Genomic DNA, 144,179 nt, shown 5'->3' on the forward strand with positions numbered 1-144,179 from the left:
GATGCCACAGATGTTACATGGGAAGATGTGGAGACGTTTCGGCACGCATACCTACTTCGAGCTTGAGGAAGCTCTTTCTCCACTGGGGGGAGTGATGTTATGAACTCAATAGTAGGCCGAGTCATGCAGAGGCATAGTGGATGACTGGCTAAGTCATCTAGTATTAAGTTAATTGTTTTTCTTTCTATTTACTTTTACTTCATTTTTATTTCAATAGATGAGTTAGTATGCCGTAGGGGTATTATTGTAATTCTATATCTTGAACCCTTGTTAGCATAAACCCTACGTAAGGGGTGAAAGGAATTAGAAAAGGCAAGCCTGATTTTAGTCTAAACAGGGTTTTGAGTGCTCCTAAACGAACTTAGGGGTGTGTGTTCCCCTTGACGAACCTAGGGTTTTCAAGCTTCCCTTCGACTTGATTGTTCTCTTATCTTCTTGTTCCCTACGTATCAATTGGACAAAATTAGGTATGAATTGAAAGACCAATCTGTTGCGTTGAACTTGTGAGCGACCGTGGAGAGCATTCTAGAATCCCATAGAGTTGGCAAAATTGATAATATCGTCGAACTGATACACCATCGGGAATGCCTCTATCGGAACAGTAGTGCAAATGCTCTCTCTAGGTAACTTTGTATCCTTCTCCACCCTTTCGAATGCACAATTCCATATCTTGGCCTCCCTTCCAATTTACAATTTTGGTGTTAGTAACGAAACGAAGAGAAACAACAAATTATATATTAGGTCAATAGGTGGAAGAAATTAGGATACCATCAATTGTAGTAAGTCAAAATTGGGTAGATGGTGGCGATCGTGGTGAGAGCATTCTAGAATTCCATACAGTTGGAAAAATTGATAATATCCCAGGGGCTCTTGAAGCCCATGAAAACCTTCCTCCGAGTTTATTTTTAATTTTTAAGTTTCTTATCTTATTTTTTTAATTGAAAAATCTAAATAAAACTATCTTAATAAGGTCAAATCTATCGTAGTATTTTATTAATAAACCCATCTTCTACTTTCCATTATATTTTCCATTGTGTACACTAACACAATAAAGTATGTTACTTTGTACTTTTCATTGAGCACACTAAGGCCTTGTTAGTACACCCTGAAGCGAAAGTGAAAGTGAAAATGAATTACTTTCACTAGCGAAAATAGCCCAAAACATGTTAGTGTGCACCGTAAGTGGCGAGTGGCACTCATTCTTGAGAAAAAAACGAGGGAAAGTGAAACCACTCCTCCCTAAGGCTAGTGAATTAACTTTCACCCGCGCGCTCACTCACTCTTTCACTCTTCTTATGCTCATTCTGCCCTCTCACTTTTGCATTTGAAAATAATAAAACTAAATATTTATTTAATTATTTTATTTATACATTTAATGAAATTAAAAAATATTAATTTAATTAATTTAATTATTAATTTAAACAAGTTGAAATTTATCTTACGTTATAAATAGAATAGTTAAATAAAATTATATTATAAAAATTAAATCTAAAAGAGTAATGTTAATATTTTTTGAAATTATTTATTTATTTAAAACGAGTTAGTTGTTTTTATTAATTTATAACTACTTAAAATTTATTTTATTTTAGCCAAATATAGCTATCTAAAAAAAATTATTTATATAAAATCCTTATTTTTATCATTATATTTAATGACTATTTTAAGAGTGAGAATTTAGATTTTGTAAAGTAACAATTTGATTAACATTTGGATAATATAAAAGTTAGGGTTTGTTTAATCATTTTATATATACTTAATTAAATAAATAGTCTTAATTTATTTTAATTATTTAATACTTTAAATTAAATTATATATATTAGATTTTATTTAAATAAAAATATAATAAAATTAAATTTGTAAAAGTATTTTTGAATAATAAAATACCATATTTTTTATTTACATAAATTTATAAATTTTAATATTATATTTCAAGAATGAGAATTTAGATATTAAAAAGTAACAATTTGATTAAGCATTTGGATATCATAAAAGCAAAATTTGTTAAGTATTTTATTTATATATATATTTAATTAATTAAATATATAAAGTTTAATTATTATTATTATTGATGAATTAAGAAGAGTTAAAATCTATCCTAACTTATTAATAGAAAAGTTAGATAAAAAATATCCTATAAAATTTAAATATTTTAGAGTATTTTATTAATAAATCTCTTACGTACTTTCCACTAAACTTTCCATTGTGCATACTAACATAAAAAAATAATTCACTTTCACTTTAACTTTGAAAATGCACTTACCCCCCCCTTGAAGTTTCTAGGAATGATTTCTAGGGAAACTATTCGTACGAAAGTAATCTTTTCTTTTAAGATGTGCAAATATCTGAAAAAAGAAAATTCCATATTGCCTTGTGACAAGAAAGGTGTATGAAAGGACCTGAAAATGTAAATAGCTAAAGTCCATTAGGCTCAAGAAATAAGCACTAAAAGGGAGGACCTATTCCCAAAACTGGTGGAGGATATCGCTAGATTTGGATTTCTAGAATTTTTTGGGAAGGGCATTGAGATGGCCTAGATCATTATCTATATCATTTTTAGGAAGTTTTAATTTAACTTACTCAACAATTCCTTAGGTTGAATGGTACCAAGACGGTGGTTTGGTGGACAAGAAGAGAAGAATTCCTTTGGTGAGTATTAGGAGGAAGTTTTGAAGGTTTCTAATACTACTCACTTAAATTGCATTTCTCATTGTATCGAAGTTGGCATTTGGATGGAAATGACTGAATGAGAAATGGAATATGTTTGATCACACAACTTCAGATTGGACATTTTGATGGTTTCAAATTCTGGTCACATAAATTGTATCTTCTTGCTGTATGGAAGTTGGAATTTGGATGAAAAGGATTGAATGAGAAATGGAATATGTAGCGCAATATCCATAAAGAGCAAGAGGTGGAAAAAAAATGACAAAAAACAAGACAAGTGTGAATAATAAACCATTCTTGTGCTCCTAAAACATCATTCTAATATCCAAATTTCAATAAGTACTTCATCACACAATATAGTAAAACTTATTATGACACATTAACCATCCTTTTAGAACATCTACGAATTACACTTCCACATTCAACCATCACAACACACATTTCTGAATGCTCAAATCAATGGTGTCAGATAAAAGAACTTGTAATGGATATAGTTGGAACACCGTGTTACGATATGTTAAAATGTATATTAAATGTAATTTATGTTCATAATTGTTGTATAATTTGGGATATGTACATAGGGTTATTTGATTAGGCTTAATAGGGGGGGGGGGGGGGGGGGGGGGGGGGTGGAGGTGGTATTGTCTTGGGCCCATGGGCCATTTTGTAACAGGAAAACCTAAAGGTTAAATACCTAATGAAAGGGGGAAAATCCCCAACGGAAACATTTTGATTAATCTTTCCTCTGCTTCGTTTTGCCGTGAAACCAGAGAGCTACGCTCTCTCTTGTGGGTGTTTGGACTGTTCCATCAGTCCCTTGATTTTGATTTGTCATGGTATCAGAGTTCTGAAGATTAACCGTCCGACGCATTTTTGTCCGATGACCTATGTTGTTCGACGAGTTTTTTTTTTTGGCATTGATTGCGGGCGTCGTTAGAAAAACCTGTCGTGTGGTTCCGTTGCCGAAAAAGCTACGGGGGTTCCGTTGCCAGGAAGAGGGTTCTAGCCGGAAGGGGAAATGAAAGGGAGAGGGTTCTCGCCGGAAGGGGAAACGAAAGGGGTGGTTTTCGGGGGTTGTCGGAAAGCATTGTTCGAGCTCGGGAAAGTTGTGGTTCCGTCGTCGGAAAAGCTCCCTCGGTGGTTTCGTTGCCGGAGAAGCTACAACGGGAAGGGGGTTCTCGTCGGGAAACTCGCCGGAAGGGGGAACGAAGGTACGATTTTTTTTCTCCTGCGTGTTCGATTGATTATTTGGCATAAGGTCGTTATGCAATTTGCGAACCTTTGTGGGATGATTTGAAACTTCTGAAAGTTTTGGGGGCCATTCTGGAATTTCTGAAGGTGTGAGGGTGTTTTTCGAATTTCTAATAGTTTGGGGGTCTAATTTGAATTTCTGTTAACCTGGGGGCAAAGCTTGGATTTCTGCAAGTGTAGGGGTCCACTTGAAATTTATGAAAAGTGGGGGTATGTTTTGAATTTCTTATCTTGCGGAGGTGCATTAGGAATTTTGCTAGATTCGATCTTATCATGCCAGCAGACAAGTCCGATTTCACTACTATTCGATTCACGGGCAAGTACTACGGTACTTGGGAATTTCAGTTCTAGTTATTTGTTCAGGGAAGAGGTATATGGGGTCATATTGATGGGAGTGATCTGGCACCTGGCGATGCTAATGCATTGTCAAAATGGATCATCATGGATGCTAGAGTCATGACTTGGATACTTGCATCTCTTGAGCCTCACTAGTCCCAAATCTGAGGCCCTACAAAACTGCCGCAGATATGTGGAATTACCTCCACAAGGTTTATCGTCAAACCAACACGGCCCATCGATTTTAAGTTGAATATGAACTTGCAAATTTCACCCAAGGCAGTCGTTCGATTGAAGAATATTTTTCGGGCTTCCAAAATCTATGGGTTGATTACATTGACATTGTTTACGAGGATGTCCCTGCTGCTGCTCTCTCTGTTGTGCAAGCTGTACATGACACCAGTAAACGGGATCAATTCTTGATGAAGCTTCGTCCCGAGTTTGAGATTGCTCAATCACATCTGATGAATCGTCATCCAGTGCCGTCCCTGGATACCTGTTTGAGTGAACTTCTCTGGGAGGAGCAGCGCTTTACTACTCAGGCTGGCATGGAACCTCGCGCTCAGGCTGATCTCTCGGCTCCTGTAGCTTATGTAGCACCAGGAAGACCTAAGGGTCGGGACACCAGTTCTGTTCAGTGCTTCCACTGCAAAGCTTATAGTCACTTTGTTCGGAACTGCCCCAAGGGGTCGGTTCTGTTCTATAGCTACTGTAAAAAGCCGGGTCATCACATCACCGTTTGCCCTACACAACCTGAAAGGAGGAAGCCAACAACTTATCATGCATCCACCGATACATCTAGTTCTGCCACATTGCCACCTGCCGTTTCAGTCCCTATCATTCCTGTTCCACCAGCACCTGCCAGTTCCACCATTCTCACTCCTGAAATGGTACAACAGATGATCATTTCTGCCTTTTCTACTTTTGGTATCTCAGGTAAACAGAACCTTTCTACTCAACCATGGTATTTTGATTATAGTGCCTCTAACCACATGACCAACAATGTGGTATGTCTTTCAAATGTCAGAAAGTATGATGGCAATATGCACATCAACACTGCTGATGGTAGTACTCTGCCTATCAGTGTTGTTGGTGACCTCTCTCCATCTTTAGTTGATGTCTTTGTGTCTCCTGACTTGTCGACAAACCTTTTGTATGTTGGTCAATTAGTTGATAAAAACTGTAATATTCAGTTTTCTCGCTTTGGTTGTGTTATGCAGGATCAAGCGTCGGGGAAGGTGATCGCGAAGGGGCCTAAAGTGGGCAGGCTATTTTCACTTAAAGTCTTTCTATCCACTGTTATTCCCCGTTCTCCTGTAATTTCTTTTGCTTGTAATGTTGTTGGATTTGGCCCTAAGTTGTGGCATAGACGTCTAGGCCACCCAAACTTGTTTGTACTTCGTACATTATTTAAATCGGGTTTATTAGGCAATCAAGATTGTACTTCTCATGATACGTCTTTTGACTGTTCATCATGTAAACTTGGCAAAAGTAAAACTCTATCATTTCTGCAACATTCCTCGCATTCCTCCCACTGATTTGACCTTATTCATAGTGATGTTTGGGGAATTGCTCCCGTTATCTCGCATGAACAAATTAAGTACTTTGTCACCTTTATTGATGACTTTAGTCGATTTACCTTAGTCTACTTCCTACGGGCTAAGTCTAAAGTTTTTGTCATTTTTAAGAGGTTTCTTGCACTCATTGAAACACAGTTCTCCGCTCTGACTCTAGAGGCGAGTACATGTCGGCAGAATTCCAAGAATTTCTTCAAAGCAAAGGCATTATCTCTCAACGTTCTTCTCCCTCGACACCCAACAAAATGGTGTTGCTAAGCGCAAAAATCGTCACCTTCTTGATATGGTCTGCACCCTTCTCATTGAATCATCCGTTCCTCCTAGGTTTTGGTGTGAAGCTCTCTCTACCTTCGTCCATTTAATTAACCCCCTGCCTTCGCCTGTCTTGCATCATGTCTCTCCCTTTGTTAAATTATTCGGTTATTCTCTGTCCTACATAGATCTTCGGACGTTCGGTTGTGTTTGTTTCGTGCATTTACCTGATCATGAACGATATAAACTTACAACCCAATCTGTTATGTGTGCATTTCTTGGGTATGGCGGTTCTCAAAAGGGCTATGTTTGCTACGATCCTCAGGCGTGTCGAGTCCTTGTTTCTCGGAATGTGGTCTTCTTTGAAAACCAATATTTCTTTCCCTCTCAAGTTACACTTCCGTCTACCTCTTTTTCTAGTTTGCCGAGCTTTGATGAGCCTCAACCCACTGCCTCGCTGCCCTCTCCTCCTTCTGACCTAGCGCTTGCTCCTGATCCTCCCTCTGCTCCTGCTCCCCTCAATCTTCACAGATCCACATGTAGTTCTCACCCTCCTGACTGGTATGGTTTTCCCTCCCCTGTATCTCTGGTAGCTACTTTGTCTTCTATTTCCATTCCTTCTAGCCATAAACAGGCTATAGCACATGAGTGTTGGAAAAAGGCCATGCAAAACTGAACTACAAGCGCTAGAGGAGAATCACACCTGGGACATTGTGGCTTGCCCTCCTACTATTCGACCTCTTGGAAGTAAGTGAATCTTCTCTGTCAAGCTGCGTTCAGATGGATCGTTGGATTGGTACAAAGCCCGTCTTGTGGCCCTGGGGAACAGGCAGGAATATGGGATTGATTATGAGGAAACTTTTGCCCCAGTTGCCAAGATGACCACAGTTCGCACTATCTTAGCTAGTACGGCCTCTCAATCTTGGCCATTGCATCAGATGGATGTGAAGAATGCCTTTCTCCACGGTGATCTGCAGGAAGATGTCTATATAAAGCTTCCCTCGGGTATGTCTACATCCTCTCCTGATCATGTCTGCAAGCCCCCCGAGCTTGGTTTGAGAAATTTTTTAGCACACTTATCCTCCACCGGTTTACCCAGAGTCAGTATGATTCATCTATCTTTAATCATAAGTCTGTTGCGGGCATGGTCATTCTCTTGGTTTATGTGGATGACATCATCATTACTGGCACTGATTCTGGACTGATTACCAAGCTTCAGAAGGTGTTGCATGCCACTTTTCATATGAAGGATCTTGGACGCCTCACTTACTTCTTAGGGCTGGAGGTCCATCACACACTCAAAGGTATTTTCTTAAACCAACATAAGTATATTCAAGTTCTTATCACACTCGCTGGGTTGGAGGACACATCATCGGTGGCTACCCCTATGGAGGTTAATGTCAAATATCGGAAAGATGAAGGGACTCTCCTTGACGATCCGACTATCTATCGACGACTAGTCGGGAGTCTCATCTACTTGACTACTACTCGCCCGGACATTTCCTATGTTGTTCATAAGGTCAGTCAGTTTATGGCATCTCCTTGACACCTTCATCTTGCGGCAGTTCAGCGCATCATCTGCTATCTACGCGGCTCCCCTGCTCGTGGTTTATTTTTTCCTACTGGCTCCGCGCTACAACTGGTTGCCTACAGTGATGCTGATTGGGCAGGGTGCCCCGATACCCGTTGCTCTACTACAGGCTGGTGTATGTTTATAGGCGATGCACTGATTTCTTGGAAATGTAAGAAACAAGATCGAGTGTCCAAGTCATCTACCGAGGCCGAGTATCGTGCTATGTCTACTGCGTGTGCGGAAGTTATTTGGCTCCGTGGTCTTCTTGCTGAGCTCCAGTTTCCTCAGCCTTCATCTACACCGCTTCATGCAAATAATACAAGTGCTATACAGATTGCAGCCAATCCGGTTTTTCATGAGCGTACCAAGCATATTGAGGTTGACTGTCACTCCATCCATGACACTTTGGAGCGCCGGGTAATATCTCTTCTGTACATTTCTTCGGATCTTCAAGTGGCCGATTTCTTCACCAAAGCATCGTCTCAATCTCGACATAATTTTTTGGTTGGCAAATTGTTGCTGGTTGACTCACCATCATCAATTTGAGGGGGGATGTTACGATATGTTAAAATATATATTAAATGTAATTTATGTTGATAATTGTTGTATAATTTGGGATATGTACATAGGGTTATTTCACTAGGCTTAATGGGACAAGAGGGGGGGGGGGGGGGGGGGGGGGGGGGGGTGTCGTCTTGGGCCCATGGGCCATTTTGTAACAGGAAAACCTAAAGGTTAAATACCTAATGAAAGGGGGAAAATCCCAATGAAAACATTTTGATTAATCTTTCGTCTGCTTCATTTCGCCGTGAAACCAGAGAGCTACGCTCTCTCTTGTGGGTGTTTGGACTGTTCCGTCAGTCCCTTGATTTTGATTTGTCACACCGAGCCTGCAACAAACTTGAGTCATAATGACAGAGAGGTTCCAGGAATAGATGTGATGTCCAAAATATGAAGGTCTGACAGTAGTTACTTTACTTTCAGTTGATTTAATTCAAAGACTGAATTTGCTTCAACGGTGATTCATGTTTGGAGTGTTTGTTGGAGTCAGTTGGTAGAAGAGTTGTTGTAATGAATGGAAGGGACGGGGAGACAACAGTAAGGATTCCCTGCAAGAACAACAATGAATAATTCATATTCAAACAAGAGAGAGAGAGAGAGAGAGAACTTTTTTCCTAAATGCTTTTGTCAGTGTGGTGCTTGCAATCAAATTGAAAGAGGGGTACTAAATTTTTATTTAAAAGGAACATTTCATGCTTAACCTTGTAGATAATTATTCTGTTTGAAATTTTACTTAGATGCAATATACATTGTTGTCAGAGTGGTTCCGTCCACTCTTGTTAGAGTTTGTGGTCTGAGTTAGGTACTTGGCTTTTCGCACATTAAACGGTTAGTCTTTTCTGGTTGTATTGGTTAGGTATCTGAGACTCAGAACTCCGAAGTTAAACGAACTTGGGCAAGAGTAATTCTAGGATGGGTGACCTCCTAGGAAGCACTCTTGACTAAGACTTTGACATGGTATCAGAGCTAGGCACACCACGGCCCGCGTTCGTATCCCATGAGAAGCGGCTCCAGAATGGGCGGGGATGGGTGTCAGAGTGGTTCCGTCCACTCTTGTTAGAGTTTGTGGTCTGAGTTAGGTACTTGGCTTTCTGCACCTTAAACGGCTAGTCTTTTCGAGTTGTATTGGCTAGGTATCTGACTCAGAACTTCGAAGTTAAGCGAGCTTGAGCAAGAGTAATTCTAGGAAGTACTCTTGCCTAAGACATTGACAGTTACAACAATCCTGTGTGCAAGTGTATATTTTTTCGCTTGTGCTCGATGACTACATACTGCTTCCACTTGGAATTATGAATTTGGTGGTACGACAACATGCTAAAAAATGAGAAACATAGTCCATGGTACAAGATATATCTGCCGAGCTATGAAAGGTTATAAGAAAAAAGAAAGAAAAACTCACTCAATTCATATAAATCAACCTTTCTCTCATATTATTGAATAAGCATTCACATTTAAATCTCATCACATAGTCCATCCCATTTTATGATACACTATTCATCCATTTACATAAGATATCTCATACATCAATTACATATTTTGGCATGAACAACCCCTTGCTACCAACACGATCTTCAATAGTATTACTGGGTTGCTTGGAACCACCAGATAGTGACATAATGAGAAGCTAAGGCCATGCATTAGATCACTAAAAAATTGAAACTTCATCTTGCTATGCTTTGATCTGACAAATTGTTACCGAAACAAACACGAGTGATGTCCAATAACACATCAAAAAGAAGAAAAACATAAAATGTAATGCACATACTTATCCACCATAGGCTCAAAAAGCGAATAAACAAACTATTCTTTTCTATACATTGTTCAAATATTCAAATTTCAATCTCAATCTTATAATTTGATATACATATTTACTGATACATTGCATTTACCTTTAAAATATTTCTTATAATTTTCTAGTAAGTCACTCATAGTAATAGGATTTTATTTAAAAGACTTTTTGGAAATATGTATCATAGGAAAAACATTTCTAGTTTTTACTAGAATATAAATTTTCAACCAGGCTCGAACATAGGCAGGTTCAGGCTCGGCTCAGGTCGATGCCACCCCTGCTTCCCACCAGTGACATGTCTAGATAAGGAAGTCGGAGTAGCTTCTCTTGAAATGTTGTTCCATTCGACCTCGAAACGGTTAGGTAGTAGTTTCTGGTCAAGGTTTGTCTGGAAGGTTTTGACATAGTTGAAGACGTAATCCCATCTCCCACAAGTTCAACCCAACAAATTGGTCTTTCAATTCATACATAATTTCGTCCAACCGATTCACCGTCGGGAGTGCCTCTATCGGAATAGTAGTGCAAATGCTCTCTCTGGGTAACTTTGCATCCTTCTCCGCTGAATGCACAATTCTATATCTTGTCCTCCCTTCCAATTTACAATTTTGGTGTTAGAAACGAGGCGAAGAGAAACAACAAATTATAAACTAGGTCAATAGATGGAAGAAATTAGGATACCATCAATTGTAGTAAGCCAAAATTGAGTAGATGGTGGCGATTGTGGTGAGAGCGTTCTAGAAATCCATAGAGTCAACAAAATTGATAATATCCCATGGGATCTTGAAGCCCATGAAAACCTTCCACCGAGTTTTATTTTTAATTTTTAAGTTACTTATCTTATTTTGTTAATTGAAAAATCTAAATAAAACTATCTTAATAAGGTCAAATCTATCACAGTATTTTATTAATATATTTTCCATTATGCACACTAACACAAGAGAGTACTTTACGTTGCACTTTCCATTGAGCACCCTAAGGCCTTATTAGTACACTCTGAAGTGAAAGTGAAAATGAAAGTACTTTCATTAGTGAAAATAGCCCAAAACCTATTAGTGTGTACCGTAACTGGCGAGTGACACTCATTCTTGAGAAAAAAAACGAGGAAAAGTAAAATCACTCCTCCCTGAGGTTAGTGAATTCACTTTCACTCGCATGCTCACTTGCTCTCTCACTCTTGTTATGCTCATTTTGCCCTCTCATTTTCGCATTTGGATATAATAAAATTAAATATTTGTTTAAGTATTTTATTTTATACATTTAATTAAATTTAAAAAGATTAATTTAATTAATTAATTATTAATTTAAACAAGTTGAAATTTATCTTACATTATTAAAAAAGTTAAAATAATTAAATTATAAAAATTAAATCTAACTAAGTAATTTTAACTATTTTTATTTACATAAATTCATGATTTTAATATTATATTTGATTTCTAATTTAAGAATGAGAATTTGGATTTTACACAAGTAACAATTTGATTAAGAATTTGGATATTATAAAAGAAAGTATTTGTTTGATCATATTTTTATATATTTAACTAAAAAATTAATTATTAATTTTTTTATTAATTTTAGATAAGTTTTATTTTTTAAAATTATATTTTTATTTAAAACAAATTAATTTTTTATTAATTTAAAACTTCTTAAAATTTATTTTATTTTAGCCAAATATTGCTATCTAAATTAAAAGTAAAATCTATTAGATGATTTTGTAAAATAAAATAAACTTTTTTATTTATATAAAATTCTTATTTTTCACATTATATTTAATGACTATTTTAAGAGTGAGAATTTAGATTTTTTAAAGTAACTATTTGATTAACATTTGGATAATATAAAAGCATGGATTTGTTTAATCATTTTATAAATATTTAATTAAATAAATTGTCATAATTTTTTTAATTATTTAATACTTTAAAATTAATTAGATATGTTTGAGTTTATTTAAATAAAAATCTAATAAATTTAAAATTTAAAAGTATTTTTGAATAATAAAATACCATCTTTTTATTTACCTAAATTTATAAATTTTAATATTATATTTAATTATTATTTTAGGAGTGAGAATTTAGATATTAAAAAGTAACAATTTGATTAGGCATTTTGATATCATAAAAGTGAAATTTTTTAAGTTATTTATTTATATATAAGTAATTAATTAAATAAATAAAGTTTAATTATTATTATTATTGATAAATTAAGAAGAGTTAAAATCTATCCTAACTTATTAATAGAAAATTTAGATAAACAATATCCTATAAATTTTAAATCTATTGGAGTATTTTATTAATAAATTTCTTATGTACTTTCCACTAAACTTTCCATTATGCATACTAACATAAAAAAATAATTCACTTTGACTTTCACTTTCAAAATGCACTAAACCCCCCTTGAAGTTTGTAGGAATGATTTCTTTGGAAAATATTCGCACGAAAGTAATCTTTCTTTTAAGATGTGCAAATATCTGAAAAAGAAAATTCCATATTGCCTTGTGACAAGAAAGGTGTATGAAAGGACCCGAAAATGTAAATAGCTAATGTCCATTAGGCTCAAGAAATAAGCACTGAAAGGGAAGACCTATCCCTTCCCAGAACTAGTGGAGGATATTTCTAGATTTGGATTTCTAAATTTTTTTGGGAAGGGCATTGAGATGGCCTTGAACATTATCTATATCAATTTTAGGAAGTTTTAATTTAACTTACTCAACAATTCCTTAGGTTGAATAGTACCAAGACGGTGGTTTGGTGGACAAGAAGAGAAGAATTCCTTTGGTGAGTATTAGGAGGAAGTTTCGAAGGTTTCTAATACTATTCACTTAAATTGCATTTCTCATTATATCGAAGTTGGCATTTGGATGGAAAGGACTGAATGCGAAATGGAATCTGTTTGTTCACACAACTTCAGATTGGACGTTTTGATGGTTTCAAATTCTGGTCACATAAATTGTATTTTCTCATTGTATGAAAGTTGGAATTTGGATGAAAATGATTGAATGAGAAATGGAATCTATAGAGCAATATCCATAAAGAGCAAGAGGTAAAAAAAAGAAGATAAAAAAAATCTAACAAGACAAGTGTGAATAATAAACCATTCTTGTGCTCCTAAAACATCATTCTAATATTCAAATTTCAATAAGTACTTCATCACACAATATAATAAAAGTTATTACGATACATTAACCATCCTTTTAGAACATCTAAGAATTACACTCCCACATTCAATCATCACAACACACATTTCTGAATGCTTAAACCAATGGTGTCAGATTAAAGAGCTTGTAACAGGTTTAGTTGGAACACCGAGCCTGCAACAAACTTGAGTCATAATGATAAGACGGTTCCAGGAATAGATGTGATGTCCGCAATATGAAAGTCTGACAGTTATGGGTGGTTTCAAACCAAGCTGGCTCGAGCTCGGCTCTGTTCTGGCACGGTTCAATTCAGTATACCTGGATCTTGAGCCGATTTTGAGATCCGGGATCGGCTCGTTTAAATTAACGAGCCGAGCTCAACTGAATCAAAGTTTGGCTCGAAAGCTCATGAGTCGGCTCGTTAATTTAACAAGTGGTGCAGGATTCGGGGGAGTCGGGACTAGGGAGCGGGACCAAGAGCTGGAGCGTCGAGCGGAGTGGGAGAGAGGGGAGAGAGAGCGAGGGGGGGGGGGGGGGGGGGGGGGGGAAGGAATTCTTCCTCCCCTCATCACTGCTGAGCCCCTCCCATCCGTTGTTGTGGCCACCTTTGTCGCTGTCGACAATTGCCTCACCGGCCGCCTTCTGCCTTTTCATCACCACTGATTTTGTGGCCACCGCTATATTTCTTCCCCCTAGTCTGCCTTCACCTTTGTTTTCGTCGTCACCGTTTCCGTCATCACAACCGTTATTGCCGAAAAAATTTCCTTGCCGACGCCGCTGGAAACTTTTCCCTCCGCGTCGTTCCTCATCCTTGGTGGAAACCAGAGGACCTAAGTTAGAAGGAAAAAAATAATCCCCCCTAGCGAGAAGACAATTTCCTCATCAATAGACACCGCCGGTACCGCCCCCCCGGACACTCTCGATGTGGACCAGGCACACCTCCGCTTCTCTCATGTCAGGTTACCCTCCACCGCGAAAAATCTGACCCTATACACTACTTCCGTCGAGTACCGTCGCAGCTAGCTTCCATTTTTTCCCCGCTCTCGCCCATCAGAACGGTGTGACTCCTCTGTCAAGATCGTCGCCATTGAACAAGTTACTGGTGGAGATTGCCGAAGAGAAAGTCCTTATAATCGATGGAATTCTGGTGGACGAGCCGCCTGGTGCCGCTCGTGCTTGGTCATCGGCATCAGAAATAGGCTTTTTCTCTCTCACAAACCCAATTCTTACAAGACAAGGGTATGCCGCCCGTGGAAGGACTTGGGCCCGTGCGCATGTGCGTCAAAATGCCTGGTGCTTACCTCTCGTTTCCGACGTCGTTCTGTACTGTTCACGCAGATATTTAATTGCTATTTCTATTGAATGTCGATTCTCAGTTTGCAAGCGAAAAAGAGCAGCTGCCATCAGCACGTCAGTTTCAAACGCCCTTGTTGAATTTCATATTTACTTGCCTTCTTGTTTCCTTTTCAGTTCCTTTCTTTGCTTCTCTACGTAAGATGCTCTTTGATTTTAAGCATTTTCAAATTTAATAATGAAAATGCCTAATACTATCCAGGAATGTAATTTTTCTGTATTTTTCCTGGTTATGTTTGGTTGATTCGACATAATGTCCAGGATAGCTAACTTTAGAAAGGCAAAAGTAAAAGTGGTTTTTTGGCTACATTTCCATGCTACACAAGTAAGCCTTTTGTTAAATATGACCTTATGTTAGAGCTAAGTTTATTTCCATTCCGGAATGTGGCTTTTTCATTGCTCTTGAAATGGCTATTTGGATAGATATCTCAGCATTTAGTTTTCATCTGACATTGTTTCAAGTTTCTTGAGCTAGAGCTACCACTGATTTGTGGAGTGGAATTGACCTATCATTTGGTTGCTCGTTGTATTGCCCTAATAATGATCTGATTTTTTTATTCTTGTTGATACTGGAAAGACAACAAAAACAAAAACAACCAAAGCCAATGTGGGGAATGAGAACTGCAAATGGTCGGATCCTATCGATGAGACTGCAATACTATTCCAAGATGCTAAAACTAAAATGTTTGAGGAGAAGCTCTACAACCTTGTGGTTGCAATGGTATCTGTCGTTCTTTTGAACTTCTCTCTCTCTCTCTCTCTCTCTCACTTGGACCCTATATCTCATCTCTTTCTTTTCTTATAGAAGCCTATTATTTTGTTATTGTGTTAAACTAATTTAGAGTTCTTTATCTTTAGTAGACATTTAGAAGGGATATTCTTCTGTTTTGTCAAGGATCATCTCGTTCTAGCATCCTTGGTGAGGCCACCATAAATCTGGCGGACTTGCAGACGCATCAAAACCTTTATCTGCTGCACTTCCTCTTCGGGGGGGCATTCTTGTGTTGGATTAGTTTCCTTTGTGTGCTGTTGATGGTGATCGTTTTTTCATGACTTGGTAACCATAAACTTGCTACTATTTTCTTCTTTTTCTTCCAAACTACTAATTGCACTCACAACTTCTTGAATTTTGGAAAGAAGAAAATCAGACTTGTAGGTGATCGGAAAAGAAAAAAAAATTCTATCTTTTGCTACTAATTGGGCCTGCTTAGATTCAACTTCATTAAGTGAATGCTTCAAACTCATGTGTTTTGTACTTCTCATAGTGTTTGCCTTGCGTCATGTAAAAGGTATAAAAAATGGTAATGTTGTGAATTTTATCTGTATGGCAGGTTACAATCCAACTTCTCACATCTAAAACTGGCTACAGGTGTTGCTTCAGTGATCCTACAAATTTGCATTGACTTCATTATTAACACTATAGTTTGAGACGTTGGATAAGGGTATTGATTCATCTAAGTGAAGCATGTTTTCCCAGAGCTAAGTGATTTGATGTGGAGGGAAGTTTTGTTGCATCAATCGTTGGGATTTTCCTATCATCTTCTTGCGGCTTCGTCTCGATTTTCTTGAAGTTTTGAGTTTTAATTATTTGTGAAATCGGTAGTTGGTCTAAATTTTCATTGGATTGTCATAGAGAGTTTGAACAACGATGAGATGTCAGAGAGAGGAGATTTTAGATGCCCACTGGTCCAAGCGTTCATGATAAATCTGCCAAAAAAGTGTCATCTTTTGCAGAGGCAGCAAATGATCAGATTGACAAGGTTTAGAATTGTCATTTCTTGCTAGAGTTTAAACGTACATTAAACAAACAATGAGAAACATATTTAGGAACTTACCGGAAATGGAATGAATCAAATTACTAACATGCATATATGCATATTGTTCATATACATTGTTATGAACTCAATAGCAGGCCGGGTAATGCAAAGGCACAATGGTTGAGTCTTTTAGTATTAAGTTAATTATTTTTCTTTCTATTTACTTTTGCTTCATTTTTATTTTAATTGATGAGTTAGTATGCCATAGGGGCAATACTGTAATTCTTTCTCTTGAACCCTTGTTAGCGTAAACCCTACTTAAGGGGTGAAAGGAATGAGAAAAGACAAGTCTGATTTTAGTCTAACCAAGGTTTTGAGTTCTCCTAAACGAGCTCAGGGGTGTGCGTTCTCCTTAATGAACTTAGGGTTTTCAAGCTTCCCTTCGACTTTATTCTTCTCTTCTCTTTTTCTTCCCTACGAATCACTGTGTTAGATCCGGGACCATAACAACTGGGTATTAGAGCAGGGTAACATGGGGTATTCCAGCATTGATGAGTTAAGAGATTTGGTTGTTAGAGTGTAGAATGTATGGGTAAAAAATGAGGTGAGGTTTGCTTATATCAGACAGCTGTTGGAACAAATCCCAACTCTTTGACTCCAAATCGACAGACATGAAAAGGAGGTACGAAGGGCAACAATGCAGGCATAAGCTGAGGCATGAATGAAAAGAATCGACCAGCAACTCGACAGACTCAAAATGGAAATGTGTATAGCAGCAATGCCTGATGATATACGTCCGTCTTCCATTGAAATGTCGAAGAGATTGAAAAGTCGTTGTTCTAGAAGAAGACGGGGCAACCTTTGTCTCAACAAATAATTTTGGCTGTTCCGAGGTCGATCGACCTCAAATTTCTTTGGAACAACCCGATTTGGGCTCATAAGTTTTCATCGAGCTCCTCTGTACTCGGCAACCTAAACTAAAGCCCTGCCTCTAGAAATCCGAAGTCAGGGAGACTGAAAATTTTCGAGCCTAGAGGCTCAATGATAAAGTTTGCCCAGATACCTCCTTCGTCAACATAGTGGCTGTTGTTCGCCGTTGATAAAAATTTCCTAAGGTCATTCTTCTTGGCAACGACGGTGCGGGGAAGATCTCGTTGATAAATCAATGGGTCATGCTAGCAGATGCAAACAAGAAAGACCAAAAACCCAAAATCTTTGATTTCACAGTGGAAATTGTTGCCTTGGCGGAAAAAGAGAATTCCGGCAGTAAAATTAAACAATTGTTTCCCCTTATCTCAATTTGTTTCTCACATGTTGTTCGTTACAATGGTAAACACCAGCCAGAAAATGGGCTATCGGAGAAATGGTGTCACAGTGGATTCTGGTGTGCCGTCTCTGCTTTACTATCCTGGTTGTGGTCTTGTTTCTGTGCAGGCAGTGGCCAATCTTTGAAGGAACCTTCATTGAGAAGATCAACTACTTCATCACCGTTGGTGCTTACAACTAATTCTTGCGAACCTTCAGAGGTCGTTTGTGGAACAAATCCTTTGGTTAACATGTATTCAGCCTGCGGAGATGTAGTGTCCGCTCGAACACTGTTCTATGAAATTATTCTACTAGGTCTGGTTTCTTGGAATTATATGGTGTACAGTTATGCAAAGTGTGGGGCTAAGGCGTCTCTACCAGGTAGCTATTCGACTTAATGCCGGAATGCGACGTTGTAGTTGGTGGACCGCCACCTAGCCTCTATATGTCATTAGTGGCCGTGGGGATGAAACCATAAAATCAAAGTGCCCATAAAATCAATGGCGCACCTGTATCTTCTTCCCTAAAAATGCCTGGAACACAGTGCATATACAGGAAAACTTTTGGGTGTTTCCATAATTAGAGTGACAGTGAATATATGGCTGGTCAGCTTTGAGCATTTGGACATGTAATGCGTGATAATCCAGAGGAGGTAGATCCTTGGTTCACTAATACGTGTACTGTGAAATCTTCTAGTTCATCAGCCAAGGAAACTTTAAATTCAAAATGCAAAAAGGATGGTATGTCCCTTGTAGTGGCTGGATGTGTGTCTCAAGGAAGTAGATACTTGAAGGAGCTTGGAGGGATTAGTATAACTGAAGTGCATACACTGTTCTGGAATGCTCTAGGTGCTTGCCAGATATATGTAGAAATGCTAAGAGGTATTAAGACAGGAGCTGGGAGCATGGTTGAAATCGTGCAAATTGATAGGGGAGGTGCAATGGCAATTTTGCACTCTATATCAATGGGAAGGCTTCCACTTGCCGAGGGAATGAACGCCGAGGGAATGAACGCCAGAGAGCACTAATTGCTCTTTGTGAGTCATCTCAGAAGAATTATAGCGACGTTGTTGCTGCCAAATCAGACCTAAACTATATTGGTCAGCAGATAGAGAAAATACTTCAACTGAAGAATTATATTGTTGTTTGTGAGAACATAATCAGGTATAGAATCTTTGTTAAAAAAATTATTGAGTCACATGATGTGATAAAAATGTGTGTTCTGAAGTGTGACCCAAATTTGGCAATAAGTCTCATGATTGTGAATGGCCATCATTAGACCTATACAATGCATATCTACAAGCAAAAGCAAATATTACATGTCCTTGCTGATCTGGTGACATATACCATACTCCTAAATGTCTATTGTCTGGCTGAGAGTGTAGAGAGGGCACAAGATATTTACGAGAAAGTAAGACATATGGCATCAGTTGGGGCTTGCAGATTACATCTCACCACCTACAACACAATTATAAAGGTTTTTGCAGATGCCAAAATGTCGCAATTGGCATGGAAAATAACAGAAGAGATGGTCTCAGATGGTGTTAGTCCTAATGTTGTCACCTGGTCATCATTGATTAGTGCCTTTGCCAAAGCAGATCTAATGGAGCGTGCAATTCACACATTTGATGAAATGCTCCTCTCTGGCTATGAACCTTCATTGAAGCAACAACTTCTAATCTCCATCATTTTTATGACTATTTGGATTGCAATTGTCAGCTACATTGCTCTGCCATCCAACTTCACCCTCTATGATTTTGGAGTTGCGAAACCAGTTAAGAATTGGCACTTCTTCTTCTATGTTGCTATTGGATTGTGGGCTGGACTCATTATTGGATACACAATGGAGTATTACACTAGCAATGCTTACAGTCCTGTGCAGGATGTTGCTCCTTCTTGCAGAACAGGGGCAGCAAAAAATGTGATCTGTGGCCTCACACTGGGTTACAATTTTTTCATAATTCTACTTAGGTTTCAGTCTTGCTGCCATATATAGACTTTCTGTGGCAGTTTTGGGAATGTTTAACACAATTACAACCAGGCTTGCGCTTGACACCTATGGACTCAAGGGGGAGGAAGATCATGTAGCTTGCATGGTTGACCTACTTGGCCACAGTGGGTACCCTTTGATGTAAAATTTAGTTACATCGGCTTTAATACCTTGCAAGCGTACGAATCGTTCATGTAATCTAGCAGTAAGCGAGGGTCATATCCACAGGGAGGATTGAATTTTGTGTATTCTTCAGTCAACTAGCCTAACCAAATATGATGAATTAATCTGAACTAAATACTAATTATATCCTACATTATCAAGCAATAATCTAATTAACTACTTGCACAACAGGAAACGTCAACTCTGGATTTTATCGTGATTCGTGCCTCTCGAGCGCCACGAAACCACGAATCCGGATTCTCAATCCTTGCATCTAGCCCCTCTCGGGCGCCTAGAGTTAATGACAAAGAGCGGATTACAATAGAATGCAGAGAATCAATTTCCTTTTGTGATGATGCTAAAATTATCAACTCTGGATTTTACTGTGATTCGTGCCTCTCTCGAGCGCCATGTAATCACGAATCCGATTTCTCAAACCTTGCGTCTAGCCCCTCTCGGGCGCATAGAGTGAAAGACAGAAATCGGATTAAAATACCAAAATCCAACCTCAATTATAATCCTACCCTAATTAGCTAATTTAATCAAATATCCAGAAAACAAATCTTAAATAAACATTAATTATCAAATCAGATTCAATTAACATTCAAAACCTAAGTTCAAACTATATAAAAAATTAAATTCAATAATGATGAATTACTCCCCTTCTTCTTCCTCTCAGTCGGGCAGCAACTCGTTCTCACGAGTGCTGCAATTTCCCGAAATTGGTGGCGTCGGGTGGCAATAGTGAGTGGCCGGAGGTAGAGACGACGCCGGCGACGAAGGTTGGAAGCCGACGGATGGAGGTAACGTCCAGTGAAGAACGAAACAGAGATGAAGTTCTCTAACCGACTCTCTCGAGTCTCGGTCGGAGTCGGAATCGCTCCAAGAATGATCAAAAATACGTAACCGACGCCGGAGGATGGTCGAAAAGCGAAGTTGGCACCGGAGAAGCCCTCTCGGATCACTTCTCGACCTGGCGAGCGACGACTGTCGAACTCACCTCGACGGAGACTCTCTCGAGCTCTCCTCGGGTTTGTTCTCGGTTGCTGGACGTCAATGGACGGCGGTGGACGATGGTGGCGCGGTGGAAGGTATTGGCCCGACGAACGACGGCGGGGAACTCCTCTCGAGTCCTCCCCTGTTTCCGGTCAAAGTCCTCTGTTTTGGTCTCCGTCTCTGTTTTCTCTTCACGCTTCCCCCTCTCGGGTTTTCCCTCCTGGGTCTCTCCTCTTGGTCCCTCTCGTTCGACACTCCCCTTCCTCTTTAAATATGATTTTTCTTATTTTAAAACTATTTGCCCTAGAAATTACCTCCATTTCACTAAGGGCATTTTGGTAAATATCTTCTTCTCCACCCAAATTCTCCTGAAATTCCATAATTGAATCTATAAAAAGCATTTCAGGAAGAAATAAAACTAAAAAATAATGAAATATAATTCAGGAGAGAGAAATATGCAATATAGACAGTGATTAATGCCAAATTCAATAAATGCTCATTTCATTTGAAAACCGATAAATAACCACCTATAACACAATTATAAAGGTTATTCTATTATAATTAACCTAGTTCTCATGTCAGAATATGGCATCTATCAGTACCCTGCAACAGCAACCAAAGTGATAGAGGATTACACTGGCCAGACTGGGTGCTGGCCCAACATATCATCCACGGTTTTTACTGTTGCCTACAAACCAGTGATGTACATACCATCAATTCTAGATCAATTTATTGTAGTGGGTTTACTCACAGCTAGCGCGAATCTGGGTGCATTACATAAAGGGAAACTCTTGTAGGCTTACATCAAGAGAGATTTTAACTGCCCCCATTCACACTACTTTACAGAAGCTGAGGTTCTCACTAAAATTTGAGCATGGCTATTGGTGGCTTACTTGCATGAATATGCATGTGAGGCTTATGTTGCTGCTCTCTATTATGGGATAAACAATACAGGAAGTGGAAAATAGATGCAAATGTTTTCAGGTCAACTATTTTTAGTGCCAATTGAACTTGATCTGGGTCCAAACCTTGGAATTGCTCGTGTTCCAAGAATTGGACTTATTTACACAGAATTAGTCAGAGCCTTAACCAGTACTGTTGCGGCTACGTGTGGATTTCACAAGGATATGTAGAGTGGTCCGAGGTCAGTAGTTTATGCCAAAAAAAAGAGATGGTACACTGACAGAACTTGGGTAGACAACAAGTCAATACATTATAGTTCCCTATTTTGTTAACTTTTCGCATTGGTGGGTTCATTCTCACATGGGTTTACGAAGATTATGGTGGAACATCTTGTTGGCCAGTCATGGTCTTGCCAAATTGGAGCAGGTGATAGTTTAGACTATTGTTTGGTTGCTTGACCATGTGGTGGGTTGCTGCAACGAGTAATACTGGAAGTGTTGGATTCTCACCCAAAAAAACAATTTTCTGGAGGAACATTCTGTCAACGGGGGAAACCAGTGGTGGATTTCGGATACCGCAATCTCTCCGTCCGAGGTGTTACATTGGAGCGCTTACACTGTTTGGGTCGCCTAGTGGGTTGACACAGATGCCACAGATGTTACATGGGAAGATGTGGAGACGTTTCAGCACGCATACCCTACCTTCATGCTTGAGGAAGCTCTTTCTCCACGAGGGGAGTGATGTTATGAACTCAATAGCAGGCCGAGTCATACAAAGGCGTAGTGGCTGAGTCATCTAGTATTAAGTTAATTGTTTTTCTTTCTATTTATTTTTACTTTATTTTTATTTCAATAGATGAGTTAGTATGCCGTAGGGGTATTATTGTAATTCTTTATCTTGAACCCTTGTTAGCATAAACCCTACTTAAGGGGTGAAAGGAATTAGAAAGGGCAAGCCTGATTTTAGTCTAAACAGGGTTTTGAGTTCTCCTAAACAAACTTAGGGTTGTGCGTTCTCCTTGACGAACCTAGGGTTTTCAAGCTTCCATTCGGCTTGATTCTTCTCTTATCTTCTTCTTCCCTACGAATCACTGTGTTAAATCCGGGACCGCAACATCCACACACACGAGCACCCACGCACAACCTTCCCCCCCAACCCCCCACCCCCCCCCCCCCCCCCCCCCCCCCACACACACACACACACACATACATATATACACTTTAATTGATGATTTAAATAATTAAATTCTAATTGACAGTAAACTAAAGTTATAATTGATGTGACTGAAATTTAACCAACTTATTTGGAAAGATTCTATAAGATTTTCATTTGAACCTTTTATTTGTGGCAATATACGAATTTATGTTTTTTTTTTTTTTAGACCATGAGAAGGTAGAATTCATTGAGAAACATGCGACCATGATATAGCCAAGGATTTGCAATGTCCCATTTAATTGAGTAAATGTTTACTGTAACTTTTGGAAGTGTATGTATTCTCTATTATTGACTTGCACAGTAAAAATTTTTTATTGAAACGTATTTGCTGTGTGTGCATGAAGTTTCGTAAAGATTTACTATAAAATTTAGGAAAACTTAAAAAGATTTTAAAAATTTTGGAAAAATATTACTTTGTTTTGCAAATGAATATTCCCAAAAATATGCTGCCTACATGGAGAAAGATTTCAGGTAGCCATGGATGTCTTCTTGCTTGCTGCCTTTTCATAGTTTCAACGGGACGCCTGACCCTTCTGATTTACTTGCTCTATTCTTACAGAAAATAAAAGTTGAATAATACTTCATTATGTTGCTATATCCTGATGTTTGTCATTGTGGTTTCTATTAAGGTTGCATGTTGCATGTGTGTGAATTTATATCTTTCTCTATTATCAAGTACTCTGCTACTTGCATGGTCTTTTCTTATTTTTCATTACTATGACACAGTTAACTTTGTCTTTGAAACTGATTTATAAAATTCACTTTCAGGTCAATGTTTTGATCTATCTAATAGGCTACTGGTGAAAATTCCATTGAAATGACACACTAAATTCTTCAGGTCTTACTGTTGGTTTTTGAAATTTTATTTCACTTCATTTTTTTCATATTTAATCTTTTCTGGGATGGGGTTTCATGCTTATTTTCACTTTTAAAGCAGGTAAATTCAATAGTAAGATTCAAATCAGACTCTACAGAGCTAATTAAATGCTTATTATCCTCAAATGTTGATGGTGCATTGACCCATCCAGAGGACATTCTAAAGTCTAGATTGCATCGTCAAAAGTTAGATGTAGCTGAACCAAAAGACAAACTTTGGAATGAAGAGCCTGTTAAAAAGCTAACCGGTAGATCATTTCCATCACATGAAGAACTCTTGGTGGAGCAGACAGCTGAACTTTCTGGGGTGTATGTACAAAATGTACATTTTGGGAGTGTCTTCAGATATTTTAGAAGGGGCTTTGGATGAAATCAATGGTAAGATTAAACTTCTGAAGCAAAAGATATAGATAGCTTGAGTAGCAGTTAAAGCATGAAGACAATTCTAGAGGATTTTTGACTCTTAAACTTCAATCTACGTTGCATGAGATCGAGATATTGAGGGACTCTGAAGTTGAGTGCATATCTAGATGCAATGATTTGAAGTCAGAAAATCATGTTCTGGAAGTAGAATTACAGAGTACCACAGCTGAGAACTCTCACCTCACTCATAAACTTGCTGAATGTGAAGAAGTTATCTCAGAACGCAGAAGTTACGAATTGTAAGTGCTGGGGAAAGTGAAAGTACTTTACCTAGTGAAAGTGACAATTAATTACTTGTTTATGTTAGTGTGCGTAATGAAAAATGCAATATAAAGTACTTGTTTGTGTTAGTGTGCACTATGTAAAGTACAGTGTATAGTACTTGTTTGTGTTGGTATGCACAATGGAAAGTGCGGTGTAAAGTACAAAGAGATTATTTATTAATAAAATATTTTTATATATTTGACTTTTAGAAAATTAAATTAATATTAGTTAATTAATTAAATATAATAATTAAACAAATGCTTACTTTTATACTATTAAAATTTTAATCAAGGAAGGCCCACATATCCAAATGTGATGGAAGATGGGTCCAAGCCCATAAGATATGGACTCACCATGATCACACGAGCTAGTGGGACCCACCATGATCACATGAGGTGGCATGATAAGTCCCACACAATAATAAGTATTACAGTATTAGATTTATTATGGACACAAGTCTTGTAGAAGAGTTTTAGTTTAAAGTTATTTTAGTCATGTTAGTCTTCTTTTTATATTGGGTTATTTAATTATGCTAAGACTTATCAAGTGTTAAAGTTTGGGTGTAATTGGGATAAAGGTAGTTTAATTGTAAATGGACTCTACTACCTTCCTCTATTTGAGGTTCATGCACTCTATTACAACAAGTCAATAAAGTATTTTTTTTTCCATAAATTCAACATGGTCTCAGAGCAGGTTCTGTGTGTTGACTCGGTCAACCCATAGAGATAATGTGATCATTTTTCTGATCTATTATCTCAAGCAGTTTAGCTTCGTATTTCTCTTTTTTTAGTCCCTATACTCATTATTTTATTTACGTTTTCACATATATGCTGAGATTTTTATATTTCATATTATATATTGATGGAAAGATATTCGAGTCTATTTTCCATAGAAAAATGACTGTTTTCAATCGGAGTTATCTACAAAGAGAAATCAATATTTGAAGCAGCAAAGGTCAGATTACAAAAGAGGTTCATGCAGCAGTAGAAAGCTTCAACTTCCGAGCTATTTTATGCTATCAAGAACGAGACTTTTGTTGAAACCATTGGGCTAAAAGGCTCGAACCTATTAGGAAAGCAACCCCACGGATCTTATATAAGGACTGGCCCGGTCGATACAAATACAAATTCCAACACTCCCCCACACGGGAAAACCCGTGGACAAATTCACCAGAAAAACCCGGGACAAACTCCTGGAAAAACCCAGGACAAATTCAGCAGAAATACCTGGGACAAAATTCGGTGGGAGCGGGACTTGAACTCGGGACCAACCTGCTTTGATACCATGTTCTTCTTCTTCTCTTCTCCTTCTCTCTTCTTCTTCTTCTTCTTTCTTGTTGATTTAAAGTTCCTTTCATGAGATCCTAAATTCTACATGGTATCAGAGCAAGGAGTTTAGGATCTCTTCATGGATTTATTATGAAATCTGTTCAAGAAGTTGTAAAAGGAGTTCAGTCATAAAGAGATAAGTTCATTATCTTCTTATTTACATTTTTTTTTGTTCCTTTTTCTTATTTACATACTCCTTTTTACTGTTTTTCTTTACTTCTTGAATTTTGAGTCACATCAAGTCAAGATAAATCTTTATATGTTGTAAAGATTTAGTTCTATGACTAAATTGATGTTATAATCTTGACTCCTTGTAAATCAATTACAAGAGTGATCAAGATCATTTGTTGTTTGCATCTTATTAAGATTGATGGGTGAAATTCAATTACCTTTATGTAATTTGGATCTATCTGATTTGAGGTAGAATTCCAGCACATGTTGCTGTATCTTCTCCTACTTTAGGTTGCTCATGGGTTTGTGTTGTGTTGTTGGATGCCCATTACATGTTTGATGAAATGCCAACAGCCATTTACCCTTTGTAGTTCAGTTTTTTTTAACTTCAACAATTGAATTTTTTTCTTATGTTGAAGTCTCCCATGAGCTGAAGATAAATCTCTTCCAAGTGTCTTGGTTTGTCATTAAATCTTCTCTAAATTTTTGTCTATTGCTCGTTTGTGTTGGAGTTTGGATTAAGGCCTAATCGGTTGCGTCTACTTTCTTCTCTTTGTTCTTATGAATACAAGAGAAGTTGAGTGATGGATGGATGTTATTATCACTTTCTAAAGGCACAATTTTTTTGATAATTTGGTTCTTGCCCTTGTGAAAGAAATTGGTTCTTGTTCTCTTTTGTTGGTGATTGATTTGGTCTACGGGTTCTTCAAATTACATAGAGTAATTGTTCTTTGAAGAAGGCCTTTTCCCTTGACCTCCATATTTTACTTGCCTCATCATGGAGATTGGATACAATAGTAATAAGAGTTATATACTCCGTATTACTACAATTCCACTTAGAGGTCTCTCCAATTACATGAGCTGGTCACAATCAGTTCGGAGGGTTCTTATTACTCGTGACCTCTTGAGCCACGTTGTTAACTTTCCTCCTCCGATTAATGATGAAGATGCGTCCTACCACAAGTGGGTTAAGGATGATAACATGGTGATAAGTTGGCTCATTAATAGCATGGAAGAGCAGGTGGCCAACAATGTGGTCCACTTGGAAACCACCAAGAACATATGGAACACTTGTGCCAAGCTTTACTCAAGCACTGTTTCATTACAAAAAATATATGATGTCTTACAAAACATGCTGCATACGAAACATGGAGATAATATTCATGAATTTTTGGCAAGGTTTCGTGGTCTTCTTCAAGAATGGAAACTAGCTCAGCCATATTCCACTGATATTGCCGTTCAAGAACAACAAAGAGAAGCTTTGGCAGCAGCCATTTGCTTATCGAATATTAAACCATACCTTGAGGTGGCCAAAACTCAACTTCTAAGTTCTTCTGCTCTTCCATCATTCGATGATATTAGTGTTACATTACTTAGGATACCAGATCCATCCCCTCCTTCTCCTATTGATGCTCCATTGATGATGTTCTCTGGCAATCGGGGAATATCTTTCTCATCCCGAGGACGGGGCAGAAATATGAGAGGGGGTCGAACTATGAGAGGGGCTGAAAATAGAGGTGGTAGAATGGGTCAGAATTCTTTTCGTACTGAGCCTCAACTTTGCACTTATTGTGGCCGTCAGAACCACCTTGTGGCATCATGCTTGAAACTTCATGGCAAGCCTGATTGGGCCACAGCTAACCCAGTCTCAGTTAACGTTGAGAAAAATGAAGATAAGGCTGAATCATCATCCGGAAATGTGACTCTTACAGCTGAGGACTATGCTACATTTCAGAAAATGAAGTCCTTCATGGAATCATCTATTCCCTCATCATCTACTGCTGCCACAACTATTGCCTCAGGTATGCTTTCTTCCTCTTCTTCCTCTTCCTCTTGGATCATCGACTCCGGGGCCTCCGAACATCTATCAGGTAACAAACATTTGTTGCAGTCCTTATCTCCTTGTTATCCTCATAAATTCGTTACTATTGCTGATGGTACCCAAACCAAGGTCCTTGGCAAAGGTTCCTCCTCTCTTACTTCATCTATTCCCCTTCAAGATGTTTTGTTTGTTCCTCAATTTCCTTTAAATTTGCTCTCGGTTAGCCAATTGACCAAACAATTAAATTGCTCTATCACCTTCTCACCGTCTTCTTGTGTCTTTCAGGATCTCACTACGAAGTGGGTGATTGGTGGCGGCCATGAAAAGGGGAGTTTGTACTACTTCACTCTTCCACCATTAGCTGCATTATCGTCCACTACATCTGAGGCCCAACTTTGGTACAACCGACTTGGTCATCCATCTACCCCTTCACTTCGTTCTTTGGTTCCATCTTTAAAAGGACTTTCTAATATCAGTTGTGAGGTTTGTCAATTAAGTAAACATGTCAGGAGTACATATTCTCCTCGTCTTACAACTACAAGTACTTCTCCGTTTGAGCTAATACATTCTGATGTATGGGGCCCTTTATGTGTTTCAAATATTTCCCAAGTTAAATATTTTGTCATTTTTGTTGATGATTTTACTCGAGTGACTTGGTTATTTCTATTTAAAGAGCGTTCTGAAATTCTTCCTTTGTTTAAAAATTTTCATGCTATGGTCTTGACACAATTTGGGAAAAAAATTCAAACCCTTAGATCTGATAATGCTAAGGAATACATGTCTCATGACTTCAAATCATTTTGTGAGAGTAATGGGCTTATTCATCAAACATCATGTGCCTATACTCCTCAACAAAATGGTGTTGCTGAAAGGAAGAATCGTCATCTTCTTGAAGTTGCTTGGGGCCTCCTCTACTCCATGAAGGTACCCTATTTCTATTGGCCTCATGCTATACTTACAGCATGCTTTCTCATTAATAGGTTACCTTCATCAGCCCTTCATCATAAAACTCCTTACTCTGTGTTATTTAATGGTGAAGATCCTTTTTCTCTTCCTTTGAAAGTGTTTGGATGTACATGTTTTGTTCATGTTACATCTCCATATAAAAATAAACTTGATCCTCGGTCTATGAAGTGCATTTTTTTGGGATACTCTCGTTCCCAGAAAGGTTATGTCTGTTATAATCCTACCCTTCGGAGGATGTTTATCTCTAGGGATGTGACTTTCTTTGAGGACACTTCCTTCTACTCTTCCCATGATGCTCAACCAGGATGGACTTGTCCTTCTACTACTCCTTGTCCGCTTGTGCCGTTCAATCTTGAAGTGGATCCATCCCCTGATGCACCAGCCGTACCTTCACCTGTGGAGTTTTCAGATCCACCTGAGGTAAGTCCTTCTCCTCCTATGTATGGGCCTGAATTTGATACTCGCCCTATTGCTTTAAGAAAAGAACGTCGCTCATGTACCACTTCGCATCCTATCTCAAATTTTATGTCTCACCATCACTTGTCTTCCGAGTGTTTTCAGTTTCTTATGTCCCTTTCTTCTTCTTCCGTTCCACAGTCGTATCAGGAGGCCCTGAGACATCCAGGATGGAAGGTGGCAATGGATGAAGAAATGCACGCTTTATATGAAAACCAAACCTGGTACTTAACATCACTCCCGAAAGGTAAAAGACCGGTTGGTTGTCGATGGGTTTTTTCGGTGAAACATAATCCGGATGGATCGGTTGCTCGTCTTAAAGCTTGATTGGTTGCTAAGGGCTATACGCAGTGCTATGGGATAGATTATGAGGAGACCTTCTCTCCTGTTGCAAAATTGAATTCGGTATGCATCATCTTATCTATTGCTGCTAACTCCTCATGGCCCGTCTATCACTTGGATGTTAAAAATGCTTTTTTAAATGGTGATATCAGTGAGGGAATTTATATGGTTCAACCACCTGGTTATGTGGTTGAGGGGGAGTCAGTATGTCGGTTAAAAAAGTCTTTATATGGGCTTAAGCAGTCCCCTCGGGCTTGGTTTGATAAATTTAGTCAAACACTCCTACGGTTTCGTTTTCATCGGTGCTCAGTTGATCATTCCGTATATTATAAAGATACGGTCAAAGGGAAAATATTATTGGCCGTATACGTCGATGATATTATCTTAACCGGTGATGATGCTTTGAGCATACAAGAGGTGAAACAGATGATATGTCAGGAATTCAAGACTAAAGACCTTAGTATGCTTAAATATTTTTTGGGTATAGAAGTTCTTCAATCCAAACATGGGATAATATTGTCTCAAAGGAAATATGTCTTGGATCTCCTTGAAGAAACAGGAATGAAGGGTTGTAGACCAGTTGACACACCTATGGATACAAATGTAAAATTATGTGCCACAAATGAAGAAGATATTGATATTGGCAAATATCAAAGACTCGTGGGAAAACTGATTTATCTCACGGTAACTAGGCCAGACATATCATATGTTGTAAGTATGGTGAGTCAATTCATGCACAAACCACAAATTACCCACTGGCAGGCTTTAGAGAGAATATTACGTTATCTAAAAGGAGCTCCAGGAAGAGGATTGCTATATAAAAAACATGGGCACTTCAATATAGAAGGCTTCTCAGATGTAGATTGGGCTGGATCTGATGATAGAAAATCTACATCAGGATATTGTACTTTGGTTGGGGGAAATTTGGTTACATGGAAAAGTAAGAAGCAAAATGTGGTTGCAAGATCTAGCACCGAAGCAGAATACAGAGCTATGGCCCATACCGTTAGTGAACTTTTATGGATTAGGACCCTTCTTACCAAACTAGGTTTTTATAAAAAAGGTTCCATGAATCTGCATTGTGATAATCAAGCAGCTATTCATATCACTTCAAATCCAAATTTTCATGAAAGAACTAAACATATTGAGGTGAATTGTCATTTTATACGGGAGAAGTTTCAAACAGGAATAATCTCTCTCAAACATGTGTCATCTCAAGAGCAAATAGCTGATATTCTCACTAAACCCGTTACATCTAAAATCCTATCGTTTATATGTGGCAAGCTGGGTATTTATGATGTATTTTCTCCTTCAGCTTGAGGGGGAGTGTTGGAATATGGGCTCAAGCCCACGAGCTCAAGACAAGAAGCACACACGTCAAAGGAGTGGCATATGTGTAAAATATGGTACTTTCCATATTTTACACATATGCCACTCCTTTGACGTGTGGGCTTCTTGTCTTGAGCTTGTGGGCTTGATCCCATCTTCCAACAACTTTATATGGAGAATTATATATAAAAATAAATATATAAAAGTCTATTTTTTTAATTATTCAACCAATTCTATATCTGACTTTTTTATATGGAGATATTGATCTTGGAAGAGTCAATGGTCATGCTAGAAAAAGGGGAAAAAATACTTAGTTCGGCATATACCCAAATATATCAGATTATATATCTCACTAGAAGTATATTTTATGAAAATAAATTATACTTTGATGAAAGGTATTTAAGTCTAGTTTTAGAAGGAGAAAATTTCATGTCAATCTGATCTATATTTAAGGATATATTCGCATTGGAAGAATTAAAGGTCATACTGGCATCCTGTGACTTTACAAAATCCAAATTTAAGCCAATTGTTTTGCGTCACTTTTTGAGTTGTTGTTATTGATCAACTGTATCAAAAAAATATCTCACTTACCCCCTTTTTTGGTTACTACATCTATGTTATTTAGTTCAAGATAGGAATATTACCATTACCTCCCAGCTTTAGGGAGAGAAGTACAAGAAAGAGGTATTTTATTCCATATGTTGTGGTAAGTTTCATGTGACCAATATATTCAAGAAAGGGGGAGCACAAAAGATGAAAATTTTGCATCTAAGAAGAAATTTTTTGCAGCAAAGAAAATTAAAGATAAAAAATCTTGACTCGCAGTAATAATTGTGGTAATTATTGGAGATACTTGATTCAACTCGACTCGATTCTATTTCTCTGGCTGGATTATTATTTTGAGGTATTCACAACATATTCCTTGGTCAACATATTAATTGGTACAGGTAATCGTATCAGATTATTTCATGGGTTTTTGCAAGGATTTTATTATTTTGGTTCATGTTATATGGGCTCGGGCAAATTTTAGCTGCACTTATTGTGTCTCTTTTGATGAGACATTATTATTGAAAAAGTGGTGGCCTCAGCATCCTATCTTCCTCTTTACCCATTACTTATTGGTTATTTGACAACCTTACTCCTACCATCCTTTATTTGACTCTTACATACTTCTTTGGGCCAACCTCTTGTGTGTTGCTTTGGTTGGGAGTTTAAGTCCATTGAGACTTTATATATATATATATATATATATATATATATATATATATATATATATTGTGGGTATTTTATCACTGTCTTATGAATGACGGACATTACCCACTTATCAGGTCTTTTATTGTCGTCTTGTGAATAACAAGCATTTATCACGTATCAGTGCCCGGGTTGGGACACCGCGATGGAGGAGCTTATTACTACATATATGTTACCCCCCATAAGTGGTAGTTATTACTCCTGCCACTTGAAAGTCATTGTCCTAGGGAGGGACACGGTGATGGAGGAGTTTTTTCTGCACTTCTGAGCTCTACGTATAAACCCACTACCTACAAAAGATAGGAGTGCCACTACCTGAGAATGATAGGAGTAGGCCTTATATCCAGCATGGGTTATGACTGGAATATGGAGTGATGTCATACGGCTTGGAGTGATTTTACTCTCACTTATCTTATGCCAGTTGGGCCTCATGAAAGAGAACACCAGTGTGAGGGGGAGTGTTGGATGATATGGAGGACTACCATTTTATACGACAAGATCCTATACATCATTTGTAGCAAGATAGGAGTTCATAATGCTCTCTCGTCCCCAGTTTGAGGGGAAGTGTTGGAAGATGGGTCCAAACCCATAAGACATGGACTCGCCATGATCACACGAGCTGGTGGGACCCACCATGATAACGTGAGGTGGCATGATGAGTCCTACACAATAAGAAGTCTTGCAGAACCAAAATTATTATGGAAGCATGTCTCTTAGAAGAGTTTCAGTTTAAAGGTGTTTTAGTCATGTTAGTTTTCTTTTTATATTGAGTTATTTAATTATGTTAGGACTTATCTTTAAGTGTTAGAGTTTGGGTGTAATTGGGACAAAGGTATAGTTTAATTGTAATTGGACTCTACTACCTTCCTATATTATAAATAGAGGTTCATGTACTCTGATTACAACAAATCAATGAAGTATTTATCTTTTCCATAAATTCAACAGTTATATAAAAAGGATATTATAAAATATTTTTTATCTCAATATCTATTAGTAATATCAAAATAATATTAATTTATTAACTTAATATATAAAAATTAAAATATTCACACGAATACTTACTTTTATAATATAAAAAAACTTAATGCAATTATTATATTAAAAGTGTTTAAATTATCACACTTAAACTAACGTATATTCGCAGTTATATTTGTTTAAATTCATTACCCATTGTACTATGCTAACAACGTAATAATAAAAATAAAAAATAACATTGTTGATTTTCAGGACTCCATGAATTTATCTCATGGAGAAAAAGGAAAAGAAATCGATTGGGAGAAAACTTGAGGAAGAAGGGTTATGGAATTGATGATCCTAACCCTCCCCCTGAATCTCTATTTATAGATTTATGAACCTACTGTATTACAATAATACCCCTGAACTTAGGGTTTAGGGTTTTAACCCTAGAACTTTAACTTAATTACAATAATGCCAACTCTATGAAATGACTTTTTATTTACATCCTGCCATCATTGTATGTGGGCCTATGGGCCTTTTCCTTGATCTGTGGGCCTTAAGCCCGTCTTCTATATCTCTTGGTTGCATGTCTTCCTTGGTCTTATGGGCTTGGGCCTTCCTTGGTCGTGTGGGCTTGGGCCCTATCTTCCAACACTCCCCCTCAAGTTGGGGGTGAGCGAACAATATGAATTCCCAGCTTGCTGCAAATGATGTATAATATTTTTGTATAAAATGGCACATTTTCCAATATGCCTTCATCTTCCAACACTCTCCCTCATGCTGGTGCTCTCGTTCATGAGACCCTGTTGGCATAATATCAGTGAGAGTAAATCACTCCTAACCACTAAGACATTGCTCCATACTTCAGTCATAACTCATGTTGGATGTAGGACATACTTTGTAGGTAGTGTGTCTATCGGAATTGCTCTGAAGTGTCCACCTCCACCACCGTGTCCCTCCACAGGACAACGAGTCTCAAGTGGTAGAGTAATATATGATATTAATGGGGGAAAGTAACATAAATATAATTATAATTTCCTCCATCATGGACTTCCAACTTCAAATATTTTTTATATTTTTTACGGGGATGAAGTTCCGATAAAACAGAGTAAGCTCAGCCCAGGAACATCGTAACAACAATCAAGAAGATAGCCAACGCAGAACTTTATTTTAATACAAAGCTGATTTCGTCCCACCACATACTCTTAGAAAAGCTTCAATGGCTTCTGGACTTACAGAAGAAGAAACTAAAAATGAAAACGAACAGGGAATAGGTATTACTCTGGATGCGATTTGTTGCTGAAGAACACCTCTATTTATAGGTGATTTGTAGCACTGAATCGAGGAAGACAGCAGGGAGACAGCTACGGAAATAAGATAAAGGAAGCTTCCTTTCTCTTCCGGCGCCGATGGATGCCTCTGTACCCTCCGTCCACTGGAACGGTCAGTACAGAGTCACCTCTATTTTTCGCTCCTTCCATTAATTCCCATTTACAGTTGAGTCCTTTTAATTTTTCGTTCATGCTTGGGTCTCCCTGGACCCCGTCGCCAAGGGGGCCAGCCCCCTTAGACCCGCGTCGGGGCTGTCGCCCCGAACCCCGCGTTCGTTTTACATTTTCTTCACAAATAACCATTGCGGTCACAATTTGACCTCATCAGCGTCAAAGCCAGAACTGTTAACTAATTTACTCACTCTCGACATTGGCGCTCCTCATAATTGGGGGCCAGTGAATACATTAGATTGGCAATAATTCGTGAGAGGTGGGCATTGACACACTAACAATTCCTCCATCATGAACTTCCAACCAGAAATATTTTTGATCCTCTGTCATGGACTCCCAACCACAAATAATTTTGGTATTTTTTATTGGGATGAGGTTCCTCCGTCATAGACTCCCAACCACAAATAATTTTGATATTTTTGACGGGGATATAGTTCCTCCATCATGGACTCTCAATCACAAATATTTTTTACAGGAACAAATAAATAATGGTATGAGGCTGTCTCTTCTTCAATAATAATATCTCATCAAAAGAGACACAATAGCAGCAGGTGAAATGGGCTCGAGCCCATTTAACATAACCCAGAACAGGAGTCACGCTCGGTTGGAAGGCTATTGGGTTAACTCGCCGGTCCGGGTTATGGGATAGCTCATGCACTGAACCAGTGCTCAGATAAAATTTCTTAACTGAGGAACCTTTAATTGGGAAACAGTGCCTTCTTCCCCAATCGAACAGAGCGGCAAAAAACTTTCTTCGTCCAGAACCGGCAACAGTAGGATAGTGATGGCTGAGCAATGGCTGGAGATCCTTATGAATAGAGCAAGATCGAATCAAGATCAGAAATAATCTTTCCGGAATAAAATAGCAGAGAAGATGGACACACAGAGATTTCCTCGGTGTCTCAGGCTGTTTCTGTGGCAAAGAAAATAATCTAGCGAAGAACTTGTATAATCAACAAGACATGCTCTTTTTGGAACTTTTTTGAGTTGCCTTAAAGCAGGTAAAATCAAATCAAGATCTTCCCGAAATATATGATTGGTAAGATGACTGATTCGAGCTTACTGGTGCTTTCCGAAAAAATATTTCCAACAGAAAACATGTTGGCTGGAAGATAATAAGCAACAACAAAATAATTCTGGATGGTGACTATTGATTTCAAGAACGATATTACGGTTATTGGAATGACAGTGGTGGAGATTTCTAGCAAGATTTTTCCATCTCTCCACGAGAAATGGAACCTGTTAATGATAGTTCCCACTTACATTAGTGAGTATAAAAATCTTGCATTTATTAGTTGGCAGAAGAGGTTTCCTACGTGGCTAGTCATTCTGGGATAGGGACTTCGACCCAATTTGATATGGTATCAGAGCAAGGTTCTCATATGTGGTCATCCACCCAAATTATCCACGTGCTACCATGTGAATCCAAATTATCCTCATGCTACCACGTGAGGGGGAGTGTTAACGATAGTCCTACATACATTAGTGAGTATAAAAATCTTGCATTTATTAGTTGGCGAAAGAGGTTTCCTAAGTGGCTAGTCATTTTAGGATAGGGCCTTCAACCCAATTTGACAAAACCAAACTCGTCTTCTCCAGTGAAGGCAATAAACAGAGCGCATAGCTGGCGCTCAGGAAGCTTAGCAGCGTCAGTAGAGTGTTGTCAATGAAGGAGAAGGCAGACGAAGACAATGCTAGCGTAGACCGTCAAAAAGCAGTAGTAACATCCGACAGCAGCAACACACGGATCTATGGGACGGAGAGAAGACCGGCCTCGTCGAAGAGATACCATGAAGCTTCCTCTGGCTCTTGAGCTTGCCGCATGACGAAAAGAAGCTATCTTCTTTTATAATATTTCCAATGAGAACAATAATGTGGCTAGTGCAGTAACGAAGCCAACTGGATCCCTGCCTCTGATGGGTCGCCAGAGTTATTTGTAGAAGGATACTCTCCTGGTTGAGAGACGAATCGGGTTGACAGGACCAAGTTGCATTCATGCTAAAAAGCAAAGAAGTAACCCATATACTGCTGCCTTCGATCGATTATCATGTTGGGCTCATGCTATAAAGACGAGTCAACTCGGCTCAACATAGATACGAAAAAAAAGTGTGCAGAGAGAGAGAGAGAGAGAGTTGTGGTTGCCTCGAGCATACAGGCATGGTGGATGATACAATTTAACCAAAAAAAAAACAAACTGTCTAAGAATTAAAAGAGAGAAAAAAAAATTCTAATCCGAAATGAAGGAGAATTAAACCTGAAAAATCATAGTAGGAATCCTGAAAATCATAGGTCTAATACCATGTTGATTTTCAGGACTCCATGAATTTAGCTCATGAAGAAAAAGGGAAAGAAACCCATTGGGAGAAAACTAGATGAAGAAATCTTATGGAATTGATGATCCTAACCCTCCCCCTGAAGCTTTATTTATAGATTAATAAAACTATTGTATTACAATAATACCCTGAACTTAGGGTTTAGGGTTTTAACCCTGGAACTTTAACTTAATTACATCAATGCCATCTCTATGAGATGACTCTTTATTTACCATCTAACATCATTGTATGTGGGCCTATGGGCCTTCTCCTTCATTTGTGGGCCTTGAGCCCATCTTCTATATCTCTTGGTTGCATGGATCTTCCTTGGTCTTATGGGTTTGGGCCCATCTTCTAACACACTTTGATATGTGGGCCTTCCTAGGTCGTGTGGGCTTGGGCCCTATCTTCCAACAAACACATATAACTCAATCACCTATTTAATATAAAAAAGATACAACTGTACATACAAAATACAACCAAAAAAATATTTAATGCCATTAAAACATAATAGTCAATAATTTTTCCACATTTGAATTGCTAATACATCTCAAAAATATGATGCTCTTGTAGATTGTATTGCAGACTCCCTCTGAGTACTTATTTGAGTGTCCACATCGTCCTTAAAATCATCACCACTATCACTGTCTTCATTTTTAATTATATTGTTATCTTCACAATGTTCTTCACCAAAATCATCACTTGAATCATGTTTTTCATCTTTAAATAAATCCATGTAATCCTCCATGGGTATATAATTATGCAATATACAACAAGCAATCATAATTTTTACCTGGACATCAAAATCAAAAGGAGGAGCATCTTTTAATATCTTGAAATGAGCTTTTAAAGCCCCAAATATATGCTCGATAGTATTCCGTTAAGATGAGTGTCTTTGATTAAATACTTCTCTTTCATCTGTAGGAGTATTATCTCCAAATTCTTGCAAGTGATAACGAGTCCTTCAATAGGGTGCCAAAAACCCTAAGCCCTCTCAATGCCCTTCCCAAAAAATGCTAGAAATCCATATCTAGCGATACCATCCACTAGTTTTGGGAAAGGACAGGTGCTCCCTTTCAGTGCTTATTTCTTGAGCCTAATGGACTAACTATTTACATTTTCGGGTCCTTTCATACACCTTTCTTGTCACAAGGCAATATGGAATTTTATTTTTCAAATATTTGCACATCTTAAAAGAAAAGATTACTTCAGTATGAATATTTTTCCTAGAAATCATTCCAAGAAACTTCAAGGGGGGGTTAGTGCATTTTCAAAGTGAAAGTGAAAGTGAACTATTTTTTTGTGTTTGTACGCACAATGCAAAATATAGAGGAAAGTACAAAAGAAAATTATTAACAAAATATTCTAATAGATTTAAATTTTATAGGATATTTTTTATCTAAGTTTTCTATTAATAAGTTAGGATAGATTTTAACTCTTCTTTCTTAATCAATAATAATAATAATAATAATTTAATTAATTAATTAATTAATTATATAAATAAAATAATTAAATTTTTTTACTCTTATGATATCCAAATGCATAATCAAATTGTTACTTTTTAATATCTAAATTCTCACTCTCGAAATATTAATTAAATATAATATTCAAATTTATAAACTTAATTAAATAAAAAAAGATGGTATTTTATTATTCAAAATTACTTCTAAAATTAAATTTTATAAGATTTTTTATTTAAATAAAAAAATATTTAATTTATTTTAAATGATTAAATAACTATAAATAAATTAAGATTATTTATTTAATTAAATATATATAAAAGGATTAAATAAATCCATACTTTTATATTATTCAAATGTTAATCAAATTGTTAATTTAAAAACTCTAAATTCTCACTCTTAAATAAGTGATTAAATATAATGTTAAAAATAAGGATTTAATGTAAATAAAAAATTTATTGTGTTTTATAAAATCATCTAATATATTTACCTTTTACTTTAGATAACTATATTTAACTAAAATAAAATAATTTTAAGTTGTTTTAAATTAATAAAAAATTAAAAATTAACATTTTTAAATTAATAAGTAATTTTAAAAAATATTAACATGTTTTAAATTAATAAATGCTTTTTAAAAATAATTAATTATTTAATTAAATAGATTAAAAATGATCTAACAAATACTTACTTTTATAATATCCAAATTCTTAATGAAATTGTTACTTGTGTAAAATCTAAATTCTCACTCTTAAATTAGAAATCAAATATAATATTACAATAAAGAATTTATATAAATAAAAAATACGGTATTTTATTATATAAAACTATTCAATTAGATTTAACTTTTATAATATACTTTTATTTACTATTTTTTAATAAAGAAAGATAAATTGCAACTTGTTTAAATTAATAAATTAATTAAGCTTTTTAATTTACTTAAATGTATTTAATTTTATTATATCCAAATGCAAAAGTGAGAGGGCAGAATGAGCATAACAAGAGTGAGAGAGCAAGTGAGCAGGCGAGTGAAAGTGAATTCACTAGCCTTAGGAGTGATTTAACTTTCTCTCGTTTTTCTCAAGAAAAATTGTCACTTGACACTTACGGTGCACACTAACAGGTTTTGGGTTATTTTCACTAGTGAAATTACTTTTATTTTGACTTTCACTTTGTACTAATGGGGCTTTAGTGTGCTCAATGAAAAGTGCAACGTGAAGTACTTTCTTGTGTTAGTGTACACAATGGAAAATATAATGGAAAGTAGAAGATGAGTTTATTAATAAAATATTGTGATAGATTTAACCTAATTAATATAGTTTTATTTAGAATTTTCAATTAACAAAATAAGATAAGTAACTTAAAAATTAAAAATAAAACTAGGTGGAAGGCTTTCATGGCCTTCATTCAAGAGCCCATGGGATATTTTCAATTTTGCCAACTCTATGAACTTCTAGAACGCTATCACCATGATCGCCACCATCTACCCAATTTTGATGGTATCCTAATTTCTTCCACCTATTGACCTAGTTAATAATTTGTTGTTTCTCTTCATCTCGTTTCTAACACCAAAATTGGAAACTGGAAGAGAGGCCAAGATATGGAACTATCCATTCGAAAGGGCGGGGAAGGATGCAAGGTTACCCAGAGGGAGCATTTGCACTACTGTTCCGATAGGGGCACTCCCGACAACGTATCAATTGGAAAAAATTAGGTATGAATTGAAAGACCAATCTGTTGCGTTGAACTTGTGAGCGACTGTGGAGAGCATTCTAGAAGCCCATAGAGTTGGCAAAATTGATAATATCGTCGAACTGATACACCGTCGGGAATGCCTCTATCGGAACAGTAGTGCAAATGCTCTCTCTAGGTAACTTTGTATCCTTCTCCACCCTTTTGAATGCACAGTTCTATATCTTGGCCTCCTTCCAATTTACAATTTTGGTGTTAGTAACGAGACAAAGAGAAACAACAAATTATATATTAGGTCAATAGGTGGAAGAAATTAGGATACCATCAATTGTAGTAACCCAAAATTGGGTAGATGGTGGCGATCGTGGTGAGAGCATTCTAGAAGTCCATAGAGTTGGAAAAATTGATAATATCCCATGGGCTCTTGAAGCCCATGAAAACCTTCCTCCTAGTTTATTTTTAATTTTTAAGTTTCTTATCTTATTTTTTTAATTGAAAAATCTAAATAAAACTATTTTAATAAGGTCAAATCTATCATAGTATTTTATTAATAAACCCATCTTCTACTTTCCATTATATTTTCCATTGTGTACACTAACACAGTAAAGTACTTTACTTTGTACTTTTCATTGAGCACACTAAGGCCTCGTTAGTACACTCTGAAGTGAAAGTGAAAGTGAAAATGAATTACTTTCACTAGCGAAAGTAACCCAAAACTTGTTAGTGTGCACCGTAAGTGGCGAGTGGCACTAATTCTTGAGAAAAAACGAGGGAAAGTGAAACCACTCCTCCCTAAGGCTAGTCAATTAGCTTTCACCAGCGCGCTAACTCACTCTTTCACTCTTCGTATGCTCATTCTGCCCTCTCACTTTTGCATTTGAAAATAATAAAATTAAATATTTATTTAAGTAATTAATTATTAATTTAAACAAGTTGAAATTTATCTTACGTTATAGATAGAATAGTTAAATAAAATTATATTATAAAAATTAAATCTAACAGAGTAATGTTAATATTTTTTGAAATTATTTATTTATTTAAAACGAGTTAGTTGTTTTTATTAATGTATAACTACTTAAATTTTATTTTATTTTAGCCAAATTTAGCTATCTAAAATAAATTTTAAATATATTAGATGATTTTATAAAATAAAAAAATTTATTTATATAAAATCCTTATTTTTACATTATATTTAATGACTATTTTAAGAGTGAGAATTTAGATTTTGTAAGGTAACAATTTGATTAACATTTGGATAATATAAAACTAAGGGATTGTTTAATCATTTTATATATACTTAATTAAATAAATTGTCTTAATTTATTTTTGATTATTTAATACTTTAAAATAAATTATATATATTAGAGTTTATTTAAATAAAAAATATAATAAAATTAAATTTGTAAAATTATTTTTTAATAATAAAATACCATATTCTTTATTTACATAAATTTATAAATTTTAATTTATATTTAATTAATATTTCAAGAGTGAGAATTTAGATATTAAAAAGTAACAATTTGATTAAGCATTTGGATATCATAAAAGTAAAATTTGTTAAGTATTTTATTTATATATATATATATATATAATTAAATAAATAAATAAAGTTTAATTTTATTATTATTGATGAATTAAGAAGAGTTAAAATCTATCCTAACTTATTAATAGAAAAGTTAGATAAAAAATATCCTATAAAATTTAAATATATTAGAGTATTTTATTAATAAATCTCTTATGTACTTTCCACTAAACTTTTCATTGTGCATACTAACATAAAAAAATAATTTACTTTCACTTTAACTTTGAAAATGCACTTACCCCCCCTTGAAGTTTCTAGGAATGATTTCTAGGGAACCTATTCGTACGAAAGTAATTTTTTCTTTTAAGATGTGCAAATATCTAAAAAAAGAAAATTCCATATTGCCTTGTGACAAGAAAGGTGTATGAAAGGACCTGAAAATGTAAATAGCTAAAGTCCATTAGGCTCAAGAAATAAGCACTGAAAGGGAGGACCTATCCCTTCCCAAAACTGGTGGAGGATATCGTTGGATTTGGATTTCTAGAATTTTTTGGGAAGGGCTTTGAGATGGCTTAGAGCATTATCTATATCATTTTTAGGAAGTTTTAATTTAACTTACTCAACAATTCCTTAGGTTGAATGGTACCAAGACGGTAGTTTGGTGGACAAGAAGAGAAGAATTCCTTTGGTGAGTATTAGGAGGAAGTTTTGAAGGTTTCTAATACTATTCACTTAAATTGCATTTCTCATTGTATCGAAGTTGGCATTTGGATGGAAAGGACTGAATGAGAAATGGTATATGTTTGATCACACAACTTCATATTGGACGTTTTGATGGTTTCAAATTCTGGTCACATAAATTGTATCTTCTCACTATATGGAAGTTGGAATTTGGATGAAAAGGATTGAATGAGAAATGGAATATGTAGCGCAATATCCATAAAGAGCAAGAGGTGAAAAAAAAATGACAAAAAACACTAACAAGACAAGTGTGAATAATAAACCATTCTTGTGCTCCTAAAACATCATTCTAATATCCAAATTTCAATAAGTACTTCATCACACAATATAATAAAACTTATTATGATACATTAACCATCCTTTTAGAACATCTACGAATTACACTTCCACATTCAACCATCACAACACACATTTTTGAATGCTCAAATCAATGGTGTCAGATAAAAGAACTTTTAATGAATATAGTTGGAACACCGTGTTACGATATGTTAAAATGTATATTAAATGTAATTTATGTTCATAATTGTTGTATAATTTGGGATATGTACATAGGGTTATTTGATTAGGCTTAATGGAGGGGGGGGGGGGGGGGGGGGGGGGGTATTGTCTTGGGCCCATGGGCCATTTTGTAACAGGAAAACCTAAAGGTTAAATGCCTAATGAAAGGGGGAAAATCCCCAATGAAAACATTTTGATTAATCTTTCGTCTGCTTCATTTCGCCGTGAAACCAGAGAGCTACGCTCTCTCTTGTGGGTGTTTGGACTGTTCCGCCAGTCCCTTGATTTTTATTTGCCATGGTATCAGTGCTCTGAAGATTAACCGTCTGACACATTTTTGTCCGACGACCTATGTTGTTCGACGAGTTTTTTTTTGTTTTCGGCATCGATTTCGGGCATCGTTAGAAAAACTTGTCGGGTGGTTCCGTTGCCGAAAAAGCTTTGGGGGTTCCGTTGCCAGGAAGAGGGTTCTAGCCGGATGGGGAAACGAAAGAAAGAGGGTTCTCGCCGGAAGGGGAAACGAAAGGGGTGGTTTTTGGGGGTTGTCGGAAAGCATTGTCCGAACTCGGGAAAGTTGTGGTTTCGTCGGCGAAAAAGCTCCATCGGTGGTTTCGTTGCCGGAGAAGCTACAACAGGAAGGGGGTTCTCGTCGGGAAACTCGCCGGAAGGGGGAACGAAGGTACGATTTTTTTTTCTCCCGCGCTTTCGATTGATTATTTGGCATAAGGTCGTTATGCAATTTGCGAACCTTTGGGGGCCAATTTGAAATTTCTGAAAGTTTTGGGGGCCATTCTGGAATTTCTGAAGGTGTGAGGGCATTTTTCGAATTTCTAATAGTTTGGGGGTCTAATTTGAATTTCTATTAACCTGGGGCAAATCTTGGATTTCTGCAAGTGTAGGGGTCTATTTGAAATTTCTGATCTTGTGGGGGTGCATTAGGAATTTTTCTAGATTCGATCTTATCTTGTCAGCAGACCAGTCCGATTTCGCTCCTATTCGGTTCACGGGCAAGAACTACAGTACTTGGGAATTTCGGTTCCGGTTATTTGTTCAGGAAAGAGGTTTATGGGGTCATATTGATGGGAGTGATCTGGCACCTGGAGATGATAACGCATTGTCAAAATGGATCATCATGGATGCTAGAGTCATGACTTGGATACTTGGATCTCTTGAGCCTCACTAGACCCAAATCTGAGGCCCTACAAAACTGCCGCAGATATGTGGAATTACCTCCTCAAGGTTTATCGTCAAACCAGCACGGCCCGTCGATTTTAAGTTGAATATGAACTTGGATGGAAAGGACTGAATGAGAAATGGAATTTGTTTGCTCACACAACTTCAGATTGGATGTTTTGATGGTTTCAAATTCTGGTCACATAAATTGTATTTTCTCACTGTATGAAAGTTGGAATTTGGATGAAAAGGATTGAATGAGAAATGGAATCTATAGAGCAATATCCATAAAGAGCAAGAGGTAAAAAAAAACGAAGACAAAAAAAATCTAACAAGACAAGTGTGAATAATAAACCATTCTTGTGCTCCTAAAACATCATTCTAATATTCAAATTTCAATAAGTACTTCATCACACAATGTAATAAAAGTTATTACGATACATTAACCATCCTTTTAGAACATCTAAGAATTACACTCCCACATTCAATCATCACAACACACATTTCTGAATGCTTAAACCAATGGTGTCAGATTAAAGAACTTGTAACGGGTTTAGTTGGAACACCGAGCCTGCAACAAACTTGAGTCATAATGATAAGACGGTTCCATGAATAGATGTGATGTCCGCAATATGAAAGTCTGACAGTTATGGGTGGTTTCAAACCAAGCCGGCTCGAGCTCGGCTCCATTCTGGCACGGTTTAATTCAGTATACCTGGATCTTGAGCCGATTTTGAGATCCGGGATCGGTTCGTTTAAATTAACGAGCCGAGCTCGACTGAATCAAGGTTTGGCTAGAAAACTCATGAGCCAGCTCGTTAATTTAACAAGCGGTGCGGGATTCGGGGGAGTCGGGACTAGGGAGCGAGTGGGAGAGAGGGGAGAGAGAGCAACGGGGGAAAATTCTTCCTCCCTCATCACCGCTGAACCCCTCCCCCCTCCCATCCGTTGTTGTGGCCACCTTTGTCGCTGTCGACAATTGCCTCACCGGCCGCCTTCTGCCTTTTCGTCACCACTGATTTTGTGGCCACCACTATATTTCTTCCCCCTAGTCTGCCTTCACATTTGTTTCCGTTGTCACCGCTTCAGTCGTCACAACCGTTATCACCGAAAAAAGTTCCTTGCCGACGCCGCTGGAAGCTTTTCCCTCCGCGTTGTTCCTCATCCATGGTGGAAACTAGAGGACCTAAGTTAGAAGGAAAAAAATAATCCCCCCTAGCGAGAAGACAATTTCCTCATCAATAGACGCCGCCGGTACCCCCCCCGGACACTCTCGATGTGGACCAGGCACACCTCCGCTTCTCTCGTGTCAGGTTACCCTCCGCCGCGAAAAATCTGACCCTATACACTACTTCCGTCGAGTACCATCGCAGCAAGCTTCCATTTTTTCCCCGCTTTCGGCCATCGAAACGGTGTGACTCCTCCGTCAAGATCGTCGCCATTGCACAAGTTACTGGTGGAGATTTCCGAAGAGAAAGTCCTTATAATAGATGGAATTTTGGTGGACGAGCCGCCTGGTGCCGCTCGTGCTCGGTCATCGGCGTCGGAAATAGTCTTTTTCTCTCTCACAAACCCCAATTCTTACAAGACAAGGGTATGCCGCTCGTGGGAGGACTTGGGCCCGTGCGCATGTGCGTCAAAATGCCTGGTGCTTACCTCTCGTTTCCGACGTTGTTCTGTACTGTTCACGCAAATATTTAATTGCTATTTCTATTGAATGTCGATTCTCACTTTGAAAACGGAAAAGAGCAGCTGCCATCAGTACGTCAGTTTCAAACGCCCTTGTTGAATTTCATATTTACTTGCCTTCTTGTTTCATTTTCAGTTCCTTTCTTTGCTTCTCTACGTAAGATGCTCTTTGATTTTAAGCATTTTCAAATTTAATAATGAAAAGGCCTAATACTATCCAGGAAAGTAATTTTTCTGTGTGAGTGAGCTGCAATTTCTATTGGTTTATGTTATCTATCTCATATGTTTCTAGAATGGATGAAGAGATTGTGGTTTTGTTTTTGATTTAATGTTGCAGGGAAAGCTGATATTTTCCTAGTTATGATTGGTTGATTTGACATAATGTCCAGGATAGCTAACTTTAAAAAGGTAAAAGTAAAAGTGGTTTTTTGGCTACATTTCCATGCTACACAAGTAAGCCTTTTGTTAAATATGACCTTCTATTAGAGCTAAGTTTATTTCCATTCCAGAATGTGGCTTTTTCATTGCTCTTGAAATGGCTATTTGGATAGATATCTCAGCATTTAGTTTTCATCTGGCATTGTTTCAAGTTTCTTGAGCTAGAGCTACCACTGATTTGTGGAGTGGAATTGACCTATCATTTGGTTGCTAGTTGTTTGCCCTAATAATGATCTGAAAGATTTTTTATTTTTTTATTCTTGTTGATACGGGAAAGACAACAAAAACAAAAACAACCAAAGCCAATGTGGGGAATGAGAACTGCAAATGGTCGGATCCTATCTATGAGACTGCAATACTATTCCAAGATGCTAAAACTAAAATGTTTGAGGAGAAGCTCTACAACCTTGTGGTTGCAATGGTATCTGTCGTTCTTTTGAACTTCTCTCTCTCTCTCTCTCTCTCTCTCTCTCACTCTCTCTCTCTCTCACTCACTTGGACCCTGTATCTCATCTCTTTCTTTTCTTATAGAAGCCTATTATTTTGTTATTGTGTTAAACTAATTTTGAGTTCTTTATCTTCAGTAGACATTTAGAAGGGATATTCTTCTGTTTTGTCAAGGATCATCTCGTTCCAGCATACTTGGTGAGGCCACCATAAATCTGGCGGACTTGCAGACGCATCAAAACCTTTATCTACTGCACTTCCTCTTCGGGGGGTGGCAATTCTTGTGTTGGATTAGTTTCCTTTGTGTGTTGTTGATGATGATCGTTTTTTCATGCCTTGGTAACCAGCAACTTGCAAGTATTTTCTTCTTTTTCTTCCAAACTACTAACTGCACTCACAACTTCTTGAATTTTGGAAAGAAGAAAATCAGACCTGTAGGTGATCTGAAAAGAAAAAAAAATTCTATCTTTTGCTACTAATTGGGCCTGCTTAGATTCAACTTCATTAAGTGAATACTTCAAACTCATGTGTTTTGTACTTCTCATAGTGTTTGCCTTGTGTCATGCAAAAGGTATAAAAAATGGTAATGTTGTGAATTTTATCTATATGGCAGGTTATAATCCAACTTCTCACATCTAAAACTGGCTTCAGCTGTTGCTTTAGTGATCCTACAAATTTGCATTGACTTCATTATTAACACTATAGTTTGAGACGTTGGATAAGGGTATTGATTCATCTAAGTGAAGCATGTTTTCCCAGAGCTAAGTGATTTGATGTGGAGAGAAGTTTTGTTGCATCGAGCTTTGGGGTTTTCCTATCATCTTCTTGTGGCTTCGTCTCGATTTTCTAGAAGTTTTGAGTTTTAATTATTTTTGAAATCGTTAGTTGGTCTAAATTTTCATTGGATTGTCATAGAGAGTTTGAACAACAATGAGATGTCAGAGAGAGGAGATTTTAGATGCCCACTGGTCCAAGCGTTCATGATAAATCTGCCAAAAAAGTGTCATCTTTTGCAGAGGCGGCAAATGATCAAATTGACAAGGTTTAGAATTGTCATTTCTTGCTAGAGTTTAAACGTACATTAAACAAACAATGAGAAACATATTTAGGAACTTACTGGAAATGGAATGAATCAAATTACTAACATGCATATATGCATATTGTTCATATACACTGTTATGAACTCAATAGCAGGCCGAGTAATGCAAAGGCACAATGGTTGAGTCTTTTATTATTAAGTTAATTATTTTTCTTTCTATTTACTTTTACTTCATTTTTATTTTAATTGATGAGTTAGTATGCCATAGGGGCATTATTGTAATTCTTTCTCTTGAACCCTTGTTAGCGTAAACCCTACTTAAGGGGTGAAAGGAATGAGAAAAGACAAGTCTGATTTTAGTATAACCAGGGTTTTGAGTTCTCCTAAAGGAGCTCAGGGGTGTGCACCTTAATGAACCTAGGGTTTTCAAGCTTCCTTTCGACTTGATTCTTCTCTTCTCTTCTTCTTCCCTATGAATCATTGTGTTAGATCCGGGACAATAACAACTGGGTATTAGAGCAGGGTAACATGGGGTATTCCAGCATTGACGAGTTAAGAGATTTGGTTGTTAGAGTGCAGAATGTATGGGTAAAAAATGAGGTGAGGTTTGCTTATATCAAACAGCTGATGGAACAAATCCCAACTCTTTGACTCCAAATCGACAGACTTGAAAAGGAGGTACGAAGGGCAGCAATGTAGGCATAAGCTGAGGCATGAATGAAAAGAATCAACCAGCAACTCGATAGACTCAAAATAGAAATGTGTATAGCAGCAATGCCTGATGATATACGTCCGTCTTCCATTGAAAAGTCTCCATTCTAGAAGAAGACGGGGCTGTCTCGGCAAATAATTTTGGCTGTTCCGAAGTCGTTCGACCTCAAATTTCTTTGGAACAACCCGATTTGGGTTCGTAAGTTTTTGTCGAGCTCCTCTATACTCGGCAACCTAAACTGAAGCCCAGCCTCTAGAAATCCGAAGTCAAGGAGACTGGAAATTTCCGAGCCTAGAGGCTCAATGATAAAGTTTGGCCAGATACCTCCTTCGTCAACATAGTGGCTGTTGTTCGCCGTCGATAAAAATTTCCTAAGGTCATTCTTCTCGGCAACGACGGCGCGGGGAAGATCTCGTTGACAAATCAACAGGTCGTGCTCGCAGATGCGAACAAGAAAGACCAAAAACCCAAAATCTTTGATTTCACAGTGGAAATTGTTGCCTTGGCGGAAAAAGAGAATCCATGCAGTAAAATTAAACAATTGTCTCCCCTTATCTCAATTTGTTTCCCACATGTTGTTCGTTACAATGGTAAACACTAGAAAGAAAATGGGCTACCAGAGAAATGGCGTCACAGTGGATTCTGGTGTGCCGTCTCTGCCTTACTATCCTGGTTGTGGTCTTGTTTCTGTGCAGGCAGTGGCCAATCTTTGAAGGAACCTTCATTGAGAAGATCAACTACTTCATCACCGTTGGTGCTTACAACTAATTCTTGCGAACCTTCAGAGGTCGTTTGTGGAACAAATCCTTTGGTTCACATGTATTCAGCCTGAGAAGATGTAGTGTCCGCTCGAACACTGTTCTATGAAATTATTCCACCAGGTCTGGTTTCTTGGAATTATATGGTGTACCGTTATGCAAAGTGTGGGGCTATGGCGTCTACCAGGGAGCTATTCGACTTAATGCCGAAACAAGACGTTGTAGTTGGTGGACCGCCACCTAGCCTCTATATGTCATTAGTGGCCGTGGGGATGAAACCATAAAATCAAAGAGCCCATAAAATCAATGGCGCACCTGTATCTTCTTCCCTAAAAATGCCTGGAACACAGTGCATATACAGGAAAACTTTTGGGTGTTTCCATAATTAGAGTGACAGTGAATTTATGGCTGGTCAGCTTTGAGCATTCGGATATGTAATGCGTGATAATCCAGAGGAGGCAGATCCTTGGTTCACTAATACGTGTACTGTGAAATCTCCTAGTCCATCAGCCAAGGAAACTTTAAATTCAAAATGCAAAAAGGATGGTATGTCCCTTGTAGTGGCTGGAGTGTGTCTCAAGGAAGTAGATACTTGAAGGAGCTTGGAGGGATTAGTATAACTGAAGTGCATACACTGTTCTGGAAAGCTCTTGGTGCTTGCCAGATATATGTTGAAATGCTAAGAGGTATTAAGACAGGAGCTGGGAGCATGGTTGAAATCATGCAAATTGATAGGGGAGGTGCTGCGGCAATTTTGCACTCTATATCAATAGGAAGGCTTCCACTTGCCGAGGCAATGAATGCCAATTTATCAGCTGCTGCTACAGCAATTCGCCAGAGAGCAGTAATTGGTCTTCGTGAGTCATCTCAAAAGAATTATAGCGACGTTGTTGCTGTCAAATCAGACCTAAACTATATTGGTCAGCGGATAGAGAAAATACTTCAACTGAAGAATTATATTGTTGTTAGTGAGCACATAATCAGGTATAGAATCTTTGTTAAAAAATTTATTGAGTCACCCGACGTGATAAAAATGTGTGATCGGAAGTGTGACCCAAATATGGCAATAAGCCTCATGAATGTGAATGGCCACCATTAGACCTATACAATGCATATCTACAAGCGAAAGAAAATATTACATGTCCTTGCTGATCAGGTGACATATACCATACTCCTAAATGTCTATTGTCTGGTTGGGAGTGTAGAGAGGGCACAAGATATTTACGAGAAAGTAAGACATATGGCATCAGTTGGGGCTTGCAGATTACATCTCACCACCTACAACACAATTATAAAGGTTTTTGTAGATGCCAAAATGTGGCAATTGGCATGGAAAATAACAAAAGAGATGGTCTCAAATGGTGTTAGTCCTAATGTTGTCACCTGGTCATCATTGATTAGTGCCTTTGCTAAAGCAGATCTAATGGAGCGTGCAATTCACACATTTGATGAAATGCTCCTCTTTGGCTATGAACCTTCATTGAAGCGGCAACTTCTAATCTCCACCATTTTTATGACTGTTTGGATTGCAATTGTCAGCTACATTGCTCTGCCATCCAACTTCACCCTCTATGACTTTGGAGTTGCGAAACCAGTTAAGAATTGGCACTTCTTCTGTGTTGCTATTGAATTGTGGGTTGGACTCATTATTGGATACACAATGGAGTATTACACTAGCAATGCTTACAGTCCTGTGCAGGATGTTGTTGCTTCTTGCAGAACAGGGGCAACAAAAAATATGATTTGTGGCCTCATACTGGGTTACAAGTTTTTCATAATTCTACTTAGGTTTCTGTCTTGCTGCCATATATAGACTTTTTGTGGCAGTTTTGGGAATGTTTAGCACAATTACAACCAGGCTTGCGCTTGACACCTATGGACTCAGGGGGAGGAAGATCATGTAGCTTGCGTGGTTGACCTACTTGGCCACAGTGGGTACCCTGCAGCAGCAACCAAAGTGATAGAGGATTACACTGGCCAGACTGGGTGCTGTCCCAGCATATCATCCACGGTTTTTACTGTTGCCTACAAACCAGTGATGCACACACCATCAATTCTAGATCAATTTACTGTAGTGGGTTTACTCACAGCTAGCGCGAATCTGGGTGCATTACATCAAGGGAAACTCTTGTAGGCTTACATCAAGAGAGATTTTAACTGCCCCCATTCACACTATACAGAAGCTGAGGTTCTCATTGAAATTTGTGCACGGCTATTGGTGGCTTACTTGCATGAATATGCATGTGAGGCTTATGTTGCTGCTCTCTATTATGGGATAAACAATACAGGAAGTGGAAAATAGATGCAAATGTTTTCAGGCCAACTATTTTAAGTGTCAATTGAACCTGATCTGGGTCCAAGCCTTGGAGTTGCTCGTGTCCCAGGAATTGGACTTATTTACACAGAATTAGTCAGAGCCTTAACCAGTACTATTGCGGCTGCGTGTGGATTTCACAAGGATATGTAGAGTGATCCAAGGACAGTAGTTTATGCCAAAAAAAAGAGATGTTACACTGACAGAAATTGGGCAGACAACAAGTCAATACATTTTAGTTCCCTATTTTGTTAACTTTTCGCATTAGTGGGTTCATTCTCACATGGGTTTCCGAAGATTATGGTGGAACATCTTGTTGGCCAGTCATGGTCTTGCCAAATTGGAGCAGGTGATAGTTTAGACTATTGTTTGGTTGCTTGACCATGTGGTGGGTTGCTGCAGCGAGTAATGCTGGAAGTGTTGGATTCTCACCCAAAAAAACAATTTTCTGGAGGAACATTCTGTCAACGGGGGAAACCAGTGGTGGATTTCGGATACCGCAATCTCTCCGTTCGAGGTGTTACATTGGAGCGCTTACACGGCTTGTGTCGCCCAATGGGTTGACACAGATGCCACAAATGTTACATGGGAAGATGTGGAGACGTTTCGGCACGCATACCCTACCTTCAAGCTTGAGGAAGCTCTTTCTCTACGGGGGGAGTGATGGTATGAACTCAATAGCAGGCCGAGTCATGCAGAGGCGTAGTGGCTGAGTCATCTAGTATTAAGTTAATTGTTTTTCTTTCTATTTACTTTTACTTCATTTTTATTTCAATAGATGAGTTAGTATGCCGTAGGGGTATTATTGTAATTCTTTATCTTGAACCCTTGTTAGCATAAACCCTACTTAAGGGGTGAAAGGAATTAGAAAAGGCAAGCCTGATTTTAGTGTAAATAGGGTTTTGAGTTCTCCTAAACGAACTTAGGGGTGTGCGTTCTCCTTGACGAACCTAGGGTTTCAAAGCTTCCCTTTGGCTTGATTCTTCTCTTATCATCTTCTTCCCTACGAATCACTGTGTTAGATCCGGGACCGCAACATACACACACACGAGCACCCACGCAAACCCCCCCCCCCCCCCCCCCCCCCACTCACACACACATATATACACTTTAGTTGATGATTTAAATAATTAAATTCTATTTTACAGTAAACTAAAGGTATAATTGATGTGACTGAAATTTAACCAACTTATTTGGAAAGATTCTATAAGATTTTCATTTGAACCTTTTATTTCTGGCAATATACGAATTTATGTTTGTTTTTTTTTAGACCATGAGAAGGTAGAATTCATTGAGATATCACCTGACAATAAGTGTTCCTCGAGGATCCCTAGCTACAACAATTCCATTAGCCATCTAGAAACATGCGACCATGATATAGCCAAGGATTTGCAAATGTCCCATTTAATTGAGTAAATGTTTACTGTAACTTTTGGAAGTGTATGTATTATCTATTACTGACTTGCACAATAAATTTTTTTTATTGAAACGTATCTGATGTGTGCATGAAGTTTCGTAAAGATTTACTATAAAATTTAGGAAAACTTAAAAAGATTTTAAAAATTTTGGAAAAATATTACTTTGTTTTGCAAATGAATATTCCTGAAAATATGTTGCCTACATGGAGAAAGATTTCAGGTAGCCATAGATGTCTTCTTGCTTGTTGCCTTTTCATTGTTTCAACGGGACGCCTGACCCTTCTGATTTGCTTGCTCTATTCTTACAGGAAATAAAAGTTGAATAATACTTCATTATGTTGCTATATCGTGATGTTTGTCATTGTGGTTTCTATTAAGGTTGCATGTTGCATGTGTGTGAATTTATATCTTTCTCTATTATCAAGTACTCTGCTAATTGCATGGTCATTTCTTATTTTTCATTACTATGACACAGTTAACATTGTCTTTGAAACTGGTTTATAAAATTCACTTTCAGGTCAATGTTTTGATCCATCTAATAGGCTACTGGTGAAAATTCCATTGAAATGACACACTAAATTCTTCAGGTCTTACTGTTGGTTTTTGAAATTTTATTTCACTTCATTTTTTTCATATTTAATCTTTTCTGGGATGGTGTTTCATGCTTAGTTCACTTTTAAAGTAGGTAAATTCAATAGTAAGATTCAAATCAGACTCTACGGAGCTGATTAAATGCTTATTATCCTCAAATGTTGATGGTGCATTGACCCATCCAGAGGACATTCTAAAGTCTAGATTGCATCGTCAAAAGTTAGATGTAGTTGAACCAAAAGACAAACTTTGGAATGAAGAGCCTGTTAAAAAGCTAATCGGTAGATCATTCCCATCACATGAAGAACTCTTGGTGGAGCAGAAAGCTGAACATTCTGTGGTGTATGTACAAAATGTACATTTTGGGAGTGTCTTCAGATATTTTAGAAGGGGCTTTGGATGAAATCAATGGTAAGATTAAACTTCTGAAACAAAAGATATAGATAGCCTTGAGCAGCAGTTAAAGCATGAAGACGATTCTAGAGGATTTTTGATTCTTAAACTTCAATCTGCGTTGCATGAGATTGAGGTATTGAGGGACTCTGAAGTTGAGTGCATATCTAGATGCAATGATTTGAAGTCATTAAATCATGTTATGGAAGCAAAATTACAGAGTACCACAGCTGAGAACTCTCTCCTCACTCATAAACTTGCTGAATGTGAAGAAGTTATCTCAGAACGCAGAAGTTACGAATTGTAAGTGCAGGGGAAAGTGAAAGTACTTTACCTAGTGAAAGTGACAGTTAATTACTTGTTTGTGGTAGTGTGCGCAATGAAAAATGCAATATAAAGTACTTGTTTGTGTTAGTGTGCACTATGTAAAGTGGAGTGTATAGTACTTGTTTGTGTTGGTATGCACAATGGAAAGTGCGGTGTAAAGTATAAAGAGATTATTTATTAATAAAATATTTTTATATATTTCACTTTTAGAAAATTAAATTAATATTAGTTAATTAATTAAATATAATAATTAAACAAATGCTTACTTTTATACTATTAAAATTTTAATCAAGGAAGGCCCACATATCCAAATGTGTTGGAAGATGGGTCCAAGCCCATAAGATATGGACTCACCATGATCACACGAGCTAGTGGGACCCACCATGATCACATGTGGCATGATAAGTCCTACACAATAATAAGTATTACAGTATTAGATTTATTATGGACACAAGTCTCGCAGAAGAGTTTTAGTTTAAAGTTATTTGAGTCATGTTAGTCTTCTTTTTATATTGGGTTATTTAATTATGCTAAGACTTATCAAGTGTTAGAGTTTGGGTGTAATTGGGATAAAGGTAGTTTAATTATAAATGGACTCTACTACCTTCCTCTATTAGAGGTTTATGCACTCTATTACAACAAGTCAATAAAGTATTTTTTTTCCATAAATTCAACATGCTCTCAGAGCAGGTTCTGTGTGTTGACTCGGTCAACCCACAGAGATAATGTGATCATTTTTCTGATCTATTATCTCAAGCAGTTTAGCTTCGTATTTCTCTTTTTATAGTCCCTATACCTATTATTTTATTTACGTTTTCACATCTATGCTGAGATTTTTATATTTCATATTATATATTGATGGAAAGATATTCGAGTCTATTTTCCATAGAAAAATGACTTTTTGAAATCGGAGTTATCTACAAAGAGAAATCAATATTTGAAGCAGCAAAGGTCAGATTACAAAAGAGGTTCATGCAGCAGTAGAAAGCTTCAACTTCCGAGCTATTTTATGCTATCAAGAACGAGACTTTATATGGAGAAATATATAAAAAAAAATATATACAAGTCTATTTTCTTAATTATTCAACCAATTCTATATCTGACTTTTTTATATGGAGATATTGATCTTGGAAGAGTCAATGGTCATGCTAGAAAAAGGGGAAAAAATACTTAGTTCGGCATATACCCAAATCTACCAAATTATATATCTCACTAGAAGTATATTTTATGAAAATAAATTATACTTGGATGAAAGGTATTTAAGTCTAGTTTTAGGAGGAGAAAATTTTATGTCAATCTGATCTATATTTAAGGATATATTCGCATTGGAAGAATTAAAGGTCATACTGGCATCCTGTGACTTTAAAAAATCCAAATTTAAGCCAATTGTTTTGCTTCACTTTTAGAGTTGTTGTTATTGATCAAGTGTATTAAAAAAAATATCTCACTTACCCCTTTTTTTGTTACTACATCTATGTTATTTAGTTCAAGATAGGAACATTACCATTACCTCCCAGCTTCAGGGAAAGAAATACAAGAAAGAGGTATTTTATTCCATATATTGTGGAAAGTTTCATGTGACCAATATATTCAAGAAATGGGGAGCACAAAAGATGAAACTTTTGCATCTAAGAAGAAATTTTTTGCAGCAAAGAAAATTAAAGATAAAAAATCTTGACTTGCAGTAATAATTGTGGTAATTATTGGAGATACTTGATTCAGCTGGACTCGATTCTATTTCTTTGGCTGAATTATTATTTTGAGGTATTCACAACATATTCCTTGGTCAACATATTATTTGGTGCAGGTAATCGTATCAAATTATTTCATGGGTTTTTACAAGGATTTTATTATTGTGGTCCATGTTATATGCGCTTGGGCACATTTTAGCTGCAGTTATTGTGTCTCTTTGGATGAGACATTATTATTGAAGAAGTGGTGGCCTCAGCATCCTATCTTCCCCTTTACCCATTACTTATTGGTTATTTGACAACCTTACTCCTACCATCCTTTATTTGACTCTTACATACTTCTTTGGGCCAACCTCTTGTGTGTTGCTTTGTTTGGGAGTTTAAGTCCATTGAGACTTTATATATATATATATATATATATATATATATATATATATATATATATATATATATCGTGGGTCTTTTATCACCGTCTTATGAATGACGGACATTACCCACTTATCAGGTCTTTTATTGTCGTCTTGTGAATAACAAGCATTTATCACGTATCACGTCTTTTATTGTCGTCTTGTGAATAACAAACATTTATCACATATCAATGCCGGGGTTGGGTCACCGCGATGGAGGAGATTATTACTACATATATGTTACCCCCCATAAGTGGTAGTTATTACTCCTGCCACTTGAAAGTTGTTGTCCTGTGGAGGGACACGGTGATGGAGGAGTTTTTTCTGCACTTCTGAGCTCTACGTATAAACCCACTACCTGCAAAAGATAGGAGTGCCACTACCTGAGAATGATAGGAGTAGGCCTTATATCCAGCATGGGTTATGACTGGAGTATGGAGTGATGTCATACGGCTTGGAGTGATTTTACTCTCACTTATCTTATGCCAGTTGGGCCTCATGAAAGAGAACACCAGCGTGAGGGGGAGTATTGGATGATATGGAGGACTGCCATTTTATACGACAAGATCCTATACATCATTTGCAGCAAGCTAGGAGTTCATAATGCTCTCTCATCCCCAGTTTGAGGGGAAGTGTTGGAAGATGGACCCAAACCCATAAGACATGGACCCACCATGATCACACGAGCTGGTGGGACCTACCATGATAACGTGAGGTGGCATGATGAGTCCTACACAATAAGAAGTCTTACAGAACCAAAATTATTATGGAAGCAGGTCTCGTAGAAGAGTTCCAGTTTAAAAGTGTTTTAGTCATGTTAGTTTTCTTTTTATATTGAGTTATTTAATTATGTTAGGACTTATCTTTAAGTGTTAGAGTTTGGGTGTAATTGGGACAAAGGTATAGTTTAATTGTAATTGGACTCTACTACCTTCCTATATTATAAATAGAGGTTCATGTACTCTGATTACAACAAATCAATGAAGTATTTATCTTTTCCATAAATTCAACAGTTATATAAAAAGGATATTATAAAATATTTTTTAGCTCAATATCTATTAGTAATATCAAAATAATATTAATTTATTAACTTAATATATAAAAATTAAAATATTCACACAAATACTTACTTTTATAATATAAAAAAACTTAATGCCATTATTATATTAAAAGTGCTTAAATTCTCACACTTAAACTAACGTATATTCGCAGTTATATTTGTTTAAATTCATTACCCATTGTACTATGCAAACAACGTAATAATAAAAATTAAAAATAGCATTGGTGATTTTCAAGACTCCATGAATTTATCTCATGGAGAAAAAGGAAAAGAAACCCATTGGGAGAAAACTGGAGGAAGAAGGGTTATGGAATTGATGATCCTAACCCTCCCCCTGAATCTCTATTTATAGATTTATGAACCTACTGTATTACAATAATACCCCTGAACTTAGGGTTTAGGGTTTTAACCCTAGAACTTTAACTTAATTACAATAATGCCAACTCTATGAAATGACTTTTTATTTACATCCTGCCATCATTGTATGTGGGCCTATGGGCCTTTTCCTTGATCTGTGGGCCTTAAGCCCGTCTTCTATATCTCTTGGTTGCATGTCTTCCTTGGTCTTATGGGCTTGGGCTTTCCTTGGTCGTGTGGGCTTGGGCCCTATCTTCCAACACTCCCCCTCAAGCTGGTGGTGAGAGAACAATATGAATTCCCAGCTTGCTGCAAATGATGTATAATATCTTTGTATAAAATGGCGCATTTTCCAATATGCCTTCATCTTCCAACACTCTCCCTCATGTTGGTGCTCTCGTTCATGAGGCCCAGTTGGCATAATATCAGTGAGAGTAAATCACTCCTAACCACTAAGACATTACTCCATACTTCAGTCATAACTCATGTTGGATGTAGGACACACTCCATCTTTTGTAGGTAGTGTGTCTATCGGAATTGCTCTGAAGTGTCCACCTCCACCACCGTGTCCCTCCACAGGACAACGAGTCTCAAGTGGTAGAGTAATATATGATATTAATGGGGGGAAAGTAACATAAATATAATTATAAGTTCCTCCATCATGGACTTCCAACTTTAAATATTTTTTATATTTTTTACGGGAATGAAGTTCCTATAAAACAGAGTAACCTCAACCCAGGAACATCGTAACAACAATCAAGAAGATAGCCAACGCAGAACTTTATTTTAATAAAAAGCTGATTTCGTCCCACCACATGCTCTTAGAAGTGCTTCAATGGCTTATGGACTTACAGAAGAAGAAACTAAAAATGAAAACAAACAGGGAATAGGTATTACTCTGGATGCGATTTGTTGCTGAAGAACACCTCTATTTATAGGTGATTTGTAGCACTGAATCGAGGAAGACAGCTGGGAGACAGCTACGGAAATAAGATAAAGGAAGCTTCCTTTCTCTTCCGACGCCGATGGATGCATCTGTACCCTCTGTCCACTGCAACGGTCAGTACAGAGTCACCTCTATTTTTCGCTCCTTCCATTAATTCCCGTTCACACTTGAGTCCTTTTAATTTTTCGTTCATGCTTGGGTCTCCCCGTACCCCGCCGCCAAGGGGGCCAACCCCCTTGGACCCCCGTCGGGGCTGTCGCCCCGAACCCCACCTTCATTTTACAGTTTCTTCACAAATAACCATTGCGGTCACAATTTGACCTCATCAACGTCAAAGCCAGAACTGCTAACTAATTTACTCACTCTCGACATCGGCGCTCCTCATAATTGGGGGCCAGTGAATACATTAGATTAGCAATAACTCGTGAGAGGTGGGCATTGACACACTAACAATTCCTCCATCATGGACTTCCAACCACAAATATTTTTTATCCTCTGTCATGGACTCCCCAACCACAATTCCTTTTAATTTTTCGTTCATGCTTGGGTCTCCCCGGACCCCGCCGCCAAGGGGGGCAGCCCCCTTGGACCCCCCGTCGGGGTTGTCGCCCCGAACCCTGCCTTCGTTTTAAAGTTTCTTCACAAATAACCATTGCGGTCACAATTTGACCTCATCAGCGTCAAAGCCAGAACTGCTAACTAATTTACTCACTCTCGACAGTGGCGCTCCTCATAATTGGGGGCCAGTGAATACATTAGATTAGCAATAACTCGTGAGAGGTGGGCATTGACACACTAACAATTCCTTCATCATGGACTACCAACCACAAATATTTTTTATCCTCTGTCATGGACTCCCAACCACAAATAATTTTGGTATTTTTTATTGGGATGAGGTTCCTCCGTCATAGACTCCCAACCACAAATAATTTTGATATTTTTGACGAGGATATAGTTCCTCCATCATGGACTCTCAATCACAAATATTTTTTACAGGAACAAATAAATAATGGTATGAGGCTATCTCTTCTTCAATAATAATGTCTCATCAAAAGAGACACAATAGCAGCAGGTGAAATGGGCTCGAGCCCATTTAACATGACCCAAAATAATCCTTGTAAAATGATCCATGAAATAATCCAATGCACATATATTTTCTAAATAATATGCTGACCAAGGAATAATTTGTCAATGCTTCAAAAATAATAATCCAGTTAGAGAAAAAATTTACCGAGTCACGCTGAAATATTTATAAAACTTGGGCATGAATACCGAGGCAGAAATAGGTGGCCCGAGTTAGGTTGACCTAGACCCAAGTTGACCCAGACTGAGTTGGTTGGAACAGAAGTCACGCTCGGTTGGAAAGCTATTGGGTTAACTCGCCGGTCCGGGTTGCGAGATAGCTCATGCACTAAACCGCTGCTCAGATAAAATTTCTTAACTTAGGAACCTTTAATTGGGAAACAGTGCCTTCTTCCCCGACCGAACAGAGCGGCAAAAAACTTTCTTCGTCCAGAATCGGCAACAGAAGGACAGTGATGGTAGAGCAATGGCTGGAGATCCTTATGAATAGAGCAAGATCGAATCAAGATCGGAAATAATCTTTCCGGAATAAAATAGCAGAGAAGATGGACACAGAGAGATTTCCTCGATGTCTCAGGCTGTTTCGGCGGCAAAGAAAATAATCTAGCGAAGAACTTGTATAATCAACAAGACATGCTCTTTTTGGAACTTTTTTGAGTTGCCTTAAAGCAGGTAAAATCAAATCAAGAGCTTCCCGAAATATATGATTGGTAAGATGACTGATTCGAGCTTACTGGTGCTTTCCGAAAAAATATTTCCAACAGAGAACATGTTGGTTGGAAGATAATAAGCAACAACAAAATAATTCTGGATGGTGACTGTTGATTTCAAGAATGATATTACGGTTGTTGGAATGACAGTGGTGGAGATATCTAGCAAGATTTTTCCATCTCTCCACGAGAAATGGAACCTGTTAATGATAGTTCCCACATACATTAGTGAGTATAAAAATCTTGCATTTATTAGTTGGCAGAAGAGGTTTCCTACGTGGCTAGTCATTTTGGGATAGGGACTTCGACCCAATTTGATATGGTATCAGAGCAAGGTTCTCATATGTGGTCATCCACCCAAATTATCCACGTGCTACCATGTGAGAGCCTCTACCAAAATTATCCACATCCTACCATGTGAGGGGGAGTGTTAAGGATAGTCCCACATACATTAGTGAGTATAAAAATCTTGCATTTATTAGTTGGCGAAAGAGGTTTCCTAAGTGGCTAGTCATTTTGGGATAGGGCCTTCGACCCAATTTGACAAAACCAAACTCGTCTTCTCCGGTGAAGGCAATAAACAAAGCGCATAGTCGGCGCTCAGGAAGCTTAGCAACGCCAGTAGAGTGTTGTCAATGAAGGAAAAGGCAGACGAAGACAATGCTAGCACAGACCGTCAAAGAGCAGCAGTAACATCCGACAACAGCAACACACGGAACTATGGGACAAAGAGAAGACCAGCCTCGTCGAAAAGATACCGTGAAGCTTCCTCTGGCTCTTGAGCTTGCCGCATGACGAAAAGAAGCTATCTTCTTTTATAATATTTCCAATGAGAACAATAATGTGGCTAGTGCAATACTGAAGCCAACTGGATCCCTGCCTCTGAGGGGTCGCTAGAGTTATTTGTAGAAGGATACTCTCCTGGTTGAGAGACGGATCGGGTTGACAGGACCAAGTTGCATTCATGCTAAAAAGCAAAGAAGAAACCCATATACTCCTGCATTCGATCGATTGTCGTGTTGGGCTCACGCTGTAAAGACGAGTCAACTCGGCTCAACATAGATACGAAAAAAAAGTGCGCGAGAGAGAGAGAGAGAGTTGTGGTTGCCTCGAGCATACAGGCATGGTGGATGATACAATTTAACCAAAAAAAAAAAAAACTGTCTAAGAATTAAAAGAGAGAAAAAAAATTTCTAATCCTATATGAAGGAGAATTAAACCTGAAAAACCATAGTAGGAATCCTGAAAATCATAGGTTTGATACCATGTTGATTTTCAGGACTCCATGAATTTAGCTCATGAAGAAAAAGGGAAAGAAACCCATTGGGAGAAAACTAGATGAAGAAATCTTATGGAATTGATGATCCTAACCCTCCCCCCTGAAGCTTTATTTATAGATTAATAAAACTACTATATTACAATAATACGCCTGAACTTAGGGTTTAGGGTTTTAACCCTGGAACTTTAACTTAATTACATCAATGTCATCTCTATGAGATGACTCTTTATTTACCATCCTAACATCATTGTATGTGGGCCTATGGGCCTTCTCCTTGATTTGTGGCCTTGAGCCCGTCTTCTATATCTCTTGGTTGCATGGATCTTCCTTGGTCTTATGGGTTTGGGCCCATCTTCTAACACACTTGGATATGTGGGCCTTCCTAGGTCGTGTGGGCTTGGGCCCTATCTTCCAACAAACACATATAACTCAATCACGTATTTAATATAAAAAAGCTACAACTGTACATACAAAATACAACCAAAAAAAATATTTAATGCCATTAAAACATAATAGTCAATAATTTTTCCACATTTGAATTGCTAATACATCTAAAAAATATGATGCTCTTGTAGATTGTATTGCAGACTCCCTCTGAGTACTTATTTGAATGTCCACATCGTCCTTAAAATCATCACCACTATCACTGTCTTCATTTTTAATTATATTGTTATCTTCACAATGTTCTTCACCAAAATCATCACTTGAATCATGTTCTTCATCTTTAAATAAATCCATGTAATCCTCCATGGGTATATAATTATGCAATATACAACAAACAATCATAATTTTTACCTGGACATCAAAATCAAAAGGAGGAGCATCTTTTAATATCTTGAAATGAGCTTTTAAAGCCCCAAATATATGCTCGATAGTATTCCGTTAAGATGAGTGTCTTTGATTAAATACTTCTCTTTCATCTGTAGGAGTATTATCTCCAAATTCTTGCAAGTGATAACGAGTCCTTCAATAGGGTGCCAAAAACCCTAAGCCCTCTCAATGTCCTTCCCAAAAAATGCTAGAAATCCAAATCTAGCGATACCCTCCACTAGTTTTGGGAAGGGACAGGTCCTCCCTTTCAGTGCTTATTTCTTGAGCCTAATGGACTAGCTATTTACATTTTCGGGTCCTTCATACACCTTTCTTGTCACAAGGCAATATGGAATTTTATTTTTCAAATATTTGCACATCTTAAAAGAAAAGATTACCTCAATATGATTTCCTAGAAATCATTCCAAGAAACTTCAAGGGGGGGTTAGTGCATTTTCAAAGTGAAAGTGAAAGTGAACTATTTTTTTGTGTTTGTATGCACAATGCAAAATATAGTGGAAAGTACAAAAGAAAATTATTAATAAAATATTCTAATAGATTTAAATTTTATTGGATATTTTTTATCAAAGTTTTCTATTAATAAGTTAGGATAGATTTTAACTCTTCTTACTTACTCAATAATAATAATAATTAAACTTTAATTAATTAATTAATTAATTAATTATATATAAAATAATTAAATTTTTTTACTTTTATGATATCCAAATGCTTAATCAAATTGTTACTTTTTAATATCTAAATTCTCACTCTCGAAATATTAATTAAATATAATATTCAAATTTATAAACTTAATTAAATAAAAAAGATGGTATTTTATTATTCAAAATTACTTCTACAAATTTAATTTTATAATATTTTTTATTTAAATAAACAAAAATATTTAATTTATTTTAATTTATTAAATAACTAAAAATAAATTAATATTATTTATTTAATTAAAAATATATAAAAGGATTAAACAAATCCATACTTTTATATTATTCAAATGTTAATCAAATTGTTAATTTAAAAAATCTAAATTCTCACTCTTAAAAAAGTCACTAAATATAATGTTAAAAATAAGGATTTAATATAAATAAAAAGTTTATTGTGTTTTATAAAATTATCTAATATATTTACCTTTTAATTTAGATAACTATATTTAACTAAAATAAAATAATTTTATGTTGTTTTAAATTAATAAAAAAATTAAAATTTAATTTTTTAAATTAATAAGTAATTTTAAAAAATATTAACATGTTTTAAATTAATAAATTCTTTTTAAAAATAATTATTTATTTAATTAAATAGATTAAAAATGATCTAACAAGTACTTACTTTTATGATATCCAAATTCTTAATGAAATTGTTACTTGTGTAAAATCTAAATTCTCACTCTTAAATTAGAAATCAAATATAATATTAAAATCAAGAATTTATATAAATAAAAAATAAGGTATTTTATTATATAAAACTATTCAGTTAGATTTAACTTTTATAATATAATTTTATTTAACTATTTTTTAATAAAGTAAGATAAATTTCAACTTGTTTAAATTAATAAATTAATTAAGCTTTTTAATTTACTTAAATGTAGTTAATTTTATTATATCCAAATGCAAAAGTGAGAGGGCAGAATGAGCATAACAAGAGTGAGAGAGTGAGTGAGCAGGCGAGTGAAAGTGAATTCACTAGCCTTAGGAGTGATTTAACTTTCTCTCGTTTTTCTCAAGAATAAGTGTCACTTGACACTTATGGTGCACACTAACAGGTTTTGGGTTATTTTCACTAGTGAAATTAGTTTTATTTTCACTTTCACTTTGTACTAATGGGGCTTTAGTGTGCTCAATGAAAAGTGCAACGTAAAGTACTTTCTTGTGTTAGTGTACACAATGGAAAATATAATGGAAAGTAGAAGATGAGTTTATTAATAAAATATTGTGATAGATTTAACCTAATTAATATAGTTTTATTTAGAATTTTCAATTAACAAAATAAGATAAGTAACTTAAAAATTAAAAATAAAACTAGGTGGAAGGCTTTCATGGCCTTCATTCAAGAGCCCATGGGATATTTTCAATTTTGCCAATTCTATGAACTTCTAGAACGCTATCACCATGATCGCCACCATCTACCCAATTTTGATGGTATCCTAATTTCTTCCACCTATTGACCTAGTTAATAATTTGTTGTTTCTCTTCATCTCGTTTCAAACACCAAAATTGGAAACTGGAAGAGAGGCCAAGATATGGAACTGTCCATTCGAAAGGGCGGGGAAGGATGCAAGGTTACCCAGAGGGAGCATTTGCACTACTGTTCCGATAGGGGCACTCCCGACAACATATCAATTGGAAAAAATTAGGTATGAATTGAAAGACCAATCTGTTGCGTTGAACTTGTGAGCGACTGTGGAGAGCATTCTAGAATCCCATAGAGTTGGCAAAATTGATAATATCGTCGAACTGATACACCGTCGAGAATGCCTCTATCGGAACAGTAGTGCAAATGCTCTCTCTAGGTAACTTTGTATCCTTCTCCACCCTTTCGAATGCACAGTTCCATATCTTGGCCTCCTTCCAATTTACAATTTTGGTGTTAGTAACGAGACAAAGAGAAACAACAAATTATATATTAGGTCAATAGGTGGAAGAAATTAGGATACCATCAATTGTAGTAACCCAAAATTCGGTAGATGGTGGCGATCGTGGTGAGAGCATTCTAGAAGTCCATAGAGTTGAAAAAATTGATAATATCCCATGGGCTCTTGAAGCCCATGAAAACCTTCCTCCTAGTTTATTTTTAATTTTTAAGTTTCTTATCTTATTTTGTTAATTGAAAAATCTAAATAAAGCTATCTTAATAAGTTCAAATCTATCATAATATTTTATTAATAAACCCATCTTCTACTTTCCATTATATTTTCCATTGTGTACACTAACACAATAAAGTACTTTACTTTGTACTTTTCATCGAGCACACTAAGGCCTCGTTAGTACACTCTAAAGTGAAAGTGAAAGTGAAAATGAATTACTTTCACTAGCGAAAATAGCCCAAAACATGTTAGTGTGCACCGTAAATGGCGAGTGGCACTCATTCTTGAGAAAAAACGAGGGAAAGTGAAACCACTCCTCCCTAAGGCTAGTGAATTAACTTTCACCCGCGTGCTCACTCACTCTTTCACTCTTCTTATGCTCATTCTGCCCTCTCACTTTTGCATTTGAAAATAATAAAATTAAATATTTATTTAAGTATTTTATTTATATATTTAATGAAATTAAAAAATATTAATTTAATTAATTAATTATTAATTTAAACAAGTTGAAATTTATCTTACGTTATAAATAGAATAGTTAAATAAAATTATATTATAAAAATTAAATCTAACAGAGTAATGTTAATATTTTTTGAAATTATTTATATATTTAAAACGAGTTAGTTGTTTTTATTAGTTTATAACTACTTAAAATTTATTTTATTTTAGCCAAATATAGCTATCTAAAATAAAAGTTAAATCTATTAGATGATTTTATAAAAAAAATTATTTATATAAAATCCTTATTTTTATCATTATATTTAATGACTATTTTAAGAGTGAGAATTTAGATTTTGTAAAGTAACAATTTGATTAACATTTGGATAATATAAAAGTAAGGGTTTATTTAATCATTTTATATATACTTAATTAAATAAATTTTCTTAATTTATTTTTAATTATTTAATACTTTAAAATAAATTATATATATTAGAGTTTATTTAAATAAAAATATAATAAAATTAAATTTGTAAAAGTATTTTTGAATAATAAATTACCATATTTTTTATTTACATAAATTTATAAATTTTAATATTATATTTCAAGAATGAGAATTTAGATATTAAAAAGTAACAATTTGATTAAGCATTTGGATATCATAAAAGTAAAATTTGTTAAGTATTTTATTTATTTATATATATATATAATTAATTAAATTTATAAAGTTTAATTATTATTATTATTATTGATGAATTAAGAAGAGTTAAAATCTATCCTAACTTATTAATAGAAAAGTTAGATAAAAAATATCCTATAAAATTTAAATATATTAGAGTATTTTATTAATAAATCTCTTATGTACTTTCCACTAAAATTTCCATTGTGCATACTAACATAAAAAAAATAATTCACTTTCACTTTAACTTTGAAAATACACTTACCCCCCCCCCCCCCTTGAAGTTTCTAGGAATGATTTCTAGGGAAACTATTCGTACGAAAGTAATCTTTTCTTTTAAGATGTGCAAATATCTGAAAAAAGAAAATTCCATATTGCCTTGTGACAAGAAAGGTGTATGAAAGGACCTGAAAATGTAAATAGCTAAAGTCCATTAGGCTCAAGAAATAAGCACTAAAAGGGTGGACCTACCCTATTCCCAAAACTGGTGGAGGATATCGCTGGATTTGGATTTCTAGAATTTTTTGGGAAGGGCTTTGAGATGGCCTAGATCGTTATCTATATCATTTTTAGAAAGTTTTAATTTAACTTACTCAACAATTCCTTAGGTTGAATGGTACCAAGACGGTGGTTTGGTGGACAAGAAGAGAAGAATTCCTTTGGTGAGTATTAGGAGGAAGTTTTGAAGGTTTCTAATACTATTCACTTAAATTGCATTTCTCATTGTATCGAAGTTGGCATTTGGATGGAAATGACTGAATGAGAAATGGAATATGTTTGATCACACAACTTCAGATTGGACGTTTTGATGGTTTCAAATTCTGGTCACATAAATTGTATCTTCTCACTGTATGGAAGTTGGAATTTGGATGAAAAGGATTGAATGAGAAATGGAATGTGTAGCGCAATATCCATAAAGAGCAAGAGGTGAAAAAAAAATGGCAAAAACCAAGACAAGTGTGAATGATAAACCATTCTTGTGCTCCTAAAACATCATTCTAATATCCAAATTTCAATAAGTACTTCATCACACAATATAATAAAACTTATTATGACACATTAACCATCCTTTTAGAACATCTACGAATTACACTTCCACATTCAACCATCACAACACACATTTCTGAATGCTCAAATCAATGGTGTCAGATAAAAGAACTTGTAATGGATATAGTTGGAACACCGTGTTACGATATGTTAAAATGTATATTAAATGTAATTTATGTTCATAATTGTTGTATAATTTGGGATATGTACATAGGGTTATTTGATTAGGCTTAATGGGGGGGGGGGGGGGGGGGGGGGGGGGGGTGGTATTGTCTTGGGCCCATGGGCCATTTTGTAATAGGAAAACCTAAAGGTTAAATACCTAATGAAAGGGGGAAAATCCCCAACGGAAACATTTTGATTAATCTTTCGTCTGCTTTGTTTCGCCGTGAAACCAGAGAGCTACGCTCTCTCTTGTGGGTGTTTGGACTGTTCCGTCAGTCCCTTGATTTTGATTTGTCATGGTATCAGAGCTCTGAAGATTAACCGTTCGACGCATTTTTGTCCGATGACCTCTGTTGTTTGACGAGTTTTTTTTTTTCGGCATTGATTTCGGGCGTTGTTAGAAAAACTTGTCGGGTGGTTCCGTTGCCGGAAAAGCTACGAGGGTTTCGTTGCCAGGAAGAGGGTTCTAGCCGGAAGGGGAAACGAAAGGAAGAGGGTTCTCGCCAGAAGGGGAAACGAAAGGGGTGGTTTTCGGGGGTTGTCGAAAAGCATTGTCCGAGCTCGGGAAAGTTGTGGTTCCGTAGTCGGGAAAGCTCCATCGGTGGTTTCGTTGTCAGAGAAGCTACAACGGGAAGGGGGTTCTCGTCGGAAAACTCGCCGGAAGGGGGAACTAAGGTACGATTTTTTTTTGTCCCGCGCATTCGAATTATTATTTTGCATAAGGTCGTTATGCAATTTGCAAACCTTTGGGGGCCGATTTGAAATTTCTGAAAGTTTTGGGGGCCATTCTGGAATTTCTGAAGGTGTTGAGGGTGTTTTTTGAATTTCTAATAGTTTGGGGGTCTAATTCGAATTTCTGTTAACCTTGGGGCAAATCTTGGATTGCTGCAAGTGTAGGGGTCTACTTGAAATTTCTGAAAAGTGGGGTATGTTTTAAATTTCTTATCCTACAGGGGTGCATTAGGAATTTTGCTAGATTCGATCTTATCATGCTAGCAGACAAGTCCGATTTCGCTACTATTTGATTCACGGGAAAGAACTACGGTACTTGGGAATTTTAGTTCCGGTTATTTGTTCAGGGAAGAGGTTTATGGGGTCATATTGATGGGAGTGATTTGGCACCTGGCGATGATAACGCATTGTCAAAATGGATCATCATGGATGCTAGAGTCATGACTTGGATACTTGGATCTCTTGAGCCTCACTAGTCCCAAATCTGAGGCCCTACAAAACTGTCGTAGATATGTGGAATTACCTCCACAAGGTTTATCGTCAAACCAGCACGGCCCATCGATTTTAAGTTGAATATGAACTTGAAAATTTCACCCAAGGCAGTCGTTCGATTGAAGAATATTTTTCGGGCTTCCAAAATCTATGGGTTGATTACATTGACATTGTTTACGAGGATGTCCCTGTTGCTGCTCTCTCTGTTGTGCAAGCTGAACATGACACCAGTAAACGGGATCAATTCTTGATGAAGCTTCGTCCCGAGTTTGAGATTGCTTAATCACATCTGATGAATCGTCATCCAGTGCCGTCCCTGGATACCTGTTTGAGTGAACTTCTCTGGGAGGAGCAGCGCTTTACTACTCAGGCTGGCATGGAACCTCGCGTTCAGGCTGATCTCTCTGCTCCTGTAGCTTAAGTAGCACAAGGAAGACATCTATATAAAGCGTCCCTCGGGTATGTCTACATCCTCTCCTGATCATGTCTACAAGCTACAATGTCCTTTGTATGGGCTTAAACAAGTCCCCCGAGCTTGGTTTGAGAAATTTCGCAGCATACTTATCCTCCACCAGTTTACCCAGAGTCAGTATGATTCATCTCTCTTTAATCATAAGTCTATTGCTGGCAAGGTCATTCTCTTGGTTTATGTGGATGACATCATCATTACTAGCACTGATTCTGGACTGATTACCAAGCTTCAAAAGGTGTTGCATGCCACTTTTCATATGAAGGATCTTGGACGCCTCACTTACTTCTTAGGGCTGGAGGTCCATCACACACTCAAAGGTATTTTCTTAAACCAACATAAGTATATTCAAGATCTTATCACACTCGCTGGGTTGGAGGACACATCTTCGATGGCTACCCCTATGGAGGTCAATGTCACATATCGGAAAGATGAAGGGACTCTCCTTGATGATCCGACTATCTATCGACGACTAGTCGGGAGTCTCATCTACTTGACTACTACTCACCCGAACATTTCCCATGTTGTTCATAAGGTCAGTCAGTTTATGGCATCTCCTCGACAGCTTCATCTTGCGGCAGTTCAGCGCATCATCTGCTATCTGCGCAGCTCCCCTACTCGTGGTTTATTCTTTCCTACCGGCTCCGCGCTACAACTGGTTGCCTACGGTGATGCTGATTGGGCAGGGTGCCCCGATACCCGTTGCTCTACTACAGGCTGGTGTATGTTTTTAGGCGATGCACTGATTTCTTGGAAATGTAAGAAACAAGATCGAGTGTCCAAGTCATCTACCGAGGCCGAGTATCGTGCTATGTCTACTGCGTGTTCGGAAGTTATTTGGCTCCGTGGTCTTCTTGCTGAGCTCCAGTTTCCTCAGCCCTCATCTACACCGCTTCATGCAGATAATACAAGTACTATACAGATTGCAGCCAATCCGATTTTTCATGAGTGTACCGAGCATATTGAGGTTGACTGTCACTCCATCCGCGACACTTTGGAGCGCCGGGTAATATCTCTTCTGTACATTTCTTCGGATCTTCAAGTGGCCGATGTCTTCACCAAAGCATCGTCTCAATCCCGACATAATTTTTTGGTTGGCAAATTGTTGTTGGTTGACTCACCATCATCAATTTGAGGGGGGATGTTACGATATGTTAAAATGTATATTAAATGTAATTTATGTTCATAATTGTTGTATAATTTGGAATATGTGCATAGGGTTATTTCATTAGGCATAATGGGACGGGGGGGGGGGGGGGGGGGGGGGGGGGGGGGGGGAGGAGGGTGGGGGTGTCGTCTTGGGCCCATGGGCCAATTTGTAACAAGAAAACCTAAAGGTTAAATACCTAATGAAAGGGGGAAAATCCCCAATGGAAACATTTTTGATTAATCTTTCGTCTGCTTCGTTTCGCCGTGAAACCAGAGAGCTACGCTCTCTCTTGTGGGTGTTTGGACTGTTCCGTCAGTCCCTTGATTTTGATTTGTCACACCGAGCCTGCAACAAACTTGAGTCATAATGACAGGGAGGTTCCAGGAATAGATGCGATGTCCACAATATGAAGGCCTGATAGTAGTTACTTTACTTTCAATTGGTTTAATTCAAAGACTGAATTTGCTTCAACCTTGATTCATGTTTGGAGTGTTTGTTGGAGTCAGTTGGTAGAAGAGTTTGTAATGAAAGGGACGGAGAGACAACAGTAAGGATTCCCTGCAAGAACAACAATGAATAATTCATATTCAAACAAGAGAGAGAGAGAGAGAGAGAGAGAGAGAGAGAGAGAGAGAGAGAGAGAGAGAACTTTTTCCTAAATGCTTTTGTCAGTGTGGTGCTTGCAATCAATTGAAAGAGGGGTACTAAATTTTTATTTAAAAGGAACATTTCATGCTTAACCTTGTAGATAATTATTCTGTTTGAAATTTTACTTAGATGCAATAAACGATGTTGTCATAGTGGTTCCGTCCACTCTTGTTAGAGTTTGTGGTCTGAGTTAGGTACTTGGCTTTCCGCACATTAAACGGCTAGTCTTTTCGGGTTGTATTGGCTAGGTATCTGACTCAGAACTCCGAAGTTAAGCGAACTTGGGCAAGACTAATTCTAGGATGGGTGACCTCCTGGGAAGCACTCTTGCCTAAGACTTTGACATGGTATCAGAGCTAGGCACGCCACGGCCCGCGTTCGTATCCCATGAGAAGTGGCTCTAGAATGGGTGGGGGTGGGTGTCAGAGTGGTTCCGTCCGGTATCTGACTCAGAACTCCGAAGTTAAGCGAACTTGGGCAAGACTAATTCTAGGATGGGTGACCTCCTAGGAAGCACTCTTGCCTAAGACTTTGACATGGTATCAGAGCTAGGCACGCCACGGCCTGCGTTCGTATCCCATGAGAAGTGGCTCCAGAATGGGTGGGGGTGGGTGTCAGAGTGGTTCCGTCCACTCTTGTTAGAGTTTGTAGTCTGAGTTAGGTACTTCGCCTTCTACACCTTAAACGGCTAATCTTTTCGGGTTGTATTGGCTAGGTATCTGACTCAGAACTTCAAAGTTAAGCGAGATTGGGCAAGAGTAATTCTAGGAAGTACTCTTGCCTAAGACATTGACAGTTACAACAATCTTGTGTGCAAGTGTATATTTTTTCGCTTGTGCTCGATGACTACATACTGCTTCCACTTGGAATTATGAATTTGGTGGTATGACAACATGCTAAAAAATGAGAAACATAGTCCATGGTACAAGATATATCTGCCATGAGCTGTGAAAGGTTATAAGAAAAAAAAAAGAAAAACTCACTCAATTCATATAAATCAACCTTTCTCTCATATTATTGAATAAGCATTCACATTTAAATCTCATCACATAGTACATCCCATTTTATGATACACTATTCATCCATTTACATAAGATATCTCATACATCAATTACATATTTTGGCATGCACAGCCCCTTGCTACCAACACGATCTTCAATAGTATTACTGGGTTGCTTGGAACCACCGGATAGTGACATAATGAGAAGCTAAGGCCATGCGTTAGATCACTAACAAATTGAAACTTCATCTTGCTATGCTTTGATCTGACAAATTATTACCGGAACAAACACGAGTGATGTCCAATAACACATCAAAAAGAAGAAAAACATAAAATTTAATGCACATACTTATCCACCATAGGCTAATAAACAAATTATTCTTTTCTATACATTGTTCAAATATTCAAATTTCAATCTCAGTCTTATAATTTGATATACATATTTACTGATACATTGCATTTACCTTCTTTTATTGTCTTCTATGAATTACACATTTCAACTTGTTTCAAACATGGTTACTGTTTGGGTGATTGGAAAATGATACCACATGCAGGATTGCTTGGAACCACACATTGCTAAAAAAAATTGAACTTGTAAATACCAAATGTGATTAAAAATTGGTAAACCGTGAGTTGCGATGGCCACGAAAATGTGAATTTGCATTAGTAGCATTCAGGATAAAGAGAATTTTTTGTGAAGGGCATTGAGATGGCCTAGAGTATTATCTATATCATTTTTAGGAAGTTTTAATTTAACTTACTCAACAATTCAATTAGGTTGAATGGTACCAAGACGGTGGTTTGGTGGACAAGAAGAGAAGAATTCCTTTGGTGAGTATTAGGAGGAATTTTTGAAGGTTTCTAATACTATTCACTTAAATTGCATTTCTCATTGTATCGAAGTTGGCATTTGGACGGAAATGACTAAATGAGAAATGGAATTTGTTTGCTCACACAACTTTAGATTGGACATTTTGATGGTTTCAAATTCCGGTCACATAAATTGTATCTTCGTACTGTATGGAAGTTGGAATTTAGATGAAAAGGATTGAATGAGAAATGGAATCTGTAGCGCAATATCCATAAAGAGCAAGAGGTGAAAAAAAGAAGACAAAAAACTCAAACAATACAAGTGTGAATAATAAACCATTCTTGTGCTCCTAAAACATCATTCTAATATTCAAATTTCAATAAGTACTTCATCACACAATATAATAAAAGTTGTTATGATACATTAACCATCCTTTTAGAACATCTAAGAATTACACTTCCACATTCAACCATCACAACACACATTTTTGAATGCTCAAATTAAGGGTGTTAGATAAAAGAATTTGTAATGGGTTTAGTTGGAACACCGAATCTACAACAAACTTGAGTAATAATGATAGGGCGGTTCCAAGAATAGATGTGATGTCCACAATATGAAGGCCTAACAATAGTTACTTTTCTTTCAACTGGTTTAATTCAAAGACTGAGTTTGCTTTAACCATGATTCATTTTGGAGTGTTTGTTGGAGTCAATTGGTAAAAGGGTTTGTAATGAATGGTAGGGAGAGAGAGAGACAACAATAAGGATTCCCTGCTAGAACAACAATGAATAATTCATATTCAAACAAGAGAGAGAGAGAGAGAGAGACAGAATTGTTTCCTAAATGCTTTTATCAGTGTGCTTGCAATCAATTGAAAGAAGGGTATTAAATTTTTATTTAAAAAGAACATTTCATGCTTAACCTTTTAGATAATTAATCTGTTTGAAATTTTGCTTAGATGCAATAAACGCTGCTTCAACAATCCTGTGTGCAAGTGTATATTTTTTCGCTTGTGCTCGACGACTACAAACTGCTTCCACTTGGAATTAAGAATTTGGTGGTTTGACAACATGCTAAAAAAAATGAGAAACAAAGTCCATGGAGCAAGATTTATCTGCCATGAGTTGTGAAAGGTTAAAACAAAAAAGAAAGAAAAACTCATTCAATTTGTATAAATCAACCTTTCTCTCTTAATATTGAATAAGCATTTACATTTAAATCTCATCACATAGTACATCCCATTTTATGATACACTATTTATCCATTTACATAAGATATCTCGTCTATCAGTTACATACTTTGGCATGCACAACCCCCTGCTACCAACACGATCTTCGATAGTATTACTGAGTAGTCGGGAACCACCGGATAGTGATATAACAAGAAGCTAAGGCCATACTTTAGATCACTAACAAATTGAAACTTCATCTTGCTTTGCTTTGATTTGACAAATTGTTACCGGGTGATGTCCAATAACACATCAAAAAGAAAAAAAACATAAAATGTAATGCACAAAATTTATCCACCATAGGCTCAAAAAGCGAATAAACAAACTATTCTTTTCTATACATTGTTCAAATATTCTAATTTCAATCTCGTCTTATAATTTGATATACATATTTACTGATAATTTGCATTTACCTTCTTTTACTGCCTTCTATGAATTACACATTTCAATTTGTTAATACCACATGCAGGATTGCTTGGAACCACACATTGCTAAAAAAAATTGAACTTGTAAACACAAAATGTGATTAAAAACTAGTAAACCGTGAGTTGCGATGGCCACGAAAATGCAAATTTGCATTTGTCACATTCGGGATAAAGAGAAGAAAACTCTTTCAATTGGCAAAACAGGTTCCATTAACTTAGAAACTTGCAAACGGTTTAGCAAAAAGACAGAGCTCGCGTGAAACGTATTCAAATTAGGGGTGATACCCGTAGTAATAAAATGGAGAATGAGAGGTTGTAATGCAAGAGAGCTAGAGAGGAAGATAAAGAAAAACTAATGCTCACAGCGGGCCTTAAAACTGCCCAGGGGAGGGGAGGGACGGGCTACAACAGGTACAAAAACAAAAGAATAGCCTTGTCTACTCCCATCTCCTCCCCGCCCAAAAGAACAAAAAAAAACACCAGTTTTATTGATATTTGTTTGACTGGCCCGCAAGCGCACCTACTAAGGCACAGCCGCCCTGAAGCTTATTACAATTTACAGTCTAGATGTCCCCAATCACTCCTCAACAATTTACACCATGCATACCCCCATATTATTGAATAAGCATTCACATTTAAATCTCATCACATAGTACATCCTATTTTATGATACACTATTCATCCATTTACATAAGATATCTCATACATCAATTATATATTTTGGCATGCACAACCCCCTGCTACCAACACGATCTTCAATAGTATTACTAGGTTGCTTGGAACCACCGGATAGTGACATAATGAGAAGCTAAGGCCATGTGTTAGATCACTAACAAATTGAAACTTCATCTTGCTATGCATTGATCTGACAAATTGTTACCGGAACAAACACGAGTGATGTCCAATAACACATCAAAAAGAAGAAAAACATAAAATGTAATGCACATACTTATCCACCATAGGCTCAAAAAGCGAATAAACAAACTATTCTTTTCTATACATTGTTAAAATATTCAAATTTCAATCTCAGTCTTATAATTTGATATACATATTTACTGATACATTGCATTTACCTTCTTTTATTGTCTTCTATGAATTACACATTTCAACTTGTTTCAAACATGGTTACTGTTTGGGTGATTGGAGAATGATACCACATGCAGGATTGCTTGGAACCACACATTACTAAAAAAAATTGAACTTGTAAATACCAAATGTGATTAAAAATTGAGTTGCGATGGCCACAAAAATGTGAATTTGCATTAGTCGCATTTGGGATAAAGAGAATTTTTTGCGAAGGGCATTGAGATGGCCTAGAGCATTATCTATATCATTTTTAGGAAGTTTTAATTTAACTTACTCAACAATTCAATTAGGTTGAATGGTACCAAGACGGTGGTTTGGTGGACAAGAAGAGAAGAATTCCTTTGGTGAGTATTAGGAGGAAGTTTTGAAGGTTTCTAATGCTATTCACTTAAATTGCATTTCTCATTGTATCGAAGTTGACATTTGGACGGAAATGACTGAATGAGAAATGGAATTTGTTTGCTCACACAACTTTAGATTGGACATTTTGATGGTTTCAAATTCCGGTCACATAAATTGTATCTTCGCACTGTATGGAAGTTGGAATTTGGATGAAAAGGATTGAATGAGAAATGGAATTTGTAGCGCAATATCCATAAAGAGCAAGAGGTGAAAAAAAGAAGACAAAAAACTCAAACAATACAAGTGTGAATAATAAACCATTCTTGTGCTCCTAAAACATCATTCTAATATTCAAATTTCAATAAGTACTTCATCACACAATATAATAAAAGTTGTTATGATATATTAACCATCCTTTTAGAACATCTAAGAATTACACTTCCACATTCAACCATCACAACACACATTTCTGAATGCTCAAATCAATGGTGTTAGATAAAAGAATTTGTAATGGGTTTAGTTGGAACACTGAATCTACAACAAACTTGAGTCATAATGATAGGGCGGTTCCAAGAATAGATGTGATGTCCACAATATGAAGGCCTAACATTAGTTACTTTTCTTTCAACCGGTTTAATTCAAAGACTGAGTTTGCTTTAACCATGATTCATTTTGGAGTGTTTGTTGGAGTCAATTGGTAAAAGGATTTGTAATGAATGGTAGGGAGAGAGAGAGACAACAATAAGGATTCCCTGCTAGAACAACAATGAATAATTCATATTCAAACAAGAGAGAGAGAGAGAGAGAGAGAGAGAGAGAGAGAGAGAGAGAATTGTTTCCTAAATGCTTTTATCAGTGTGCTTGCAATCAATTGAAAGATGGGTACTAAATTTTTATTTAAAAAGAACATTTCATGCTTAACCTTGTCGATAATTAATCTGTTTGAAATTTTGCTTAGATGCAATAAACGCTGCTTCAACAATCCTGTGTGCAAGTGTATATTTTTTCGCTTGTGCTGGACGACTACAAACTGCTTCCATTTGGAATTAAGTATTTGGTGGTCTGACAACATGCTAAAAAAAATGAGAAACAAAGTCCATGGAGCAAGATTTATCTGCCATGAGTTGTGAAAGGTTAAAACAAAAAAGAAAGAAAAACTCATTCAATTTGTATAAATCAACCTCTCTTAATATTGAATAAGCATTTACATTTACATCTCATCACATAGTACATCCCATTTTATGATACACTATTTATCCATTTACATAAGATATCTCGTCTATCAGTTACATACTTTGGCATGCACAACCCCCTGCTACCAACACGATCTTCGATAGTATTACTGAGTAGCCGGGAACCACCGGATAGTGATATAACAAGACGCTAAGGCCATACTTTAGATCACTAACAAATTGAAACTTCATCTTGCTTTGCTTTGATTTGACAAATTGTTAAAGGGTGATGTCCAATAACACATCAAAAAGAAAAAAAACATAAAATGTAATGCACAAACTTATCCACCATAGGCTCAAAAAGCTAATAAATAAACTATTCTTTTCTATACATTGTTCAAATATTCTAATTTCAATCTCGTCTTATAATTTGATATACATATTTACTGATAATTTGCATTTACCTTCTTTTACTGCCTTCTATGAATTACACATTTCAACTTGTTTCAAACATGGTTACTGTTAGGGTGATTGGAGAATAATACCACATGCAGGATGGAACCACACATTGCTAAAAAAAATTGAACTTGTAAACACAAAATGTGATTAAAAACTGGTAAACCGTGAGTTGCGATGGCCACGAAAATGCAAATTTGCATTTGTCACATTCGGGATAAAGAGAAGAAAACTCTTTCAATTGGCAAAACAGGTTCCATTAACTTAGAAACTTGCAAACGGTTTAACAAAAAGACAGAGCTCGCATTAAACGTATTCAAATTAGGGGTGATACCCGTAGTAATAAAATGGAGAATGAGAGGTTGTAATGCAAGAGAGCTAGAGAGGAAGATAAAGAAAAACTAATGCTCACAGCGGGCCTTAAAACTGCCCAGGGGAGGGGAGGGACGGGCTACAACAGGTACAAAAACAAAAGAATAGCCTTGTCTACTCCCATCTCCTCCCCGCCCAAAAGAACAAAAAAAAACACCAGTTTTATTGATATTTGTTTGACTGGCCCGCAAGCGCACCTGCTAAGGCACAGCCGCCCTGAAGCTTATTACAATTTACAGTCTAGATGTCCCCAATCACTCCTCAACAATTTACACCATGCATACCCCCAATCTGAGACCTAAGTACAAGAACCCCTTACTGCTTACTCATTCATAAGACCTAGAAATCATTCACCGTAGAACTCCTCTCATTCTCCTTGTCATGTGATATCTTCACGCCAAGAAACAAACCCAATCCAATTTAGAAGTGCAAAACTGAAAATGGCAAATCACAACTTGAGTATATCATTGTGGAAAATAAAATGATGGAAGAATTCATATATTAAACAATCTCAAAGAAAGTTAATTCATAAAGTTATTTTAGAAAGAGTTAAACGCATAAGCAGGAATTCAAGTTTGCAGCTAGTGGGTAATCAGATTATTACCTGAGAGAGAACGAACACAACTAGAAGGATAATAGAACTGAACAGGAATGGCCATAGAGAGCCGGAATCCTTGTGTGCACCGTGAGACTTACGACCATGACCGCTTCCTGTTTTGCAAAACATTCAACAGAAGAAGACCAGTTAATGTGATGGCAGAGAGCAGAAACTGCATCGCAGCTAGTATTTCCCTTGATAAGATTTCTATGCGTCATTTTTTTATACAATTAAAACAGCAATGCAGCTAATTCAGAGCATCAACCACAGCAAGGCAAGGTCACTTTCAACGCATAAGATGGAACATGGAAACAGAGTATAGGATCTTTACCACTAATGATGTCGATCGTCGCCATACTGAAGGACTCTCTGTAAGGAGGATGAAGTTGATAGTAGAGATACAGGGAACGTGGAACTGCAAAAATAGACAACAAAAAACTGGAATCAGAAACTGTTGTACTTGAGAAAAAACAGAGAGCCACGGAAACAAAACCCAGATGAAACAACAAAACAGACAAAAAAAACAGAGAGCCACGGAAACTGTATCTGAATACAGTAATCTGTTTCCCACTCATTTACCGGGCGGAGGAGTTTCCAAGAAAAATAACAGAAAATGAAATATAACGGCTGCAATACAAAATGGAGGGCAGGGATACCGACAAGGAATAACGAGAAGAGAAAGAATTTGCGTTAATGCCACAATGAATCGAAGAGAGAACTAAAACCATAAAAAAAATAAACTAAAAAAATAAAATCTCCTAATGAATATGCAATCGTGGAACCATTTTCTGATAAATACAAACAGACAAAGAAAATGAAAAATAAAAATAAAATCACAAAGACGTCCAAACATTAACAGAAAAATCAAGATTATCGCAACTGCAATATAAAATGGCACGACGCAGGGATACCGTCGAAGAAGAAAGAAGAAGAGAAAGAATTTGTGTTACCACTACAATGTATCGAAGAGATAATTAAAACCATAAATATTTCCTAATGAATAATCAAATCCCGGGAAAGAAATCAAAGAAGCCGAAGAAGGCAAACAGAGAAACAAGGTTAAGGTTAGAGGGAAAGAACTAACATATTGTTGTTCAATCCGCAGACCACCGTCGTTGCGGATGACAGCGAGCTCCGACGAAGAAAGCCCATTGCCACCGTATTTGTCTCCACCGGTCCGACGCGCGCTTGAAGACTTGGAAACTCAGACCACCCCTGCCGTCTCTTCTTCTACATCGCTTTCGCGTGCCTTGGCGCCAGAAGACACCGCCGGACCGCCGCTGCCTGACGAGGACACGACTTAACAAGAACAGAAAGAGAGGCGGGAAAGGCGATTTTGAGGGAAGATGTGATGTGAGACAGGTTTATATACTAATTCCTACTTGGGTGGACCATGAAATGTGGCCCTCACTAGTCTGATTATGGCCCGTGGACTCTGGATCTTCCGTCAGTAGGAAGAAATTAAATTGATAAGAGAAAATTATTTTAAATTTTCCAAGTAGAAAATGTGAATTCGATTTTATCAAAAGAATTTAACATTTGAGACTGCTTACAAAATAATTAAAAAACTAATCCCAACTTTTAACATTAATCCTACTAACTTACAACAAATATGAAAATAAATTATTGAAAAAATATAGGAGTAATTAATTTTTTTTATTTAATATTTTCATGGTTAATAACGAAAAAACAGCATTTTTATTCTTTAATGTCATTTTTCCTTAGATGCAACTTATATCAATTGATTGTGGGAATATTTACATTTTCCAAGAACGGACCTCAAATAAGAAGAAAAATTAAGAACCATCACCAAGAAAAAATAAATAAATAGCCGTTAAACAAGTATAAAACACACAAATAAAAAGAGAAGAAGACTTGGAGGAAAAGAGAAAATTGGCTCTCAAAAGTTGAACTTTGGAAAACAGTGTAAACGAACTTTCGTATAAACAAAACAAAAAATGAATAACTAAACTATAACAGAAAACCCATTTTGCTACAAAGATGAATCATCATCAATCAATGGATTTCATTAGGAGAGGAAGGAGTTCAACCATCCACACCCCCCCCCCCCCCCCCCCCCCCCCTCGCCGCCACGCGTGAAGACGATTTCACACGTGCGAGATCATAAGCAAGTGAAAAAAAAATTCATAAACTCCGGTTGTCCCTTTGTTGTTGCTCTTGAAGAAATTGAAAAGTCATTTTAGTAGAAATACATTTCTAGGGACTATTAGTGGTTTTTTCAAAAAATATTAAAAATACATTTTTAATAGAAATACATTTCTAGGACTACTAGTGCCTCATATTTTTTGGAAGTATTTTTCTAATTGAAAATTATTATTAAAAAATCATATAATTTTCTAAGTTAGATTTTCTTGCCAAGATGGGCTAGAAAACCGTATAGAAATTTTTTGAATAAGTATTTGATAATTGATATTGTAATAATTTTAGCACGAGGTAATTTTCATAGCAATTTTGTGTTTGGCATTTTATTTGATTAAAATTTTATCAATAAGTATAGTAATATATTAGATTAATTATTAATTTTTATTTATTTTCCTTGAAGAGGCAATAAGAGGTCCATTTAACTTTCCTAAGAAAATTTTAAAATATTTCTTATAATTTTCTAGTAAGTCACTAATAGTCAACCAGGCTCGAACATAGGCAGGTTCAGGCTCGACTCAGGTCGATGCCACCCCTGCTTCCCACCAGTGACATGTCTAGATAAGGAAGTCGGAGTAGCTTCTCTTCAATTGTTGTTCCATTCGACCTCGAAACGGTTAGGTAGTAGTTTCTGGACAAGGTTTGTCTGGAAGGTTTTGACATAGTTGAAGACGTAATCCCATCTCCCACAAGTTCAACCCAACAAATTGGTCTTTCAATTCATACATAATTTCGTCCAACCGATTCACCGTCGGGAGTGCCTCTATCGGAATAGTAGTGCAAATGCTCTCTCTGGGTAACTTTGCATCCTTATCCGCTGAATGCACAATTCTATATCTTGTCCTCCCTTCCAATTTACAATTTTGGTGTTAGAAACGAGGCGAAGAGAAACAACAAATTATAAACTAGGTCAATAGATGGAAGAAATTAGGATACCATCAATTGTAGTAAGCCAAAATTGGGTAGATGGTGGCGATTGTGGTGAGAGCGTTCTAGAAATCCATAGAGTCAACAAAATTGATAATATCCCATGGGATCTTGAAGCCCATGAAAACCTTCCACCTAGTTTTATTTTTAATTTTTAAGTTACTTATCTTATTTTGTTAATTGAAAAATCTAAATAAAACTATCTTAATAAGGTCAAATCTATCACAGTATTTTATTAATAAACTCATCATCCACTTTACATTATATTTTCCATTATGTACACTAACACAAGAGAGTACTTTACGTTGCACTTTCCATTGAGCACCCTAAGGCCTTATTAGTACACTCTGAAGTGAAAGTGAAAATGAAAGTATTTTCATTAGTGAAAATAGCCCAAAACCTGTTAGTGTGTACCGTAATTGGTGAGTGACACTCATTCTTGAGAAAAAAAACGAGGGAAAGTGAAATCACTCCTCCCTGAGGTTAGTGAATTCACTTTCACTCGCACGCTCACTCGCTCTCTCACTCTTGTTATGCTCATTTTGCCCTCTCACTTTCGCATTTGGATATAATAAAATTAAATATTTTTTTAAGTATTTTATTTTATACATTTAATTAAATTCAAAAAATTAATTTAATTAATTAATTCTTAATTTAAACAAGTTGAAATTTATCTTACACTATTAAAAAAATATTTAAAATAATTATATTATAAAAATTAAATCTAACTAAGTAATTTTAACTATTTTTATTTATATAAATTCATGATTTTAATATTATATTTGATTTCTAATTTAAGAGTGAGAATTTGGATTTTACACAAGTAACAATTTGATTAAGAATTTGGATATTATAAAAGAAAGTATTTGTTTGATCATATTTTTATATATTTAATTAAAAAATTAATTATAGATAATTTTTATTTTTTAAAATTATTTATTTATTTAAAACAAGTTAATTTTTTATTAATTTAAAACTTCTTAAAATTTATTTTATTTTAGCCAAATATAGCTATCTAAATTAAAATTTAAATCTATTAGATAAATTTATAAAATAAAATAAACTTTTTTATTTATATAAAATTCTTATTTTGAAAATTATATTTAATGACTATTTTAAGAGTGAGAATTTAGATTTTTTAAAGTAACTAATTGATTAAAATTTGGATAATATAAAAGGATGGATTTGTTTAATCATTTTATAAATATTTAATTAAATAAATTGTCGTAATTTTTTAATTATTTAATAATTTAAAATTAATTAGATAAGTTTGAGTTTATTTAAATAAAAAATTAATAAAATTAATTTTTTAAAATTATTTTTGAATAATAAAATACCATCTTTTTATTTACCTAAATTTATAAATTTTAATATTATATTTAATTAATATTTTAGGAGTGAGAATTTAGATATTAAAAAGTAACAATTTGATTAGGCATTTTGATATCATAAAAGTAAAGTTTTTTAAGTTATTTATTTATATATAAGTAATTAATTAAATAAATAAACTTTAATTTTTATTATTATTGATGAATTAAGAAGAGTTAAAATCTATCCTAACTTATTAATAGAAAATTTAGATAATCAATATCCTATAAAATTTAAATCTATTGGAGTATTTTTTTAATAAATTTCTTATGTAATTTCCACTAAACTTTCCATTGTGCATACTAACATAAAAAAATAATTCACTTTCACTTTCACTTTCAAAATGCACTAAACCCCCCTTGAAGTTTGTAGGAATGATTTCTATGGTAAATATTCGCACGAAAGTAATCTTTCTTTTAAGATGTGCAAATATCTGAAAAAGAAAATTCCATATTGCCTTGTGATAAGAAAGGTGTATGAAAGGACCCAAAAATGTAAATAGCTAATATCCATTAGGCTCAAGAAATAAGCACTGAAAGGGAAGACCTATCCCTTCCCAGAACTAGTGGAGGATATTGCTAGATTTGAATTTCTAGATTTTTTTGGGAAGGGCATTGAGATGGCCTTGAGCATTATCTATATCAATTTTAGGAAATTTTAATTTAACTTACTCAACAATTCCTTAGGTTGAACAGTACCAAGACGGTGGTTTGGTGGACAGGAAGAGAAGAATTCCTTTGGTGAGTATTAGGAGGAAGTTTCGAAGGTTTCGAATACTATTCACTTAAATTGCATTTCTCATTGTATCGAAGTTGACATTTGGATGGAAAGGACTGAATGAGAAATGGAATATGTTTGCTCACACAACTTCAGATTGGACGTTTTGATGGTTTCAAATTCTGGTCACATAAATTGTATTTTCTCACTGTATGAAAGTTGGAATTTGGATGAAAAGGATTGAATGAGAAATGGAATCTATAGAGCAATATCCATAAAGAGCAAGAGGTAAAAAAAAAAGAAGACAAAAAAATCTAACAAGACAAGTGTGAATAGTAAACCATTCTTGTGCTCCTAAAACATCAGTATAATATTCAAATTTCAATAAGTACTTCATCACACAATATAATAAAAGTTATTACGATACATTAACCATCCTTTTAGAACATCTAAGAATTACACTCCCACATTCAATCATCACAACACACATTTTTGAATGCTTAAACCAATGGTGTCAGATTAAAGAACTTGTAATGGGTTTAGTTGGAAAGCCGAGCTTGCAACAAACTTGAGTCATAATGATAAGACGGTTCCAGGAATAGATGTGATGTCCGCTATATAAAAGTCTGATAGTTATGGGTAATTTCAAACCAAGCCGGCTCGAGCTCGGCTCCGTTCTGGCACGGTTCAATTCAGTATACCTGGATCTTGAGCTGATTTTGAGATCCGGGATCGGCTCATTTAAATTAACGAGTCGGGCTCGACTGAATCAAGGTTTGGTTCGAAAGCTCATGAGCCAGCTCTTTAATTTAACAAGCGGTGTGGGATTCGGGGGATTTGGGGGAGTCGGGACTAGGGAGCGGGACCAAGAGCTGGAGCACCGAGCGGAGTGGGAGAGAGAGCGAGGGGGGAAAATTCTTCCTCCCCTCGTCACCGCTGAGCCCCTCCCAACCGTTGTTGTGGCCACCTTTGTCGCTGTCGATAACTGCCTCACCGGCCGCCTTCTGCCTTTTCGTCACCACTGATTTTGTGGCCACCGCTATATTTCTTCCCCCTAGTCTGCCTTCTCCTTTGTTTCCGTCGTCACCGCTTCTGTCGTCACAACCGTTATCGCCGAAAAAAGTTCCTTGCCGATGCCACTGGAAGCTTTTCCAACCGCGTCGTTCCTCATCCTTGGTGGAAACCAGAGGACCTAAGTTAGAAGGAAAAAAATAATCCCCCCTAGCGAGAAGACAATTTCGCACATGCGAGATTATAAACAAGTGAAAAAAATAATAATAAATTCTAGGGACTATTAGTGGTTTTGTTAATAAATGTTGAAAAAATATTTTTAGTAGAAATACGTTTCTAGGGACTAGTAGTGCCTCAAGTTTTTTTGCAATAATTTTCTAATTGGAAATTCTTAGTAAAAAAAATCATATAATTTTCTAAGTAAGATTTTTCTGCGAAAATCGTAGAGAAAAGTTTTGAATAAGTATTTAACAGTTGATGCTATAATACTTTTAGCATGAGGCAATTTTCATAGCAATTTTGTGTTTGACATTTTATTTGATTAAAAATTTATCTATAAGTATAGTAATATATTAGATTAATTATCAATTTTTTTATTTCCCTAGAAGAGGCAATTAGAGGTCCATTTAACTTTCCTAAGAAAATTTTAAAATATTTCCTGTAATTTTCTAGTAAGTCACTAATAGTAATAGAATTTTATTTAAAAGTTTCTTTTGGAAATATGCATCATAGGAAAAATATTTCTAGTTTTTCCTAGAATATAAATTTTCAACCAGGGGCACTAAGGAGGCCATAGTAAATTTACATGCATATTCAAAAATTAAAAAATAAGCTAGACAACATTTTGGGTAAAAAAGATTAATATTATTGCGTTCTAATCTATTATCGAGATTCAATCCTGAACCTCCCCTACCATTCTTTTTATAAAATGTATGCATAATTTTATATATATTTTATTTAACATATATTTTATGTAGAGTATTAAACGTATGTTAAGCTTGAACTCAGTTAAAATTATTAGGCTCGAGCTAGAGCTCAAGCTTGAACTCGGTTAAAATTATTAGGCTTGAGCTCGATTACAATTTTATGCTCAAGGCTAGGATCGACTCGAGCTCGAGTTTGAAATATTTAAATCAAGCTTGGCTCTAACATAAGAAGGTTTAGGCTCAACTCAATTCGATGCCACCCTTATGGCAAATTTTAAGTAGAGGTCATGCCCAATTTTATGTAGAGGTCATGCCCAATTTTATGTAAAATGTATGCATAATTTTATATATAATTAATTTATTATATATTTTTTGAAAAATTTTAAATGTATGTTGAGCTCGAACTGGAGCTCGAACTAGAGATATATAATTTTTGAAAAGTTTTAAATGAATGTTGAAGTTCGAGTTCGGCTCGAACTTGGTTAAAATTATTGGGCTCGAGCTCGATAACAATTTTAGGCTCGAGGCTGGGCTCGGCTTGAGCTCGAGTTCGAGTTCGAAATATTTAAATCAAGCTCAGCTCAAACATCGGAAAGTTCGGGCACGACTCGACTCGATGCCACCCCTACTAACATTAGTTACTTTACTTTTAGTTGGTTTAATTCAAAGACTGAGTTTGCTTCAACCGTGATTCATGTTGGAGTGTTTGTTGGAGTTAGTTGGTAGAAGAGTTTGTAATGAATGGTAGGGAGATAGAGACAACAATAAGGATTCACTGCTAGAACAACAATGAATAATTCATATTCAAACAAGAGAGAGAGAGAGAGAGAGAGAGAGAATTATTTCTTAAATGCTTGTGTCAGTGTGCTTTCAATCGATTGAAAGAGGGTTATTAAAATTTTATTTAAAAAGAACATTTCATGCTTAACCATGCAAATAATTAATCTGTTTGAAATTTTGCTTAGATGCAATAAACGTTGCTTCAACAATCCTGTGTGCAAGTGTATATTTTTTCGCTTGTGCTCAACGACGACATATTGCTTCCATTGGGAATTAAGAATTTGGTACAACATGCTAAAAAACATGAGAAATAAAGTCCATCGTGTAAGATATATCTGCAATGAGCTGTGAAAGGTTATAAGAAAAAAAAAAAGAAAAACTCACTCAATTCATATAAAACAACCTTTCTCTCATAATATTGAATAAGCATTCACATTTAAATCCCATCACACAGTACATCCCATTTTATGATACACTATTCATCTATTTACATAAGATATCTCATCTATCAATTACATACTTTGGCATGCCCAACCCCTGCTACCAACACGATCTTCGATAGTATTACTAGGTTGCTTGGAACCACCGGATAGTGATATAATGAGAAAGTAAGGCCATGCGTCAGATCACTGACAAATTGAAACTTCATCTTGCTTTGCTTTGATATGACAAATTGTTATCGAAACAAACACGGGTGATGTCCAAAAAAACTTTTAAAAGAAGAAAAACATAAACTGTAATGCACAAACTTATCCACCATAGGCTCAAAAAGCGAATAAACAAACCCTATCCAATTTAGAAGTGCAAAACTGAAAATGGCAAATCACAACTTGAGTATATCATTGTGGAAAATAAAATGATGGAAGAATTCATATATTAAACAATCTCAAAGAAAGTTATTTCATAAATTAAAATAACCAACCAAAATTAGCTGGGAACTCGTGAAACAGAGAAAAGAAAGAGAAGATAAAACATATGCAAGAGAAATAAATTGAAGACACGACAAACAATTTTCAGATAGATACAGAAAAGGAAAAGAAAAAGAAATTTTGTTTAGAAAGAGTTAAACGCATAAGCAGGAATTCAAGTTTGCAGCTAGTGGGTAATCAGATTATTACCTGAGAGAGAACGAACACAACCAGAAGGATAATAGAACTGAACAGGAATGGCCATAGAGAGCCGGAATCCTTGTGTGCACCGTGAGACTTACGACCATGACCGCTTCCTGTTTTGCAAAACATTCAACAGAAGAAGACCAGTTAATGTGATGGCAGAGAGCAGAAACTGCATCGCAGCTAGTATTTCCCTTGATAAGATTTCTATGCGTCATTTTTTTATACAATTAAAACAGCAATGCAGCTAATTCAGAGCATCAACCACAGCAAGGCAAGGCCACTTTCAACGCATAAGATGGAAAATGGAAATAAAGTATTGGATCTTTACCACTAATGATGTCGATCGTCACCATACTGAAGGACTCTCTCTAAGGAGGATGAGGTTGATAGTAGAGATACAGGGGAAACTGGAATCAGAAACTATTGTACACGAGAAAAAACAGAGCCACGGAAACAAATCCATATGAAAATGTTTCCCACTCATTTTTTGATAAACACAAACAGACGAAGAAAATAAAAAAAATGAAATCACAAAGACTTTCCAAAGATTAACAGAAAATGAAATATAAATACCGCCACAATGAATCGAAAACAGAATTAAAACCATACAAATTTTTGCAATCCTGGAACCATTTTCTTGTAAACACAAAACAAACAAACGTTGAAAATGAAAAATAAAAATAAAATCACAAAGACGTCCTAACATTAACAGAAAATGAAATATAATGGCTGCAATACAAAATGGCGGTCTGGGAATAATGAGAAGAGAAAGAATTTTTGTTAATGCCACAATGAATCGAAAAGAGAACTAAAACCATAAAAAAAAATTTCCAAATGAATATGCAATCGCGGAACCATTTTCTGATAAACATGAACAGACAAAGAAAATGAAAAAATAAAATAAAATCACAAAGACGTCCAAACATTAATAGAAAATGGCACGACGCAGGGATACCGTCGAAGAAGAAAGAAGAAGAGAAAGAATTTGTGTTACTGCTACAACGAATCGAAAAGATAATTAAAACCATAAATATTTTCTAATAAATAATAAAATCCCGGGAAAGAAATCAAAGAAGTCGAAGAAGGCAAACAAAGAAACAAGGTTAAGGTTAGAGGGAAAGAACTAACATATTGTTGTTTCAATCCGCAGACCACCGTTGTTGCGGATGAGAGTGAGCTCCGACGAAGATATGGAGGACTGCCATTTTATACGATAAGATCCTATACATCATTTGCAGCAAGCTAGGAGTTCATAATGCTCTCTCATCCCCAGTTTGAGGGGAAGTGTTGGAAGATGGGTCCAAACCCATAAGACATGGACCCACCATGATCACACGAGCTGGTGGGACCCACCATGATAACGTGAGGTGGCATGATGAGTCCTACACAATAAGAAGTCTTACAGAACCAAAATTATTATGGAAGCAGGTCTCATAGAAGAGTTTCAGTTTAAAGGTGTTTAAGTCATGTTAGTTTTCTTTTTATATTGAGTTATTTAATTATGTTAGGACTTATCTTTAAGTGTTAGAGTTTGGGTGTAATTGGGACAAAGGTATAGTTTAATTGTAATTGGACTCTACTACCTTCCTATATTATAAATAGAGGTTCATGTACTCTGATTACAACAAATCAATGAAGTATTTATCTTTTCCTTAAATTCAACAGTTATATAAAAAGGATATTATAAAATATTTTTCAGCTCAATATCTATTAGTAATATCAAAATAATATTAATTTATTAACTTAATATATAAAAATTAAAATATTCAAACAAATACTTACTTTTATAATATAAAAAACTTAATGCAATTATTATATTAAAAGAGTTTAAATTATCACACTTAAACTAACGTATATTCGCAGTTATATTTGTTTAAATTCATTACCCATTGTACTATGCAAACAATGTACTAATAAAAATAAAAAATAACATTGTTGATTTTCAAGACTCCATGAATTTATCTCATGGAGAAAAAGGAAAAGAAACCCATTGGGAGAAAACTGGAGGAAGAAGGCTTATGGAATTGATGATCCTAACCCTCCCCTTGAAGCTCTATTTATAGATTTATGAACCTACTGTATTACAATAATACCCCTGAACTTAGGGTTTAGGGTTTAGGGTTTTAACCCTAGAACTTTAACTTAATTACAATAATGCCATCTCTATGAAATGACTCTTTATTTACATCCTGCCATCATTGTATATGGGCCTATGGGCCTTTTCCTTGATCTGTGGGCCTTAAGCCCATCTTCTATATCTCTTGGTTGCATGTCTCCCTTGGTCTTATGGGCTTGGGCCTTCCTTGGTCGTGTGGGCTTGGGCCCTATCTTCCAACATTCCCCCTCAAGCTGGGGGTGAGAGAACAGTATGAATTCCCAGCTTGCTGCAAATGATGTATAATATCTTTGTATAAAATGACACATTTTCCAATATGCCTTCATCTTCCAACACTCCCCCTCATGCTGGTTCTCTCGTTCATGAGGCCCAGTTGGCATAATATCAGTGAGAGTAAATCACTCCTAACCACTAAGACATTGCTCCATACTTCAGTCATAACTCATGTTGGCTGTAGGACACACTTCGTCTTTTGTAGGTAGTGTGTCTATCGGAATTGCTCTGAAGTGTCCACCTCCACCACCGTGTCCCTCCACGGGACAACAAGTCTCAAGTGGTAGAGTAATATATGATATTAATGGGGGAAAGTAACATAAATATAATTATAAGTTCCTCCATCATGGACTTCCTACTTCAAATATTTTTTATATTTTTTACGGGGATGAAGTTCCTATAAAACAGAGTAAGCTCAGCCCAGGAACATCGTAACAGCAATCAAGAAGATAACCAACGCTGGAAGAGCTTCAATGGTTTCTGGACTTACAGAAGAAGAAACTAAAAATGAAAACGAACAGGGAATAGGTATTACACTAGATGCGATTTGTTGCTGAAGAACACCTCTATTTATAGGTGATTTGTAGCACTGAATCGAGGAAGACAGCTGGGAGACAACTACGAAAATAATAGAAAGGAAGCTTCCTTTCTCTTCTGGCGCCGATGGAAGCCTCTATACCCTCTGTCCACTGCAACGGTCAGTACAGAGTCACCTCTATTTTTCGCTCCTTCCATTAATTCCCATTCACACTTGAGTCCTTTTAATTTTTCTTTCATGCTTACCCCGCCGCCAAGGGGGGCAGTCCCCTTGGACCCCCGTCGGGGCTGTCGCCCCGAACCCCGCCTTCGTTTTACAGTTTCTTCACAAATAACCATTGCGGTCACAATTTGACCTCATCAGCGTTGAAGCCAGAACTGCTAACTAATTTACTCACTCTCGAGATTGGCGCTCCTCATAATTGGGGCCCAGTGAATACATTAGATTAGCAATAACTCGTGAGAGGTGGGCATTGACACACTAACAATTCCTCCATCATGGACTTCCAACCACAAATATTTTTTATCCTCTGTCATGAACTCCCAACCACAAATAATTTTGGTATTTTTTATTGGGATGAGGTTCCTCCGTCATAGACTCCCAACCACAAATAATTTTGATATTTTTGACGGGGATATAGTTCCTCCGTCATGGACTCTCTATCAAAAATGTTTTTTACGGGAACAAATAAATAATGGTATGAGGCTATCTCTTCTTCAATAATAAAGTCTCATCAAAAGAGACACAATAGCAGCAGGTGAAATGGGCTCGAGCCCATTTAACACAACCCAAAATAATCCTTGTAAAATGATCCATGAAATAATCCAATGCACATATTTGTTCTAAATAATATGCTGACCAAGGAATAATTTGTCAATGCTTCAAAAATAATAATCCAGTTAGAGAAAAAATTTACCGAGTCGCGCTGAAATATTTATAAAACTTGGGCATGTATACCGAGGCAGAAATAGGTGGCCCAAGTCAGGTTGACCTAGACCCAAGTTGACCCAAACTGAGTTGGTTTGAGATGACTCGGTTTGAAACAGAAGTCACGCTCGGTTGGAAAGCTATTGGGTTAACTCGCCGGTCCGGGTTGTGGGATAGCTCATGCACTGAACCGGTGCTCAGATAAAATTTCTTAACTTAAGAACCTTTAATCGGGAAACAGTGCCTTCTTCCCCAATCGAACAGAGCGGCCAAAAACTTTCTTCGTTCGGAACCGGCAACAGCAAGACAGTGATGGCAGAGCAATGGCTGGAGATCCTTGTGAATAGAGCAATATCGAATCAAGATCGGAAATAATCTTTCCGGAATAAAATAGCAGAGAAGATGGACACACAGAGATTTCTTCGGTGTCTCTGGCTGTTTCTGCGGCGAAGAAAATAATCTAGCGAAGAACTTGTATAATCAACAAGATATGCTCTTTTTGGAACTTTTTTGAGTTGTCTTCAAGCAGGTAAAATCAAATCAAGAGCTTCCCGAAATATATGATTGGTAAGATGACTGATTCGAGCTTACTGGTGCTTTCCGAAAAAATATTTCCAACAGAGAACCTGTTGGCTGGAAGATAATAAGCAACAACAAAATAATTCTGGATGGTGACTGTTGATTTCAAGAATGATATTACGGTTGCTGGAATGACAGTGGTGGAGATTTCTAGCAAGATTTTTCCATCTCTCGACGAGAAATGGAACCTGTTAATGATAGTTCTCACATACATTAGTGAGTATAAAAATCTTGCATTTATTAGTTGGCCGAAGAGGTTTCCTACGTGGCTAGTCATTTTGGGATAGGGCCTTCGACCCAATTTGATATGGTATCAGAGCAAGGTTCTCATATGTGGTCATCCACCCAAATTATCCACGTGCTACCATGTGAGGGTCTCTACCCAAATTATCCACATGCTATCAAGTGAGGGGGAGTGTTAAGGATAGTCCCACATACATTAGTGAGTATAAAAATCTTATATTTATTAGTTGGCAAAAAAGGTTTCCTAAGTGGCTAGTCATTTGGGATAGGGCCTTCGACCCAATTTGACAAAACCAAACTCGTCTTCTCCGGTGAAGGCAATAAACAGAGAGCATAGCTGGCGTTCAGGAGCCAGTAGAGTGTTGTCAATGAAGGAGAAGGCAGACGAAGACAATGCTAGCGCAGACCGTCAAAGAGCAGCAGTAACATCCGACAGCAACATCACATGATCTATGGGACAGAGAGAAGACTGGCCTCATCAAAAAGATACCGTGAAGCTTCCTCTGGCTCTTGAGCTTGCCGCATGCCGAAAAGAAGCTATCTTCTTTTATAATATTTCCAATGAGAACAATAATGTGGCTAGTGCAATAACGAAGCCAACTAGATCCCTGCCTCTGATGGGTCGCCGGAGTTAATTGTAGAAGGATACTCTCCTGGTTGAGAGATGGGTCGGGTTGACAGGACCAAGTTGCATTCATGTTAAAAAGCAAAGAAGGAACCCATATACTCCTGCCTTCGATCGATTGTCGTGTTGGGCTCTCACTGTAAAGACAAGTCAACTCGGCTCAACATAGATACGAAAAAAAAGTGCGCAGAGAGAGAGAGAGAGAGTTGTGGTTGCCTCGAGCATACAAGCATGGTGGATGATACAATTTAACCATAAAAAAAAAAATTGTCTAAGAATTAAAAGAGAGAAAAAAAATTTCTAATCCTAAATGAAGGAGAATTAAACCTGAAAAACCATAGTAGGAATTCTGAAAATCATAGGTCTGATACCATGTTGATTTTCAAGACTCCATGAATTTAGCTCATGAAGAAAAAGGGAAAGAAACCCATTGGGAGAAAACTAGATGAAGAAATCTTATGGAATTGATGATCCTAACCCTCCCCCTGGAGCTTTATTTATAGATTAATAAAACTACTGTATTACAATAATACCCCTGAACTTAGGGTTTAGGGTTTTAATCCTGGAACTTTAACTTAATTACATCAATGCCATCTCTATGAGATGACTCTTTATTTACCATCTTAACATCATTGTATGTGGGCCATGGGCCTTCTCCTTGATTTGTGGGCCTTGAGTCCGTCTTCTATATCTCTTGGTTGTATGGATCTTCCTTGGTCTTATGGGTTTGGGCACATCTTCTAACACACTTGGATGTGTGGGCCTTCCTAGGTCGTGTGGGCTTGGGCCCTATCTTCCAACAAACACATATAACTCAATCACCTATTTAATATAAAAAAGCTATTACTGTACATACAAAATACAACCAAAAAAATATTTAATGCCATTAAAACATAATAGTCAATAATTTTTCCACATTTGAATTGCTAATACATTTAAAAAATATGATGCTCTTGTAGATTGTATTGCAGACTCCCTCTGAGTACTTATTTGAGTGTCCACATCATCCTTAAAATCATCACCACTGTCACTGTCTTCATTTTTAATTATATTGTTATCTTCACAATGTTCTTCACCAAAATCATCACTTGAATCATGTTCTTCATCTTTAAATAAATCCATGGAATCCTCCATGGGTATATAATTATGCAATATACAACAAGCAATCATAATTTTTACCTGGACATCAAAATCAAAAGGAGGAGCATCTTTTAATATCTTGAAATGAGCTTTTAAAGCCCCAAATATATGCTCGATAGTATTCTGTTAAGATGAGTGTCTTCGATTAAATACTTCTCTTTCATCTGTTGGAGTATTATCTCCAAATTCTTGCAAGTGATAACGAGTCCTTCAATAGGGTGCCAAAAACCCTAAGCCCTCTCAATGCCCTTCCCAAAAAATGCTAGAAATCCAAATCTAGCGATACCCTCCACTAGTTTTGGGAAGTACAGGTCCTCCCTTTCAGTGCTTATTTCTTGAGCCTAATGGACTAGCTATTTACATTTTCGGGTTCTTTCATACACCTTTCTTGTCACAAGGCAATATGGAATTTTATTTTTCAAATATTTGCACATCTTAAAAGAAAAGATTACCTCAGTATGAATATTTTTCTTAGAAATCATTCCAAGAAACTTCAAGGGGGGGGGGGGGGAGGTTAGTGTGTTTTCAAAGTGAAAGTGAAAGTGAAATTTTTTTGTGTTTGTATGCACAATGAAAAATATAGTGGAAAGTACAAAAGAAAATTAGTAATAAAATATTCTAATAGATTTAAATTTTAACGGATATTTTTTATCTAAGTTTTCTAGTAATAAGTTAGGATAGATTTTAACTCTTCTTACTTAATCAATAATAATACTAATTAAACTTTAATTAATTAATTAATTAATTATATAAATAAAATAAAAAATTTACTTTTATGATATCCAAATGCTTAATCAAATTGTTATTTTTTATTTAAATAACCATAAATATTTAATTTATTTTAAATGATTAAATAACTAAAAATAAATTAAGATTATTTATTTAATTAAATATATATAAAAGGATTAAACAAATCCATACTTTTATATTATTCAAATGTTAATCAAATTGTTAATTTAAAAAATTTAAATTCTCACTCTTAAAATAGTCATTAATATAATGTTAAAAATAAGGATTTAATATAAATAAAAAAGTTTATTGTGTTTTATAAAATCATCTAATATATTTACCTTACTTTAGATAACTATATTTAACTAAAATAAAATAATTTTAAGTTGTTTTAAATTAATAAAAAATTTAAAAATTAACTTTTTTTAAATTAATAAGTAATTTTAAAAAATATTAACATGTTTTAAATTAATAAATGCTTTTTAAAAATAATTATTTATTTAATTAAATAGATTAAAAATGATCTAACAAATACTTACTTTTATAATATCCAAATTCTTAATGAAACTGTTACTTGTGTAAAATCTAAATTCTCACTCTTAAATTAGAAATCAAATATAATATTAAAATCAAGAATTTGTATAAATAAAAAATAGGGTATTTTATTATATAAAACTATTCAGTTAGATTTAACTTTTATAATATAATTTTATTAAACTATTTTTTTAATAAAGTAAGATAAATTTCAACTTGTTTAAATTAATAAATTAATTAAGCTTTTTAATTTACTTAAATGTAGTTAATTTTATTATATCCAAATGCAAAAGTGAGAGGGCAGAATGAGCATAACAAGAGTGAGAGAGCGAGTGAGTGATTTAACTTTCTCTCGTTTTTCTCAAGAATAAGTGTCACTTGACACTTACGGTGCATACTAACAAGTTTTGGGTTATTTTCACTAGTGAAATTACTTTTATTTTCACTTTCACTTTGTACTAATGGGGCCTTAGTGTGCTCAATGGAAAGTGCAACGTAAAGTACTTTCTTGTGTTAGTGGACACAATGGAAAATATAATGGAAAGTAGAAGATGAGTTTATTAATTGTGATAGATTTAACCTAATTAAGATAGTTTTATTTAGAATTTTCAATTAACAAAATAAGATAAGTAACTTAAAAATTAAAAATAAAACTAGGTGGAAGCCTTTCATGGGCTTCATTCAAGAGCCCATGGGATATTATCAATTTTGCCAACTCTATGAACTTCTAGAACGCTATCACCACGATCGCCACCATCTACCCAATTTTGATGGTATCCTAATTTCTTCCACCTATTGACCTAGTTAATAATTTGTTGTTTCTCTTCATCTCGTTTCTAACACCAAAATTGGAAACTGGAAGGGAGGCCAAGATATGGAACTGTCCATTCGAAAGGGCGGGGAAGGATGCAAGGTTACCCAGAGGGAGCATTTGCGCTACTGTTCCGATAGGGGCACTCCCGACAGCGTATCAATTGGACAAAATTAGGTATGAATTGAAAGACCAATCTGTTGCGTTGAACTTGAGAGCGATCGTGGAGAGCATTCTAGAAGCCCATAGAGTTGGCAAAATTGATAATATCGTCGAACTGATACACCGTCGGGAATGCCTCTATCGGAACAGTAGTGCAAATTCTCTCTCTAGGTAACTTTGTATCCTTCTCCACCCTTTCGAATGCACAGTTCCATATCTTGGCCTCCCTTCCAATTTACAATTTTGGTGTTAGTAACGAGACAAAGAGAAACAATAAATTATATTTTAGGTCAATAGGTGGAAGAAATTAGGATACCATCAATTGTAGTAAGCCAAAATTGGGTAGATGGTGGCGATTGTGGTGAGAGCATTCTAGAAATCCATAGAGTTGGAAAAATTGACCCACGGGCTCTTGAAGCCCATGAAAACCTTCCTCCTAGTTTATTTTTAATTTTTAAGTTTCTTATCTTATTTTGTTAATTGAAAAATCTAAATAAAACTATCTTAATAAGGTCAAATCTATCATAGTATTTTATTAATAAACCCATCTTCTACTTTCCATTATATTTTCCATTGTGTACACTAACACAATAAAGTACTTTACTTTGTACTTTTCATTGAGCACACTAAGACCTCGTTAGTACACTCTAAAGTGAAAGTGAAAGTGAAAATGAATTACTTTCACTAGCAAAAATAACCCAAAACATGTTAGTGTGCACTGTAAGTGGCGAGTGGCACTCATTCCTGAGAAAAAAAGGAGGGAAAGTGAAACCACTCCTCCCTAAGGCTAGTGAATTAACTTTCACCAGCGCTCACTCACTCTTTCACTCTTCTTATGCTCATTTTGCCCTCTCACTTTTGCATTTGAAAATAATAAAATTAAATATTTATTTAAGTATTTTATTTATACATTTAATGAAATTAAAAAAGATAAATTTAATTAATTTAATTATTAATTTAAACAAGTTGAAATTTATCTTACGTTATAAATAGAATAGTTAAATAAAATTATATTATAAAAATTAAATCTAACAAAGTAATGTTAATATTTTTTGAAATTATTTATTTATTTAAAGCGAGTTAGTTGTTTTTATTAATTTATAACTACTTAAAATTTATTTTATTTTAGCCAAATATAGCTATCTAAAATAAAAGTTAAATCTATTACATGATTTTATAAAATAAAAAAAATTATTTAAATAAAATCTATATTTTTATCATTATATTTAATGACTATTTTAAGAGTGAGAATTTAGATTTTGCAAAGTAACAATTTGATTAAAATTTGGATAATATAAAAGTAAGGGTTTGTTTAATCATTTTATATATACTTAATTAAATAAATAGTATTAATTTATTTTTTAATTATTTAATACTTTAAAATAAATTATATATACTAGAGTTTATTTAAATAAAAAATATAATAAAATTAAATTTTTAAAAGTATTTTTGAATAATAAAATACCTTATTTTTTATTTACATAAATTTATAAATTTTAATATTATATTTAATTAATATTTCAAGAGTGAGAATTTAGATATTAAAAAGTAACAATTTGATTAATCATTTGGATATCATAAAAGTAAAATTTGTTTAAGTATTTTATTTATATATATATAATTAATTAAATAAATAAAGTTTAATTACTATTATTATTGATGAATTAAGAAGAGTTAAAATCTATCCTAACTTATTAATAGAAAAGTTAGATAAAAAATATCCTATAAAATTTAAATATATTAGAGTATTTTATTAATAAATCTCTTAAGTACTTTCCACTAAACTTTGCATTGAGCATACTAACATAAAAAAATAATTCACTTTCACTTTAACTTTGAAAATGCACTTAGCCCCCCTTGAAGTTTCTAGGAATGATTTCTAGGGAAACTATTCGTACGAAAGTAATCTTTTCTTTTAAGATGTGCAAATATCTGAAAAAAGAAAATTCCATATTGCCTTGTGACAAGAAAGGTGTATGAAAGGACCTGAAAATGTAAATAGCTAAAGGCCATTAGGCTCAAGAAATAAGCACTAAAAGGGAGGACCTATCCCTTCCCAAAACTGGTGGAGGATATCGCTGGATTTGGATTTCTAGAATTTTTTGGGAAGGGCATTGAGATGGCCTAGAGCATTATCTATATCATTTTTAGGAAGTTTTAATTTAACTTACTCAACAATTCCTTAGGTTGAATGGTACCAAGACGGTGGTTTGGTGGACAAGAAGAGAAGAATTCCTTTGGTGAGTATTAGGAGGAAGTTTTGAAGGTTTCTAATACTATTCAATTAAATTGCATTTCTCATTGTATCGAAGTTGGCATTGGGATGGAAAGGACTGAATGAGAAATGGAATATGTTTGATCACACAACTTCAGATTGGACGTTTTGATGGTTTCAAATTCTGGTCACATAAATTGTATCTTCTCACTGTATGGAAGTTGGAATTTGGATGAAAAGGATTGAATGAGAAATGGAATATGTAGCGCAATATCCATAAAGAGCAAGAGGTGAAAAAAAAATGACAAAAAACACTAACAAGACAAGTGTGAATAATAAACCATTCTTGTGCTTCTAAAACATCATTCTAATATCCAAATTTCAATAAGTACTTCATCACACAATATAATAAAACTTATTATGATACATTAATCATCCTTTTAGAATGCTCAAATCATCAGTGTCAGATAAAAGAACTTCTAATGGATATAGTTGGAACACCGTGTTATGATATGTTAAAATGTATATTAAATGTAATTTATGTTCATAATTGATGTATAATTTGGGATATGTATATAGGGTTATTTGATTAGGCTTAATGGGAGGGGGGTGTGGTATTGTCTTGGGTCCATGGGCCATTTTGTAACAGGAAAACATAAAGGTTAAATACCTAATGAAAGAGAGAAAATCCCCAATGGAAACATTTTGATTAATATTTCGTCTGCTTTGTTTCGTCGTGAAACCAGAGAGCTACGCTCTCTCTTGTGGGTGTTTGGACTATTCTGTCAGTCCCTTGATTTTGATTTGTCATGGTATCAGAGCTCTGAAGATTAACCGTCCGACGCATTTTTGTCCGACGACCTATGTTGTTCGACGAGTTTTTTTTTGTTTTAGGCATTGATTTAGGGCATCGTTAGAAAAACTTGTCAGGTGGTTCCGTTGCCGGAAAAGCTACGGGGGTTCCGTTGCCAGGAAGAGGGTTCTAGCCGGAAGAGGAAATGAAAGGAAGAGGCGTGTGGTATTGTTTTGGGTCCATGGGCCATTTTGTAACAGGAAAACATAAAGGTTAAATACCTAATGAAAGAGAGAAAATCCCCAATGGAAACATTGTGATTAATATTTCGTCTGCTTTGTTTCGTCGTGAAACCAGAGAGCTACGCTCTCTCTTGTGGGTGTTTGGACTATTCTGTCAGTCCCTTGATTTTGATTTGTCATGGTATCAGAGCTCTGAAGATTAACCGTCCGACGCATTTTTGTCCGACGACCTATGTTGTTCGACGAGTTTTTTTTTGTTTTAGGCATTGATTTAGGGCATCGTTAGAAAAACTTGTCAGGTGGTTCCGTTGCCGGAAAAGCTACGGGGGTTCCGTTGCCAGGAAGAGGGTTCTAGCCGGAAGAGGAAACGAAAGGAAGAGGGTTCTTGCCGGAAGGGGAAACAAAAGGAAGAGGGTTCTTGCCAGAAGGGGAAACGAAAGGGGTGGTTTTCGGGGGTTGTGGGAAAGCATTGTCCGAGCTCGGGAAAGTTGCGGTTCCGTCGTCAGAAAAGCTCCATTGATGGTTTCGTTGTCGGAGAAGCTACAACGGGAAGGGGGTTCTAGTCAGGAAACTCGCCGAAAGGGGGAACGAAGGTATGATTTTTTTTTTCCCGCGCGTTCGATTCATTATTTGGCTTAAGGTCGTTATGCAATTTGCGAACCTTTGGGGGCCGATTTGAAATTTCTGAAAGTTTTGGGGGCCATTCTGGAATTTATGAAGGTGTGAGGGTGTTTTTCGAATTTCTAATAGTTTGGGGGTCTAATTCAAATTTCTATTAACCTGGGGGCAAATCTTGGATTTATGCAAGTGTAGGGGTCTATTTGAAATTTCTGAAAAGTGGGGGTATGTTTTGAATTTCTTATCTTGCAGGGGTGCATTAGGAATTTTGCCAGATTCGATCTTATCATGTCAGCAGACAAGTCCGATTTCGCTCTATTCGGTTCACAGGCAAGAACTACGGTACTTGGGAATTTCAATTCCGGTTATTTGTTCAGGGAAGAGGTTTATGGGGTCATATTGATGGGAGTGATCTGGCACCTGGCAATGCTAACATATTGTCAAAATGGATCATCATGGATGCTAGAGTCATGACTTGGATACTTAGATCTCTTGAGCCTCCCTAATCCCAAATCTGAGGCCCTACAAAACTGCCGCAGATATGTGGAATTACCTCCACAAGGTTTATCGTCAAACCAGCATGGCCCGTCGATTTTAAGTTGAATATGAACTTGCAAATTTCACCCAAGGCAGTCGTTCGATTGAAGAATATTTTTCGGGCTTCCAAAATCTATGGGCTGATTACACCGACATTGTTTACGAGGATATCCCTGCTGCTGCTCTCTCTGTTGTGCAAGCTGTACATGACACCAGTAAACGGGTTCAATTCTTGATGAAGCTTCGTCCCGAGTTTGAGATTGCTCAATCACATCTGATGAATCGTCATCCAGTGCCGTCCCTGGATACCTATTTGAGTGAACTTTTCTAGGAGGAGGAGCGCTTTACTACTCAGGCTGGCATGGAACCTCGTGTTTAGGCTGATCTCTCGGCTCCTGTAGCTTATGTAGCACAAGGAAGACCTAAGGGTTGGGACACCAGTTCTGTTCAGTGCTTCCACTACAAGGCTTATGGTCACTTTGTTCGGGACTGCCCCAAGAGGTCGGTTCTGTTCTGTAGCTACTGTAAGAAGTCGGGTCATCACATCACCGTTTGCCCTACACAACTTGAAAGGAGGAAGCCTACAACTTATCATGCATCCACCGATACATCTAGTTTTGCCACATTGCCGCCTGCCATTTGAGTCCCTATCATTCCTGTTCCACCAGCACCTGCCAGTTCCACCACTCTCACTCCTGAAATGGCATAACAGATGATCATTTCTGCCTTTTCTACTTTTCGTATCTCAGGTAAACAGAACCTTTCTACTCAACCATGGTATTTTGATTCTAGTGCCTCTAACCACATGACCAACAATGTGGTATCTCTTTCAAATGTCAGAAAGTATGATGGCAATCTGCACATCAACACTGCTGATGATAGTACTCTACCTATCAGTGTTGTTGGTGAACTCTCTCCATCTTTAGCTGATGTCTTTGTGTCTCCTGACCTGTCAACAAACCTTTTGTATGTTGGTCAATTGGTTGATAAAAATTATAATGTTCAGTTTTCTCGCTTTGGCTGTGTTGTTCAGGATCAAGCGTCGGGGAAGGTGATCGCGAAAGGGCCTAAAGTGGGCAGGCTATTTCCACTTAAAGTCTTTCTATCCACTGTTATTCCCGTTCTCCTGTAATTTCTTTTGCTTTTAATGTTGTTGGATCTGGCCCTAAGTTGTGGCATAGACGTCTAGGCCACCGAAACTCGTCTGTACTTCGTACATTATTTAAATCGGGTTTATTAGGCAATCAAGATTGTACTTCTCATGATACGTGTTTTGACTGTTCATCGTGTAAACTTAGCAAAAGTAAAACTCTATCATTTCCGCATCATTCCTCGCATGCCTCCCACTGATTTGACCTTATTCATAGTGATGTTTGGGGAATTGCTCCCGTTATCTCGCATGCACAAATTAAGTACTTTGTCACCTTTATCGATGACTTTAGTCGATTTACCTTAGTCTACTTCCTACGGGCTAAGTCTAAAGTTTTTGTCGTTTTTAAGAGGTTTCTTTCACTCATTGAAACATAGTTCTCCGCTCTTACTCTGGAGGCGAGTACATGTCGGCAGAATTCCAAGAATTTCTTCAAAGCAAAGGCATTATCTCTCAACGTTCTTGTCCCTCGACACCCCAACAAAATGGTGTTGCTAAGCACAAAAATCGTCACCTTCTTGATATGGTCTGCACCCTTCTCATTGAATCATCCGTTCCTCCTAGGTTTTGGTGTGAAGCTCTCTCTACCGCCGTCCATTTAATTTACCCCCTGCCCTCGCCTGTCTTGCATCATGTCTCTCCCTTTGTTAAATTATTCGGTTATTCTCCGTCCTACACAAATCTTCGGACGTTCGGTTGTGTTTGTTTCGTGCATTTACCTGATCATGAACGATATAAACATACAACCCAATCTGTTATGTGCACATTTCTTGGGTATGCCGGTTCTAAAAAGGGCTATATTTGCTATGATCCTCAGGCGTGTCGAGTCCTTGTTTCTCGGAATGTGGTCTTCTTTGAAAACCATTATTTCTTTCCCTCTCAAGTTACACTTCCGTCTACCTCTTTGTCTAGTTTGCCGAGCATTGATGAGCCTCAACTCACTGCCTCGCTACCCTCTCCTCCTTCTGACCTAGCGCTTGCTCCTAATCCTCCCTCTGCTCTTGGTCCCCTCAATCATCAGAGATCCACACGTAGTTCTCACCCCCCTGACCGGTATGGTTTTCCCTCCCCTGTATCTCTGGTAGCTACTTTGTCTTCTATTTCCATTCCTTCTGGCCATAAACAGGCTATAGCACATGAGTGTTGGAAAAAGGCCATGCAAACTGAATTACAAGCGCTAGAGGAGAATCACACTTGGGACATTGTGGCTTGCCCTTCTACTATTCGGCCTCTTGGAAGAAAGTGGGTCTTCTCTGTCAAGCTGCGTTCAGATGGATCGTTGGATCGGTACAAAGCCCGTCTTGTGGCTCTGGGGAACAGGCAGGAATATGGGATTGATTATATGGAAACTTTTGCCTCAGTTGCCAAGATGACCACAGTTCGTACTATCTTAGCCATCGCAGCCTCTCAATCTTGGCCATTGCATCAGATGGATGTGAAGAATGCCTTTCTCCACGGTGATCTACAGGAAGACGTCTATATAAAGCTTCCCTCGGGTATGTCTACATCCTCTCCTGATCATGTCTACAAGCTACGACGTCCTTTGTATGGGCTTAAACAAGCCCCCCGAGCTTGGTTTGAGAAATTTCGCAGCACACTTATCCTCCACCGGTTTACCCAGAGTCAGTATGATTCATCTCTCTTTAATCATAAGTCTGTTGCGGGCATGGTCATTCTCTTGGTTTATGTGGATGACATCATCATTACTGGCACTGATTCTGGACTGATTACCAAGCTTCAGAAGGTGTTGCATGCCACTTTTCATATGAAGGATCTTGGACGCCTCACTTACTTCTTAGGGCTGGAGGTCCATCACACACTCAAAGGTATTTTCTTAAACCAACATAAGTATATTCAAGATCTTATCACACTCGTTGGGTTGGAGGACACATCTTCGGTGGCTACCCCTATGGAGGTCAATGTCAAATATCGGAAAGATGAAGGGACTCTCCTTGATGATCCGACTATCTATCGACGATTAGTCGGGAGTCTCATCTACTTGACTACTACTCGCCCGGACATTTCCTAAGTTGTTCAAAAGGTCAGTCAGTTTATGGCATCTCCTCGACACCTTCATCTTGCGGCAGTTCAGCGCATCATCTGCTATCTGCGCGGCTCCCCTGCTAGTGGTTTATTCTTTCCTACCGGCTCCGCGCTACAACTGGTTGCCTACAGTGATGCTGATTGGGCAGGGTGCCCCGATACCCGTCGCTCTACTACAGGCTGGTGTATGTTTTTAGGCGATGCACTGATTTCTTGGAAATGTAAGAAACAAGATCGAGTGTCCAAGTCATCTACTGAGGCCGAGCATATTGTAGCCAATCCGGTTTTTCATGAGCGTACCGAGCATATTGAGGTTGACTGTCACTCCATCCGTGACACTTTGGAGCATCGGGTAATATCTCTTCTGTATATTTCTTCGGATCTTCAAGTGGCCGATGTCTTCACCAAAGCATTGTCTCAATCCCGACATAATTTTTTTGTTGGTAAATTGTTACTGGTTGACTCACCATCATCAATTTGAGGAGGGAGGTTACGATATGTTAAAATGTATATTAAATGTAATTTATGTTCATAATTGTTGTATAATTTGGGATATGTACATAGGGTTATTTCATTAGGCTTAATGGGACGGGGGGGTTGTCGTCTTGGGCCAATGGGGCATTTTGTAACAGGAAAACCTAAAGGTTAAATACCTAATGAAAGGGGGAAAATCCCCAACGAAAACATTTTGATTAATCTTTCGTCTGCTTCGTTTCACTGTGAAACCAGAGAGGTACGCTCTCTCTTGTGGGTGTTTGGACTGTTCCGTCAGTCCCTTGATTTTGATTTGTCACACCGAGCCTGCAACAAACTTGAGTCGTAATGATAAGGAGGTTCCAGGAATAGATGTGATGTCCACAATATGAAGGCTTGACAGTAGTTACTTTACTTTCAGTTGGTTTAATTCAAAGACAGAGTTTGCTTCAACCGTGATTCATGTTTGGAGTGTTTGTTGGAGTCAGTAGGTAGAAGAGTTTGTAATGAATGGTAGGGACGGAGAGACAATAGTAAGGATTCCCTGCAAGAACAACAATGAATAATTCATATTCAAACAAGAGAGAGAGAGAGAGAGAGAGAGAGAGAGAGAGAGTGAGAACTTTTTCCTAAATGCTTTTGTCAGCGTGGTGCTTGCAATCAATTGAAAGAGGGGTACTAAATTTTTTTTTAATAGGAACATTTCATGCTTAACCTTGTAGATAATTATTCTGTTTGAAATTTTACTTAGATGCAATAAACGTTGCTGTCAGAGTGGTTTCGTCCACTTTTGTTAGAGTTTGTGGTCTGAGTTAGGTACTTGGCTTTCCGCACATTAAACGGCTAGTCTTTTCGGGATGTATTGGTTAGGTATCTGACTCAGAACTCCGAAGTTAAGCCAACTTGGGCAAGAGTAATTCTAGGATGGGTGACCTCCTGGGAAGTACTCTTGCCTAAGACTTTGACATGGTATCAGAGCTAAGCACGCCACGGCCCGCGTTCGTATCCCGTGAGAAGCGGCTCCAGAATGGGCGGGGGTGGGTGTCAGAGTGGTTCCGTCCACTCTTGTTAGAGTTTGTAGTCTGAGTTAGGTACTTGGCTTTCTGCACCTTAAACGGTTAGTCTTTTTCGGGTTGTATTGGCTAGGTATCTGACTCAAAACTCCGAAGTTAAACGAGCTTGGGCAAAAGTAATTCTAGGATGGGTGACCTCCTGGGAAGTACTCTTGCCTAAGACATTGACAGATACAACAATCCTGTGTGCAAGTGTATATTTTTTCGTTTGTGCTCGATGACTACATACTGCTTCTACTTGGAATTATGAATTTGGTGGTACGACAACATGCTAAAAAATGAGAAACAAAGTCCATGGTACAAGATATATCTGCCATCAGCTGTGAAAGGTTATAAGAAAAAAGAAAGAAAAACTCACTCAATTCGTATAAATCAACCTTTCTCTCATATTATTGAATAAGCATTCACATTTAAATCTCATCACATAGTACATCCCATTTTATGATACACTATTCATCCATTTACATAAGATATCTCATACATCAATTATATATTTTGGCATGCACAACCCCCTGCTACCAACACGATCTTCAATAGTATTACTAGGTTGCTTGGAACCACCGGATAGTGACATAATGAGAAGCTAAGGCCATGTGTTAGATCACTAACAAATTGAAACTTCATCTTGCTATGCATTGATCTGACAAATTGTTACCGGAACAAACACGAGTGATGTCCAATAACACATCAAAAAGAAGAAAAACATAAAATGTAATGCACATACTTATCCACCATAGGCTCAAAAAGCGAATAAACAAACTATTCTTTTCTATACATTGTTAAAATATTCAAATTTCAATCTCAGTCTTATAATTTGATATACATATTTACTGATACATTGCATTTACCTTCTTTTATTGTCTTCTATGAATTACACATTTCAACTTGTTTCAAACATGGTTACTGTTTGGGTGATTGGAGAATGATACCACATGCAGGATTGCTTGGAACCACACATTACTAAAAAAAATTGAACTTGTAAATACCAAATGTGATTAAAAATTGGTAAACCGTGAGTTGCGATGGCCACAAAAATGTGAATTTGCATTAGTCGCATTTGGGATAATGAGAATTTTTTGTGAAGGGCATTGAGATGGCCTAGAGCATTATCTATATCATTTTTAGGAAGTTTTAATTTAACTTACTCAACAATTCAATTAGGTTGAATGGTACCAAGACGGTGGTTTGGTGGACAAGAAGAGAAGAATTCCTTTGGTGAGTATTAGGAGGAAGTTTTGAAGGTTTCTAATGCTATTCACTTAAATTGCATTTCTCATTGTATCGAAGTTGACATTTGGACGGAAATGACTGAATGAGAAATGGAATTTGTTTGCTCACACAACTTTAGATTGGACATTTTGATGGTTTCAAATTCCGGTCACATAAATTGTATCTTCGCACTGTATGGAAGTTGGAATTTGGATGAAAAGGATTGAATGAGAAATGGAATCTGTAGCGCAATATCCATAAAGAGCAAGAGGTGAAAAAAAGAAGACAAAAAACTCAAACAATACAAGTGTGAATAATAAACCATTCTTGTGCTCCTAAAACATCATTCTAATATTCAAATTTCAATAAGTACTTCATCACACAATATAATAAAAGTTGTTATGATGTATTAACCATCCTTGTAGAACATCTAAGAATTACACTTCCACATTCAACCATCACAACACACATTTCTGAATGCTCAAATCAATGGTGTTAGATAAAAGAATTTGTAATGGGTTTAGTTGGAACACTGAATCTACAACAAACTTGAGTCATAATGATAGGGCGGTTCCAAGAATAGATGTGATGTCCACAATATGAAGGCCTAACATTAGTTACTTTTCTTTCAACCGGTTTAATTCAAAGACTGAGTTTGCTTTAACCATGATTCATTTTGGAGTGTTTGTTGGAGTCAATTGGTAAAAGGATTTGTAATGAATGGTAGGGAGAGAGAGAGACAACAATAAGGATTCCCTGCTAGAACAACAATGAATAATTCATATTCAAACAAGAGAGAGAGAGAGAGAGAGAGAGAGAGAGAGAATTGTTTCCTAAATGCTTTTATCAGTGTGCTTGCAATCAATTGAAATATGGGTACTAAATTTTTATTTAAAAAGAACATTTCATGCTTAACCTTGTCGATAATTAATCTGTTTGAAATTTTGCTTAGATGCAATAAACGCTGCTTCAACTATCCTGTGTGCAAGTGTATATTTTTTCGCTTGTGCTGGACGACTACAAACTGCTTCCATTTGGAATTAAGAATTTGGTGGTCTGACAACATGCTAAAAAAAATGAGAAACAAAGTCCATGGAGCAAGATTTATCTGCCATGAGTTGTGAAAGGTTAAAACAAAAAAGAAAGAAAAACTCATTCAATTTGTATAAATCAACCTCTCTTAATATTGAATAAGCATTTACATTTACATCTCATCACATAGTACATCCCATTTTATGATACACTATTTATCCATTTACATAAGATATCTCGTCTATCAGTTACATACTTTGACATGCACAACCCCCTGCTACCAACACGATCTTCGATAGTATTACTGAGTAGCCGGGAACCACCGGATAGTGATATAACAAGACGCTAAGGCCATACTTTAGATCACTAACAAATTGAAACTTCATCTTGCTTTGCTTTGATTTGACAAATTGTTAAAGGGTGATGTCCAATAACACATCAAAAAGAAAAAAAACATAAAATGTAATGCACAAACTTATCCACCATAGGCTCAAAAAGCTAATAAATAAACTATTCTTTTCTATACATTGTTCAAATATTCTAATTTCAATCTCGTCTTATAATTTGATATACATATTTACTGATAATTTGCATTTACCTTCTTTTACTGCCTTCTATGAATTACACATTTCAACTTGTTTCAAACATGGTTACTGTTAGGGTGATTGGAGAATAATACCACATGCAGGATTGCTTGGAACCACACATTGCTAAAAAAAATTGAACTTGTAAACACAAAATGTGATTAAAAACTAGTAAACTGTGAGTTGCGATGGCCACGAAAATGCAAATTTGCATTTGTCACATTCAGGATAAAGAGAAGAAAACTCTTTCAATTGGCAAACCAGGTTCCATTAACTTAGAAACTTGCAAACGGTTTAACAAAAAGACAGAGCTCGCATTAAACGTATTCAAATTAGGGGTGATACCCGTAGTAATAAAATGGAGAATGAGAGGTTGTAATGCAAGAGAGCTAGAGAGGAAGATAAAGAAAAACTAATGCTCACAGCGGGCCTTAAAACTGCCCAGGGGAGGGGAGGGACGGGCTACAACAGGTACAAAAACAAAAGAATAGCCTTGTCTACTCCCATCTCCTCCCCGCCCAAAAGAACAAAAAAAAACACCAGTTTCATTGATATTTGTTTGACTGGCCCGCAAGCGCACCTGCTAAGGCACAGCCGCCCTGAAGCTTATTACAATTTACAGTCTAGATGTCCCCAATCACTCCTCAACAATTTACACCATGCATACCCCCAATCTGAGACCTAAGTACAAGAACCCCTTACTGCTTACTCATTCATAAGACCTATAAATCATTCACCGTAGACCTCCTCTCATTCTCCTTGTCATGTGATATCTTCACGCCAAGAAACAAACCCAATCCAATTTAGAAGTGCAAAACTGAAAATGGCAAATCACAACTTGAGTATATCATTGTGGAAAATAAAATGATGGAAGAATTCATATATTAAACAATCTCAAAGAAAGTTAATTCATAAAGTTATTTTAGAAAGAGTTAAACGCATAAGCAGGAATTCAAGTTTGCAGCTAGTGGGTAATCAGATTATTACCTGAGAGAGAACGAACACAACCAGAAGGATAATAGAACTGAACAGGAATGGCCATAGAGAGCCGGAATCCTTGCCTCTGCTTGCAGCCCAGAATGTGTGCACCGTGAGACTTACGACCATGACCGCTTCCTGTTTTGCAAAACATTCAACAGAAGAAGACCAGTTAATGTGATGGCAGAGAGCAGAAACTGCATCGCAGCTAGTATTTCCCTTGATAAGATTTCTATGCGTCATTTTTTTATACAATTAAAACAGCAATGCAGCTAATTCAGAGCATCAACCACAGCAAGGCAAGGCCACTTTCAACGCATAAGATGGAACATGGAAACAGAGTATAGGATCTTTACCACTAATGATGTCGATCGTCGCCATACTGAAGGACTCTCTGTAAGGAGGATGAAGTTGATAGTAGAGATACAGGGGACGTGGAACTGCAAAAATAGACAACAAAAAACTGGAGTCAGAAACTGTTGTACGCGAGAAAAAACAGAGAGCCACGGAAACAAAATCCAGATGAAACAACAAAACAGACAAAAAAAACAGAGAGCCACGGAAACTGTATCTGAATACAGTAATCTGTTTCCCACTCATTTACCGGGCGGAGGAATTTCCAAGAAAAATAACAGAAAATGAAATATAACGGCTGCAATACAAAATGGAGGGCAGGGATACCGACAAGGAATAACGAGAAGAGAAAGAATTTGCGTTAATGCCACAATGAATCGAAGAGAGAACTAAAACCATAAAAAAAATAAACTAAAAAAATAAAATCTCCTAATGAATATGCAATCGCGGAACCATTTTCTGATAAATACAAACAGACAAAGAAAATGAAAAATAAAAATAAAATCACAAAGACGTCCAAACATTAACAGAAAAATCAAGATTATCGCAACTGCAATATAAAATGGCACGACGCAGGGATACCGTCGAAGAAGAAAGAAGAAGAGAAAGAATTTGTGTTACCACTACAATGTATCGAAGAGATAATTAAAACCATAAATATTTCCTAATGAATAATCAAATCCCGGGAAAGAAATCAAAGAAGCCGAAGAAGGCAAACAGAGAAACAAGGTTAAGGTTAGAGGGAAAGAACTAACATATTGTTGTTCAATCTGCAGACCACCGTCGTTGCGGATGACAGCGAGCTCCGACGAAGAAAGCCCATTGCCACCGTATTTGTCTCCACCGGTCCGACGCGCGCTTGAAGACTTGGAAACTCAGACCACCCCTGCCGTCTCTTCTTCTACATCGCTTTCGCGTGCCTTGGCGCCAGAAGACACCGCCGGACCGCCGCTGCCTGACGAGGACACGACTTAACAAGAACAGAAAGAGAGGCGGGAAAGGCGATTTTGAGGGAAGATGTGATGTGAGACAGGTTTATATACTAATTCCTACTTGGGTGGACCATGAAATGTGGCCCTCACTAGTCTGATTATGGCCCGTGGACTCTGGATCTTCCGTCAGTAGGAAGAAATTAAACTGATAAGAGAAAATTATTTTAAATTTTCCAAGTAGAAAATGTGAATTCGATTTTATCAAAAGAATTTAACATTTGAGACTGCTTACAAAATAATTAAAAAACTAATCCCAACTTTTAACATTAATCCTACTAACTTACAACAAATATGAAAATAAATTATTGAAAAAATATAAACTAATTAATTATTTTTATTTAATATTTATTGTAAAATAAATTAATTTTTTTATTTAATATTTTCATGGTTAATAACAAAAAAACAGCATTTTTATTCTTTAATGTCATTTTTCCTTAGATGCAACTTATATCAATTGATTGTGGTAATATTTACATTTTCCAAGAACGGACTTCAAATAAGAAAAAAAACTAAGAACCATCACCAAGCAAAAATAAATAAATAGCCGTTAAACAAGTATAAAACACACAAATAAAAAGAGAAGAAGACTTGGAGGAAAAGAGAAAATTGGCTCTCAAAAGTTGAACTTTGGAAAACAGTGTAAACGAACTTTCGTATAAACAAAACAAAAAATGAATAACTAAACTATAACAAAAAACCCAATTTGCTACAAAGATGAATCATCATCAATCAATGGATTTCATTAGGAGAGGAAGGAGTTCAACCATCCACACCCCTCCCCCACCCCCCACCCCCCCCCTCGCCACCACGCGTGAAGACGATTTCACACGTGCGAGATCATAAGCAAGTGAAAAAAAAATTCATAAACTCCGGTTGTCCCTTTGTTGTTGCTCTTGAAGAAATTGAAAAGTCATTTTAGTAGAAATACATTTCTAGGGACTATTAGTGGTTTTTTCAAACAATGTTAAAAATACATTTTTAATAGAAATACGTTTCTAGGACCGCTAGTGCCTCATATTTTTTGGAAGTATTTTTCTAATTGAAAATTATTATTAAAAAATCATATAATTTTCTAAGTTAGATTTTCCTGCCAAGATGGGCTAAAAAACCGTATAGAATTTTTTTGAATAAGTATTTGACAATTGATGTTGTAATAATTTTAGCACGAGGCAATCTTCATAGCAATTTTGTGTTTGACATTTTATTTGATTAAAATTTTATCAATAAGTATAGTAATATATTAGATTAATTATTAATTTTTATTTATTTTCCTTTAAGAGGCAATAAGAGGTCCATTTAACTTTCCTAAGAAAATTTGAAAATATTTCTTATAATTTTCTAGTAAGTCACTAATAGTAATAGGATTCTATTTAAAAGACTTTTTGGAAATATGTATCATAGGAAAAACATTTCTAGTTTTTACTAGAATATAAATTTTCAACCAGGCTTGAACATAGGCAGGTTGAGGCTCGGCTCAGGTCGATGCCGATGACATGTCTAGATAAGGAGGTCGGAGTAGCTTCTCTTGAATTGTTGTTCCATTCCGACCTCGAAACGGTTAGGTAGTAGCTGGTCAAGGTTTGTCTGGAAGGTTTTGACATAGTTGAAGATGTAATCACATCTCCCACAAGTTCAACCCAACAAATTGGTCTTTCAATTCATACATAATTTCGTCCAATCGATTCACCGTCGGGAGTGCCTCTATCGGAATAGTAGTGCAAATGCTCTCTCTGGGTAACTTTGCATCCTTCTCCGCTGAATGCACAATTCTATATCTTGTCCTCCCTTCCAATTTACAATTTTGGTGTTAGAAACGAGGTGAAGAGAAACAACAAATTATAAACTAGGTCAATAGATGGAAGAAATTAGGATACCATCAATTGTAGTAAGCCAAAATTGGGTAGATGGTGGCGATTGTGGTGAGAGCGTTCTAGAAATCCATAGAGTCAGCAAAATTGATAATATCCCATGGGATCTTGAAGCCCCATGAAAACCTTCCACCTAGTTTTATTTTTAATTTTTAAGTTATCTTATTTTGTTATTTGAAAAATCTAAATAAAACTATCTTAATAAGGTCAAATCTATCACAGTATTTTATTAATAAACTCATCATCCACTTTACATTATATTTTCCATTATGTACACTAACACAAGAGAGTATTTTACGTTATACTTTCCATTGAGCACCCTAAGGCCTTATTAGTACACTCTGAAGTGAAAGTGAAAATGAAAGTACTTTCATTAGTGAAAATAGCCCAAAACCTGTTAGTGTGTACCATAACTAGCGAGTGACACTCATTCTTGAGAAAAAAAACGAGGGAAAGTGAAATCACTCCTCCCTGAGGTTAGTGAATTCACTTTCACTCGCACGCTCACTCGCTCTCTCACTCTTGTTATGCTCATTTTGCCCTCTCACTTTCACATTTGGATATTATAAAATTAAATATTTGTTTAAGAATTTTATTTTATACATTTAATTAAATTCAAAAAGATTAATTTAATTAATTAATTATTAATTTAAACAAGTTGAAATTTATCTTACATTATTAAAAAAATAGTTAAAATAATTATATTATTAAAATTAAATCTAACTAAGCAATTTTAACTATTTTTATTTATAAAAATTCATGATTTTAATATTATATTTGATTTCTAATTTAAGAGTGAGAATTTGGATTTTACACAAGTAACAATTTGATTAAGAATTTGGATATTATAAAAGAAAGTATTTGTTTGATCATATTTTTATATATTTAACTAAAAAATTAATTATTATTTTTTTATTTATTTTAGATAAGTTTTATTTTTTAAAATTATATTTTTATTTAAAACAAGTTAATTTTTAATTAATTTAAAACTTCTTAAAATTTATTTTATTTTAGCCAAATATAGCTATCTAAATTAAAATTTTAATCTATTAGATGAATTTTTAAAATAAAATAAACTTTTTTATTTATATAAAATTCTTATTTTTAACATTATATTTAATGACTATTTTAAGAGTGAGAATTAAGATTTTTTAAAGTAACTATTTGATTAACATTTGGATAATATAAAAGCAGGGATTTGTTTAATCATTTTATAAATATTTAATTAAATAAATTGTTGTAATTTGTTTTAATTATTTAATACTTTAAAATTAATTAGACGTTTATTTAAATAAAAAATCTAATAAAATTAAAATTTTAAAAGTATTTTTGAATAATAAAATACCATCTTTTTATTTAAGATGTGCAAATATCTGAAAAAAAAAATTCCATATTGCCTTGTGACAAGAAAGGTGTATGAAAGGACCCGAAAATGTAAATAGCTAATGTCCATTAGGCTCAAGAAATAAGCATTGAAAGGGAAGACCTATCCCTTCCCAGAACTGGTGGAGGATATTGCTAGATTTGAATTTCTAGATTTTTTTGGGAAGGGCATTGAGATGGCCTTGAGCATTATCTATATCAATTTTAGGAAGTTTTAATTTAACTTACTCAACAGTTCCTTAGGTTGAACAAGACCAAGACGGTGGTTTGGTGGACAAGAAGAGAAGAATTCCTTTGGTGAGTATTAGGAGGAAGTTTCGAAGGTTTCTAATACTATTCACTTAAATTGCATTTCTCATTGTATCGAAGTTGGCATTTGGATGGAAAGGACTGAATGAGAAATGGAATCTGTTTGCTCACACAACTTCAGATTGGACGTTTTGATGGTTTCAAAGTCTGGTCACATAAATTGTATTTTCTCACTGTATGAAAGTTGGAATTTGGATGAAAAGGATTGAATGAGAAATGGAATCTATAGAGCAATATTGTCTGGTTGGGAGTGTAGAGAGGGCACAAGATATTTACGAGAAAGAAAGACATATGGCATCAGTTGGGGCTTGCAGATTACATCTCACCACTTAAAACACAATTATAAAGGTTTTTGCAGATGCCAAAATGTGGCAATTGGCATGGAAAATAACAGAAGAGATGGTCTCATATGGTGTTAGTCCTAATGTTGTCACCTGGTCATCATTGATAAGTGCCTTTGCCAAAGCAGATCTAATGGAGCATGCAATTCAGACATTTGATGAAATGCTCCTCTCTGGCTATGAACCTTCATATAAGCGGCAACTTCTAATTTCCACCATTTTTATGACTATTTGGATTGCAATTGTCAGCTACATTGCTCTGCCATCCAACTTCACCCTCTATGATTTTGGAGTTGTGAAAGCAGTTAAGAATTGGCACTTGTTCTTCTGTGTTGCTATTGGATTGTGGGCTGGACTCATTATTGGATACACAATGGAGTATTACACTAGCAATGCTTACAGTCCTATGCAGGATGTTGCTGCTTCTTGCAGAACAGGGGCAGCAAAAAATGTAATCTGTGGCCTCACACTAGGTTACAAGTTTTTCATAATTCTACTTAGGTTTCAGTCTTGCTGCCATATATAGACTTTCTGTGGCAATTTTGGGAATGTTTAGCACAATTACAACCAGGCTTGCGCTTGACACCTATGGATTCAAGGGGGAGGAAGATCATGTAGCTTTTGTGGTTGACCTACTTGGCCACAGTGAGTACCCTGCAGCAGCAACCAAAGTGATAGAGGATTACACTGGCCAGACTGGGTGCTGGCCCAGCATATCATCCACGGTTTTTACTGTTGCCTAAAAACTAGTGATGCACATACCATCAATTCTAGATCAATTTACTGTAGTGGGTTTACTCATGGCTAGCGCGAATCTGGGTGCATTACATCAAGGGAAACTCTTGTAGGCTTTCATCAAGAGAGATTTTAACTGCCCCCATTCACACTACTTTACAGAAGCTGAGGTTCTCACTGAAATTTGTGCACGGCTATTGGTGGCTTACTTGCATGAATATGCATGTGAGGCTTATGTTGCTGCTCTCTATTATGGGATAAACAATACAGGAAGTGGAAAATAGATGCAAATGTTTTCAGGCAAACTATTTTCAGTGCCAATTGAACCTGATCTGGGTCCAAGCCTTGGAGTTGCTCGTGTCCCAGGAATTGGACTTATTTACACAGAATTAGTCAGAGCCTTAACCAGTACTGTTGCGGTTGCGTGTGGATTTCACAAGGATATGTAGAGTGATCCGAGGTCAGTAGTTTATGCCAAAAAAAAGAGATGGTACACTGACAAAACTTGGGTAGAGAACAAATCAATACATTTTAGTTCCCTATTTTGTTAACTTTTCGCATTGGTGGGTTCATTCTCACATTGGTTTCCGAAGATTATGGTGGAACATCTTGTTGGCCAGTCATGGTCTTGCCATATTGGAGCAGGTGATAGTTTAGACTATTGTTTGGTTGCTTGACCATGTGGTGGATTGCTGCAACGAGTAATGCTGGAAGTGTGGGATTCTCACCCAAAAAAACAATTTTCTGGAGTAACACTCTGTCAACGGGGGCAACCAGTGGTGGATTTCGGATACCGCAATCTCTCCGTCCGTGGTGTTACATTGGAGCGCTTACACCGCTTGTGTCGCCCAGTGGGTTGACACAGATGTCACAGATGTTACATGGGAAGATGTGGAGACGTTTCGGCACGCATACCTACTTTGAGCTTGAGGAGGCTCTTTCTCCACTGGGGGGAGTGATGTTATGAACTCAATAGTAGGCCGAGTCATGCAGAGGCATAGTGGATGACTGGCTAAGTCATCTAGTATTAAGTTAATTGTTTTTCTTTCTATTTACTTTTACTTCATTTTTATTTCAATAGATGAGTTAGTATGTCGTAGGGGTATTATTGTAATTCTATATCTTGAACCCTTGTTAGCATAAACCCTACGTAAGGGGTGAAAGGGATTAGAAAAGGCAAGCCTGATTTTAGTCTAAACAGGGTTTTGAGTGCTCCTAAACGAACTTAGGGGTGTGTGTTCCCCTTGACGAACCTAGGGTTTTCAAGCTTCCCTTCGACTTGATTATTCTCTTATCTTCTTGTTCCCTACTTATCAATTGGACAAAATTAGGTATGAATTGAAAGACCAATTTGTTGCGTTGAACTTGTGAGCGACCGTGGAGAGCATTCTAGAAGCCCATAGAGTTGGCAAAATTGATAATATCGTCGAACTGATACACCGTCGGGAATGCCTCTATCGGAACAGTAGTGCAAATGCTCTCTCTAGGTAACTTTGTATCCTTCTCCACCCTTTCGAATGCACAATTCCATATCTTGGCCTCCCTTCCAATTTACAATTTTGGTGTTAGTAACGAAACGAAGAGAAACAACAAATTATATATTAGGTCAATAGGTGGAAGAAATTAGGATACCATCAATTGTAGTAAGTCAAAATTGCGTAGATGGTGGCGATCGTGGTGAGAGCATTCTAGAACTCCATAGAGTTGGAAAAATTGATAATATTCCAGGGGCTCTTGAAGCCCATGAAAACCTTCCTCCGAGTTTATTTTTAATTTTTAAGTTTCTTATCTTATTTTTTTAATTGAAAAATCTAAATAAAACTATCTTAATAAGGTCAAATCTATCGTAGTATTTTATTAATAAACCCATCTTCTACTTTCCATTATATTTTCCATTGTGTACACTAACACAATAAAGTACGTTACTTTGTACTTTTCATTGAGCACACTAAGGCCTTGTTAGTACACCCTGAAGCGAAAGTGAAAGTGAAAATGAATTACTTTCACTAGCGAAAGTAGCCCAAAACATGTTAGTGTGCACCGTAAGTGGCGAGTGGCACTCATTCTTGAGAAAAAACGAGGGAAAGTGAAACCACTCCTCCCTAAGGCTAGTGAATTAACTTTCACCAGCGCGCTCACTCACTCTTTCACTCTTCTTATGCTCATTCTGCCCTCTCACTTTTGCATTTGAAAATAATAAAACTAAATATTTATTTAATTATTTTATTTATACATTTAATGAAATTAAAAAATATTAATTTAATTATTAATTTAAACAAGTTGAAATTTATCTTACGTTATAAATAGAATAGTTAAATAAAATTATATTATAAAAATTAAATCTAAAAGAGTAATGTTAATATTTTTTGAAATTATTTATTTATTTAAAACGAGTTAGTTGTTTTTATTAATTTATAACTACTTAAAATTTATTTTATTTTAGCCAAATATAGCTATCTAAAAAAAATTATTTATATAAAATCCTTATTTTTATCATTATATTTAATGACTATTTTAAGAGTGAGAATTTAGATTTTGTAAAGTAACAATTTGATTAACATTTGGATAATATAAAAGTTAGGGTTTTTTAATCATTTTATATATACTTAATTAAATAAATAGTCTTAATTTATTTTAATTATTTAATACTTTAAATTAAATTATATATATTAGATTTTATTTAAATAAAAATATAATAAAATTAAATTTGTAAAAGTATTTTTGAATAATAAAATACCATATTTTTTATTTACATAAATTTATAAATTTTAATATTATATTTCAAGAGTGAGAATTTAGATATTAAAAAGTAACAATTTGATTAAGCATTTGGATATCATAAAAGTAAAATTTGTTAAGTATTTTATTTATATATATATTTAATTAATTAAATATATAAAGTTTAATTATTATTATTATTGATGAATTAAGAAGAGTTAAAATCTATCCTAACTTATTAATAGAAAAGTTAGATAAAAAATATCCTATAAAATTTAAATATATTAGAGTATTTTATTAATAAATCTCTTACGTACTTTCCACTAAACTTTCCATTGTGCATACTAACATAAAAAAATAATTCACTTTCACTTTAACTTTGAAAATGCACTTACCCCCCCCTTGAAGTTTCTAGGAATGATTTCTAGGGAAACTATTCGTACGAAAGTAATCTTTTCTTTTAAGATGTGCAAATATCTGAAAAAAGAAAATTCCATATTGCCTTGTGACAAGAAAGGTGTATGAAAGGACCTGAAAATGTAAATAGCTAAAGTCCATTAGGCTCAAGAAATAAGCACTAAAAGGGAGGACCTATTCCCAAAACTGGTGGAGGATATCGCTAGATTTGGATTTCTAGAATTTTTTGGGAAGGGCATTGAGATGGCCTAGATCATTATCTATATCATTTTTAGGAAGTTTTAATTTAACTTACTCAACAATTCCTTAGGTTGAATGGTACCAAGACGGTGGTTTGGTGGACAAGAAGAGAAGAATTCCTTTGGTGAGTATTAGGAGGAAGTTTTGAAGGTTTCTAATACTACTCACTTAAATTGCATTTCTCATTGTATCGAAGTTGGCATTTGGATGGAAATGACTGAATGAGAAATGGAATATGTTTGATCACACAACTTCAGATTGGACATTTTGATGGTTTCAAATTCTGGTCACATAAATTGTATCTTCTTGCTGTATGGAAGTTGGAATTTGGATGAAAAGGATTGAATGAGAAATGGAATATGTAGCGCAATATCCATAAAGAGCAAGAGGTGGAAAAAAAATGACAAAAAACAAGACAAGTGTGAATAATAAACCATTCTTGTGCTCCTAAAACATCATTCTAATATCCAAATTTCAATAAGTACTTCATCACACAATATAATAAAACTTATTATGATACATTAACCATCCTTTTAGAACATCTACGAATTACACTTCCACATTCAACCATCACAACACACATTTTTGAATGCTCAAATCAATGGTGTCAGATAAAAGAACTTTTAATGAATATAGTTGGAACACCGTGTTACGATATGTTAAAATGTATATTAAATGTAATTTATGTTCATAATTGTTGTATAATTTGGGATATGTACATAGGGTTATTTGATTAGGCTTAATGGAGGGGGGGGGGGGGGGGGGGGGGGGCGGGGGGGGTATTGTCTTGGGCCCATGGGCCATTTTGTAACAGGAAAACCTAAAGGTTAAATACCTAATGAAAGGGGAAAAATCCCCAACGGAAACATTTTGATTAATCTTTCGTCTGCTTCGTTTCGCCGTGAAACCAGAGAGCTACGCTCTCTCTTGTGGGTGTTTGGACTGTTCCGTCAGTCCCTTGATTTTGATTTGTCATGGTATCAGAGCTCTGAAGATTAACCGTCCGACGCATTTTTGTCCGATGACCTATGTTGTTCGATGAGTTTTTTTTTTCGGCATTGATTGCGGGCGTCGTTAGAAAAACCTGTCGGGTGGTTCCGTTGCCGGAAAAGCTACGGGGGTTCCGTTGCCAGGAAGAGGGTTCTAGCCGGAAGGGGAAATGAAAGGGAGAGGGTTCTCGCCGGAAGGGGAAACGAAAGGGGTGGTTTTCGGGGGTTGTCGGAAAGCATTGTTCGAGCTCGGGAAAGTTGTGGTTCCGTCGTCAGAAAATCTCCATCGGTGGTTTCGTTGCCGGAGAAGCTACAACGGGAAGGGGGTTCTCGTCGGGAAACTCGCCGGAAGGGGGAACGAAGGTACGATTTTTTTTTCTCCTGCGCGTTCGATTGATTATTTGGCATAAGGTCGTTATGCAATTTGCAAACCTTTGTGGGATGATTTGAAACTTCTGAAAGTTTTGGGGGCCATTCTGGAATTTTTGAAGGTGTGAGGGTGTTTTTCGAATTTCTAATAGTTTGGGGGTCTAATTCGAATTTCTGTTAACCTGGGGGCAAATCTTGGATTTCTGCAAGTGTAGGGGTCCACTTGAAATTTATGAAAAGTGGGGGTATGTTTTGAATTTCTTATCTTGCGGGGGTGCATTAGGAATTTTGCTAGATTCGATCTTATCATGCCAGCAGACAAGTCCAATTTCACTACTATTCGATTCACGGGCAAGTACTAGGTACTTGGGAATTTCAGTTCTAGTTATTTGTTCAGGGAAGAGGTTTATGGGGTCATATTGATGGGAGTGATCTGGCACCTGGCGATGCTAACGCATTGTCAAAATGGATCATCATGGATGCTAGAGTCATGACTTGGATACTTGCATCTCTTGAGCCTCACTAGTCCCAAATCTGAGGCCCTACAAAACTGCCGCAGATATGTGGAATTACCTCCACAAGGTTTATCGTCAAACCAACACGGCCCATCGATTTGAAGTTGAATATGAACTTGCAAATTTCACCCAAGGCAGTCGTTCGATTGAAGAATATTTTTCGGGCTTCCAAAATTTATGGGTTGATTACATTGACATTGTTTACGAGGATGTCCCTGCTGCTGCTCTCTCTGTTGTGCAAGCTGTACATGACACCAGTAAACGGGATCAATTCTTGATGAAGCTTCGTCCTGAGTTTGAGATTGCTCAATCACATCTGATGAATCGTCATCCAGTGCCGTCCCTGGATACCTGTTTGAGTGAACTTCTCTGGGAGGAGCAGCGCTTTACTACTCATGCTGGCATGGAACCTCGCATTCAGGCTGATCTCTCGGCTCCTGTAGCTTATGTAGCACCAGGAAGACCTAAGGGTCGGGACACCAGTTCTGTTCAGTGCTTCCACTGCAAAGCTTATAGTCACTTTGTTCGGAACTCCCCCAAGGGGTCGGTTCTGTTCTATAGCTACTGTAAAATGCCGGGTCATCACATCACCGTTTGCCCTACACAACCTGAAAGGAGGAAGCCAACAGCTTATCATGCATCCACCGATACATCTAGTTCTGCCACATTGCCACCTGCCGTTTCAGTCCCTATCATTCTTGTTCCACCAGCACCTGCCAGTTCCACCATTCTCACTCCTGAAATGGTACAACAGATGATCATTTCTGCCTTTTCTACTTTTGGTATCTCAGGTAAACAGAGCTTTTCTACTCAACCATGGTATTTTGATTATAGTGCCTCTAACCACATGACCAACAATGTGGTATGTCTTTCAAATGTCAGAAAGTATGATGGCAATATGCACATCAACACTGCTGATGGTAGTGCTCTGCCTATCAGTGTTGTTGGTGACCTCTCTCCATCTTTAGTTGATGTCTTTGTGTCTCCTGACTTGTCGACAAACCTTTTGTATGTTGGTCAATTAGTTGATAAAAACTGTAATATTCAGTTTTCTCGCTTTGGTTGTGTTATGCAGGATCAAGCGTCGGGGAAGGTGATCGCGAAGGGGCCTAAAGTGGGCAGGCTATTTTCACTTAAAGTCTTTCTATCCACTGTTATTCCCCGTTCTCCTGTAATTTCTTTTGCTTGTAATGTTGTTGGATTTGGCCCTAAGTTGTGGCATAGACGTCTAGGCCACCCAAACTTGTTTGTACTTCGTACATTATTTAAATCGGGTTTATTAGGCAATCAAGATTGTACTTCTCGTGATACGTCTTTTGACTGTTCATCATGTAAACTTGGCAAAAGTAAAACTCTATCATTTCTGCAACATTCCTCGCATTCCTCCCACTGATTTGACCTTATTCATAGTGATGTTTGGGGAATTGCTCCCGTTATCTCGCATGAACAAATTAAGTACTTTGTCACCTTTATTGATGACTTTAGTCGATTTACCTTAGTCTACTTCCTACGGGCTAACTCTAAAGTTTTTGTCATTTTTAAGAGGTTTCTTGCACTCATTGAAACACAGTTCTCCGCTCTGACTCTAGAGGCGAGTACATGTCGGCAGAATTCCAAGAATTTCTTCAAAGCAAAGGCATTATCTCTCAACGTTCTTCTCCCTCGACACCCAACAAAATGGTGTTGCTAAGCGCAAAAATCGTCACCTTCTTGATATGGTCTGCACCCTTCTCATTGAATCATCTGTTCCTCCTAGGTTTTGGTGTGAAGCTCTCTCTACCTTCGTCCATTTAATTAACCCCCTGCCTTCGCCTGTCTTGCATCATGTCTCTCCCTTTGTTAAATTATTCGGTTATTCTCTGTCCTACGTAGATCTTCGGACGTTCGGTTGTGTTTGTTTCGTGCATTTACCTGATCATGAACGATATAAACTTACAACCCAATCTGTTATGTGTGCATTTCTTGGGTATGGCGGTTCTCAAAAGGGCTATGTTTGCTACGATCCTCAGGCGTGTCGAGTCCTTGTTTCTCGGAATGTGGTCTTCTTTGAAAACCAATATTTCTTTCCCTCTCAAGTTACACTTCCGTCTACCTCTTTTTCTAGTTTGCCGAGCTTTGATGAGCCTCAACCCACTACCTCGCTGCCCTCTCCTCCTTCTGACCTAGCGCTTGCTCCTGATCCTCCCTCTGCTCCTGCTCCCCTCAATCTTCACAGATCCACATGTAGTTCTCACCCTCCTGACTGCTTTGGTTTTCCCTCCCCTGTATCTCTGGTAGCTACTTTGTCTTCTATTTCCATTCCTTCTAGCCATAAACAGGCTATAGCACATGAGTGTTGGAAAAAGGCCATGCAAAACTGAACTACAAGCGCTAGAGGAGAATCACACCTGGGACATTGTGGCTTGCCCTCCTACTATTCGACCTCTTGGAAGAAAGTGAATCTTCTCTGTCAAGCTGCGATCAGATGGATCGTTGGATCGGTACAAAGCCCGTCTTGTGGCCCTGGGGAACAGGCAGGAATATGGGATTGATTATGAGGAAACTTTTGCCCCAGTTGCCAAGATGACCACAGTTCGTACTATCTTAGCCAGTACGGCCTCTCAATCTTGGCCATTGCATCAGATGGATGTGAAGAATGCCTTTCTCCACGGTGATCTGCAGGAAGATGTCTATATAAAGCTTCCCTCGGGTATGTCTACATCCTCTCCTGATCATGTCTGCAAGCTCCGACGTCCTTTGTATGGGCTTAAAGAAGCCCCCCGAGCTTGGTTTGAGAAATTTTTTAGCACACTTATCCTCCATCGGTTTACCCAGAGTCAGTATGATTCATATCACTTTAATCATAAGTCTGTTGCGGGCATGGTCATTCTCTTGGTTTATGTGGATGACATCATCATTACTGGCACTGATTCTAGACTGATTACCAAGCTTCAGAAGGTGTTGCATGCCACTTTTCATATGAAGGATCTTGGCCGCCTCACTTACTTCTTAGGGCTGGAGGTCCATCACACACTCAAAGGTATTTTCTTAAACCAACATAAGTATATTCAAGATCTTATCACACTCGCTGGGTTGGAGGACACATCTTCGGTGGCTACCCCTATGGAGGTTAATGTCAAATATCGGAAAGATGAAGGGACTCTCCTTGACGATCCGACTATCTATCGACGACTAGTCGGGAGTCTCATCTACTTGACTACTACTCGCCCGGACATTTCCTATGTTGTTCATAAGGTCAGTCAGTTTATGGCATCTCCTTGACACCTTCATCTTGCGGCAGTTCAGCGCATCATCTGCTATCTACGCGGCTCCCCTGCTCGTGGTTTATTTTTTCCTACTGGCTCCGCGCTACAACTAGTTGCCTACAGTGATGCTGATTGGGCAGGGTGCCCCGATACCCGTTGCTCTACTACAGGCTGGTGTATGTTTTTAGGCGATGAACTGATTTCTTGGAAATGTAAGAAACAAGATCGAGTGTCCAAGTCATCTACCGAGGCCGAGTATCGTGCTATGTCTACTGCGTGTGCGGAAGTTATTTGGCTCCGTGGTCTTCTTGCTGAGCTCCAGTTTCCTCAGCCTTCATCTACACCGCTTCATGCAAATAATACAAGTACTATACAGATTGCAGCCAATCCGGTTTTTCATGAGCGTACCAAGCATATTGAGGTTGACTGTCACTCCATCCATGACACTTTGGAGCGCCGGGTAATATCTCTTCTGTACATTTCTTCGGATCTTCAAGTGGCCGATGTCTTCACCAAAGCATCGTCTCAATCTCGACATAATTTTTTGGTTGGCAAATTGTTGCTGGTTGACTCACCATCATCAATTTGAGGGGGGATGTTACGATATGTTAAAATGTATATTAAATGTAATTTATGTTGATAATTGTTGTATAATTTGGGATATGTACATAGGGTTATTTCACTAGGCTTAATGGGACAAGAAGGGGGGGGGGGGGGGGGGGGGGGGGGGGGGGGGGGGGGGTCGTCTTGGGCCCATGGGCCATTTTGTAACAGGAAAACCTAAAGGTTAAATACCTAATGAAAGGGGGAAAATCCCAACGAAAACATTTTGATTAATCTTTCGTCTGCTTCGTTTCGCCGTGAAACCAGAGAGCTACGCTCTCTCTTGTGGGTGTTTGGACTGTTCCGTCAGTCCCTTGATTTTGATTTGTCACACCGAGCCTGCAACAAACTTGAGTCATAATGACAGAGAGGTTCCAGGAATAGATGCGATGTCCAAAATATGAAGGTCTGACAGTAGTTACTTTACTTTCAGTTGATTTAATTCAAAGACTGAATTTGCTTCAACGGTGATTCATGTTTGGAGTGTTTGTTGGAGTCAGTTGGTAGAAGAGTTTGTAATGAATGAAAGGGACGGGGAGACAACAGTAAGGATTCCCTGCAAGAACAACAATGAATAATTCATATTCAAACAAGAGAGAGAGAGAGAGAGAGAACTTTTTTCCTAAATGCTTTTGTCAGTGTGGTGCTTGCAATCAAATTGAAAGAGGGGTACTAAATTTTTATTTAAAAGGAACATTTCATGCTTAACCTTGTAGATAATTATTCTGTTTGAAATTTTACTTAGATGCAATATACATTGTTGTCAGAGTGGTTCCGTCCACTCTTGTTAGAGTTTGTGGTCTGAGTTAGGTACTTGGCTTTTCGCACATTAAACGGTTAGTCTTTTCTGGTTGTATTGGTTAGGTATCTGAGACTCAGAACTCCGAAGTTAAGCGAACTTGGGCAAGGGTAATTCTAGGATGGGTGACCTCCTAGGAAGCACTCTTGACTAAGACTTTGACATGGTATCAGAGCTAGGCACACCACGGCCCGCGTTCGTATCCCATGAGAAGCGGCTCCAGAATGGGCGGGGGTGGGTGTCAGAGTGGTTCCGTCCACTCTTGTTAGAGTTTGTGGTCTGAGTTAGGTACTTGGCTTTCTGCACCTTAAACGGCTAGTCTTTTCGAGTTGTATTGGCTAGGTATCTGACTCAGAACTTCGAAGTTAAGCGAGCTTGAGCAAGAGTAATTCTAGGAAGTACTCTTGCCTAAGACATTGACAGTTACAACAATCCTGTGTGCAAGTGTATATTTTTTCGCTTGTGCTCGATGACTACATGCTGCTTCCAATTGGAATTATGAATTTGGTGGTACGACAACATGCTAAAAAATGAGAAACATAGTCCATGGTACAAGATATATCTGCCATGAGCTATGAAAGGTTATATGAAAAAAGAAAGAAAAACTCACTCAATTCATATAAATCAACCTTTCTCTCATATTATTGAATAAGCATTCACATTTAAATCTCATCACATAGTCCATCCCATTTTATGATACACTATTCATCCATTTACATAAGATATCTCATACATCAATTACATATTTTGGCATGAACAACCCCTTGCTACCAACACGATCTTCAATAGTATTACTGGGTTGCTTGGAACCACCGGATAGTGACATAATGAGAAGCTAAGGCCATGCATTAGATCACTAAAAAATTGAAACTTCATCTTGCTATGCTTTGATCTGACAAATTGTTACCGAAACAAACACGAGTGATGTCCAATAACACATCAAAAAGAAGAAAAACATAAAATGTAATGCACATACTTATCCACCATAGGCTCAAAAAGCGAATAAACAAACTATTCTTTTCTATACATTGTTCAAATATTCAAATTTTAATCTCAATCTTATAATTTGATATACATATTTACTGATACATTGCATTTACCTTTAAAATATTTCTTATAATTTTCTAGTAAGTCACTAATAGTAATAGGATTTTATTTAAAAGACTTTTTGGAAATATGTATCATAGGAAAAACATTTCTAGTTTTTACTAGAATATAAATTTTCAACCAGGCTCGAACATAGGCAGGTTCAGGCTCGGCTCAGGTCGATGCCACCCCTGCTTCCCACCAGTGACATGTCTAGATAAGGAAGTCGGAGTAGCTTCTCTTGAAATGTTGTTCCATTCGACCTCGAAACGGTTAGGTAGTAGTTTCTGGTCAAGGTTTGTCTGGAAGGTTTTGACATAGTTGAAGACGTAATCCCATCTCCCACAAGTTCAACCCAACAAATTGGTCTTTCAATTCATACATAATTTCGTCCAACCGATTCACCGTCGGGAGTGCCTCTATCGGAATAGTAGTGCAAATGCTCTCTCTGGGTAACTTTGCATCCTTCTCCGCTGAATGCACAATTCTATATCTTGTCCTCCCTTCCAATTTACAATTTTGGTGTTAGAAACGAGGCGAAGAGAAACAAAAAATTATAAACTAGGTCAATAGATGGAAGAAATTAGGATACCATCAATTGTAGTAAGCCAAAATTGAGTAGATGGTGGCGATTGTGGTGAGAGCGTTCTAGAAATCCATAGAGTCAACAAAATTGATAATATCCCATGGGATCTTGAAGCCCATGAAAACCTTCCACCGAGTTTTATTTTTAATTTTTAAGTTACTTATCTTATTTTGTTAATTGAAAAATCTAAATAAAACTATCTTAATAAGGTCAAATCTATCACAGTATTTTATTAATATATTTTCCATTATGTACACTAACACAAGAGAGTACTTTACGTTGCACTTTCCATTGAGCACCCTAAGGCCTTATTAGTACACTCTGAAGTGAAAGTGAAAATGAAAGTACTTTCATTAGTGAAAATAGCCCAAAACCTGTTAGTGTATACCGTAACTGGCGAGTGACACTCATTCTTGAGAAAAAAAACGAGGGAAAGTAAAATCACTCCTCCCTGAGGTTAGTGAATTCACTTTCACTCGCATGCTTACTTGCTCTCTCACTCTTGTTATGCTCATTTTGCCCTCTCATTTTCGCATTTGGATATAATAAAATTAAATATTTGTTTAAGTATTTTATTTTATACATTTAATTAAATTTAAAAAGATTAATTTAATTAATTAATTATTAATTTAAACAAGTTGAAATTTATCTTACATTATTAAAAAAGTTAAAATAATTAAATTATAAAAATTAAATCTAAGTAAGTAATTTTAACTATTTTTATTTATATAAATTCATGATTTTAATATTATATTTGATTTCTAATTTAAGAGTGAGAATTTGGATTTTACACAAGTAACAATTTGATTAAGAATTTGGATATTATAAAAGAAAGTATTTGTTTGATCATATTTTTATATATTTAACTAAAAAATTAATTATTAATTTTTTTATTAATTTTAGATAAGTTTTATTTTTTAAAATTATATTTTTATTTAAAACAAGTTAATTTTTTATTAATTTAAAACTTCTTAAAATTTATTTTATTTTAGCCAAATATTGCTATCTAAATTAAAAGTAAAATCTATTAGATGATTTTGTAAAATAAAATAAAATTTTTTATTTATATAAAATTCTTATTTCACATTATATTTAATGACTATTTTAAGAGTGAGAATTTAGATTTTTTAAAGTAACTATTTGATTAACATTTGGATAATATAAAAGCATGGATTTGTTTAATCATTTTATAAATATTTAATTAAATAAATTGTCATAATTTTTTTAATTATTTAATACTTTAAAATTAATTAGATATGTTTGAGTTTATTTAAATAAAAAATCTAATAAATTTAAAATTTAAAAGTATTTTTGAATAATAAAATACCATCTTTTTATTTACCTAAATTTATAAATTTTAATATTATATTTAATTATTATTTTAGGAGTGAGAATTTAGATATTAAAAAGTAACAATTTGATTAGGCATTTTGATATCATAAAAGTGAAATTTTTTAAGTTATTTATTTATATATAAGTAATTAATTAAATAAATAAAGTTTAATTATTATTATTATTGATGAATTAAGAAGAGTTAAAATCTATCCTAACTTATTAATAGAAAATTTAGATAAACAATATCCTATAAAATTTAAATCTATTGGAGTATTTTATTAATAAATATCTTATGTACTTTCCACTAAACTTTCCATTATGCATACTAACATAAAAAAATAATTCACTTTGACTTTCACTTTCAAAATGCACTAAACCCCCCTTGAAGTTTGTAGGAATGATTTCTTTGGAAAATATTCGCACGAAAGTAATCTTTCTTTTAAGATGTGCAAATATCTGAAAAAGAAAATTCCATATTGCCTTGTGACAAGAAAGGTGTATGAAAGGACCCGAAAATGTAAATAGCTAATGTCCATTAGGCTCAAGAAATAAGCACTGAAAGGGAAGACCTATCCCTTCCCAGAACTAGTGGAGGATATTTCTAGATTTGGATTTCTAAATTTTTTTGGGAAGGGCATTGAGATGGCCTTGAACATTATCTATATCAATTTTAGGAAGTTTTAATTTAACTTACTCAACAATTCCTTAGGTTGAATAGTACCAAGACGGTGGTTTGGTGGACAAGAAGAGAAGAATTCCTTTGGTGAGTATTAGGAGGAAGTTTCGAAGGTTTCTAATACTATTCACTTAAATTGCATTTCTCATTATATCGAAGTTGGCATTTGGATGGAAAGGACTGAATGCGAAATGGAATCTGTTTGCTCACACAACTTCAGATTGGACGTTTTGATGGTTTCAAATTCTGGTCACATAAATTGTATTTTCTCATTGTATGAAAGTTGGAATTTGGATGAAAATGATTGAATGAGAAATGGAATCTATAGAGCAATATCCATAAAGAGCAAGAGGTAAAAAAAAGAAGACAAAAAAAAATCTAACAAGACAAGTGTGAATAATAAACCATTCTTGTGCTCCTAAAACATCATTCTAATATTCAAATTTCAATAAGTACTTCATCACACAATATAATAAAAGTTATTACGATACATTAACCATCCTTTTAGAACATCTAAGAATTACACTCCCACATTCAATCATCACAACACACATTTCTAAATGCTTAAACCAATGGTGTCAGATTAAAGAGCTTGTAACGGGTTTAGTTGGAACACCGAGCCTGCAACAAACTTGAGTCATAATGATAAGACGGTTCCAGGAATAGATGTGATGTCCGCAATATGAAAGTCTGACAGTTATGGGTGGTTTCAAACCAAGCTGGCTCGAGCTCGGCTCCGTTCTGGCACGGTTCAATTCAGTATACCTGGATCTTGAGCCGATTTTGAGATCCGGGATCGGCTCGTTTAAATTAACGAGCCGAGCTCAACTGAATCAAAGTTTGGCTCGAAAGCTCATGAGCCGGCTCGTTAATTTAACAAGCGGTGCAGGATTCGGGGGATTTGGGGGAGTCGGGACTAGGGAGCGGGACCTAGGGGAGAGAGAGCGAGGGGGGGGGGGGGGGGGGGAATTCTTCCTCCCCTCATCACTGCTGAGCCCCTCCCATCCGTTGTTGTGGCCACCTTTGTCGCTGTCGACAATTGCCTCACCGGCCGCCTTCTGCCTTTTCGTCACCACTGATTTTGTGGCCACCGCTATATTTCTTCCCCCTAGTCTGCCTTCACCTTTGTTTCCGTCGTCACCGTTTCCGTCATCACAACCGTTATTGCCGAAAAAAGTTCCTTGCCGACGCCGCTGGAAACTTTTCCCTCCGCGTCGTTCCTCATCCTTGGTGGAAACCAGAGGACCTAAGTTAGAAGGAAAAAAATAATCCCCCCTAGCGAGAAGACAATTTCCTCATCAATAGACACCGCCGGTACCGCCCCCCCGGACACTCTCGATGTGGACCAGGCACACCTCCGCTTCTCTCATGTCAAGTTACCCTCCACCGCGAAAAATCTGATCCTATACACTACTTCCGTCGAGTACCGTCACAGCTAGCTTCCATTTTTTCCCCGCTCTCGCCCATCAGAACGGTGTGACTCCTCTGTCAAGATCGTCGCCATTGAACAAGTTACTGGTGGAGATTGCCGAAGAGAAAGTCCTTATAATCGATGGAATTCTGGTGGACGAGCCGCCTGGTGCCGCTCGTGCTTGGTCATCGGCGTCGGAAATAGGCTTTTTCTCTCTCACAAACCCAATTCTTACAAGACAAGGGTATGCCGCCCGTGGGAGGACTTGGGCCCGTGCGCATGTGCGTCAAAATGCCTGGTGCTTACCTCTCGTTTCCGACGTCGTTCTGTACTATTCACGCAGATATTTAATTGCTATTTCTATTGAATTTCGATTCTCAGTTTGCAAGCGGAAAAGAGCAGCTGCCATCAGCACGTCAGTTTCAAACGCCCTTGTTGAATTTCATATTTACTTGCCTTCTTGTTTCCTTTTCAGTTCCTTTCTTTGCTTCTCTACGTAAGATGCTCTTTGATTTTAAGCATTTTCAAATTTAATAATGAAAATGCCTAATACTATCCAGGAATGTAATTTTTCTGTATTTTTCTTGGTTATGTTTGGTTGATTCGACATAATGTCCAGGATAGCTAACTTTAGAAAGGCAAAAGTAAAAGTGGTTTTTTGGCTACATTTCCATGCTACACAAGTAAGCCTTTTGTTAAATATGACCTTATGTTAGAGCTAAGTTTATTTCCATTCCGGAATGTGGCTTTTTCATTGCTCTTGAAATGGCTATTTGGATAGATATCTCAGCATTTAGTTTTCATCTGACATTGTTTCAAGTTTCTTGAGCTAGAGCTACCACTGATTTGTGGAGTGGAATTGACCTATCATTTGGTTGCTCGTTGTATTGCCCTAATAATGATCTGATTTTTTTATTCTTGTTGATACTGGAAAGACAACAAAAACAAAAACAACCAAAGCCAATGTGGGGAATGAGAACTGCAAATGGTCGGATCCTATCTATGAGACTGCAATACTATTCCAAGATGCTAAAACTAAAATGTTTGAGGAGAAGCTCTACAACCTTGTGGTTGCAATGGTATCTGTCGTTCTTTTGAACTTCTCTCTCTCTCTCTCTCTCTCTCACTTGGACCCTATATCTCATCTCTTTCTTTTCTTATAGAAGCCTATTATTTTGTTATTGTGTTAAACTAATTTAGAGTTCTTTATCTTTAGTAGACATTTAGAAGGGATATTCTTCTGTTTTGTCAAGGATCATCTCGTTCTAGCATCCTTGGTGAGGCCACCATAAATCTGGCGGACTTGCAGACGCATCAAAACCTTTATCTGCTGCACTTCCTCTTCGGGGGGGCATTCTTGTGTTGGATTAGTTTCCTTTGTGTGCTGTTGATGGTGATCGTTTTTTCATGACTTGGTAACCATAAACTTGCTACTATTTTCTTCTTTTTCTTCCAAACTACTAATTGCACTCACAACTTCTTGAATTTTGGAAAGAAGAAAATCAGACTTGTAGGTGATCGGAAAAGAAAAAAAAATTCTATCTTTTGCTACTAATTGGGCCTGCTTAGATTCAACTTCATTAAGTGAATGCTTCAAACTCATGTGTTTTGTACTTCTCATAGTGTTTGCCTTGCGTCATGTAAAAGGTATAAAAAATGGTAATGTTGTGAATTTTATCTGTATGGCAGGTTACAATCCAACTTCTCACATCTAAAACTGGCTACAGGTGTTGTTTCAGTGATCCTACAAATTTGCATTGACTTCATTATTAACACTATAGTTTGAGACGTTGGATAAGGGTATTGATTCATCTAAGTGAAGCATGTTTTCCCAGAGCTAAGTGATTTGATGTGGAGGGAAGTTTTGTTGCATCAATCGTTGGGATTTTCCTATCATCTTCTTGCGGCTTCGTCTCGATTTTCTTGAAGTTTTGAGTTTTAATTATTTGTGAAATCGGTAGTTGGTCTAAATTTTCATTGGATTGTCATAGAGAGTTTGAACAACGATGAGATGTCAGAGAGAGGAGATTTTAGATGCCCACTGGTCCAAGCGTTCATGATAAATCTGCCAAAAAAGTGTCATCTTTTGCAGAGGCGGCAAATGATCAGATTGACAAGGTTTAGAATTGTCATTTCTTGCTAGAGTTTAAACGTACATTAAACAAACAATGAGAAACATATTTAGGAACTTACCGGAAATGGAATGAATCAAATTACTAACATGCATATATGCATATTGTTCATATACATTGTTATGAACTCAATAGCAGGCCGGGTAATGCAAAGGCACAATGGTTGAGTCTTTTAGTATTAAGTTAATTATTTTTCTTTCTATTTACTTTTGCTTCATTTTTATTTTAATTGATGAGTTAGTATGCCATAGGGGCAATACTGTAATTCTTTCTCTTGAACCCTTGTTAGCGTAAACCCTTCTTAAGGGGTGAAAGGAATGAGAAAAGACAAGTCTGATTTTAGTCTAACCAAGGTTTTGAGTTCTCCTAAACGAGCTCAGGGGTGTGCGTTCTCCTTAATGAACTTAGGGTTTTCAAGCTTCCCTTCGACTTTATTCTTCTCTTCTCTTTTTCTTCCCTACGAATCACTGTGTTAGATCCGGGACCATAACAACTGGGTATTAGAGCAGGGTAACATGGGTATTCCAGCATTGACGAGTTAAGAGATTTGGTTGTTAGAGTGTAGAATGTATGGGTAAAAAATGAGGTGAGGTTTGCTTATATCAGACAGCTGTTGGAACAAATCCCAACTCTTTGACTCCAAATCGACAGACTTGAAAAGGAGGTACGAAGGGCAGCAATGCAGGCATAAGCTGAGGCATGAATGAAAAGAATCGACCAGCAACTCGACAGACTCAAAATGGAAATGTGTATAGCAGCAATGCCTGATGATATACGTCCGTCTTCCATTGAAATGTCGAAGAGATTGAAAAGTCGTTGTTCTAGAAGAAGACCGGGCAACCTTTGTCTCAACAAATAATTTTGGCTGTTCCGAAGTCGATCGACCTCAAATTTCTTTGGAACAACCCGATTTGGGCTCATAAGTTTTCGTCGAGCTCCTCTGTACTCGGCAACCTAAACTAAAGCCCAGCCTCTAGAAATCCGAAGTCAGGGAGACTGGAAATTTTCGAGCCTAGAGGCTCAATGATAAAGTTTGCCCAGATACCTCCTTCGTCAACATAGTGGCTGTTGTTCGCCGTTGATAAAAATTTCCAAAGGTCATTCTTCTCGGCAACGACGGTGCGGGGAAGATCTCGTTGATAAATCAATGGGTCGTGCTAGCAGATGCAAACAAGAAAGACCAAAAACCCAAAATCTTTGATTTCACAGTGGAAATTGTTGCCTTGGCGGAAAAAGAGAATTCCGGCAGTAAAATTAAACAATTGTTTCCCCTTATCTCAATTTGTTTCTCACATGTTGTTCGTTACAATGGTAAACACCAGCCAGAAAATGGGCGATCGGAGAAATGGTGTCACAATGGATTCTGGTGTGCCGTCTCTGCTTTACTATCCTGGTTGTGGTCTTGTTTCTGTGTAGGCAGTGGCCAATCTTTGAAGGAACCTTCATTGAGAAGATCAACTACTTCATCACCGTTGGTGCTTACAACTAATTCTTGCGAACCTTCAGAGGTCGTTTGTGGAACAAATCCTTTGGTTAACATGTATTCAGCCTGCGGAGATGTAGTGTCCGCTCGAACACTGTTCTATGAAATTATTCTACTAGGTCTGGTTTCTTGGAATTATATGGTGTACAGTTATGCAAAGTGTGGGGCTAAGGCGTCTCTACCAGGTAGCTATTCGACTTAATGCCGGAACGCGACGTTGTAGTTGGTGGACCGCCACCTAGCCTCTATATGTCATTAGTGGCCGTGGGGATGAAACCATAAAATCAAAGTGCCCATAAAATCAATGGCGCACCTGTATCTTCTTCCCTACAAATGCCTGGAACACAGTGCATATACAGGAAAACTTTTGGGTGTTTCCATAATTAGAGTGACAGTGAATATATGGCTGGTCAGCTTTGAGCATTTGGACATGTAATGGGTGATAATCCAGAGGAGGTAGATCCTTGGTTCACTAATACGTGTAATGTGAAATCTTCTAGTCCATCAGCCAAGGAAACTTTAAATTCAAAATGCAAAAAGGATGGTATGTCCCTTGTAGTGGCTGGATGTGTGTCTCAAGGAAGTAGATACTTGAAGGAGCTTGGAGGGATTAGTATAACTGAAGTGCATACACTGTTCTGGAATGCTCTAGGTGCTTGCCAGATATATGTAGAAATGCTAAGAGGTATTAAGACAGGAGCTGGGAGCATGGTTGAAATCGTGCAAATTGATAGGGGAGGTGCAATGGCAATTTTGCACTCTATATCAATGGGAAGGCTTCCACTTGCCGAGGGAATGAACGCCAATTTATCTGCTGCTGCTACAACAATTCGCTAGAGAGCACTAATTGCTCTTTGTGAGTCATCTCAGAAGAATTATAGCGACGTTGTTGCTGCCAAATCAGACCTAAACTATATTGGTCAGCAGATAGAGAAAATACTTCAACTGAAGAATTATATTGTTGTTTGTGAGAACATAATCAGGTATAGAATCTTTGTTAAAAAAATTATTGAGTCACATGATGTGATAAAAATGTGTGTTCTGAAGTGTGACCCAAATTTGGCAATAAGTCTCATGAATGTGAATGGCCGTCATTAGACCTATACAATGCATATCTACAAGCAAAAGCAAATATTACATGTCCTTGCTGATCTGGTGACATATACCATACTCCTAAATGTCTATTGTCTGGCTGAGAGTGTAGAGAGGGCACAAGATATTTACGAGAAAGTAAGACATATGGCATCAGTTGGGGCTTGCAGATTACATCTCACCACCTACAACACAATTATAAAGGTTTTTGCAGATGCCAAAATGTCGCAATTGGCATGGAAAATAACAGAAGAGATGGTCTCAGATGGTGTTAGTCCTAATGTTGTCACCTGGTCATCATTGATTAGTGCCTTTGCCAAAGCAGATCTAATGGAGCGTGCAATTCACACATTTGATGAAATGCTCCTCTCTGGCTATGAACCTTCATTGAAGCAGCAACTTCTAATCTCCATCATTTTTATGACTATTTGGATTGCAATTGTCAGCTACATTGCTCTGCCATCCAACTTCACCCTCTATGATTTTGGAGTTGCGAAACCAGTTAAGAATTGGCACTTCTTCTTCTGTGTTGCTATTGGATTGTGGGCTGGACTCATTATTGGATACACAATGGAGTATTACACTAGCAATGCTTACAGTCCTGTGCAGGATGTTGCTCCTTCTTGCAGAACAGGGGCAGCAAAAAATGTGATCTATGGCCTCACACTGGGTTACAATTTTTTCATAATTCTACTTAGGTTTCAGTCTTGCTGCCATATATAGACTTTCTGTGGCAGTTTTGGGAATGTTTAACACAATTACAACCAGGCTTGCGCTTGACACCTATGGACTCAAGGGGGAGGAAGATCATGTAGCTTGCTTGCATGGTTGACCTACTTGGCCACAGTGGGTACCCTTTGATGTAAAATTTAGTTACATCGGCTTTAATACCTTGCAAGCGTACGAATCGTTCATGTAATCTAGCAGTAAGCGAGGGTCATATCCACAGGGAGGATTGAATTTTGTGTATTCTTCAGTCAACTAGCCTAACCAAATATGATGAATTAATCTGAACTAAACACTAATTATATCCTACATTATCAAGCAATAATCTAATTAACTACTTGCACAACAGGAAACGTCAACTCTGGATTTTATCGTGATTCGTGCCTCTCTCGAGCGCCACGAAACCACGAATCCGGATTCTCAATCCTTGCATCTAGCCCCTCTCGGGCGCCTAGAGTTAATGACAAAGAGCGGATTACAATAGAATGCAGAGAATCAATTTCCTTTTGTGATGATGCTAAAATTATCAACTCTGGATTTTACTGTGATTCGTGCCTCTCTCGAGCGCCATGTAATCACGAATCCGATTTCTCAAACCTTGCGTCTAGCCCCTCTCGGGCGCATAGAGTGAAAGACAGAAATCGGATTAAAATACCAAAATCCAACCTCAATTATAATCCTACCCTAATTAGCTAATTTAATCAAATATCCAGAAAACAAATCTTAAATAAACATTAATTATCAAATCAGATTCAATTAACATTCAAAGCCTAAGTTCAAACTATATAAAAAATTAAATTCAATAATGATGAATTACTCCCCTTCTTCTTCCTCTCGGTCGGGCAGCAACTCGTTCTCACGAGTGCTGCAATTTCCCGAAATTGGTGGCGTCGGGTGGCAATAGTGAGTGGCCGGAGGTAGAGACGACGCCGGCGACGAAGGTTGGAAGCCGACGGATGGAGGTAACGTCCGGCGAAGAACGAAACAGAGATGAAGTTCTCTAACCGGCTCTCTCGAGTCTCGGTCAGAGTCGGAATCGCTCCGAGAATGATCAAAAATACGTAACCGACGCCGGAGGATGGTCGAAAAGCGAAGTTGGCACCGGAGAAGCCCTCTCGGATCACTTCTCGGCCTGGCGAGCGACGACTGTCGAACTCACCTCGACGGAGACTCTCTCGAGCTCTCCTCGGGTTTGTTCTCGGTTGCTGGACGTCAATGGACGACGGTGGACGATGGTGGCGCGGTGGAAGGTATTGGCCCGGCGAATGACGGCGGGGAACTCCTCTCGAGTCCTCCCCTGTTTCCGGTCAAAGTCCTCTGTTTTGGTCTCCGTCTCTGTTTTCTCTTCACGCTTCCCCCTCTCGGGTTTTCCCTCCTGGGTCTCTCCTCTTGGTCCCTCTCGTTCGACGCTCCCCTTCCTCTTTAAATATGATTTTTCTTATTTTAAAACTATTTGCCCTAGAAATTACCTCCATTTCACTAAGGGCATTTTGGTAAATATCTTCTTCTCCACCCAAATTCTCCTGAAATTCCATAATTGAATCTATAAAAAGCATTTCAGGAAGAAATAAAACTAAAAAATAATGAAATATAATTCAGGAGAGAGAAATATGCAATATAGACAGTGATTAATGCCAAATTCAATAAATGCTCATTTCATTTGAAAACCGATAAATAACCACCTATAACACAATTATAAAGGTTATTCTATTATAATTAACCTAGTTCTCATGTCAGAATATGGCATCTATCAGTACCCTGCAACAGCAACCAAAGTGATAGAGGATTACACTGGCCAGACTGGGTGCTGGCCCAACATATCATCCACGGTTTTTACTGTTGCCTACAAACCAGTGATGTACATACCATCAATTCTAGATCAATTTATTGTAGTGGGTTTACTCACAGCTAGCGCGAATCTGGGTGCATTACATAAAGGGAAACTCTTGTAGGCTTACATCAAGAGAGATTTTAACTGCCCCCATTCACAGTACTTTACAGAAGCTGAGGTTCTCACTAAAATTTGAGCACGGCTATTGGTGGGTTACTTGCATGAATATTCATGTGAGGCTTATGTTGCTGCTCTCTATTATGGGATAAACAATACAGGAAGTGGAAAATAGATGCAAATGTTTTCAGGTCAACTATTTTTAGTGCCAATTGAACTTGATCTGGGTCCAAACCTTGGAATTGCTCGTGTTCCAAGAATTGGACTTATTTACACAGAATTAGTCAGAGCCTTAACCAGTACTGTTGCGGCTACGTGTGGATTTCACAAGGATATGTAGAGTGGTCCGAGGTCAGTAGTTTATGCCAAAAAAAAGAGATGGTACACTGACAGAACTTGGGTAGACAACAAGTCAATACATTATAGTTCCCTATTTTGTTAACTTTTCGCATTGGTGGGTTCATTCTCACATGGGTTTCCAAAGATTATGGTGGAACATCTTGTTGGCCAGTCATGGTCTTGCCAAATTGGAGCAGGTGATAGTTTAGACTATTGTTTGGTTGCTTGACCATGTGGTGGGTTGCTGCAGCGAGTAATGCTGGAAGTGTTGGATTCTCACGCAAAAAAACAATTTTCTGGAGGAACATTCTGTCAACGGGGGAAACCAGTGGTGGATTTCGGATACCGCAATCTCTCCGTCCGAGGTGTTACATTGGAGCGCTTACACTGTTTGGGTCGCCTAGTGGGTTGACACAGATGCCACAGATGTTACATGGGAAGATGTGGAGACGTTTCAGCACGCATACCCTACCTTCATGCTTGAGGAAGCTCTTTCTCCACGAGGGGAGTGATGTTATGAACTCAATAGCAGGCCGAGTCATACAGAGGCGTAGTGGCTGAGTCATCTAGTATTAAGTTAATTGTTTTTCTTTCTATTTACTTTTACTTTATTTTTATTTCAATAGACGAGTTAGTATGCCGTAGGGGTATTATTGTAATTCTTTATCTTGAACCCTTGTTAGCATAAACCCTACTTAAGGGGTGAAAGGAATTAGAAAGGGCAAGCCTGATTTTAGTCTAAACAGGGTTTTGAGTTCTCCTAAACGAACTTAGGGTTGTGCGTTCTCCTTGACGAACCTAGGGTTTTCAAGCTTCCATTCGGCTTGATTCTTCTCTTATCTTCTTCTTCCCTACGAATCACTGTGTTAGATCCGGGACCGCAACATCCACACACACGAGCACCCGCGCACAACCTTCCCCCCACCCCCTCCCCCCCCCCCCCCCCCCCCCCCCCCACACACACACACACACACACACACACACACAAACACATACATATATACACTTTAGTTGATGATTTAAATAATTAAATTCTAATTGACAGTAAACTAAAGTTATAATTGATGTGACTGAAATTTAACCAACTTATTTGGAAAGATTCTATAAGATTTTCATTTGAACCTTTTATTTGTGGCAATATACGAACTTATGTTTTTTTTTTTTTTTTTTTTTTTTAGACCATGAGAAGGTAGAATTCATTGAGAAACATGCGACCATGATATAGCCAAGGATTTGCAAATGTCCCATTTAATTGAGTAAATGTTTACTGTAATTTTTGGAAGTGTATGTATTCTCTATTATTGACTTGCACAGTAAAAATTTTTTATTGAAACGTATTTGCTGTGTGTGCATGAAGTTTTTTAAAGATTTACTATAAAATTTAGGAAAACTTAAAAAGATTTTAAAAATTTTGGAAAAATATTACTTTGTTTTACAAATGAATATTCCCAAAAATATGTTGCCTACATGGAGAAAGATTTCAGGTAGCCATGGATGTCTTCTTGCTTGCTGCCTTTTCATAGTTTCAACGGGACGCCTGACCCTTCTGATTTACTTGCTCTATTCTTACAGAAAATAAAAGTTGAATAATACTTCATTATGTTGCTATATCCTGATGTTTGTCATTGTGGTTTCTATTAAGGTTGCATGTTGCATGTGTGTGAATTTATATCTTTCTCTATTATCAAGTACTCTGCTACTTGCATGGTCTTTTCTTATTTTTCATTACTATGACACAGTTAACTTTGTCTTTGAAACTGATTTATAAAATTCACTTTCAGGTCAATGTTTTGATCTATCTAATAGGCTACTGGTGAAAATTCCATTGAAATGACACACTAAATTCTTCAGGTCTTACTGTTGGTTTTTGAAATTTTATTTCACTTCATTTTTTTCATATTTAATCTTTTCTGGGATGGGGTTTCATGCTTATTTTCACTTTTAAAGCAGGTAAATTCAATAGTAAGATTCAAATCAGACTCTACAGAGCTAATTAAATGCTTATTATCCTCAAATGTTGATGGTGCATTGACCCATCCAGAGGACATTCTAAAGTCTAGATTGCATCGTCAAAAGTTAGATGTAGCTGAACCAAAAGACAAACTCTGGAATGAAGAGCCTGTTAAAAAGCTAACCGGTAGATCATTTCCATCACATGAAGAACTCTTGGTGGAGCAGAAAGCTGAACTTTCTGGGGTGTATGTACAAAATGTACATTTTGGGAGTGTCTTCAGATATTTTAGAAGGGGATTTGGATGAAATCAATGGTAAGATTAAACTTCTGAAGCAAAAGATATAGATAGCTTGAGTAGCAGTTAAAGCATGAAGACGATTCTAGAGGATTTTTGACTCTTAAACTTCAATCTACGTTGCATGAGATCGAGATATTGAGGGACTCTGAAGTTGAGTGCATATCTAGATGCAATGATTTGAAGTCAGAAAATCATGTTCTGGAAGTAGAATTACAGAGTACCACAGCTGAGAACTCTCACCTCACTCATAAACTTGCTGAATGTGAAGAAGTTATCTCAGAACGCAGAAGTTATGAATTGTAAGTGCTGGGGAAAGTGAAAGTACTTTACCTAGTGAAAGTGACAATTAATTACTTGTTTGTGTTAGTGTGCGTAATGAAAAATGCAATATAAAGTACTTGTTTGTGTTAGTGTGCACTATGTAAAGTACAGTGTATAGTACTTGTTTGTGTTGGTATGCACAATGGAAAGTGCGGTGTAAAGTACAAAGAGATTATTTATTAATAAAATATTTTTATATATTTGACTTTTAGAAAATTAAATTAATATTAGTTAATTAATTAAATATAATAATTAAACAGATGCTTACTTTTATACTATTAAAATTTTAATCAAGGAAGGCCCACATATCCAAATGTGATGGAAGATGGGTCCAAGCCCATAAGATATGGACTCACCATGATCACACGAGCTAGTGGGACCCACCATGATCACATGAGGTGGCATGATAAGTCCTACACAATAATAAGTATTACAGTATTAGATTTATTATGGACACAAGTCTTGTAGAAGAGTTTTAGTTTAAAGTTATTTTAGTCATGTTAGTCTTCTTTTTATATTGGGTTATTTAATTATGCTAAGACTTATCAAGTGTTAAAGTTTGGGTGTAATTGGGATAAAGGTAGTTTAATTGTAAATGGACTCTACTACCTTCCTCTATTTGAGGTTCATGCACTCTATTACAACAAGTCAATAAAGTATTTTTTTTTTCCATAAATTCAACATGGTCTCAGAGCAGGTTCTATGTGTTGACTCGGTCAACCCATAGAGATAATGTGATCATTTTTCTGATCTATTATCTCAAGCAGTTTAGCTTCGTATTTCTCTTTTTTTAGTCCCTATACTCATTATTTTATTTACGTTTTCACATATATGCTGAGATTTTTATATTTCATATTATATATTGATGGAAAGATATTCGAGTCTATTTTCCATAGAAAAATGACTTTTTTCAATCGGAGTTATCTACAAAGATAAATCAATATTTGAAGCAGCAAAGGTCAGATTACAAAAGAGGTTCATGCAGTAGTAGAAAGCTTCAACTTCCGAGCTATTTTATGCTATCAAGAACGAGACTTTTGTTGAAACCATTGGGCTAAAAGGCTCGAACCTATTAGGAAAGCAACCCCACGGATCTTATATAAGGACTGGCCCGGTCGATACAAATACAAATTCCAACACTCCCCCACACGGGAAAACCCGTGGACAAATTCACCAGAAAAACCCAGGACAAACTCCTGGAAAAACCCAGGACAAATTCACCAGAAATACTTGGGACAAACTTCGGTGGGAGCGGGACTTGAACTCGGGACCAACCTGCTCTGATACCATGTTCTTCTTCTTCTCTTCTCCTTCTCTCTTCTTCTTCTTCTTCTTTCTTGTTGATCTAAAGTTCCTTTCATGAGATCCTAAATTCTACATGGTATCAGAGCAAGGAGTTTAGGATCTCTTCATGGATTTATTATGAAATCTGTTCAAGAAGTTGTAAAAGGAGTTCAGTCATAAAGAGATAAGTTCATTATCTTCTTATTTACATTATCTTCTTATTTACATTTTTTTTGTTCCTTTTTCTTATTTACATACTCCTTTTTACTGTTTTTCTTTACTTCTTGAATTTTGAGTCACATCAAGTCAAGATAAATCTTTATATGTTGTAAAGATTTAGTTCTATGACTAAATTGATGTTATAATCTTGACTCCTTGTAAATCAATTACAAGAGTGATCAAGATCATTTGTTGTTTGCATCTTATTAAGATTGATGGGTGAAATTCAATTACCTTTATGTAATTTGGATCTATCTCATTTGAGGTAGAATTCCAGCACATGTTGCTGTATCTTCTCCTACTTTAGGTTGCTCATGGGTTTGTGTTGTGTTGTTAGATGCCCATTACATGTTTGATGAAATGCCAACAGCCATTTACCCTTTGTAGTTCCGTTTTTTTTAACTTCAACAATTGAATTTTTTTCTTATGTTGAAGTCTCCCATGAGCTGAAGATAAATCTCTTCCAAGTGTCTTGGTTTGTCATTAAATCTTCTCTAAATTTTTGTCTATTGCTCATTTGTGTTGGAGTTTGGATTAAGGCCTAATCGGTTGCATCTACTTTCTTCTCTTTGTTCTTATGAATACAAGAGAAGTTGAGTGATGGATGGATGTTATTATCACTTTCTAAAGGCACAATTTTTTTGATAATTTGGTTCTTGCCCTTGTGAAAGAAATTGGTTCTTGTTCTCTTTTGTTAGTGATTGATTTGGTCTACGGGTTCTTCAAATTACATAGAGTAATTGTTCTTTGAAGAAGGCCTTTTCCCTTGACCTCCATATTTTACTTGCCTCATCATGGAGATTGGATACAATAGTAATAAGAGTTATATACTCCGTATTACTACAATTCCACTTAGAGGTCTCTCCAATTACATGAGCTGGTCACAATCAGTTCGGAGGGTTCTTATTACTCGTGACCTCTTGAGCCACGTTGTTAACTTTCCTCCTCCGATTAATGATGAAGATGCGTCCTACCACAAGTGGGTTAAGGATGATAACATGGTGATAAGTTGGCTCATTAATAGCATGGAAGAGCAGGTGGCCAACAATGTGGTCCACTTGGAAACCACCAAGAACATATGGGACACTTGTGCCAAGCTTTACTCAAGCACTGTTTCATTACAAAAAATATATGATGTCTTACAAAACATGCTGCATACGAAACATGGAGATAATATTCATGAATTTTTGGCACGGTTTCGTGGTCTTCTTCAAGAATGGAAACTAGCTCAGCCATATTCCACTGATATTGCCGTTCAAGAACAACAAAGAGAAGCTTTGGCAGCAGCCATTTGCTTATCGAATATTAAACCATACCTTGAGGTGGCCAAAACTCAACTTCTAAGTTCTTCTGCTCTTCCATCATTCGATGATATTAGTGTTACATTACTTAGGATACCAGATCCATCCCCTCCTTCTCCTATTGATGCTCCATTGATGATGTTCTCTGGCAATCGGGGAATATCTTTCTCATCCCGAGGACGGGGTAGAAATATGAGAGGGGCTGAAAATAGAGGTGGTAGAATGGGTCAGAATTCTTTTCGTACTGAGCCTCAACTTTGCACTTATTGTGGCCGTCAGAACCACCTTGTGGCATCATGCTTGAACTTCATGGCAATCCTGATTGGGCCACAGCTAACCCGTCTCAGTTAACATTGAGAAAAATGAAGATAAGGCTGAATCATCATCCGGAAATGTGACTCTTACAGCTGAGGACTATGCTACATTTCAGAAAATGAAGTCCTTCATGGAATCATCTATTCCCTCATCATCTACTGCTGCCACAACTATTGCCTCAGGTATGCTTTCTTCCTCTTCTTCCTCTTCCTCTTGGATCATCGACTCCGGGGCCTCCGAACATCTATCAGGTAACAAACACTTGTTGCAGTCCTTATCTCCTTGTTATCCTCATAAATTCGTTACTATTGCTGATGGTACCCAAACCAAGGTCCTTGGCAAAGGTTCCTCCTCTCTTACTTCATCTATTCCCCTTCAAGATGTTTTGTTTGTTCCTCAATTTCCTTTAAATTTGCTCTCGGTTAGCCAATTGACCAAACAATTAAATTGCTCTATCACCTTCTCACCGTCTTCTTGTGTCTTTCAGGATCTCACTACGAAGTGGGTGATTGGTGGCGGCCATGAAAAGGGGAGTTTGTACTACTTCACTCTTCCACCATTAGCTGCATTATCGTCCACTACATCTGAGGCCCAACTTTGGTACAACCGACTTGGTCATCCATCTACCCCTTCACTTCATTCTTTGGTTCCATCTTTAAAAGGACTTTCTAATATCAGTTG

Source organism: Aristolochia californica, unplaced genomic scaffold, assembly GCF_029961685.1.
Source record: "Aristolochia californica isolate CCGP_79_NKW_82.1479 unplaced genomic scaffold, dmAriCali1.0.hap1 SCAF_9, whole genome shotgun sequence".
Taxonomy (NCBI): Eukaryota; Viridiplantae; Streptophyta; class Magnoliopsida; order Piperales; family Aristolochiaceae; genus Aristolochia; species Aristolochia californica.